At 31.7% G+C, this 144,179-nt stretch overlaps 2 protein-coding genes across 6 annotated transcripts; one reads left to right on the top strand and one right to left on the bottom strand.

Annotated features, from left to right (window-relative positions):
* Positions 1–5,328: 5,328 nt before the first annotated feature.
* On the bottom strand, positions 5,329–30,157 carry LOC130440959 (odorant receptor 33c). 2 transcript variants are annotated; one of them, XM_056774373.1, is made up of 6 exons: positions 30,039–30,157; positions 8,408–8,635; positions 6,330–6,429; positions 6,172–6,273; positions 5,957–6,115; positions 5,329–5,905 (listed from the first exon to the last, which is right to left on the bottom strand). In XM_056774373.1, the coding sequence occupies exons 2-6, from the start codon at positions 8,515–8,517 to the stop codon at positions 5,846–5,848; spliced, it is 531 nt and encodes a 176-aa protein (XP_056630351.1). In that variant the 5' UTR covers positions 8,518–8,635; positions 30,039–30,157; the 3' UTR covers positions 5,329–5,845. The 2 variants fall into 2 exon arrangements, with proteins under 2 accessions (XP_056630351.1, XP_056630350.1); XM_056774372.1 differs by lacking the exon at positions 30,039–30,157 and adding an exon at positions 25,068–25,527.
* Positions 30,158–36,494: 6,337 nt separating this feature from the next.
* Positions 36,495–78,568, top strand: LOC130440961 (uncharacterized). Of its 4 annotated transcripts, none has more exons than XM_056774376.1 (6): positions 36,495–36,784; positions 39,454–40,008; positions 40,064–40,191; positions 40,285–40,480; positions 51,537–51,668; positions 78,004–78,253. In XM_056774376.1, exons 1-5 carry the CDS (start codon positions 36,680–36,682, stop codon positions 51,627–51,629), a joined length of 1,077 nt encoding a protein of 358 aa, XP_056630354.1. In that variant the 5' UTR covers positions 36,495–36,679; the 3' UTR covers positions 51,630–51,668; positions 78,004–78,253. The 4 variants fall into 4 exon arrangements, with proteins under 4 accessions (XP_056630354.1, XP_056630353.1, XP_056630356.1 ...); XM_056774374.1 differs by lacking the exon at positions 78,004–78,253 and adding an exon at positions 78,532–78,568 and having other exon boundaries at positions 36,515–36,784; XM_056774375.1 differs by lacking the exon at positions 78,004–78,253 and having other exon boundaries at positions 51,537–51,719.
* Positions 78,569–144,179: the final 65,611 nt, after the last annotated feature.

Here is a 144,179-nt window from a genome sequence, read left to right on the forward strand (position 1 = left end):
ATAATTGATTTCGGCGGGATTCAGTGTGCGCGACGCGTAAGCAATCGGTAGGTCGCTACCAATCGGTCCTTGGCTTAACACGGCACCTAATGCGAAATTCGAGGGTTGTGGATTTTTATGTATGGTAATTGAGTGTTATTAGAATCAGAAAATATTTCATTTATGTTGCATTGTCTTTCTGGCTCGTTATACGAAAATTTTTTGTGTTCTCATTTGGAAAATTGGCATTATATGTGACGGAATCTGAGTAGTCAGGGTCACTTTCATAAGCAGGGTTTTCGGAATCGTCATTTATCTGAAAATCAGGATAGTCGGTGTTTGAATCATGAGAGTCTGATTGAATTTTGTGTAATTCTTACGAAATAAAGTTTCTCGGATTTGAAATAATTATTAGGTTGGTTAGGTCTGAAAGTATTTCTTGAATTTATTGACATTTGTTCTGGTTTGTTTTCCGGAGTTTTTCCAGTGGGTGCAAAGACTTTTTTTTGTTGCCCAAATACTTGTGTATTGGTCGGGTAATATCTAGTTATTTGTCGAGGTTGGACTGGAATTGGTTGTCTAGGAAAATTGTTTGTTGGGTTTTGATCGTTTGGACTTTGTGTGGGATGTGGATTTCGGTAAGTGAAATTAGTTTGAGGTGTTTGTTGTCTGAATATCTGATTTTGATATGTGCTATAACTTGAATATCGATTATTACTATTTGATATTGGTCTGTTATAATTTTCTGAATTTGTGACAGTTCTCGTATTACTTTTAAATTTGAAATTATTTTGAGAATAATCGAAATTTTCTTCTTCAATAATAAATGTAATAGCGGCTTCTATTGAAACTGGATTCTTGAGTCTAATTATATGTTGAAGCAAACCGGTTAAATTCCTAATGGGCGTTTTTAAAGCCATTTGGTCACATTGTCTGCGATATATTTCATTAGTATTAACAGGCATTTCTGCTAAAGAAAAACTATTGATTCTTTGAACCAGGTGACTTCTTAATACTTGTAGTCTTTTAGCAAAATCTAGTGTTGTTTCATTTTTAAAAGGATGTGCCATTAGGAGGTCTTGTTCTAAACATTCTAATGATCTCCTATCGCCAAAACATTGTTCTAAAGCATTTTTCAATAAATTCCAACTATCTAACTCTGTTCTACATCCAACTAAAAGATTTGCTCTACCTATTAATTTGGAACGGATAGCTCTTAGGATATAATTATTGATCACTAAATTACCTACATTACTATATGTATCAATGAGAAATTGGCAATTCTCTATAAATTGTATAATAGTCGATGTATTGCCATCGTACGGTGCAATTAAGTTTACTGATAATTTTAACATTTGGATATTAATCTGTTCATTATTGTTAGCCATATTGTTTGAAATATTATTGTTATAACTATCGTTCTCTTCTAAATTTATTGATTTGTTGAAACTTGAAATCAATTCTTCAATATTTATGTCAGAATTATTCATTAATTAATAAACAGGATATATATATTTTTCTAATGCTTAAATATAAAAGGTAGTTGATTTCCGACCGGGAAATATTTTACCTATCTTGAAATTAGGGAAGTGTAATAGGAAAACTCGGTACTTACAGGTACTTCTTGAAGTTCTCCCTACGTGATTCTGCTTTCTCTGGTTGGTGTAGGTCGTTGTCGTCTAAGAGTTGAAACTCACGTTCCGTTTTTTCACAAAAGCGGTCTCGATGCCGTGACTTTTCGAAAACACAAAACTACGACTATATCCTACTGACTGCGCCAGTTATGATATTTCGTAAGAAAAATATCTTTTTAAAAATAAAGTTTATTTAATAAAAGTTTACATTTTCAGAGTTACAAACAGAATGATAAATGAAAAAAATTATCATGATAATATAAAGTTCCTTTATCATTAAAAGCTGACACAGATATTTCTATATAAAGTGAGCAAAATAACTTCACATAACTAGCGTGTGTGTGAGTCAGTAGATAGGTGACGTGCGGGGGCTCAATGAAAAAAGATTAGATCCATGGTTGAAATTTTTTTTTTGCAGTTCATATACCTTATTTTCTTATAACGAAACTTGATCATAATTTTCTAACGTTACCAGCAAACATGTGTAGAAACATCCTGTTAACAAATATCTACTATTTCTTTTATATTTAATTGTATTCAGCATTTCTAGTTTTCTCATAAAACCTGAGAATATTTTTAATGTTATCAGCAGACATATGTAGACATCCAGTAATTATAATAACAATCATTTTGTTACACTTTATTGTATTCAGCATTTTTCATTTTTATTTAATGTTTGTTAATTCATTGATACAGTTAATCTTCATTCTATCAACTATTGTTGTAGTCATCGAGTTGATAAAGTTTTTTTTAAAAAAGTAAATCTTTACTTTTAAAATATTACTGACGTGTACTAAGCATCATTCGTTGTTCTATCGTTGGTTGAATATCAAGTGATTTTACGTAATATATTAGAGGTAAGTTTTTTTTACCATGGTCCTATTTTAGTTTCATCATATTTTGCAACTATTCAATTTTAGATGGCGTTTTTAGATTTATTAAATCAAGCGAGTAGCACATTGGTAAAAGGTACAATTAAAATAAATGATTTACTAATCAATAAGCCTTATAAAATTATTAAGGCTGGGGTAGTACAATACAAGTTCGGAGAAGTAATTCTAATTGAATTCGAAGAACCAAAGGCGTTCTTACCAAAACGAGTGACTGAAACATATAAGCCTTATATCCCGTATATTAGTATATACAGGTTCTCAAAAATTTGGTGGAGCGCAACCTAGGATTTTGTTCAAAATTTTTGATAACAAGGTAAGTATTTTCCTAAATTCAAATTATTTACGTATTAAATTTTTATTAAATTTGTTCTGTTTTGAAAATAATATTTTGTTTAAGGGACTTCAATAATTGAATGGTGCGAACCATCAAGACATCTATCATCTACATTTATCATCATTCTCAAAGAAAATTTTACATTATATGTAAGTAACTTTTTTCATACAATATGGATCAGCTTGAATTAAACTAAACATATGGTTACAATATCCAACAAGGCGTTAAGTTTACTTAATCAAAGTTATAATGAAAAGGGTTATGTGAAACGGGTAAAACATTTACATAATAGTATTAGAATTTGCAATAGAGCTTTACGTGAAATGCCTTTGTCGATTAGAACGCGAATAAATCTATCTACCAATATTGGACATTTAAAACGTTGCCGTGTATTAATGAAGCGAATAGGTGAATCTAAAAGGGGTATGGAGTGAAAAATAGTAATCGAAGTGATAGGATTAGGTGGGAAAATAAAGCTTCAGCTTTTGAGAGTGGAATTTTGACTGGTATGATAATTAATTTAAAACATACAAATTTGGATAATTTTTTTGAAGATTGCTTTAAAACTATTAATTTCAAATTGAATTTTATTTTAAAAAGATATTCAGCATTAAAAGTTAATGTATCGTTTTGCGGAGAATTTATAAAAAGTTCTTCGGAAAAAGACTTTAAATATTTTAGCTCAAAAAATGCAATTCTTACTAAGAAGGAATGGTTCCAAAAAGTAGTAGAAAATTTATTGGGGAAATTATCGGAATTTTCTGAAAGCGGATCAAATTAGTGCTGGTGGTTCATCTTTCATATCTTTACCTTTACCAAGCTTCAAAATCATGTAAATTTATAACTACTTCAAAACTCTTATATCCCAGTACTAAATGACTTTGTAACACCGCTTAATGAAACAGACTCAGATGAAAATTCTAATATTCAATTCCATTACTGTTGGATTAAAGACTTATCCCGTTTGATATCGGCTCAATTAAACAAACACAATGGTAAAAAATTTATTTGCGACAGATGTTTAAATTATTTTCAAAACACAGAAAACCTTAAAAACCACGAAGTGCTTTGTTCCACATTAAATGATTGCAAAATTTTATTCCCAAAATAATACAATTCAATTAAATTTAAAAATTTTGTTTATAAACAAAGGACCCCATTTATTATATATGGTGATTTCGAATCACTGTTAAAAAAATATAGCGATATTTCAAAGTCTCAAACCGTAAAATATCAGCTACATGAAGCATTTAGTGTGGGATATTATTTAAAATGTTATTATGATGATTCTCTTTCATTTTATAAAAGTTATCGTGGAGAAGATTGCTTGAATTGGTTCGCAAATGAAATAAGGAATATTGCTGAATTTGTCAATAATAAACTGAAAACAATAGTCTCAATAAACGAGGAAACTAGCATCAATAAGTCACTCTCACATTGGTGAAGAGAAGTTTTCAAAGTCAGATATAATTGTACTGGATCATGATCATTTTACGGGGCATAAACGGGGTTGAGCTCATCAAAGTTGTAATTTAAATTATCAGAAAAAATACATGGTACCTGTAGTATTTCATAATCTTAGCGGATACGATTCACATTTAATGATAAGAGATATATGGACGCAAGTTCATATATACGTACTACCAATAAACAAAGAAAAATATATACCCTTTACGCTAACAGACGACATAACAAATAAAATTTAGGTTTATTGATTCATTTAGATTTTTGGGATCATCTCTGGATGAGTTGGTACACTCTTTAGATAACAATAATTTTAAATTTAAAAAAAGAATTCATTGACTTGGACTCTGAGAAATTTGAACTTTTGACACGAAAAGGTGTCTTTCCCTATGATTATATTGATTCTACTCGAAACTGAGCTACCCGCGATAGAAAAATTCTACAATAAATTATATGACAAACATATTAGTGCGTCATGCGCTAAAAATATGGCAAAACTTTGATATAAAAACACTTGGAAATTTTTCAGATTTATACATGAAAACTGATATTTTATTGCTCGCATGTGTTTTTGAACAATTTAGGGAAAAGTGTTACAAATCTTATGGATTAGATCCCGCATGGTACTATACAATACCCGGATATACTTTTGATGCAATGCTGCGTTACACAAAGTGTGAGCTTGAATTGCTTAAGGATGTTGGCAAAGTGTTGTCGGAATGTTTATTCCTAAACCGTCGGTTGCCCAGAAATCGCCAAGTCGTTGATGAGCTCTTTTGAATACACCCAGCAAATATAATAGCCCTATAAATCCTCTAATTTCAGCTTTGTGTGTAGGTCTGTAATTTCTTTCCCTAGCAAATCTCTGAAGTACATTATCTATGTGTTGATTAGTATATTTAGTAATAAATCTAAAATGGAGTCCGTAAAAAATAAATTCCAGCATTCGAGCTATGTTTTGGCGTTTTTTGCATCATTTCCAACAACACCCGGTAATCTCATTAGAATATTATGGGGACGCATTTTTGAAATTTTAGGAGGTGTTTTGTTCCATTGTGTAACATCTTTACCTAATTTTTTTCAAATTAACAAAAAAAATTATCTGAATATTAGTGTACTTATACTTGTACCTATAATTTTGTTACCCATTGGTGTTTTCTTCTGTATATTGTAATTTTATTTTATTTGTATCTTTATTTAGTTATTTTTTTGTTTGTTTCTTAGTTTTTACAAGATTTTGTCTACAAATTGCAACAATTTTTTGGTAATAAAGCATTTCTCTCTCTCTCTCTCTCTCTCTCTCTATCTATTATTCGATTATACTCATAACTATCTATTCATGCGAGTGAACAATAAAAAATCAACCAAGGAACTGCAAATAAAATATTTTATTGAATAATGTTAATTTGTATATTCTTGTGAATGAAATATATTATTTAAAGACATATTTTTAATTTGATTGTTTATTTGTAATTCAGTGATTGTGCGATTAGATTAAATGTGCAATATTTTTAATTAAGTATGTGAACGTTTTCCTAGGTTTATTCTCGTTGATTTAGAAAATCCAAAAACGTGTAGAATGAAAAAGTGGTGCGCATCATCTGAAACAATATTTTAAGAAAATATATAGATTTCATCAAATAACTACCCACATTAATGAACGTATCAGTAGAAAGAGTGACAAGTCCCATCCCAGTAAATTCAATTGGCCTTTCAGTTATACGAATAAATTGAACCAGATCCTTTTTTACTCTTAAAGATTGACAATTGTACCAAGGTAATGAATAAACAGCTGTAGAAATTCTGTCGCTCTGAAATTTTTGAATTTTGAATTGTTTCTACAACATTTTCTATAGATTTGAGTTACCTTTGTTTTAACAGTAGTTGAAAACCAGCAAGGGAGTAATATCAAAAGACATGCGAGAATTAATGATGATATATGAATAGGGAGTTCCAAGAAATTCTCTGTCTGTAAACAAAAATTGAGATTAATCAGTTATAATTGATTTAATAATTATTCCTTACCATAGAAATTACGAAAAGTCTAAGACACAATCCCAAAGTTACGAAGATAATTTCAACCAAAAATATTTCGCTAAAAACTCTTTCAGACAAAACGAAAATCCTAAAATTAGAAAAGAATATCGACAGATCAATTTCTGTTGTACAGATTGTGTCGAGATTTGTAGGAAAAAAATTAGACTTATTATCACGGAGCAGTAAGTAGAGGATTGATGGGCACTGGCATATAGTATATAGATACATATAGTAGTGGCAACAAGAAAAAGTATGCTACGTTCAAAGAGCCACGGTATCCTCAACTGAAATCGCATGCGAAAAAGCATGCCAGTAAACTAGCATGTGTAAATACCAAATCTCCTGCTACTGATGCGCGCTGATTTTACTCATCAGAGTTCACGGTCATGTTTGAATGAGCCGTTACAAAATGTTCCTTCATTATTAGTTTCCATTCCACTTGTAGATATAAAAAAAATCTTCAAATTAAGATGAAAGAAATTTCTACCAGAACTGTTTTTTGGACACGTTAACAACGTGTATGACAACGTTAGAAATGTTGCCAAATTGGTTCCATTGAACGCAAATGTGCTACTTAGCCCATCATATTTATCATCATGCAAGTGAAGTGAATCAAAAACAAAACTTTACGTTATTGCTTTTTATTTTTAACCGAAACATGGGTGAAACTATTTTGATCATTTTCTTCGGTATGCAGTGAGAACTTTTAACACGATTTACCCATCCTAAAAATCGTTACAATCCCTCCCAAAAAATAATATTTTTCTTGCTCTCTTAAACAAACAAATATTTTATGGATTATCTATTTTCTAAGAGATCAGAAATTCACGACCCACGTTGATGATCCATTTGATTGATGATAACACAAAACTGGCAACATTGCACTCCCTTCCAGCTATGGAGAGTAGAGAGATGGAGGAGTATCTCTTATGGGAGAAAAGTTGAAAAAGTATCTGGTATAAACACTTTCTATATACGCAGGTTGTTCTCTTCCCTCCATACTTCATGCAGATGTATATTTCGTGGCTGTTTTTGACACACACAGGTATTAGATCCCACGGTAAATTTTTTCACTACCTAGAGTTAACGTAAAAATGTAGAGGATAATAAGCTGATTATTATTCTACAATTGATAAATAACAGAAACTTGACAGATTTATTAAAAATGTAGCCGAGTGGCAACATGCGGCTTCAGCGCATCAGGTCTGGATCTTCTGGATCGAAATTCTTTTTCGTTTTAAGCCTAAATGTATTTATGGAGTATAAATATAATTTTTGATTATGGTTTTTTATTTCAATTCACTTGTTTAGTCAGAATTCCTATCCTGGTTTATAGATCTGTACATAATCAGAAATTTCCTTGTAGGCATCGAATGTTGCAAATATAGGTAGGTAGGTACGAATAATTAAGGCTTTGCATAGTTCGTTCATTACATGAATTTTCGCAAACTATAACCCGGGTGCAGGTAGATCAGCTATCGGCTGGATTGTAGACCTAGCACAGAACGAGGTTAGATCACAGTTTCCGAACGTTGCGTTCAATTTTCGGCGGAATTCTTAAATTTAAAACATGATCTACTTTTTATTTTATCGTTTTTTATGCGTTAATTCTTCAATGATATTTATTTAATTGTATAATAGATTCAGGATGCTTAATAATTGTTATTGAGCAGTTATCGATGATTTACCCCCACACGTGGACTTTCTAAAAAAGTTTAATACTAGTAAGGTATTTTTATGCTGAAATAACATTTAATAGCTGACAGCCATTGCTGACAGCCATTGAAGGAGAATAAATAATTTAAGTTCAAAAAATACCCGATTTACTCCATCAGTTTCCGGTTAACCCGATCATAGTTTCCTTATGAAACCAAATTGTAGGTACGTAAAAAAACTTTTATTTTTTTAGTCTTGCCTTTTAACGTATCCAAGAATAAGATGTTTATTTATATTTTATGAAAAAAATACACTAACAGTGGTAAAAACTGAGAAGTTGGGTTTTGATTCACATTTTCAAATTAAAGAATTTATTTGAACATTTTCTATGATTAAAGTATCTACATTACCTTATTATATTTTCGTAACGTTGTACCAAATTTTTCAGTAAAACTCCATCTAAACGTTCCACTCTAGACAGACATTTACAATATAAATCACATTGCATCCCTATAAACATAAATACTGCCGAGCAGACAAGTTGAATATAAATGTAAGTTGTAGTTATATATGTCAAAGCTATAATATTATAAACGTAAACAATTTCTTTAAAAGGAGATGATGAGTTAACAGGACACCTGAAACACGAAAAATATAGTGATAATATTGTTTGGTTTCTGCAGAATGCTTCAATTCTGTAGTGAAACTAAAACTGACCCCTTTATGGAACTTAATTGGGACATGAGAAAATTTCTGTTTTGAAATTACTTATTGGTAACTAATAATCGCAAATAGGTATTTCTGTGAAGATATATGGCGCCGCAACTCTTATAATGAAAATCCTTTTATATATCATGTGCACTTGGAGAGAAAAAACAATAAATTTATCTAGCAAAAGTATCAAAAAATGATTTTATTAATGAATCACGTAAAATAGTTATTTATATGAGTGTTAAAAGTAATGTTCTATTTTGTGAATGGAAAAGTTTGTGAAATGACAGAAGCGAATTGAACAATTTCACGAACAAAATAAAATGATTTTTAACACAAATAAATTATATATTATATTGATAATAACAAAGGCGAATTTGGATTAACATTGAACATCAAAATGCTTTTTTATATTCAAATAATCACAAAACCGTGGTAATAGTTATTTATGCAACAAGTCACACAACTTTTTTCACGATTTTCTCGAGTGCTACAATTCCTACGAGTGAGAAAATAAGATACTTCACTCACAAGTTTCCTACAAAAATTTTTCTACCTCCGTAGACTTAAAAAAATTCGACAAAACTGTTATCAATTTTTATTTTGTAATAGTAATATTAAAAGTACAACTGTGAGCTTTATTAATTTGAAGTGAAAAAGAAGTTACATTATTATTGGTACTTGAATTGACAACATTTAATGAGTTCAAAGAAATAACATCGTCAATAGTTTTATTAGTACTTATTGGATTGTTAGTAGGATCATGAACATTTACATTGTTGCTTGAAGTCGAACTAGTTTTTCCCGTTAAAGTTTTCACTGTGGAATCCATTTTGTTTTTTATTAAGTCGTCTACGTAATCCTCCGCTACTGTGTTGGATTTCCACCCACCGTGCTTCTTTATTTGAAGTGTAGCTTTTTGGATTAGGTAAATTCAAAAAAGTTGCGATAAGCGAGTACATTTTTGAAAGGTATTGATACCTGCAACTTGGGTTTGGCATTTTCCATTTCTATACTGCAGAAAGAAATGATCTGTTTTGATATTTGTGGGTCGTTAGTTTTTATATCTTTTATAAATGTTCACTAAGTGTAATCTATTGTCAGATATTTCACCAATAACAGTAAATCGACGTTGAACATGAGTTTTTATATCAGGTACTGTGATAATTAAAACATTTCCGGTATTATTAATATCGTTAGACTTCATTTTATATAATTCCTCCCTCCGCAGAACTCCTGCGATTCCTAATACTAAAATAGCCTGAAAGATGTTACAAATAATATTACAATATTACAATAAATTTTTTTGCTGTCATACTTATTAATTTCTTCACGGGCAAATGTTTTAGATTTTTTGGGTCTACAGCCAACTGATTTATTTTTCATATATGCAATGAGTTTCGAGTATTTACTGATGTCTACGTCGTTACTTACCATAAGGGTGCCTTTCATATTTGAATAAATCGACCAAAGTTATGAAGACTTCCGCATTTTAGATTTAGTTTTAAAGTAAGCTAGTAACACTCTTTCTGTGAAGCTGTTTATGCTTTTTCTAGTACGCCACTCCATAAAAGAATTATATTCCTTTAAATACTATTCCCTGGATTTTTCAGGGAAAAGATTCATAGTCGCTGTAATTGCCCGATTCAACAACATTTTCTGGTGTGCAGTTTAAGCTTTCTTCACTTTTACTCTCCATTACTAATAATAACACTACACTCCTATTAATTACACACAAAACGGATTTATCAAGAAATAAAAGTGTGACAGATAAAAGCGTGAAAAAATGAACCGCTACGGTACTTTTTTTCACACTTTTTGACCGATTCAGAAATTACATTCTTTATGAATGAACAAAAAAACGTGAATATTATAACGGACGTAGAAAAAAGTATTTTTAACACGCTTAATATTTTTAACATACTTCCACATTTACTTTACACTTCACAAGTGTCACTTTTAATGACAGTTGTACAAAAAAAAATATTTATTGTAGTTATCTAGAAACATCTTGTTCTCATATGTTATTACAAAGATATAAAGGTGGTATTTTCAGAACAGCTCACGGAAAATTGTTCTCGATCTTCGAATTTTTGTTTCGTCTGTCAAATAAAAAAATACAAATTATAAGAAAAAACAATTATTTATTTATAACTCTTCTCAATATAAGCAGATGTTGAACTCTTTGGTTATTTAGAATTGCTAACTGTAGGTTTGGTTGTTGTATTAATAGGGAATTTCGTTTAGAACAACTTTATTATTATCTTTGTGCATTCCATTTGGTTCACAGCGTCTCAAATAATATTTTTGGCGTTCCACATGACGACCACGATCGTTGTGGTAGCATCGAGAACGTCACTAATGACGTCATGACTAATGGTCACTGTTAATATTTGTTTCCCTTTCTATTGGTGAATTCGACTAAGCACTGAAGAAAATCACGACCACAACATTTCCCGTTAAACTTAGTCCAGAGCGTTATAATCGTAAACCCAAGTGGAGGGGCGTACGATGCGTTTTGAGTGTTGAGATAAATATTGATGAATTTCAAAACAAAAAAAGTAAAGAGAAAGTTATGTTATAATTTAGTCAAAATATATCCCATACTGCATTAAATGATGAGATTCTCATGATTGCAATTTGCGTTGCTTTGAAAATTCCGCTAATTTTTTCAACGCTTACTTCGATTTAAGTGTCGTCGTGAACGTTAGTCATGACATAATAAGTGATATTCTCGCCGTGGCAACAACGATCGTAGTTTCTATACGGAACGTTCAAGAGTATTTCAGGCGCCGTGAAAGCTTAGTGGAAAGCACCTTATAGCATAGAAAAGTAATAAAATTCTTAACGTGGACGTGACCATCCAATCAGCGCTTTACCCACGTAAATTGTAAAGTGGAAAATGTGGAGTACAAAACCAACCATATTGGACGGCCATAGCAAGTTCATCAGCAATCATTTATCATCAATTAAAATGCATTTTTTTGTCCGCTGGTATTTTCGAGTTAAGCCGGTCTGGAACAATTGTAAATCAACTAAAGCAAATATCCAACTAAAACTTATTGTTTTTGTGTCAAGCAAAATTAATTGAAGCATTGCGTTTAATGAACAAAACCATTAATCAAGAGGATAAACAGTCCACATTGAACCAGAACATGCGCATTATAAACAAAAATGCTCTAGTACAAGGTTACTAGCACTCACGACGATCCCCCAGATCGACCACTGATGACCCATGCGTTGAGCGTTGAGAGAAGTAGCGGGATTCTCAAAACTCATTATTTGATGTATTAAGGGATGTTATTATCGCCTATCATTATTGTTTATTTTACTGGAACTTAGTTACATTCCGCTAGAAAATTCAATAACGTACAAATTGTAAGAAAAAATCTTGAAAAATTTGCTTACTTGTTTATGTTTTGCCACTTGTTATTATTTACCTCAACGTTCAACATGCTTCATAATACTGAAGTTTACGCATGTATGTATCTAATAATTCTATATGGGCAGTTTCTATAAGTAGAAGCTGCTCCCACTAACGAAGACAGAATAGTAACGCGTTTTCTGTTCTATGTTCCAGCTCAGTTTTGTACATTCTCAAGCTTCGCAACCCGAATGAGGTATCTGGCCAGAGAGAGAAAATAATATATTGCCAGCACCTTGATGGTGGGACATTTCTTTCCGTTTAAACTGTCCACAAAGAAGTATTACATACATGGGTTTACGATTATAAGATCTAGAAAGAATAGGAAAGACTGTGGTTGTGTACTTGATTGTCGTGAGTGCTGTATTCCACGGTAAATGCTGCGTTTTTTATATATAAATGTCATGTAATTTGATTTCCAGTAAATCGGAACATATATTTAAGTATATTTTCTGAAGTATACATCCGAACATTACGAATTTTTAATGCATAATTACGTATGCCCATATAGTATATTTGACGAAAGGCTTGGTGCGGCTCATACCCAATGGTTGACAATCCATTGGGCAAATTTTTACAGGGATAACCTGTACAACCTGAAATAGCAAAAATGAATTTTTTAGTCGATTTTTTAACAAAAAGTACTCTTTGTTTTACTCGATAAAATTTATGGTTTAGGAGAAATGTTGATTTTTAGATCGTTGTACATACCAAGGAAACCATTCGCCATAAAGAGACATTCTGAAGGAAATTATGATAAATTATGATTAAAAAAACATCGTGTTACTTGCATAATGAAAAAATTGGCATATAGAAAAATTTTGTTGCTGAGCCTACAACTTATCAAATTAAAAAAAAATGTAATAAATGTTCGAAGTGTCACCTTGGATTCTACACTCTTCTGGAGTACAGACTTCCTAAATGATGTGAAAAATCATTTTAATAACATTTTTCCTAATATGTGGATTGATCGGATAGGTCCATTTATATGGCCACACACCATGTCCCTCTAAATTAAATACAATGCAAGACAGAAACTGAAATGCTCCAAGTTCAAAGAAATATCTCCAAAAATATGTAGAAGCGCAAGGTGTTCACTTCCAGCATTTATTATAGTTTTTTGGGGTTTACTCCTTAAGAATCGATTTGCATATATAAGGGGCCCGGTATGAGAAAAATGTGAGGAGTAAAATCTATCGATGAATGACCTCGTTACGTTTTTGGTGCGCACCCTATGATGCGCAACTTTCTAATTTGTCAGTGCCAACATACTTATATTGCTGTTTTTATTATAAATGTCAATAATTAATATTGTTATTGTGACATTTTAATTTTTATCATTGTGTTCCGCTAAAGTGAACTGAAAGTATTTTCAAATAACTATGGCAGAAAGAGGTGTAGATGATATTGCCGGAACATCTAACGAACACGTGGTTGCAAGGTACGTTATAATTCATGTATTATATGTTTGAGCATGTGCAATTTGTATTTATTAAATATTTTAATAATTATCGATGTAGTTCATATAAATATATATTTGAAAACAACACATAAAATTAGATGATTAACCCAATATTTTTTTTTTAAATTTATTGTCGCCTCAACTACAAAGGTTATTAGCGACATGTCAATTATAGTTTGTGATATAATTTGGTGTCTTTCAAATACTTAATTATGTTTGCATTATTACAATTTTCATTGAGTAAGGTGGTTATATTGTCTGGAAAATTGTTAAGTATTCTTTCATTTCTGTACTTTCGACAGTTTAACAATAAATGTTCAACATTAAGGTTCTCGTTACAAGTTTCCCATATCGGTGGATTTTCTCTATTAAATAGATGGGAGTGTGTTGCTTTAGTGTGACCCAGCCTTAAGCGATCGATTTTTATTTGATCTGCGCGACTTTTTGGGCTACCTTTCCATGGTTTAACGTATGGTTTGATGGTTTTCAATATTGACTGCGACCTGTTCCACTCACTTTGCCACTTATACTGAGCTTTCGCTTTTATTGCCGCTTTGAAATGACCATCACTTCGCGCACAATTGTTGCTTTGTTGTTATCTGCTGCTTCTCTGGCGTATTGATCCGCTTTTTCGTTTCCTGGGATATTGGTGTGCGATGGGACCCAGATAATTTGGACGCACGCTTTGGATTGGTGGAGGAGGTATAGTTGGGTTTTAATAAGGGAACCTAGTGGGTGTTTGGGAAAGAGTTGTTTAATGGTGTTGATGGAGCTCATAGAATCAGTAATTACTGCAATTTTTTCATATTCATATCTACTGGCGATTGTTAATGCCTGAAATATGGCATAAAGTTCGCCAGTGTGGACGCTATTGTGAGGAGATAGCTTGAATGCAAAATTTTCGTTTGCTAGTATAACTGCTGCTCCTACGCCATTAGGTGTTTTGGATGCGTCAGTGTACATAAGATGGTATTCTTTGAGGTTTTCTTCAACGAGGGTGCGAAATGATTGAACTATAAGGGGGTGATTTGTTTCCTCTTTTTTGTAGTAACTCAAATTAACGTTGATGGTAGGAATAGGGATTATCCAAGGGGGAGGAGTTTTTATATTGGTTGGAAAGAAAACTGGTAGTTCGATTGTCAAGATGTTTGTGTATTGGCGAATTCTTTCGTAGAAGGGAATCGTTGTTTGTTTGTTTCCGAATAAATTGTTAAAGCGATCTGTTTTGATGTTGTAATTAACTGGATTATTTCTATTTGATAATACTGATGTTGCGTAGGTTATGCTAAGTTGCATTCTTCGCAGTCGAAGGGGTGGTTCTCCAGTTAGACAGTGGAGACTCTATCGGTGTTGTTCGAAATGCGCCGGTGGCGATTCTTAGTGCAGTGTTTTCTAATACGTCAAATTGCTTGAGGTGTGTTTTCTCGCATGATGCGTAAACTATGGAGCCATAGTCGATCCTTGATCTTATAAGAGCCTTATATAGATTTATCAGACAGGTGGAATCCGCGCCCCATTTGTGGCTGGCAATCGTTTTCAATAGATTCAGACCATTTTGACAGACTTTCTTAAGGTAGTCAATATGTTGTTTCCAGGTGAGTTTTTTATCAAAAGTTATGCCCAAAAATTTTATATATTATACGAACTCTAGATTTTGACTATTCAAGATTAATATAGGTTTTTCTTGTATGTACTTTCTGGAGAAGAGAATACATTTTGTTTTAGTTTCCGAGAATTTCAATCCGTTGATGTTAGACCAGTTGCTTAGGTTATCGAGTACGGTTTGTAAATGCATTTGGATAGTGGTTATATTTTTCCCTTTTGCAAATAGTACTAAATCATCGGCGTATAATCTTCCTTTGACTAGCGGAGAGCATTTGTCAATAGCAATCAGGAATAGAGTGGTACTTATTGTAGACCCTTGTGGAATCCCATTCTTCTGTAGTTTTTTAGCTGATAGGCTTCTGTCTAATCTCACTTAGAAGTATCTGTCTGTCAGGAAATTTTTTATGAAGTGTAGAATGTTCCCTCATAGACCCCACTTTTGTAGTTTTGAGGTTATATTGTATTTCCAAACCATGTCATATGCCTTGGTGATATCCATATATACTGCTATGCATTCTTGTTTATTGGCAAAACCTTCGTTTATTTCGGATTCTAGGTCTATCAGGTTATCAGCTGTGCACCTATTTTGGCGAAATCCGCTTTGTTCTGGTGGCAATAAATTATTTTGTTCTAGTACCCAGAGTAGTCTACGATTAACCATTTTCTCCATAATCCTGCATAGGACGTTCGTTAAGGATATTGGCCGGTAAGACTCTGGTTTGGTTCTTATTTTGTCAGGTTTCAAAAGTGGGATTATCACAGCTTCGCGCCAGCTTGAAGGAAAGACTTTATTAGTCCAAATGTAGTTATACAGTTTTAATAGGTAGTTTTTGGTGCTATCTGAAAGTTTTTGTAGGAATACTACTGGTATTTGATCTGCACCAGGGGCAGTATGTTTTTGTGATTTCAGAGCTTCATAAAGTTCTATTTGGCTGAACGCGCAGTTAATAGGATTTGATTGTTCTTCACTAAAATCTTCCAAAATTTCTTCTTCGATATTTTTTATATTCTTTATGAACTTTGCATCATAGTTTGAATCATTAGAGTTATATTCGTATTATGAAGCTAATGCTTCCGCTATTTCACTTGAATTTGTGATCAGAGTGTTATTTTTAACTAAAAATGGAATTCTTGGGGATTGTTTTGTTCCAGACATCTGCCGAATATTTTGCCAAACTAAGGATGGTGGAGTTGAAGATGTTATTGTAGATACGAATTTAATCCATGACTCCTGTCTACTCTTCTTCATAATATATCTCGCTCGCGCTTTTTGTTTTTTATATTCAATTAAATTTTCTACGTTTAAACTTGTTAAAAGAGGACTTATAAATTCTGATTGCGTTTTGACAGTCTTTGTTCCACCAAGGTAGTGGTTTATGGTTTAATAATATTTTAGTATATCCTATGGGTGTTTTGGCAGCATCTACGATTATAGATGTGAAGGTTTCTACGAGATTTTCTACATTTAAAATTGGCTGGTTATTTGTAATGTTAATCTTCGTTTCAACTGTTTCGCTAAATTTTTCCCAATTAGCATTTTTTAGATTCCATTTTGGGTTTGGTAAGCTATTATTATCAGAGAGTTTTGATGTATAGGAAATCTTTATAGGATAATGATCGCTTCCAAATAAATATGGTATTACATCCCAAGTTAATGTGGGAGTCAGGGCTGGTTCACACAGGGTGATATTAATGGCTGAGCATGTTCCTGTGTGTATGTCAATTCTTGTTGGTCTTCCGTCATTTAAGATGTTAAGATTTAGGGAATTTATCATGTTGTCAATTGTTTTGCCTCGGGCTGTGGTATAGTTTGATCCCCATAGTGTATTGTGAGCGTTAAAATCACCTAAAATCAATCGAGGTTTTAGAACTTGTTCAAGTTCTGACGTATCGATATTTTGGTCTGGGGGTATGTATAGAGAGGATATATATATATTCTTTGTGGTATATCAGCTGCTACAGTTATTAATTCAATATTGTTTGCTATAGAAATGATTTGTTGTGTGTTGCATTTATTGTGGACGTATATTGCTACACCTCTAGATGCCTTTCCATTTTACGTTCTATTTTTGTAGAAGCAGGTGTAGTTTTTCAAGTTGTAATAATGTTGATTTTTAAAATTGGTTTCTTGTAAGCATGTTATGTTTGGTGATAGTTCGGAGAGAAGGTTTTTAAGCATTTCGAATCTTCTGTAGAATCCTCTTAGATTCCACTGTAAAATTGAGTTATTATTAGTCATTATTCCTGCGATGATTCAATTGATGATTCAGAGTAGTCTTCTATTTCTTGTGCGATAGTTGACGGGTGTAAATTTAGCTGTCCCATGATTTTTTTCCTGATTCTTGTACTGATGCTTTTCATTCTTTTGTTTGTAAAATATGGATGCATGTGTGCGAGTAGTTTTAAGAAGCTTTTTGTATCTTCTGTATATATTTTTGATATACTTAATGGATATTTTGTTCCTATTGCATTTTCGAAGAAATCAACGGCTTCCGCGAAAGTTAAGATTTGGCTTTCGTTTTCAAATATTTGTTGTGCTGACTTCATTAATTTGTAGAAAGTACTTGTTTGTGTATTTGATTTGTTGTTTACTATCTTTTTCGCTTTCTTAAATGTTTGTTTGTTTGGTTTATTAAATGTATCCTTTGTTTGTGGTGTAGGTGAAGGTGGAGTTGTGATCTCAGATAAGGTGCGTTTTGTATTCGTTGTATCTGTATCCATGTGTATTTCTGCTGATATGGTTAGTTTTTTAGAATTTCTGCTATCGGTTGTGGATTGAGTGGTATGTTTGAGGTTGGTAGGAGCTATATGTTATGTCTTCTGTTTGATTATTCACATTTGTTAGGTTTGTTGTGGTCGAGTTCGAATCTGAAGGTTTGTTGTAGATTTGATTGACGATGTTTTTTGATCTTGTTGTATTAGTGTCCATTGGTAATGATGTATTGTCGGATGTAGTGTTTATTGATGTGTTCTGACAATTATTAGAGTTATGTCCTGATCCGTTGCATAAAGAACACAAATGGCTATCATGCGTTAAGAAGATTCGGTATGTAGTACCTTCAAAATTAATAAGAATCGAGGTAGGTATTGTAATTTGTGTGGGAGATATGTAAACAATACGGCGAAAGCTTAGAATGTGTTTAAAGTTTGGGTTAGAAGTACCGATTTTGAGGAATGTTATGGAAGACGACAGATGGAGGCCCAATTGTCTGAGTTCCTTTTCGATAATTGTATGAGGTATAGTTGGATAGACGTTCGATAGTAGTAATCTTTCACTAGGTGTTATAAGTCGACGTACATAAAGAATTTCGTTATTCACTTTGATTTTTCCATTGCATATTTTGTCGATTAGTTATAATAAATGTATATGAAATGAATAAATTGAATAAATATATATTTATATATGTATATTATTTTCATTAATTAACAAATTCACCCTTTTATACAGTATCAATCTTTTTTAAGTTAAATAAACTCTTTTTGCGTCTGGTTAGACTATCGAACTTAAGGAGTAAACTCCAGTCGTGCGTCGGATCTGACACACACAATTTTTTTTTATAAGTTGTAGCAAACAAATAAAATTTTTCTACATTTCAATTTTTTCCTTACGTATGTAACACGATGTATGACAGTATTCAGTTCAATTAGAAATGTTTTATTATTTTTTAATACCTCATATAAGTATTTTCAAGAAATAATTTTTTTCAGAATGTCTCTTTATCGCGAACGGTTTCCTTGGCATGATCTAAGCATTTACATATCTCCTGACAAAAATATTGAAAAATTATTTTTCCTATCTTCAGATTGTATAGGTTGTCCCTGTAAAAGTTACGGATTGTCAACCATTGGGCATGAGGCGCACCTAGCCTTCAGATAATAGTCTAGAATTATTTATTTCATCAAACACACTATATGGACATCGTAATCATCCATTAAAAATTTATAATGTATAATTATGATTTATAATACGCAACTTTAAAGACCTATAACTCAGAAACGAGGAGTTGTATGAGAAATTTTTTTCATGTCACGGCATTATTTTCACGTCATCTACTCATTCGGGAACACCTTATATACCCGAAGACTGGAAATCACATCACATCTGTTTGAATTGCTGACTCAAATATTTAATAAGTGGAAGAAAATATATTCCGAAATAGGTTTAGCGGACTGTATTTCTAGACTTGTTTCTCGTTCTAAGTACAAACTCGAACTCTCCTCTCCCAATGTCTCACCGTTATAAGCGACTTTGCCACAATTTTAATTTCTACAATTATTTGAAGGGTACCTCCAAAAAAAGTAAATATTGTTGTCAACACTATTATAACCAATAAGCTAACACTGGTTTAATTATTTTTCTCATCTTGCAAGGGCAGTTTGCACAGGTGACTGATCTCAACACACTTCCTCTCATCATTTTAACTTCTGCAGTAGGGGCGACACCATCATTACTATGGATTAGTCTGGAAATTTTGCCAATAGGCCAGTTGTAAGGGGGTTGCTTGTCGTTTCGTATTAGCACTTGTAAATGGGAAGAAGTAATTGGCATTAAATCATTAAGATCGTCTGACATAGCAAATAGCGGTCTATTGTACGGTCTAAGTAACATTCCTACTAATAAGTACTCGTTTTAAATGATGTTTTGCGCTTTTTACAGCGGCCTCCCAGAAGCTGCCACAATTTGGTGTATATGGTGGTATAAACATCCAGTTTATGCCCTTTTCGTTGGTACCGTCATTAATTGAACCTTTGTATACTCTTAAGAATTTACCTAATTCTCTCAACTCATTTCTGGCTCCTACAAAGGTACTGCCATTATCGGATCAAATAATTGCAGGAAGACCTCTTCTAGAGGTAAATCATGTTAGACATCTAGGAAGTTCTCTGTAGTTAAATTATATATGATTTCTAAATGTACAAAAGCATACAAAAATACATAGATAGCATTTTGTTACCCTGGCCCCTTTTCCTTGTTTGTTTAAGATGAAAAAGGGACCTGTATAGTCAATACCGGTATCTCAAAGGGAAATTTGAATCTTAATCAGCTATCTGGTAGACTGGACATAGATGAAACTAATGGAGTATGATTAAATCGAAAACATGTTAAACAATTCTTAACAGTTTTCTTTGCAAGATTACGACCTTTGATAGACCAATAGAATTGTCTAATTGAGGCTAATAATAATAGAGAACTTGGTTTCAGGAGAGCCTTATGTTTATGCTCAAAAATTAATCTAGTATATGGATGATTTGAATCTAATAGATCATATCTCAGATAAGTATTTTTCAGGCGATCTCCTACTCGCATAAGTCCTGTATCATAATGAAGGGCGTTAAGGAAAAAAGATTATGTTTTTTTGTATAATAGGGAACTTCTGGATAACACTGTAATCTCTGAACTGAAAGTTTCAAATTGAGTGAGACGTAGGAGTGAAATGTTGGCGTTATCCAGTTCATGTACGGTAATGAGACCAATGACTAGAGGTTCATTATCCATGTTTCTTTTGAGATTACACATAAATCGAATACATAAAGCGGTGATTCGTTTCAACTTGGATAGACACGAATATTTAGTGAATAGAGGAAAGTAGTCTTTATTCACAACTTGTAATATAGCAGTTTTCTTTCTAACCTCTGGTAATAATTGGTCAATTGATATTATTTGGTCTGTGTTTATAAAATTAGAACCAGAATTTTTAAGAAATTCAGGTCCTGTCCACCACAAAGTGGAATTGAGTGAAATTTCTACAGGAATAGCAAGAGAGGCTAGATCTGTGGGATTTTCTTTGGTGTTAATGTATCTTCAATCTTCTAAATTAGTTAAGGATTGAATTTTGGATACTCTATTCGATACAAAAACTTGTAACAAACTAGGCTCTGTTCTAATCCAACTAAGAGCCACTTGTGAATCATACCATATAAATATCGGAACTTGTAGTGAAAGTGCCTCTTTCACAAGATCAACCAATTCAGCTCCTAGCAGAGAAGCGCATAGTTCTAACTTGGGAATTGTAATAGTCTTAAGAGGAGATAATTTACTATTAGCACATAATATATGTGACTGGAATTCATTGTTATAATTTCTGCTTCTTAAATATACAGCAGCTGCATATGCATCCTTTGACGCATCGCAAAAACAGTGCAATTCAATAAGATTGAAGTCCTTAAGTATGCAATTTCTAAGAATATTAGAGTTTTGTAGTTGGTTTAAACTACTATAGAATTTCAAAAATAATTTTTCAAGATCACTAGGAATATCACTATCCCAGGATAGTGTCAGACTCCTCAAACGTTGAATAATGATCTTTGAAGTGATTATAATTGGACTTAAAAGGCGTAAGGGGTCGTAAATTTGAGCAATATTAGATAGTATGTACCTTTTAGTGATTATTTAGTAATTTTGTTATTGTATGTGAATTGTTCAGTATTATATTGCAAAGTGTCAGTTGTAGGCATCCATTGAATTCCCAAGGTTTTACAACCTCCTTTTTTACCTATATTCAATACACCATTGGAAATATTTGAATATTGTAAATTGAATATCTGCGCGTAATTGGAAATCCATTTTCTCAAAATAAAATGGGCTAACTCTAGAATTGAATATATTTCTTTACTAAAACTGGTAAGTTCATGTTGATCATTAGATCCCGTCAAAAGATCATCTACGTAAATCTCTTTTAAAATAATTTCACACGCCCCAGGATACTCATGAATATACTCAGCAGCGAGTTTTCTTATACAGACAATACAGACAATGCGGACGTGGTTCCATACGATACAGTATTTAATCGATAAGTCGAAAACTCTGATCTGAACATTTTAGAAACATCAGCCGAGACGACATATGTATAAGTTCTAAAACGAAGTAGAATATTTATGATATCATTTTGGACTTTATCTCCATCATACTGTAAATCGTTCAAGGACCAACCAGTGGAGCTAACACAGATTGCATCGAATACTGTCCCCAGTTTAGTAGTTAAGCTCGATTCTTCTAGCCATGATGTGGCAAAATATAGGAAATGGAAATTGAGCTCTTACCATCATCTACTTTAGTCATATGACCCAAAGACTCGTATTCTTTTGAAGATCAACTATTAACTCCTCTAAGGTAGGTAGTTCTGAATTATGTTCAATATCTTTCCAATCTCTCGACTAGTATCATCCAATTTATTTGACATTAAATGAATAATGAAACTATCTAACAAAGTTTTATCATCTAAATTTAAACTTTTAATGTGATATGTTTGGTTAACTGATCTTACACGTTTCTAAACTGATAGAAATTTTCTTTATTAATTTGTTGAATTTTAAATATTTTTTGAAAATACGTATCTAACAGAAACTGTTTTTTATCGAATTTATCTTCTTATCTTATCTTCTAATGAAGCTTTTAAAAATTGGAATTTTTGTAAATCTGTCAACCTTACATTGCTCATAATGATGGAAGTGAAATTTAGTTTAAAGATGAGCCACTGCTCATAATCTCCAGAAAATGTAGGCAATTTTATTTTAGGTCGCAAAACCTTTTGTAGAGAATCAGTAATTGTGGATGGAGCTGCAACATGTGATTGAGAAGGATTAAGATTGTGAACTTTGCTGTTCAATAATGGCAATAGATTTGCGTTCATTATTTATATACGGGGACAAAAAGTCTTGAACGAAATAGAATCTATTTTGAAAATATTCCCGATCCTTATAATGGTCTTCTAAATCTTCTTCGCACAAAGATTCAATTTCTGATTGTACCTTATCGAATTCTACTGATAGTTTAAACCCTGTATTTGATCCTAATTCAACATCATTTAAACTTCGTTTTTTAACTGAACCCTGTATATTAAATATTTTTCTAGAATAGTTAATTTTTGTTTAATGCCCTTCTATTTCTTATCAATTTTTTAAATTCATCTCTTAAGCTTATTGCTGGGGATTATCAAGACTACCGGCGGTTTTAGACATAGTAATAATTTAGGTTAACAATTGGATAAATTATAAAACTTACAGAATAAAACTTTATCTTACCGCTCTAATAGAATTCGTAATATCAAACAAATATTCTCAATAATAGCAATTTAAACTAGAAACTAGATAAAGGACTGATTATTCAAATAGGAATATTATTTAACTAGGATAAATTGATATGTGCTTGAATAATACCAGGTAAATCCAACTTGACTGGATCAAAATAAACAGAAAAGGCTGTTTATTACAAATAATCAAAACTAATAAATGTAATTAGTTTAAAACTATAATTTTGAATTATATATATATATATATATATATATATATATATATATATATATATATATATATATATATATATATATATATAATTTTTACAAGTATTTGCTGATAAAACATGAGATTATTTATATACAGTAAATAAAATTTGTACAACATCTATACATAAAAAATGCAGCGTTCATCGGTGAGGCATGGAATATCAGTAATAACTACAATGAGCAGTGTATATTCAAGAATAACAAAGAATATAATAGAGTACGAATACACTTATTACAAAGAAGAAGAACAGAATGCGTTTAGAGCTGAAAGGTCTTGTACAGACAAGGTGTTTATAGATTTACGAAAGGCTTACAATTACATACCATATCAAAATCATGGGAAGCTTCTGAAAAAATTAATCATATACAAAGGCCATTTAGAAAAAAAAATAAATAATAATAATGAAGTCTGCAGTAAAAATCGGAAATAGAGTATCAGAATCCTTCACAGTCAACAAAAGCATAAGTCAAAAGTATTGAATTTTTCTAACAAAAAGCTCTAACCACTTGAAAGAAGAAATGGATAGGAATTAAGATTTAAATTATAAGCGCAAACGACAGGATGACATAGAATATATAGCACGAAAATTGAAGGTAGAATACGGAAAATCGGAACGTAGAAAAGACAGTACAGTACAACTAGAAAACAACGAAATTATAGCGAGATGTGAGAACTATAAATATTTTTAACAAAGAAGAAAGAAATGATAGAGAAATAAAATGTAGAATAAACAGAGCAAGAACAATAGCTGAATCACTAAATGGAATACTGTGGAATACTTAAAAAGAAAACAACGATAACTGAATCGGAAACGTGAAACTAAGCAAAAAATAGAAGCCAATGAAATTGACGACTCAAGAAGAGCAAATAGAACGTCAAGATTAGATCAGGACAGAAACGACTCAGTAACAGAGGAAATGAACTCAATGGGGGAGGAAAGATTGCCAAAAAAATAATGAAGTGGTTTCCATAGGAGAACAGAAAGAGAAGAAGACGAGAAGAAGATGAGTGTACGAAATCTGAACGATAAGAGCTACAGCGACAGGAAAGGTCATAAAATTATTCTATCGGGAATCGTGTTGGTAAGAATCTTGAAGATGTCAAAGTAAATATTGTGACATTGGGCTAGTTAACAAACAATCAAATCTATTTATTTCTATTATTTCAATATAAAGTATATCAATATAAAAAATAACAATATAAAAAATAACAATCATCATTGGACTTGTAAGGTTTTGTCGGATTATCAATATTATAAACTTGTTTTTTCATTGTCGAAAACAACTTCGACAAACGAATCTAGGCATCCAATATATATACTTATACTTCAAAGTAAGCATTTAAAATAAGTAATTTTTTTAATTGATTTTCCACAATTTTTTCTCAAACACCGTATTCATGAAAAACTATTGCAAACTATTTTAACATCGCATTAAGTAACATTTGATCAATACTTTGCTAAAATCTTTTATCTTTTATTTAAATTTTATCAAAAGTGAGGAAATGAGTATTATATTTCAAAGATCTTATTAAGATATAGTAATTTTAAAAAACAGCCATTAGTATGATATTTATAGTGACTTACCACAATGGCACAACATCATAATAGCCAAAAAACATTGTTGTTGTATCGATTGTAATGATCATAACTGCTAAACACTCTGCAGATTTTTTTAAAACGCGATAAATTTTCATAGTTTTTATGATGAAATTGGTATCATCGTCCTCTGGTTGGAAATTATTGAAATGTTGTTGAATTTTTTGAAGATCGGAGCGATTTTTGAAGAAGAAAAAAGACTTCATGACCGGCAGACAAGATAACGGAAATGCATAAGCACGCGAAATAATATGCTTAAAATCTGTTTGATTCAATATAGAAATAAATCGTATGAAATTAGCCATAAAAAGAAAAAAGAAATTTGTAGCAACACAATATGTAAGATAACTATTTTTGTTTTTTTTTTCAAAGTTTTGTGACCAAATCCCTAAATATTTCAACATTTTAAAAGTTGATTCGTAGTACGTTTTATAAAATGACTTCATTTTTATATGAATGATTGTCGTTTCTTTGCTAATCTTTTATATTTTCTAGAATTATGAATTATAAATGAAGTATAATTGTTAATTATACATCGAGAAGACACGTGCTAGGGTTCATGTTAGAAACAACAATAATTATTATTTAATTAGAGCCTCTACTCAATAATAAGATTTTAAATTATTTATTCACAATACAATTAAGTCGAAAAAACAAAGATATTTCCAGATAACATGATGTGGATACTTTGTAGCATGTACATTTTTCTTAACAATATACTCGTCATTATTGAACTAGCAATAATAAAACAAAAAATTTCAGGCTTTTTTCCTTTAAATTAGAATTTCTGGAACTAAGGTTGAGATTTATATGCACTATTATTTATTGCCACTACATTAACACTTGAAGTTGTCTGAAACGCGGTTCAATATCAAAATTGAGGTTGAGGCATACGTAGGGATTAGTTCCACTCGCATACATTCAATATTGCATGAACATTTAGCTGTCAAAAACATTTTTTCGCGTTGGATACCGCATAATTAGCAATCGCTCAAAAAATGGTCGTGCCGCTTGGTGCAAAGAAATGCTGAGAAAATTCAATAGCGGTGCTTCAAAAGACTTTTATAAGATCGTGACCGATGATGGTCGCTGTTTTTCTGAATAACTTGACATGTTCCCACCGTTCCATTAGAACAACGTAGAACAGTCAATTACCTACAGCAGTATTTGGTTGTCATGAGTGTTTGAAAAATCAGAGAAACCAATCGCAGAAGACGAACTGATGGATGTTGATTTAAAAGTTAGGATAACGGAATAACCACTAAGCTATTATATATAAGTAACCACAACAATGTCTACTGTGTTTTTTTGTACGTGCAGACCTAAGGTTGGCTTCGTCAATCACTTTGTATTTTGTTGGTCTCATTGGGTGGGCGGGCTGGAAAACTACTAAGCTATTATGATGGCTTACTAACAAATGGTGATCACTTTGCTTTTCACTCTGCTATGCCTCGCCGTGTCGATTCTGTTAAGCGCAGTTTTAAAACTATATTTGAAAAGTATTACTCCAAATTTGGGCATAGATTCGCCTGCCTAGGGAACAATTTTCAACTATTTGGGCATAGGTTCGCCTGCCTAGGGCACAATTTTCATATTATACTCTATTTAAAATATACACAATTATACACAACAATGACCGACACATCTCATGTTGGGTTGTTCAACCGGCAATGCACATCTCACGCAGAAACAAACATAAAAGTTTGGAACAACAATGACCGACACATCTCATGTTGGGTTGTTCAACCGACTCTGCACATCTCATGCAGAAACAAACATAAAAGTTTGGAACAACAATGACCAACACATCTCATGTTGGGTTGTTCAACCGACTCTGCACATCTCATGCAGAAACAAACATAAAAGTTTGGAACAACAATGACCAACACATCTCATGTTGGGTTGTGTTGGGTTGTTGAACCGAGACTGCACATCTCACGCAGAAACAAACATAAAAGTTTGGAACAACAATGACCGACACATCTCATGTTGGGTTGTTCAACCGACTCTGCACATCTCATGCAGAAACAAACATAAAAGTTTGGAACAACAATGACCAACACATCTCATGTTGGGTTGTGTTGGGTTGTTGAACCGAGACTGCACATCTCATGCAGAAACAAACATAAAAGTTTGGAACAACAATAACCAACACATCTCAGGTTGGGTTGTGTTGGGTTGTTGAACCGACACTGCACATCTCACGCAGAAACAAACATAAAAGTTTGGACACTGCACATCCCACGCAGAAACAAATATATATTTACTTACCATTTTATCTCCACTAGATGTTTATACCAGCACAACTTGCAGAAAACTTAACCGAAATACATAAAATCTCCTTTTATACTCTCCTTTTGTCGTAAATGAACCACATCAAACAAAGAAAACTACGTAAGCCACTTGAGTTTTACCAAACAAAGGATCATTATCCTGAAAATATGTACTCTGCTGTTGGCAACTACATGTTTGAAAAATTGAATACAAAATTATGTTATACTTTTGATGTCAAGTGGTCAATGGGTATTTCATTATTTGGTTTTAAATTGAATCCTAGCAGTTCTTTAAAATTACCAAACGATGAAAATGATTTGGATTCCGATTCCAATATTGTAAGTTGTAACGAAAATGAATTTTCAAACGATGAAGATGAATTTTATGAAACAGAGGATGTTGTAAATTCTGATGAGAGCGATGTTGAGACTGCCAAGAAATAATTTTACAAAACAATTTCAAGTAAAACCAATTCATATCATGAAAAACTTCAATTGACAATCAAAAGCGAACAAAAAATAGAATCAATTATCAACTTGGTCCTCAAGATATTTGAACTTCAATTCTTGGCATCTTATGTCACAACACAATACAAAAAATAATAAGTTTGACTGATAGAATAGATCTATTCAACTATCTTGAATTCAGATGCTTAGGTAGTCAAAAAGCAGAAACTGCATTAAAAGAACATAATATCCAGAAAAGATGATAAACAACATATACAAGAAAAGGATAAACATATACTACAATCAATTAAAAAGCAAAACAGAAACGAAACATCAAAACATAAAACATTTTTCCTTACCTTCGTACAAGACAGGGCCGGATTAAGATTTATAAGGCCCGGGGCTAAAATAATGACGGGGCCCCCTTAAGGAATTCGGAAACCCCGGAAAAATTCACAAAATAGTATCAATACTTTAGATTTGTGGCATCAACACATTAAAAAATACAGAATGATTTCCAAATGATGGGCCCTCTTGGACCTGGAGCCCGGGGCTATAGCCCCCTCCAAGCCCCTAGCTTAATCCGGCCCTAGTACAAGGACTTTCCCAACAATTATAGAATTATTTCAATAAATATGATATTAGTATTTCATAAAGGACATAATACATTATCCAAATATTTCACTAAATTAAAATCTAAAACACCAAAAAACAAAAGAAGTAATATTATATATCAAGTGCCTTGTATTAATTGCGACGCTGTCTACATAGGGCAGACATCTCAATATTTATAAAATAGACTAAAAGGTCACCAATACGATAAAAAAATAAAACTGCATTAACGAACCATGAAATATCAAAAAACATAGATTCAATTATAAAGATTTAAAAATTCTTGGAAAGGAATCTAATACACGGAAAATAGAATTTATAGAAATGGTTCACATTCATAAGAATGAAAAAGCTATAACTGATGAAAAAGACCTAAATAATTTAAGTAAAATTTATAGCTTCATTTTGTATATGTTAATACAACTACAAATAATTTAATTGATGACTGCTACGTATTTGAGATGTAAAAACTGAGAAAAAATTAATCTTTCTTATTAAAAAAAATATTTTTTTTGTGTTTTGGACACTTCAATTCCATTGAGGTATCAAATTACGTACTTCATTTTATATAGATGTGATTTTAACGACCATACTTATCAATAATTATAACCTTTCATACATTTTTCAGTATTTAAGAATGGTAAGTAGAGAGATAGATATCTTAATATTCTACCGATCGTTCAAGTATGGTCGTCGGTTTATTGAAACCACGTTTAACTTACTTATTTTATTATTAATAAATAGATTATTTCAAAGTATTTTGATGTGTTAATACAACGAATATGGTCACATTACAGGTAGAACTAATTTTTAATTTTATTTTTTTATAAAATTTCTTTTGGTATAGAACCTTGTTTATTAGTGCGAAATGTAACGACATTTTTTTTAGTTTCTTTTTGATTTTGGCTCATTTTTACACTCATAAATTAAATATATTTCACTGTAACAAACTATAATAACCGATGCCGTTATTTACTGGCCGTTCACTATATACATACACAAGAGATCTCTGCAAATACTATATATGTATATGTATAAGTCGATACTTTATGGGTATTTTGAAAAAATAAGATGAACGACTATTTATTTTTAATAAAATGTTAACTTTCAAGTTAGCAGCTTTCATGCGTTGTTTTATTTCATAATAAATTAATTTAAGATTTTTAAGCATAAATACGTGTAGAATAAAAATCAAAAAACTTATTTCATTTCAATATGACTAGTTTGTACTGGAGAATTATACGCTATTCTATTCATTCACTTAAGAACAAATTTTATCTCACACATCCAATAGCACTCTAAATTAGAGTCGAATTCTCAAAGTTACAACAAGTGAATAATTGTTTAGAAATACATTGGGTTCATTCTCATACGGTCCTACGAGAAAACGAAGAAGCCGACCACTATACTCGACGAGCAGTGATTAGTGAAACCGCGAGAGAAGTGTAAACGGTAGTGTACAACGATATAAAGTCATTACTTAAATCAAAGGTGTAAAAACTGTCGCCACATCGAAATCAAAACTACGCGATGTGAAACCGGAAGTGAAATCCTGGTCGCAGTCAATCAACGAAAGATCACACCAAATTAAATTAACTAGGTCACGAATAGGCAACACCAAGCTTACCCACAGTTGTTTAATAAAACAACCAAAAGTGAACCCCCACAATATGAACTATGCAAGACACAACTCACTGTATAACACCTAATAACTGACTAATAAAAATTTCACCAATAAAGACAAGCACCAACCTTAATAACACTATAGAACAAATACTTGACAAAAATTGTAATACTCAAAATCTTTTCAAATATTTAAACGACTTCAACACAAATGTAATCTTTATAATCCATTTATAATTTCTGTTGCTAATTAACCCAGTAGTAGATGGAACCTGCTTGCAAAATAAAGAAAAATGTGATATTGTAAATTTCATATATTATCAAAAGCATTATCATATACGAGTATGTCATAAATAAAAGCCACGTGTAAATCTGGAGATTTTAAAATCGGTATTAGGGGAAATACACCCGAAGTTATACCACGAAATTCATTTTCAACTCAATTCAAATAAGTTTCATTAGAAATTGCTATAATTTTCAATAATTTTTTAGGTAAATACACTCAAAACCAGCCGTATAAGGATTTAACGGCTTCAAAGGTATATAAACGTTAATAAATGCTTCTAAAACACAATAATAAAATACTATCTTTCATAGGTATGGAATCGTCCTTGATTTTCGTAAAATTATTTTTCTACCACCGTGCGTTTTAACCCACTTTTCCGCACGCATTTTAATTTTGAAAGTGTCACTTTCCCGCACTAGTGCAAATTTTTACCTTATTAGATAGTTTTTTGCTTCTGAGATTATAACTATTGTTACTACAGGTCAATAAATATTTACGAAATAGTCCATCAAACAAAATTTAAACCTTTTCTAGCTTTTTGTAGCATTTTTAATTTTTTGAAAATATGAAATAATACAGATATTTCTTATATAACCATGTAATTGTTACTAAAACGTTAAAGTTGTTCAAAACGTCTTGGAAGTGACCGAATATGTGCAATCTTTTTCTAAATTAAACCACATTAAACCGAATCCGATACAATATTAATGGATTCATCCGACGAAGAACTTCCCGAAGCCATTTTGAAGGCTGCAAATGAAACTAATTCCGAGCTGTTACCTGCCCAATGACTGAAAACCGTTGCCGTCACCGTTATCTTTATGCGACCTGCAACCGATGCCATTCTCATCGACGTCATCTACCTTCCAATTGAAAACAAATAACTCCACTGGACCGGCAATTCTTACTAGTCTACAGAATGCAACAAATTGTGTTTTCAATATGAATATTTATAATAATTAGTAGTTTTTAGTTAAAATTTTGTATATTATTATGTTTGTTGGAATAAAATAATTTTTGAAAAATGGGTTGGTATACTTTCTGTATATACGATCGTAGAAAAAATAATATTCCTAACTCATGCGTAAAGTGTCTTTCCCGCACTTGGCCGCTTGCCCGAACTTCGCTCCGCGTCGTTCGGGACAACTGCAGTCGCGTGCGGGAAAGTATCACTTTCCGCACTTGTTAGGAAAAATAACTATATCGGTGCAAAATAAAGATATTACAGTGATATAAAATGGAATTCAAATCAAAAGTGACAAGAAGAGTTTTGACTGGATACAGTCGAGAAATTTTGGCAAATATAATTTATTTTTTGCGTCGGGAAGCATCAGAAAATAAACCTATAAAGGACATTCAAAAAGTTCAAGAATTATGGAAAAGTTTCATGATGTTGTTAATATTATATGTAACGTGATGGTATTAAAATATAGATCAAAAGTAATTAATCACTGAAAAATTTTTGAAATCCATCCATAAATGACTTAGAAATAAATTATTGAAGTTTACGTATTTTAGTACGGAACGTCTGTGGTTTTTGATTCGCCTGTGAGGTCATTTGACCTATTCAATATCACCGCACCACGAATCATTCAAGTATTAGTTTCCGAGTTGCTGATATCTTTCTAAAAGATATCGGTAACTTTTCACGAATTTCTTCGATAGGTGGAAAATATATTAACTGTTTCATTCGGTCAATTTTATTGAATATTTTACTTACTGAGCTTTTAGAAATATCAAAATCTATAGCCAGACGTACATAGGAATCGTCTAAACAAATTTTCTTCAATGATATTAAAATATCTCTTAATGGACTAGCAACACTTTCAGATAGTAGTTTCGTGAGAAAAAAAATCTCTTGTGGCAACCCTATATCAAAAATAACGTTTTTAGTTATTTTGTTTATGGTATCATTGCAATATTGAGGCTTGATTGTGTTTGAGAAAGAGCTAGCTGAACTTGTACTGTTCAGTGAAAATATTGATGCTTTTGATTGAGAACTGCTTAGAGAAGATATCGATATTCTCGATGGAGAGTGCTGAGGAGATTCATAAACAATTTGGGAGTATTTATTTCCTGTATTTTTCACACTGTTCCTCCTTACAATTGTTTGCACTGCTTGATTTTTCTGTGACGTTTTCATATTTACTTGAACTCCTTTTTCTCTTTTTATTGGGATGATTATCTGATTCTGTAAAAAAAAATGTTCTCTGGTAGCGGATCCTCTACTGCATCTAACTCCATTTCATCACACACAATCATTTCAAAAGATTGAAACGAAGATGATTGACTTGAAGTCGACGGTACTTCTTTTTTTAATAGATTTTCATAAAATTAAATTCGACGTCTTTTTTCATACGCTACTCGTTCTTTTTGAGGTTTCATCGCCTTTTGACAGTCAAATTTATGAGGACATATGTTGGCTTTTAACTTCAATGTTCCCCCAACTAGTCGATGTTCAACTAAATTTTCTGTGTCATTTTCAACCTGTAAATAAATTCGATATTCACAGTACTTACATACATATGAAGTAAATAACAAATATATTTACATAAAATTTATAGTTATTTTTACTGAATAAGTTATTCCGGACCTACTTACGATTCAATAGCTATATAGATCAGAAATAGGCACCTATTATTAATAGTTACTTACATCAAAATTATCTTCACACACATATTTAGTGCTTTTAGGGCCAATTAAATCACGCTTCATTACTTTGCACCACTTTTTCCTTGTTGTTATATTATTTGGTACACGAAAAAAAAATTTATTGGGATTTTTTACTGTTGTGCTTTGACACATAGGAACAATACAATATTTGTAGGCACTTCTGCCATCGGGTATAAAACAAAATGCGAATCGAACGGCGCAAGCAACTACACAATACATTCGTACGTACTCAGCGAATACGTGCTGCATCGTTTAGGTCAAATGACGTCACACGATGGAGCTCCGCGTGTAATAAAATTATTCTTGCAAGCGCAACTTCAAAGTCCCATAACTTTTTAATTTCTTGAGATATTTTATTAATTATTTCACGTGTTTGTTTTATTTTACTTAAATTTTTATAATTTATCTATATAAAAAAAATGAAAACTTCTTCATCATAGGTGTCAGTGTGCATACGATTTCAAATATTGAAAAGGAGATGAGGCAAATAGAAAATGGGGAATCTCTATAATTTTCTACTCCAAACAAACAAAGAAAAATATCAAAATCTGAAACAGGCTTGGATAATTGTGATAAAGGTTTTCTAAGAAGATATATTTTGTATCAAGTGACCCATAAGAGAGTACCAACTTTGCGCAATATGCATAAAATATTTCACAATGAATTTTGCTACAAAGTTCAAGGCAAAATTTAAGAAAAATTATGCATTGCATGAGATTTCGGTGAAGGAAAACTAAACCAAAAAGAAAACTTTTAATGGAGAAACCTGAAATCAAACAAAAAATATTAAATTTTTTAAGAAATATAAAAAAATTTCGGGAGAAAAATCGGTCTATAATATATATGGATGAAACTATATTCATTCTTCACATACCCATAACAAATTTTGGAGTGATGATACAAATGAAGGAGTGCGTCAGCCTGTGTCGAAGGGTAAGCGATTAATCATGCAGGTAGTGCCAGTGGTTTTGTTTCTAATGCTAGCTTAATATTTTAGTCTCAAATCAAATCTGGTGATTATCACGGAAAGATGAATTACAGTAATTATAAAAAATTGGTCGAGTAAAAATGAATACCGAAATTATCGCCAAAGAATCCAAATTATAATAACAGAAAAGCAGACATGCAAGAATGGCTTAGACGCCGAAACATTATGTTTACACCGAATATGCTAAAAGTTGATTTATACAATTTGATTAAACAGCACAAACCACAATTAAAAGGTATGAAATAGATCAGATTTTAAACACACATGGTCACGAAACCCTTAGATTTTCGCCTTACCACCCTGACCTGAATCCCATGGAGCTAGTTTGGGCTTCATCAATTATAATTTGACAGAGGTAAAAAATCATTGTACCGAATTTTTTAATACGTTCGTTGAAAATGAATGGAAGTCACGCAAAGTAAGCATGCAAAAAAGTATGAAAAAATGTATATGAATATGGAACCTTGCTTTAATGTAGCAATAGACCAAATTATAATTTGTCTACAGGACGATGACACTGACACTTTAGATTTAGAAAATGAAAGGGAAATAAACAATAGTGAGAGCGACAGTGAAATTTGACATATTCATCCAGTTCAACATGGTCGAATTTAATAATTGTGACCATAATTTTCAAGATAAATCACTGATTTTTTTTATAATGAAATAGATTGAGCTACATTTTGACCTACATTCATTAGTATTACTGTTATTGTTACTATATCATTAAATTCATTGAAACAAATGTAACAATGTAAGTAAGCTTAAATGCTACTCAATCTGATATGATTTCTCCAAAACGCTCACTTCTAAGAAAAATTAATCACAGTAAATACATGATTACCTATTACCCTACAAGTAATAAGTACCTAATTTACTCTAATGAGATATTTACCAAATAATTTAAAAGACATTAAACTCAACAAAAGATCTGATAAGTTGATAAATTTTTTATATAATATTAATATGTAATCATTGTTGAAATATTTTCTGGATATATAATTTTAGTTAATTATGTATCTTTAATTATTGTTTTAATGCTTTCGAATGGTTTGAATTCCTGTTCTGTCATATATCTGGATTAAGTTTAAAATATTGGAATTCCCACTACCTGTTTCTTAATTAAATATCTGCATTCTTATTTCCTATAGACTTGTATTATTCTAACAAATATTAATCAATATATTATTAAACAGTAATAAATACTATTAATACATTCATTTATGCCTCCTGAATAATTAAAGAATGTAACTTAATATATATTTTATTCTGGGGTACAGAATTTAGTACTTTGATTATTTACCATACAATTCACCAAGCCCATATTACTCTCTTTGTCATCGGAATACTTTCTCATTTCAGCTTAACGCCTCTCGTACGTTTACATATGCTTGTCCATTCCTAGATTTTCCTCAAACAGGAGATTTGTTTTACTTCCTACTTCCTACTCCTCTGAGACTAGAAGAAATGTACCAAAATTTTTTTTAATTTTAACAATATTTAAGAACATATTGAAAATATTATATACATAGTGCTGTATAGAACTTTTATTTGCCTTTTAATAATTTATACTTGCCAAAAAATCATCATCACATTTTATGGAATAAGAATAAAATATAGCACTGTATAAACATAGGTATTTTATCACAATTGTAGATCAACTCCACCTATAGGTATACATTTGTCTTTTATTATTCAGCTACCATTAGGTTATCACTTGAGAAGTTAAAAAGTATTCACTCATATTTCATAAACTTAATATCTAAACTTAAACGCTACAGTTAAAACTAATAATCAAAAACCCCGGTAATTTAAGCACAAGTGTCTATATTTTATATATTGGTTGTAAGCTTAATGTTCAGGTCTACTTAAATAAGTCTAAAAATATCTATGGAGTCCTCTTAATACCATAAAAAAATAATACAACTTTCACTATTGTAGAAAACCAAAAAAACCTAAAACGGGTATATACGAGAAAATCCATTATTGGCCCTTCGGCCGCTATTTTGATTCTGACTCAGATCAGCTGTATAGAGGTTATATTCATTTTTGTATTCTTCTCTTTCTAATTCAATTTGAATAATTACCTGAAGTATGTTAATAATGTGATAAAATTTAGTTAAAAAAAATTTTTTTATCAAAAAATACGAACGTTTCTATTGTGACAATTAATTTCAGAAATTACGAAATTGCTTTGAGTAATAAAATAAAATAATAATAAAAAAAGAAAATAGTTTTAGTTTATCTATGATAAAGAGAAGCAATGATTTGTAAAAAATATGAAATATCTAAAAATTGATGCCCATCATCATTATAAATGAACGCTGAAAAGTCTATATCTATTGTGTATCTGAAAAAAATTTTATTCGAACTAATAGTGCGAAAGAACGAATTTCTCGCGTTATTTATGGAGGATAAAACTAAGGAAAACTATCTTGTGGGGTGTAACTCTAAAATGTGCTCCATATGAGATAATAAAAAATATAGTTCAATAACTTTCCACACTAGCGCTCGCAAGCAATTCGGTGACGATATAAGGAAATGTATTTTATTAATTTATATAAAGTAAAGAAATTAAAAAAGGCGGATAATGAATACATAACGTAGTGAAACGAAAATTAATCCAAAAACGTGAAGCCCCGAATTATTAATTGAAGGGATTTATATTTTTATCTTTAGTATTTAAAGTAACTATTTAATGAAAATGGTGAAAATTTGTGCAGTTAAATCTTGTTCAAATGGTTATAAAACAAAAAAAGAAAAAGGAGAGGCATTGGGCTCTGTGTCTTTTTTTCAAGCATCGGTATGTTAAAAATTGATTCCATCATAATTTTAAAGATATAACTCAGAAAAATTTCAAAGCCAAATATTCCATATAAATTTTATTATTGGATAATATTTAGAGTTTTATCCTGTAGTGGTAGCGTCTCTGTAGTATACAAATTTGATAACGCAGGGCTCACCAGACCAGACCAGACCCCCCAGAATATATTTTTATTCATATTCAAAAATATTTTTCATGCAATTAATACTTAATTATCTTTTTACAATTTGATGAAAAAAATCAGTTTTGATTATTAAATCATTATTCATTCAGTAACTTATGAAATATATATTTTTTATTTAAACACAACATAAATTAGGAGTAGTGAAAAAATCATTAATTTGAATATTGATCACAATAAATATAAACCTATTTCAGGCATAAAAATGTATAGATTTTTTTTACAACAATTTCAAATTTTCAAATGGTAAATTATCTGCATTCGGAATATTTGCAGTTTTTCACATATATTTCTTACTTCCAGTGATACATTTTGAGCTGCAGATCTTCTTCTCAAGCTGATTCAGTGTATCTCCTCCACTTATTGCCATTTTATGAAAGGAGGCAATTTCTGGTTTATATAGATGCCAGGAATCTTTATCAATAATTTTTTTGTGGTGTAGAGTGGACTCTAATACAATATTTTTGCTTTGGAGTATACCAGACAAGGGTAATTTCTTTCTGAAAACCAAACATATCCTTGAATTTTATAGGAATGCTATGTCTATTTTCCCCGATTGTACCAATATAAATTAATCTGTGGTTTGGAAACTCTTGTTATTAGATGCAACACAATACTTTTTGAATCAGTTTTTACTCTATATGGCCCATTTGGTTGCTCAAAGATGTAAATATCTAGGTTTTTAGTATAACAAATCTTCAAGTCTACTAGCACCAATATTTTAATTACATATTTATTGAGTTTTTATGATAAGTAGTGGCGGGAACTACATCGCCCACTGAATGCCTTCAACTTTTCATTGATTGTAACGTAATTCCCAACTGTAGACTAAACTGTTCAAACACCTGAGTAATAATACCATAGCTGGATGGCTTGTTTATCAGCGCCCTTTTCAACATAGATCTGAGTAATTCAAAGCATGTTCGGGATCCTCACACCTGCACATACTATGGCAAAATATCAAATTATTGGACATTGTAGTTTTATGGCCAGACTTTTGGCCACACGAAAAAAAGTTTTTTTAATTGGAACCCTATGATTCGACGACGTAAATTTATTCCTCACCCTATTACAAGTAACTTTTACTTAGGTCATTTTTTTTGAAAGGTGCAACCTATAGAAGTGTTACAGGGTTTTTCAGCAAACCCAAAACCCCCTTTTTATATAAGAGGAGTAGGTACCATTTAATTGACAATTAAAAACGCGAATGAAATCCATAAAAATTTTTAATCAAAATATTATAATTAGTTACTTTTGTTAATTATGTGTGTACATAATTAGGTTTTACAAAAAAAATATTTTTTAATTATCTATGGGTGTGTTGATTTAGTATGATATTAGAAAAAGTAGAGAAAACTAGTTTATCAACACATTAAGTATTGATTTAAAATGATAATTTTTAATCATAAAGAAGAAATCACAGGAGATAAATTTATCAACAAAATATATATAATGTCTCTATTGTTGAGTTCTCTTGATACTTGTCATGAATCATTTTCCCTGTATTTTCTGAATAATTTATAATTTGCCTCTTATGTACTTCAGATAACTGACCTATTGGCACTATCGCATTCTTCACATTTTACATGACGATCCAACAGCTTATGCTAGGTAACTGGCATATAATACTAGTCCTATAGAGAAACACAACTGGGCTGTTTTTTGGCATAACGTTCAAATTTGTCAACATCAATCTTAGAGTTGGATGAAATAACTAGTAACAATATTTTCAAGGGTTTAATGAGATTTTCATCATACCAGTTGTTGAAGATAAAATTTCAAGAAAAATGAAGAATTCCTGTGCCGTATTTATTTTGTTGCTGTCACCATCTAAGGAAAAAAAAATTTTGCCTCGTAAACCAGCACAAACCAGCAGTTCATTATTTATGGCAAGTAAATTATAAACCTTCTAGTTAATTTCTGTGGAAGTAGATTTCTAAGAGTTTTTTTTATGAATGTTTTAAATGGTTTTCATGAAAAAAGTCTATAAAAGTTCAAGCTGCATAAACTGAAATCATGATCATAAAGTTAGATGATTGTAATAATGATTGATTAATTTTGGTAATTGTAGTACTTTTTTTTTAAAGGATATTAACAATATATCTTAGGTGGAAATTTTTAATAAAAAAAACAGATGATGGATAATGATAATGAAAACAGCATAAACACAGCTTAACCACAAAAAATATGGAGAAATTTCAAATATTGGTCTTATGTCCACCAAATGCATAGGTTTGCCCCACTGTGCAGTTCTACCACTGCAGGGTTAAACTTTTTTAAAATTTTGTTGATATCAATAAATGATAGTTTAGAAATTATTTCAAATCATCATTTTCAAACCAAAAACTCCAGCTTTTTTCTTCAATTATTTAATATATTTTTAATACTTTAGTTTCTCTGCAAAACTTGTAAAAATAATAATTGATATTGTTGATTTATTAATTTATTAATATTTACTTTTCTACAGACCCTAACAAGATTACAAGATTGGACTAAATCTCTAGGTATGAATTTGAAGTTCTCTGATTATATTTGTCAGTACCATTTTCAAGAGAAAGATATCAAAATGTATGACAAAATTGTTATTGGGAATACTATCCATTTACATTACCGTCTTAAAAAAACTCTTCAACCAAATGCATTGCCAACTATTGAACACCAGTTTAAATTAATACCTGAATTTCAACAGGAAGAAATAACAATAAAAGAAGAAAACATAAAAGAAGAACCAATACAAGAACAACAACCTGAACAAGTACAACAATTGGAATACAATGACCAACAACAACAAAATCAATTTGAACAATTTCAAGAACAGAAATATAACATACCAGACAATCACTACGAGCAACAAACATTTGAAGTCAAACAGACAATAGAATGCATGAGGCAAAACATTCCAGTACTACCACCGAATTGGTTATATACAATAAAACCTAATGAAATTGAGTTTATGAGGTTTGATCCTGCAAGTAAACAAATTAAAAACCACATTGTTCTAAATGAAGATTTATCTGTTTCAGTATGTATATATTTAAAATCCATTAAAGTTAAATAATAAATAAAATACTTTTCAGGTAATTTTCCTCACTAATGAACGATTAAATTTAGATAATAAGCTAACTTCATCGGAGGAAATTTTAAATTTTTTAAAATATGTTGAGAGGTGGCCATTATGTGTTGGCACTCAAATGGACAAAAGCAGGTGACACACTTAAGTTTTTTAATTGTAGTTTTAAATTGAACAGAAGATAGTAGTTTTTTAATTGTTGTTTTACTATAAAAATTACATTTTCAGATATTCAAATGGATGTAAAGGCGTTATAATTGGTGATGAGACTTACAAAAGAAATCAAATGAATCCTCGGTGCAAATCATGCAGAGTTCTTCGTTATCGGTTACAGAAATGCAAGAGTAGTACTTTAGATAAAACAAGTGAATTGAAACGACGAAATGAAAATATGACCAAGCAGTGTAAACGTTTAAAGAAATTGGTGAGTTTGAATTTATTGTATCTGGTATTCGACTGAAATTTTCTAATAAAGCAGAAATTTTCAGTGATATCAGGTGAGCCAATCATACATACCAAGATGGTGGTGATACAGCTCCAAAACCTTTCCACAGATCTTAAAAATCCAATCTAAACAACATATTGAACCTCCCAAGTAAATGCACTCTTACGGGCTCGCGTATCTTTATTTGCTTTACTAGCGCGCTCTGACGTCGCCTGCTATTGACACCGGTTTTGGGATTCTCTAAGAGCTCTAAGAGCCTTGAAAATAGGGAAAATCGGAAAATGACGGGAATTTCGCAGTAGTGGGGAAAACTTTGGATTCAATGGGAATTTTCTGAAAAACCGAGAATTTTCAGTAATTTTCAGTGAGCATATATGATGTAAATACTTCCTATTATTAACAAATACAGCCAGTCTGTCTGAATTTATGTTTCAAACAAGAATTGTGGATGCGCCAATTTTCAATAGATGGCGTCACTTTCAATAGCTGGTTCAATTAGATTGGATACACACAAGTCTACAAAAAAAGTTGAGAGTTGAGAACTATTTTGGTTTTTGTGCATAATACTTATGTTTTTGGGTGTGCTGAATCCGGAAATGACTTTCACTTGCTCGTAGAACGTTACGTTTTCTGATTGAGTAACCAAATTTATTTTGTCATCTAAAATAAATTCATTAGAAAGCACTAAACACATTTTTTCCCCAAGGAGTCACCTTTTAGTACATTTTTGCTTGTAGGAAGCATCTGAAAGGTCTCTCTGAAGCGTCCAACAGTAGTCTGCCATCATTGAGAAGGTCCATCTTCTCCGGTATCCTCTTTCTATCTCCTTTATATCTTGATGAAATCTCTCAGTTTGCTCTCCACTCACATCTCCTAAAATTTCTGGAAAGTAAGGTAGTAGAGATGGGAATGAAGAAAATGATCTTTTAAACTCATCGGCAACCTAAAGTGTGAGATGCTTTTCTAACATTCTTTTGTCGATTTGTTTGTAGTTGGTGTTTTTGTTATTGCCTAAAACTTTCTCTTTGACCTTTATGAAGGCAATCCACCTTTCTCTTTGAGGATCCGTCATAAGCTGTCTAATATCTGGTTCAATGAAAACACCTTCATTCAACTTTGCCGCCAAAGGCCTGGAAATTTTGATATCGAGTATTTGTAGCAATTTCCATTTTTTGGAAGTGACTTTACGAATTGCTTCATCAATCCCAGTTTTAAGTGAAGCGGTGGTAGAAGAAATTTATGAGGAGGCACCAAAGTTTTATGTAGGACGTTCTGTTCGCCAATGTTAAGGTTCCTTGGTGGCCAACACTTTTTGGTTCAGTAATTTACTCGGTCTCTATTATCCCATAGACACAAAAGCAAGGGAATTTGGTAAATCCAGATTGTTCTCCGAGCAACATGCCCAAGATTTTAAAATCGCCGTCCACTTTCCAATCGTGGTCGGTATATTTTAATTTGCCAAGAACCAATTCCAAGTTCTTGTAGGTTTCCTTGAGGTGTACGGAATTACCGACAGAAATGAAAGCATAGAAACCGCCATTGTGAAGCAGAAGTGCTTTAAGACTTCTTTATGAAGAATCTATGAAAATACTCCACTGTGCTGATTTATATGAGATCTTAATTGTATTCATCAAGCCTTCAGTATGGTACAATAAACCAACTCGTCCTCTTACACAAAGTAGGAGTTGGATATCTCTTCTAAGGTAGCAGGGGTCTTGGGCATTGGCATTTCGGGCCCATGAGGGATGGGACGAATAGTTGATTGCAAATTGGGATATGGAATTGACTCCTTCTGTTTTGGATTATATCCTTTCACATTACTCAAACAAAAGTAACAATCATCACTATGGTTCTTTTGTTCACGACATACCATAGGAATTGCATATTGGAAAGCTTTTTTCTTGCCCACAAACCAATTTCGAAGGTCTTCAATACATTGTTTACAGACTTTATGAGGTGCTCAAACTTTATCCAGATTCTCGAGTTTTAAGCCAAAATACGCGTAGTATACTTTTTTTACAAATCCGTAATATCAAGTTGTTGCTTTAATATCATATATTCGCCACAAATATAACAGAATCTATCAGACGAATTCACACACTTTTCTGTACAGACTACTATGTACTATACTTAACTAAAATCTACAGGGTGTTTAAAAAAAGATGTTTCCGTCTCTAGGATAGATAAAAAACTGAAAAATATTTGGGGTAAAAAATTTTCGAAACACCTTTTGTACTCAAGATGAAGGGCGTTGAGTAAGAAAAAATAAAGACATTTTTTACGATTTTGCCGCAACTATTGGCAATATTGTATTGAAACTTTATACGAATTTGTTTTGGAAGCTGATACATTCAATGCATTTGTTTTTATGTCTTATTCTCATAGAGGGCTCTAGTTACACGGTTCGTACCAAGTAGTATTGCACATAACTTTTTCAATATTAGATTTATTAAGCAAAATCTCAGGTGAACTTAAATATCATTTCATTTTACACCAAAAAGTTACTCTTAATAAAACTGGATATTGTGTACCGTGTCGGAATATTGGGATTTGAAAAATATCAAATAATAACCTAACCTTATCAATGAGCCTTTTTCCTGAAGTACGAAAAATTACTCACTAGCAGCGCTAGCAGTTCAGTAGGGACAAACACTGTCAAATCCCCATATAAACACACAGTAAAGTGTACTTGAAAAAAAATGTTTTTAACAGAGGACTATGTTCCTGGAGCAAAATTAAAATTTGCAACCGTAAAAGATAACAATGTTGTAACATTAAAACGCTGGCTTGCTTGTCGTAATTTAAAAATAAGTGGAAAAAAAAATGAATTAATAGACAGGTTAGTATACAGACTCTAGTAAAATAGTAGCGCTAAATTCAAACTGTAATAAAAGAAATTGAAAATTATTATGATTTTCAGATTTATTTCCGAGTGAAATATGTATCAAATATTTACGGTAATGAAATAAATTTAATTAAATATAGGTTGTAGTCCAGATGGCTTAGTTTTTGAAAATAACGAACTCCTTTACTGTATTGAAGTAAAGTGTCCTTACACATTGAAAAATTGCTCACCTTTAAATTTAGCTGAAGTCAAAGATCAAAGTAATCTGTTCTATACTGTTAAAAATAATCAAATCACTTTAAAAAGGAATCATGCTTATTACTACCAAATTCAGCTAACCCTAGCCATTTTGGAATCTAAGTTTTGTGACTTTATTGTCTGGACGCCAAAGAATGGTTTTGTAGTTGAGAGAATATCTCGAGATGAAACTTTTATAAATGTCCTAACAACTAAACTATGCAAAGTCCATGATATCTTAGCTATGAAATTTTTTGAGATGAGACTACCACGAAACTTACCTCTATTTGTGATGGACATATAAGTGTAATAAAAACAACAGTTAATGTTTTTAAGATTTTTAATAATAGGATGTTATATGTGTATGTTGTTACCATAAATGTTTTATGCTTATTTTTTGTTTAAAAATATTTTAAAACTTATGACTGATGATGCTGTACTTACTGAACTAATCAGACAAAACAAAATAATTATAGTGTTATAGTTGTTTTAATAAATTGTATTGAAATATTTATGTAACAAGTGACTCCTGACAATTTACTAACATTGCAATTACAAAAACAATTTGTGATACAATAGGCAATAAAGTTTTAGGTATAATTCTTTGCATTATTCTAAACTGTTTCATTCGCCCAATAAATCGTTCCACGTGTATTCGAGCCGAAGCAATCTCTCTTGCCCTCTTAACTTCATTTTTTGTAAACTTTTTTCTCGATTTTAAAAACGGTGGCATTAATACAGTGCATTTATATTTATTACATAAATCTTCTATGTTACAACCACGATTTGCTAATATTAAGTCACCTTTTTCGAGATATTAAAAAAATCCACTATTTTCAGTTATACTTCTATCAGTTATGCGCCCTTCAAAACCGTCTGAAAGAAAGCAACACCCTCCAGTAGGTATGATTCCAACCAAAAACTTTACTGTGTTATTAGATTTGTAACTTGAATACATATTTCCTTGTTGACTAAAATTTTTAGGCCTCTCCATGTTCCATTCAAAACAATCAATAATTACTCGTATATTTTTAAATTTCTTGAAGGCTTGAGGTAAGTTCTTACTGATATCTTTAGCTGATGGAAAATGATTTAGTTGTTTAAATTAACAATACATTAGTTGTATCCATGTAGTTGTTATTTTCGAAATATAGCCAATACTGATACCAAACCAAATTTTTATTTTACTCCAATCACAGACATTACTTAAAAAAAAATTATTATTACTTACTTTACTAATTGTTGCAAAAACAGGATCTGGATTTTCTTCAGTAGGACCTTTCCCCCCAATAAAATGTTTAGAGCACACATATGAATATTTATTAATTTTTTGTACTGTTAAATCCACCCTCCTCGAAGCATGTATCCATTTATTACATCTAACCTCATCAACATGAGGCTTTATAAATGGTATAAAAAACACATTCTCTTCTGGATATCGATTATTCGACGTACAATTCGCAAAACTGCAATGCTTTGTTGGCATTATACAAGTTCAAAAAAAATTTTTTATATCAGATTTATATTTTTAAATAATAAAATAATATCACGTAAATACAATTGCTTTGCATGTAAATATTTTATGTTTGTCCCTACTACTAGTGCTGCCTCTGGTGACACGTTCGCTGCACTATTCTCAGGAAAAAGGCTCATTTATTGGATGTATCAGTTTACAAAATATATTCGTGTAAAATTTCAATACAATATTCCCAGTAGCTGCAGCAAAATCGTAAAAAAAATGTGTATTTCTTCCTCTTCAACGCCCTTTATCTTTATTGTACTTTTTATTTATGACTTTAAGTTAGTTTGAAAATTCCTTTTTTTAATAAAATTTTGCGATATGCAAAATAACCTGACCTTTTGGAATTTTTTTAGTAATTTTCTAGTTTTCAGAACACCTAAATACATAGAATCAGTTACAAACATCTAGACAGCATTTTTGTTGCAGATCTCTGTAAGTGGTATTCTTCGCCGAAATTGTTTTTAACTTTGGTTAGAAATGGAACAAATGTTCTTGAGACAGTATGTTGCAATAGACAAAATATGACGGGAGATTTTGTTGAAGCAAAATTTAAAAAGGGAAACTGCGATAAGAAGTTGTAATGGTATATTAGCATTGGAAGTGGAGTCCATATTCTGGCAAAGCACGAAAGTGTAGAAATGATTGCACAGGACGAAAGTCACTTATGCCCTATAATTATCAAAAGAAGTAAAATAAATACATTAAGTTTTATATAACTTATTTATATGTTTTCAATAAACATAATTTCGGTAAAAAAAAGAAAAAGGATAATCCAAAAGTGTTAAATTTTATATATACAATGGAGGAGTATAGAAGAATAGGTTATGCCGTAAAAATCATCAAACATACTATGAAGCAAGGTAACCAGATTACAACGTTCTGTAGCAACACCAACTCCGAAAATTTATTTGCTAAATGTGGATATATAATAAGAAGTTTAGAATTTAAGATAAAACCTGTACCTACAAATGCTGAACCTGTTGGTTGGGTGAAATCAGCCGTCTGAGATATTATTTTAAGAGGAACATAGAATGTTAAACACAAAGACCAGGTAGGGTTTAGTTTCTGTTCTAAAGATTTCGCGAGAGGCGAAGGCTGGATAGCCTTTAAACCAGCTTCAGAAGTGACCGTGGATGATATTTGGGAAAAAATTTCTTCTATATACCAATCAAATTCCACAGGCCTCAATACTGAAACATTTTGTTTGGGGGTTACGTCGGTTAGGACGCCACAAGGAAAGGGGAGAGTTTGTAACTACAACATTTTTGACGAAGAGTGTGCGAAAAGGCGTGGAATTCTTGTAATAAAAAATAAAGACAACTTGTGTTTAGCTCGTGCTCTTGTGGTCGCCAAAGCCTATGCGAACAAAGACCCCGATTTTGTAAAAGTTCGAAAAGATGTGGGTTAATTACAAACCAAGAGAGCTCAAGAATTAATAAAAGCCGTTACCGTAACTATTCCAGAAGAAGGAGCCGGAATACCAGAACTTTAACAATTTCAACAACACCTAAAAAACTACAAAATTGTGGTTTATCAATATGGTTCCAAAGGACGTGACGTAATTTTTAAAGGTGCCGATGATGGTTCTTCGTTGAATTTACTTTACCATGAGGGGCATTACTATGTCATTACTTCTTTGACTGCGGTATTCTGCTGCGGGTATTTTTGTGAATTATGTCACATACCTTACAATAACAAAGGTGAACATCGTTGTAAAGGAACATGTTTTGCGTGCAGAAAATCACCACCCTGCGCAAAAGATGTAGTAAAACAGCATTGTTTTGAGTGCGGAAGAGATTTTTTTGGAGAGAAATGTTTTCAAACTCATTTAGATTCACTTTGTAGTAAGATTAGAAGGTGTGAGAATTGTTATAAAATTTATACCGAGAAATATGTTTGTGGTGAGATTTACTGCAAAATTTGTAAATCAAAACAATCAGAAGATCATTTTTGCTATATGGAATGTGATACCTCAACTCCCCACACTAAAGATTTTCTATTTTTTTTTTCGATTTGGAGACGACACAGGAAAAGATACAAACCGACGGATCCCTTCAACAAGAACCAAATTTATGTGTGTTTCGTCAATGTTGTGATGAATGCATTGAAACCATCAGTGAAATTTGTTCAATATGTGGTGTTAGATTGCAAATTGTTAAATGCAACGATTCAATTTCATCTTTCTTACACCACCTTCTTACAATTAGAAAGAAATTTAAAAAGGTAGTCATTATTGCACACATAGTGGAGGGTTTGATCATCAGTTTATTCTGAATTATATTTTGACTAAGACAGATCTTAAACCTGATCTTGTTATGAGGGGTACAAAACTAGTGTTTATGCAGGTGGGAAACATGAAATTTCTGGATTCCCTCAACTACTTTCCAATGCCACTTTACACTTTACCGAAGTCTTTTGGACTTAAGGAGCTGAAGAAGGGATATTTTCCCCATCTTTTCAATCGGTCCGAGAATCAGAACTACATTGGACCAATTCCTCCCTTGGCATTTTATGATCCTGATAATTTAAAAGAAGAAGAAAGAACTGAATTAATAAGTTGGCATGAGAAAAAAACAACTGAAAACTACATTTTTTATTTTCACAAAGAAATTATTGAATACTGCATTTCAGACGTTGATATTTTAACAAAGGCTTAAATTCAGAAAATTAATGTTAGGTACATCAAATAAATCAAATAAAGACCGGGAGGGTTTATTTTCTGGTATGATGAACAAGTTTATAAAAATCAAACAGCAAGCATCCGGGCGGCCTAAAGGATGTGTGACACATGAGAAGAAAATCCAATATATCGACGAGTTTCTTCAAAGAGAAGTTCTTTTGGAATTTGGTGAGATTACAGAGAACCCAGGGCTTCGATCTTTAGCTAAATTGATGTTAAACAGCTTTTGTGGTAAATTTGCCCAAAGAGAAAATAAACAATGACATTTTCAAACTTCATGCACTTGCTGGTATATCCATAATAGAAGGGGATGTTATCAAGTTTAAATTATTAGGGTCTTCCACGTTTAGTTACATTGAAATACTGCTGGAATTTCAGATACAAAAAAATGTATAAATGAGGCTAAATCATCGATCGAAGAAAAAATATAATAATGCGGATATGGTTAAAGGACGGGAAAACACCTATTTGTGAATTGGACCCACCCTTAAGACACTCCAAACCAAAATATATTTATAATAAACACCATTAAAAGTATTATTTTTATATATGATGCTTTTATAATGAAATAAAAAATGTTTTCAATATTTTATTGTTTTCTTTCGTCAGGAATGTATAAAAGGCGGACAGAATGTCAACCCTTTGTGATTCTCTTAATACAGAATAACGCTAGAGAAGTATTGTGTGTTTTGATCGCAATATCAGTTAGCTTGGACCAATCGTAGCACTTATTAATATATACGAGTAAATGATTTTTGGAACGCTTGGTATATGATGGCTATGATTTTGGCGAATTTATCGCAATTAATATTGAATAACGTAAGCAGCTCTGATTATCGCTTTTTGCGGTAGAGTCAAAGTTTGTTGTCAAACAAATTAATAGGAAATAATTGAGTGATTACGTCAGCCCAGATTCCTGATAATAACTAAATATTGTTGCGGTTTTGCGATAAAACACTTCATATTTGGTTATCATCGCTGACGTCAGCGTGCTAGAGCGTTGGAGTGGGGGGGGGGGGGTGCCAAAAGTGACCCATCCTCTACTTGGGTCAACTTATGTTTGTACCTCATTGTTTTAAAAGATACCATACAGTTGAGGACTACTAATTTTCATTATATCGAGAATTAATTTACAGATTGTTTATTATTTCCCTTTTTTCTTTGAATTCCTTTCGTTGCACTGGAATATATTTGTCATGAAAAAAATACATTTTCCGTCAGTTCTGATAATGGCTGAATAGTTAAAGGGCACGGCGTGTGATCGATTTTCTCGTTTACTATAGCTCGCGCAATTGACAGACTTCGTGTAGGCCAAAGGGTTAAGTTATGGCCAATTTTTCCGAAATTTGGCTCGGTGATAGTTCAAAGCAAGCTAATTCAAAGTATTAGTGGACAAGATAACCCAAAAATCTCTCCGAACCCCTTGAAAAGTCCAAGAGTAAGAGGGGGGTTATGGCCAGTTTTTCTGAAACTTTGTACAATGATAGTTGTAGTAGTAGCAAGCTGATTGAAAATCTCAATGTACACGAAGCGCCAATATACATAACTACCCTTGAGTTTTTCTACATAATCTTGTATATTGTTTCAGAAGCATAGATATTTTTCTTTAAACAAATATTGACACGGCATTTACAAGGATATATTGAAAAATTCTGAGCCTATTATAGAATCAAACAAAATTTCAATGTCAAAATATTTTATAACTTAACATACTCTCTTCTTAATTGGATACATTTATTACAGCGAACCTGCAACGTCTCTAGACATTTAAAAAAAATGTTTCTTTTTGCTCTGCAAATCATATCTCCACAGCTTTTATTACCTTCTCGATGGAAGAAAATTTACCACCTTTTAAACTTTTTTTTCAGTTGAGGAAAGATATGATAGTCGGACGGAGCCAAATCTGGTTAATAATGGGGGTGTTCTAGTAATTCAAACCCTAAATCACGAAATTTTTGCATGGCAACATAAGATTTGTCTGCAGGGGCGTTGTCCCGCTAAAACAAAACACCTTTGGATAGCTTTTCGCGCATTTTCTCTTTGATTTTTTCCCGTAGAGTGATCAGCAATGTCGAAAAGTATTGTTCTACCCTTATACAAAAAATCATTCATGATTATTTCATGGCAATCCCAAAAAACTGAAGCAAGATTTTTGGACACAACAGACTTAGGTCTTAGAGAGCCAGAGTGTCGCCATTCCATCGATTGTTGCTTTGTTTCTGTATCGTAGAAATGTACTTGAGTCTCATCCATAGTAACAATTCGGTTTAACAATCTACATCGTTTTCAAATCGAGCACAGATCGAACGCGATGCTTCTACCCTTGCACGCTTTTGGTAAACATTCAATTTACCTCTTTTGAAGCTTGCAGTTCAATTTTTCACGGTTGCCTACGGACATTGATCACCAAGGGTATTAAGCATATCTTCGTAAATCTGCTTACCTCTTAACCCTTTTATATACAGGCACTTAATGATGGCTCGATACTCCAATTTTTCGATTTTCACAATTTCGGTGGACATCTTTTTTCTTTTAATTTATTGCGTAACTCTGGTTTACTTTTTTGACGTCAAACTTTACACCGACACTGCTAATAAGTTATTGTTCGTTGCTATGGTAACGCAATATTTTGTTTATGCATGGAACTGCTCTAGGCTAATTAGATATCAATACATTCTAGTAAATCAGCCTATAAAATATATTCGTATAAAATTTCATAACTATCATTACAGGGCCAGTATTCTCAGGTCCTCGCTTGGAGCGATATCATTCTCTATCATAGCCCATTCACTATGAAGATGTTACAGTTGTTACATAATCTAGTATCAGCATTCACAACAACAGGATCTCTATTATCAGTATTTATTCTAAATAGAACAATTTCTCGTTAATTCATATTTTCGTCAACATCGATTTGTTGTCGCTGCATTTGTCTACCACAAGTAATACATGCTAAGCGATTCGCCATTTTTATTATTCAAATGATGTGTCGAAAATGTCATGAGTCTTAGCAAATTAATTTGTTCGCTTTCCACTTCTCCCGAGGATTGTTTTGTCACCGGTGAGGTAACTCTTCTACTATCCTGAAGAAGACCACAGAAAAGATATTGTCAATAATGCAGTAACTGTTTAACAGGCTGTAGCCCATTAAACTATTTAAGGGTAATTTTGGGGACTTTGGCCATTGAGACTTTTCATTAGCTTGCTTTGAACTATCATTGTGCCAAGTTTGAGAACAATTGACCAAAAACAATTCACTTTCTCCTAGGGTACCTTTTGACAATTTAGGGGTAGTTTTGATAAGGTTGAGGGGTTTAGTGCCAATCGAGACTTTTAATTAGCTTGCTTCAAAAACTAGCCGAAGTCCTCTTACGGTACCCTTGGACTTTTCAGAGGGTCCATTAACATGCTTTGAACTATCATCATGCCAAGTTTGAGAACAATTTGCCAAAACCAATTCCCATCTTCTTAGGGTACCTTCTGACACTTTAGGGGTATTTTTGATAAGGATGAGGGTTTTCGGGTTTATTCCCCATTGAGACTTTTAATCAACTGGCTTCCAATTATCATTGTGTGAAGTTTCAGAATAATTGGTCGAAACCCAATTTTCATAGGGATTGAGCGAGGTCTTTTATGTTTTTATAATTATATAATATACTATATTTCTATATAGTTGTAACATTGATCTACTACAGTCTAGTATCCTGAAAAAAAGAACGATTTATTTTGATCCAATAATATTTATTTTCAGAATCTAAAATTAAAAGAAGAAATTTTTGAATTGAAAGTGCAGTGTGCACGGATGTCCAAGAATTACCAGAAGAAGTTCGAGCCATTGTTGTGAAGCAACACAAAAAAAGTGCAAAAGGACGACTCTACACTTGTATGTATGAATGCATTATTATAAGAATAAAAAGTACGATAGCCTATGAAAGATTATGTGTTTTTAAAATATTACCCCTTCCATCGTTAGATACATTTAACAAATACATTGTTAAATCAGTAATTTTTGATAGTTTGGAAGAATAGTAAGTAAGTCTCCATGACTCATTTGGGCTTGGCGGCATTATATTATTTAATAAAATGTTGCTTTTTTGAAACAGAGCTTTGTGGGAAAGATATCCCTGAAAATTTATAAATTAAGCTAGCGAATCGTGCGTTGGTTTTCAAATTTCATTTCGGCACCAATTCACAAATTAATGATTGAAAGTATTTAAAATAGAGGGTTCCATGTATACATTGTGGGGAGTGACTGAGAAAGCTGAAACTGAGGAGTTTGAAAAATTGTAGACATTGATCGAAATAATCTAAATTGTGAGCATATTTGCAACAGTAATCAAAAGTTATGATCTTTATCTCATTCTAAAAATTTGCTGAAATGCTTTCGAAATGGTATAACAAGAAAAGGTAGAATTCTTCATGTTAAAAAGATTTTGGTATCCATATCTGATCACATTTTAAATAAAATATTAGTTTATATTATTTTATATTATTGACCCGATTAATAACTATTTCAGATACCTGTAATTGTCAAAAAAAAACACTCGAACGCCGTTATACAGGAGGAAAATTATACTCAACCTAATTAAAAAGTGGCACAAAATTTAACACCATGTCATAAAAGGCGGGAACATTTTAAAAAATAATGTACCTTTTGCTACAAACAAATTAATGTAGATATCATAAGTATTTAAAATGTGTGCTTAAACTTCATTGATTATGTTGCTTTCTTGCTGAAAAAATTTAAATACAGTTTTAAACATATTTTTTAAAAATTTAATTTGAAGAAGTTTGGTAAATTTTATTGGCATTAATTTGGACTATAGCTTTGTAACAACATTTTTGAAATTAGTAAAATAATTAATAATAATCAATCATTTGCTATAAATGAATATAGGTTGCAAAAAAGTGCTGAAAGTTGTTAAAATAGGATCAAATTAAAAACAACATATTTATATATTTCTGTATTGCGCCATTTTGGAAGAATCAATTCGTTTACTAATTTAAGAAATAAAATTCCATTTTTATATTTGTGAAAACCATATGGTAATTTTTTTCCACAACCACATGTATATCATCCATTTTTTTAAAATTTATCGAATGGCAATGTAGGCCATTTTGGTTAACTGAACGGATATGATTTGATGTCCATCCTAGAATATATAAGAAATCCATCAATCAGCATTTGCGTTTAGTACCAGTCAACTCTTCTTTTTTCAATTTCAAAGCAACGTCGAAATATATAATAGTTTTTAGAAATATATTTAGAAAATAAATATTTAGAAAAATATTAGTAAAAATGAGTGATTGCAGTGACGAATCTATAAATAATACTCCACCATATATTCGCTTAGCCGCAAAGGAGTCGTATAACACATTATTACCTCAAAAATTAAAAAGTAAATAAGAATTTTGTTATAAAAAGTTCGAGGATTGGACTCTGGTAAACGTAGTTAAAAACATAAAATGTCATCACTGTTTATAAGAAAGAAACGTCGAGTAAAAACAAACCCTTCACTATTTGTTAAGAACAGTGATAAATATTAAAAGTAACATTGACATTTCAAGTTACCCTAAATTGCAATGCTTTCTTAAATTACAATCTACCAGATATAAGACTAAAATATTTAAAATTTTAACGCCGGAACAAATAAAATAAATTCTATAAAAAGCAACGGATCGAGAATATTATTGGCAAAAGTCTTAGTAAAAAGTACATGCTTTAATTTTTCAGAAAAATGAATTACATATATTGTAATAAATGCCTGTGGCTTATATTTAGGGCTAAAAGAACAAGAACAATCTTAAGACTTAAAATTTCTCAAAGTATGGTATTTTTATCTCTCATTTACTGATCTACTGTTTTCAAATGCAGTATCCAGAAAAATTGACGGAATTTTTTTCTAGTTAACACATGAAAAGAAAGGTATTTTGGTATTGTCATTTGTTAACCAGTAATCTAACAAATTTGGCAAAGTGATGGTACCCATATTCAAGATTACTCCTATAAAGATCCAAAATATTATTTAATTTGACTCAGAGTTTTCGTTCCTAAATTGTTAGTGGGGTAATATTCCTCTCTGATACAACTCATCTGTAAAATACAGCTTGAAAATTTCTACAGGCTCATCAATATTGAATAATTGTGATCCTAGAACTTTATTTCCTATTGGAAAGTTTATTCTTGACAAGGGAATATCACTCCACGTATAGGTGTCTGCCTGTGGTGCATCTTCTTCCTCTGAATCCGATTTAATAATTTATATTCTTTTTTTTTTCTCATTATTATAACGTCACTATCTGTCCCAAAGGCATCGCCTAGTAATATTTCACTAAAATCATCCATGCAATATAAAATCTAGTTCGTTTTCCACATCATTTATTTCACTATCGTCAAAATTTTCGCCTTCCATCTTCACTACACGAGGGGTTATAACGTAATAATTATAAGGAAACGAAACAAAATAAAACAATTACCATTGTATGAACATAATATGCAGATCATACACATTGGAACATTTTTGATTATCTAAGAATTTAGGAGCACTGAGTGAGATAAACAAACGTGTCACAAATACAGCAATAACGGATATATTCCTAACACACGAAATACAGCTGCATGCAAATGCAGCGACAACATAGTGCAAAGGGTTAAATAAAACATCTCATAAAAATTAAAAAAAAAACACCATTTAGCATTTCAAAGTAGTAGGTGTCTACATAATGCTGTAAATTATAAACGTTTCAATCATAGATTTGTGGTAGAATAATTTGTTAACGTACGTGTATACGGAGGGAAATATGGTTTTAATAAAATTTTAGGTAGTTTATTTAAAAAATTAAGTTCAAGTTACCTTAAATGATACAAAAACAAAAACCGACCGACCCTTTGTAATTCCTAGTATGTTTTAAGTGGTGTCTAAAAAATATAATCTGCTTAGAACACCAGAGAAAGAAACATTTTTTGTTAAAGGAAAATAGACCAAAAAAGTAGTTGGAATTAACAATAATAACAAATAGAGATAGAAATACTTTCTTGTCACAAAATTGTTACAATTTGTAGACTGAAGCTTGTAAAAACTTAACAAATAAATATACAAATAAAATAAAATTTTAATGTACAGAAGAAAACCACAATGGGTAACAAAAATATAGGTAATAGTAATAGTTAATAATTAATACACGAGTCCATAGCCAAAATTAAACCACTATGTAGCATGCCCGGAATTGAATATTATTATTAGAATAGAAATCGTTTACATAGTAGAAGGCAGTAAATATACTATACTCAAATTATTGCGGTATGCGAAAAAGATGATATTGTTTTGATTTCAGTTGGCAAGTGATTGTACATTTTTTGCATTGTAAAATATTGACCCCAAACGGATTCAAAGATGAATAAGGAAGGAAGAGTCAGAATTTTTAATCTTTTAAAGAAGTTCCAGCAGTGAGCCCTGTCTCTTTGTCCGAGTAGCTCGTCGAACAAATTTCTATTTTTAATCCTAAACCTTAGTCAAACTGACGATGTAAATTTTGTTTAAACTTACCTGGTTATCATCAAACTCAAGCAGTGATCCTTTCACTATTTCGGTTTAAGGACTACTGAGTGGGGGAAAGCACTACTGAGTGTTGAACCTCCTACCCCTACCTGAAAGGGTTTTACCAAGAATTGTTTGATCCTAGTCGTCAAACCGACGAAGATTTAGTATTCTAGGGTTAATACTCAATATTTCCTATTTTCAGAAAAATCTTCGCAATAACTTACTCATAATATTGTCGAACAGAAACTAATGTATGTACAAATATATTTCCCAACTTTTTTTTTGTTGTGAGTGGGAAAATCTTCGAAAGACGTCTGGGAAGATGCCTAGGTGTGCTGGATTCGCCCGTTAGCCGGACGCCTACCAGTTAAAAACCCACCCTCTTCTCCACTGGCGCGTGCGGTACCGCTCTCAGCGAGCATCGCTTCACACGCGTCAGCTTTGCCATTTTCTCCTTTTTACCTATAAAAAAGAAAAAAAAAACATAATAGAAATAAGAATAAACTAAAAAAAAACAACAAAAAAAAATAAATAAAAAATTAACCCAAATAAACAAAATAAATAGATGAATAAATAAAATAAATAAAACTTAACCAAACCTAGTTGTATAAATAACATTTTAAAATTGTATAAATAAAATTTATATTAATATACCATAAGAAATATAAAATGCGAGATAAAACAGTAAGGCCGAGTAAGGACATATAAAACCTCTATAGATAAAATAATAAGTATAGATAATAAAAACCCTAAATCTAAGTTGTATATAAACCATAAAACTTCGTAATAAACAACAAATAAGCATAGTAAAAAATAAGAAATAAAAACTAGTAAGTCTAAATAAATAATAAAAGCTTAACCTGACTGTATAAATAAAATTTCCCTACAACTAGTTGTATAAATAAAATTTAAATAAAATAAATAACTAAATAAATAAGACTACAAAAACTTAACCTAACTGTATAAATGAAACTCTCTAAAACTAGATGTATAAATAAAATGTTAAAATTGTTGTAAAAATAAAATAGACTAATAATATAAATAATAAATAATTGAAATTTTGAATAAATTAGAACAAACAATAAATTAGAACAACAATTCAATCGTCACGTTCTCTATCCTCTTTCTCTTTAGCCTTCATTAATCCCGTCACAATTTCAATTATCTGGTTGTAGACTTTTTTTGCTCAATGGCAGCCTTCATAACGGTCGTACAGTCAAAGTCGCCTCCCTCCTCCTTGTTTATGATTTTTTTTATTTTTTCTTGAACATTTCTGTGGACTCGGCACTCCAATACATGTCGCGGGTCCTCCGTCACACCGCACTCACAACTGGAACATAGGTCGTCTCTAGTTTTTTTATTCCATACGTGTACTTTTTGAACGACCCATGCCCCGTTAAAAATTGTGTAAAATAATAGTTGGTTCTGCGGTGTGCACATTTGAACCAGCTTTTGACGTTCGGTATTAAAGTCCTCGTCCACGCGGCTTTGACCTCTTCCTCCTGCCATTATTGCTGCCATTTGTCCAAACTGACTTCCCTTTCCAATTCCTTTACTTTTTCTATATTTTCATTGTCAGTTTGGACCCTTTCGTATATCCTGACCCTCTCCTCCACTAATATGTGAATAGGGATAGCACCCGCTATCACCTGCAGCGCGATAGCCGATACAGTTCTATACGCGCTGCATATCCGAAGCAGCGGTTTCCTTTGGGCCTTTATATATTATTGCTTGTATTTGTGTTTCTTCATGACTTCTGCCTATACTGGAGCCCCATATAGGAGGATTGAGTGTATTGCCTCTAATGTAACCCTTCTCCTTTGGCTGCCAGGCCCACCCACATTTGGTAGCATTTTCTGCAGGGCGGAAGTCCTTTCCTCCGCTTTCATTACCGCTGCTTCTACGTGCTTCGAGAAGGTCATTCTATCGTCAAATGTCACTCCCAGATACTTAATTGTTTTTTTAGGAGCAATGATTTGGCCTCCGAGATCAAATTGTATTTGATCCCGGGTCCCTCTAGGTCCCCTTAACACAACAATCTCCGTCTTATCTACTGCTAATCGTAGGTCCATCTGCTCAATCCAGCATTTTATTCCTTCCATGTTTTTGTTTACTATGTTAACGATGCCCCAATTCATATCGTTTTCCGCCAGTATTGCCAGGTCGTCAGCGTATGCGATCGATCTGGCGCCGCCTTCTAGTTTTATTTTGAGTAACCCGTCGTAAAGTATGTTCCATAGGGTCGGTCCCAACCCCGACCCTTGGGGTACCCCTGCGGTTAACTGTATGTATTGCCTTCTCGATACGCATACTCTTCTTTTCGTTAGGTAGCCCTTCACTATGTTGATTAAATATACTGGGGTCTCTATTTTATTTAGTTCCTATATTATCAGACCCCAGTTTGCCGAATTAAATGCATTATGTATATCTAGCATTACTAGGACTACCCACCTTTTTTTGGAAGCTTTCGCCGCGTCGTGTACCCACTTTGCGGCGTCAACTGCTGATCGACCTCTGCGGAAGCCGTATTGCTGTTTGGAGAGAGCTGTTTTGCTGTCCAGGAAATTCTCTAATCGCTTTTTATCCTAACATGACGACTGTATACCTAACCTAACCTAACCTGCCTATTTTAACCCTAACTCTTTCCAAGCACGGCTCCCCTAGATTTTGGACAGCTCATTGTGTCAGTCCGATGTGCTTTCTCCTCACACGAGAGACAGTATGCCTCGTTTTTACAATCTTGGGCCCTGTGCCCTTAAGGCAGTTGAAACAGTTCCCACTCCTTGCCCTTACAGGAGTAGGTGCTATGCCCGTATTCTAGGCACCTTTAGCATCTCAGGGGGATAAAACTTTCTTTTATATTACAGAGTTGCCAATGTACCCTTACTTTATTTGTGGCCCTTACCACAGCCGCTCTCTCTTCCCTCACCGCGACTGTGGCTGTTTGGCCACCCCCCTGCTGTCCCTCATACTTCTAATCTTGATGTCGTCATCTTTGAGACCAGTCCACTCGCAGATAGCCGTCTTGAGCTCTTGTGAGCTTACTGACGGGTCTACCTCCATAACCGTAAAGACGGCCTCCCTCCTCTTTACCGTCAACGTCATATCGCCCATTTTTTCGGTTAGAGCATCTTTCGGCTGCCCCCTGTCCCTTAAGTTTAACCAGGAGGTCCCCCTCCCGGTTTTCCTCACCGCCTCTACATTGATGCCCAATTCGTCCACTTTTATATGGGACTTCATGTTCCTCAAGACCTCTGCGTATTTAAGGGAGCCGGTTTTGATATATAGCGATTCCCCCTCGTACCCCCATTATTTACTGTATCACCAACTACTCTAGATATTATTTTATACTTGATTTCGGGTTTCCTATTTAGGAATTCTATCATTTTTCTAATTTCTAGTTTATCTCCCCTATCACAATCGTTATTTCCTTTTCAGCCCTACTGTCTATCATCCGATATTTCTTTACAAATGCTGAAGGTTTCCCCCCTCCCCTCTTCTTCGCCACTCACCTTGGCTATATGGTTATACCATTTTATTTCTTTTCTTTTGTTTTAATTTTGTTTTCTATCGTTTCCCATTCCCCCTTACCCGGATCTTCCCAGACAGTCCAGACTCTTTCGTCCTTCTTATAATGTCTGCTGTCACTCCGTTGTTTTCTAACTTACCTAAAATAATACATGTTTCTCTCCGCCTCAACGCCTCCTCTACGCTGCTCGCATGCCACGTTGTATTGGAGTAGGCTTCCTCCTCCCATTCTTCTTCTACCAGGCTGGCCCATTCCTCGTATTTTCCCTCTGCGTTGTTTAGGGCTTCCTTTAATTTCTCTGTCCTCCTTTTTCTTCCTCTTCCTGACATTCTTTACATTTTGATTTTGTTTTACCTTCTATAATTTCCTTAAGCTCTTTTATTTTTTTTAGTACATTTTCCTCCGCCGTCGTGTTTTCTATTTCCACTAATTTTTCTATCAACTTCTCCTCCAATATCTCCCCCTCCCTCTTCTTTTCCTTTTCCTCTTCCTTCTTCTCTTCTTCCTCTTTTTTTTCTTTCTTTGTTTCACTTTCTTCTATCCTGCTTTCTTCCCTTACCCTTTTTTTATCTGATCTTTTCCCCTTTACCTCCTCGAACATATTTTTCCTCAAGATATTTCCCTCGCTGTCTGTTGTGGACATCTCCGTTTTTTCTTCCTCTTCTTCCCTTTCCTCTTCAATTATGGTCGATTGTGTTACCAGGTCCTTGCTCCTGTTAACTTTTTTGTTCTTTTTTTGCCTTTGTTCCTCCTCGAACTTCCGTCTTTCCTTTTCCTCCTCCTTCCCAACTTATATTGATACATTGTAAAAATATCTTGAATGAATCGATCACCTGAACTTCATCTGGCCTGCTTTGTAACAAGAAATATTTCATCTGCATTAAATTGCTTCATGTCAAGCGGTCTTCAGGAATATATATGAAAATAGTCTCCAACATACTCACAGGATCGTAGATTTGCTTTCCAATGATCCTCGCTTTATATCCCTTCCTCCAGTTAAGTCGGGTTGTTAATACCACTTTGTTAATACCACTAGCTTGATATCTTTTTATTAATTTTGCTAAATTTTTCTTTCAATTTTTGCTCAAATGGCACTTAAGCAAGGCCTTATGTTCTATGTTGTCTGATACCAGACTCTAGTTTTAAAATATAATTATGATTATAATTTTAACCGTTGAATTCTATTTCACTCTAAAGGACAATTTATAAACTTTTACACTCGCGCCAGCGATGATGTCCTCGTTTGCGTTAAACATAAATTAAGCAGATTTCGAAGTGTCATTTATCACAAACGCCCGCGCTCGCGTTCTTCGAATTTAAACGTAACGCCAACGAGAACATCAGCTTGGACGCGAACGTAACAGTTAATAAATCTAACTCTTAAGTCTCAAAGATTATAGGTTATTCTGTTACGTGACTGATTTCTTTTTCGTGCGGAGTTGTCTCTTCCATTTTGGTAGATATCAAAGTCACTAATAGGAGGGTTGCTGCTTAAGTTTTGAGATATGGCAACACTGATGTGAATGTGTCAAATCTGACATTGCCATCATAAGGTTTGAAATTTTTAATTCTGGACGTACTCAGATCGTTTTGTCATACGAGTACGATTTGAGTTGTTTATAGACACTTCAAACATTCTTCTTGTCAAAAAATCTTAAATCGCGAACATTTTCGTGCGATGATTTTCTATGACTTTCGACGTGAAGCAGAATACCGATTTACTCGCTTCGACTCTTGGTGATCATGTCGAGCCACCGAGTTTTGCTGGTTTTCAATCGTGGTCGCACTGTATACTCCAGAGTTGTCCCCATTCGACTCCTTTTTGTTTCCAATTTTGGAAAAGTTACTTACCGGGCATAAATTTGATTCGAATGAGGAGGTCAAGGCAGTCACGGACGGCTACTCCTCAGATCTTCATAAAACGTACTTTCAGACGAGTTAAAATAGTTGCAGTGTATTGTATCAGACTAAAAGCAGATTATCTTAAAAAATAAAAAGTCATTTTTCCAAAATATTTATCAAACCATAAAATTTATTAGAGTATGAAATGTTTTATTATAATTGAAGCCATCACCCGTGCTATCCTAGAATCATATTTGAACGTGCAAATTTTTATAAATCAAATTGAACCTTAAATGTTTGAAAGCTAACCTCAAGTAATTTTGACCCTATCTAATCAATAAACTATATTATAATTTGGAGAAAAGTGTCAAACCTAACTTGTAGATAAATTTCTGTCAAAAATCGTGAACTTTTAAAACTTTTATTTTCTAAATATTTCACGGTAACAAAGTTGATAACTGGAACTATAAAAAATCTCATTTTCTCATATGATTGATATATAAAAAAGGGTTTTCCAATAGGGACCTGAAAATTTTGAATTTAGTTTGCCAACGTAATTTTTCGCGTAAACATCGAACTGTCACTTTCAGTTTATTCATTAGGCATAACCTTTTCATCATGGTGAAGTACACGAACGAAGAACGTCTGCAAATCTTAAAAATTTACCACATAAATTCGGAGTCGGTGGCTGCTACTTTAAGAGCGTTAACTCCGATTTTCGGTCGTGATTCTCGACCTAGTAGACAGACAGTAACAAGTTTAGTGAAAAAGTTTGAGCCTACATATTCGTTGTGTGATGTTGCCGTGCCAGTGAGACTACGGGTCGAAGTGTCAAAAATATCGCTGCCGTTGAAACGTCCGTAGCAAATGATCCAAATCTAACCTAACCAATTCCCAAGAGTTGGGCTTCGCCAAGACCACTTTATGGCGAATTTTACTTTACATCCATACAAGAAGAGGCTCACTCAAGAATTAAAGTCGATAGACCATTCGAAGAGATGTACGTTCTCCGATTGGGCTCTGGAAAAGATGAGCCAAGATGATCAATTTCATCGCAAAATCATCTTCAGTGACGAAGCTCCTTTCTGGTTCTATGGGTTTGTCAATAAACAAAATATGCGGTATTGGGCGGGTGCAAATCCACATGTGCTTAATGAAAAACCACTTCATCCACAAAAGATAACTATTTGGTTCGGTTTGCATGCCGGCGACATTATAGGGCCATATTTTTTCGTCGACAATAGTGGTCGCGATATTACTTTGAATGTTGATCGTTATCGCGCCATAATTATCGATTATGTTTGGCCTGAATTGGAATATGTGGACTTGGACAATATGTGGTTTCAACAGGACAGCGCCACACAGCACACGTTACAATCAATTACACAAGTTTGAGCGTGTTATCTCAAGAAATGGACCAGTCGATTGGCCGCCTCGTTCGTGCGATTAACGCCTCTAGATTCTTTTTTGGGGCTATGTCAAGTCATTGGTCTATGCTAATAAGCCGACGACGTTACAAGAGCTCAAAGCCAACATTGAACGCGAAATAGAGCCATTTCGGCCGAAATGTGTGGTCGAGTCATGGAAAATAGCATCCAACGAATCAACCGCTGCAAACTTGCCCGCGGTGGCCATATGAGCGAAGTCGATTTCCATTCATAAATGTTTTGAATGTACTTCAGCCCGATAATAAAGTTTTTGAAATATCTTAAATGGTTTTCATTTTATTTTGAAAAAAAGTTGTCAAGTTCTTATTGGAAAACCCCTTATTAAATTATTTTAGCAAATTAGCTCACTCAATGTGACTATCATCGACTTTCCGTCCCAAATTATAATAAAAATGCTATTGAGACAATGGAAGGCTCTGCATCAAAAAACTCACTTCTCATTTTATAGTGTAATCCCAAGGTTTCTTCTCCTCAGTCATAAATTCATAATAGTGATAAAGAAATTTACAAAATAACGAGAGAAGTTCAAAGAAGAAGCGAAAAATCAATTATATATTATTTTCTGGTGAGTCGATAAATTTGGCACTCAGTGAAGAACATTAATGTAAAAAGAAGAACCAAGATAGACAGCGACCATTATTTACTGATGATGATATTAAAATAAGAAGGTTGAAAAGGATATATAACTAGCAGATACTAACCGTAAAGTTCAGTAAAATAGAAAACAAAAATAATGTCGAGTAGTCAAGTACATAGTATTTTAAAGAGAGGATCTTCAAGAAAATGTACAACGATAATTATAAACGATAACATAATAAGAACACTCCGTTGAACAGAAAAAATAAAGGCTACTAGAAACGAGAAGACAGCATATACTTGAATAAGATATACTAACATTTTCAAAAAAAAGGTTTAAGGAAGAAAAGATAAATACGAGGATATATTGAAAAATTCTTAGCCTACTATAGAATCAAACAAAATTTCAATGTCAAAATATTTTATTACTCAACATATTCTCCTCTTAATTGGATACATTTACTACAGTGAACCTGCAACGTCCCTAGACCATTAAAAAAAATGTTTCTTTTTGCTCTGCAAACCAGACCTTTTTACCTTTTTTTCAGTTGAGGAAAGAGATGATAGTCGGAAGGAGCCAAATCTGGTGAATAAGGGGGATGTTCTAGTAATCCAAACCCTAAATCACGAATTTTTTGCATGGCAACATGAGATTTGTGTGCAGGGGCGTTTTCCTACAAAAACAAAACACTTTTGGATAGCTTTCCGGGTCTTTTCTCTTTAATTTTTTTCCGAAGAGTGGTCAATAATGTCGAATAGTAATCTCCAGTTATTATTCTACCCTTATCTGAAAAACAATTCATGATTATTTCAAGGCAATCCCAAAAAACTGAAGCAAGAACTTTTCCAGCAGATTATTAGATACGAAACTTCTTAGGTCTTGCAGAACCAGAGTGTCGCCATTCCATCGATTGTTGCTTCGGATCATAGAAATGTACCCAAGTCTCATCCATAGTAACAATTCGGTTTAAGAAGTCTACATCGTTTTCAAATCGAGCACAGATCGAACGCGATCCTTGTACGCAATTTTTCTCATATTCAAATTGACGTGAACTATATGATGAACGCGTTTGTATGAAATATTCAGTGCTTTAGATATCAGTTTTAGCCCAATTCGATCTGATAAAATCATATCATGAACTGCATCGACATTTTCGGGGCCTGATACAGAAACTGGCCGTTCCGACCGGTCATCATCTTCAATGAAAAAATTACTTCTTTTGAAGTTTGCAGTCCAATTTTTCACGGTCACATACGAAGGACATTGATCACCAAGGGTATTTAGCATATCTTCGTAAATCTGCTTACCTCTTAACCCTTTTAAATACAGGTACGTGATGGTGGCTCGATATTACAATTTTTTGATTTTCACAATTCACAACTTTTTTCTTTTAATTTATTGCGTAACTCTGATTTACTTTTTTGACGTCCAACTTTACACTGACACTGCTAATAAGTTATTGTTCGTTGCTATTGTAACGCAATATTTTGTTTATGCATGGAACTGGTCTAGGCTAACTAGATATCAATACATCCTCGTAAATCAGCCTCTAAAATATATTCGTATAAAATTTCATAACTATCATTACTGGGCCGGTATTCTCAGGTAGTCGCTTGAAGCGATATCGATGTCATTGAATGCGAGGGGATCGAAATTCACTGTTGTCTCGATCCTCACGCCCTCTCCTCGCAATAGGAGAGACAAGTCAAGTCAATTCTAACTAGAAGAAGCTGAAGAAATTGTTGCAGAGCCCCATTGAGTTGTTTCCAGAGACCCTCTAATATAACTCAGTGATGTCCAATTTAAAAAAATAAACAAAGAAACTTTTAGATATGTTTTAACACAATTAGAATATATTTGAAGAAACCTAGATATCAATACATCCTCGTACATGGAAAGTCTTCGGATTGTTGTAAACTGACAATCAAAAGCTTTTCTATGTCATGATGAGGAAACAACGTGACTAACTACTAATCTTGACTCGTGGAATTTATAAAATTTAGATTTACTTATACTATTATATTCTCCTAGTCGCAACATCATTTCCTAGGCTCAGTTCCTGATATTCTATTTGTTAATGGGATATTTTCCAAATGAAGTAAATTATGAAAATATAATTGATATCTGGAGACATTATATATCTATTATTGTGATGATAGAAAAACTCTAATTTTTGTATATAAGTATTTGTTCCATACAATTCTAATAATCATAAAGTAAACATTGATTCTAGATTCTTAAAATAATGATTTGGATGTTTATCTATGTGCAACTGAAAACAGAATGTTATCCAACGGAGATAAAAACCATGATAAAATTTTGAATCAATTATATTAATTGCCACATTCCGTAAAAAGCAATTTCATTTATCTGGAGATATTTTACGACTTTATACGAAAAGCTAATTTTTTATTTAATCCACGTAGACAGATTGAGTCTGGAAATTTCTGAGGAAAGCTTAGGATGTCACATTTAATCTGGCGTCCATTTTGCCGTCTAGACAAAAAGTCGACGCCAGAGCGCTGCGACGCCACATTGAATGCGACGCCAGAGAAAATCACACGAATGTATTGAAAAGTTTCGTTGGTACTTGAGAACTAGATTCTGTTTAAGGTTAATAAATCCTTTAATGGTTAGAGACGACATTTTTTGTGGATTTAGTTTACGAAGATTGATTCGACTTGTACCTCCTATTCGTACAGGAAGGTGAATGTGAATGTGGATGTGAAGTCAATGTGAATTATTTTCCATTGTTATAAACTTTTTTTCCAATATAATAGTGTAGAAAAGTCAAATGAAATACATTCATTATTCAGTTTATGGTATTTATGAAAAATTCTGGAACTATAAATTGATATTCGTCAACGTGAAAACCCCTACCAATCTCCATCGAATAACATTGAAATTCCAACTTTTATATGAGGTGTATCGCTGTTTTTAACATATCTCTTCAATAACATTCTTTTTTTCACCTTATTTTGTTTTTTAATTGTTTGTTTACTTATGAGTGAATCCGCAATGTCGTGAAACAATTTGAATTTGAATTTTGAGGTGCTTAAAAAACTCATATCCCATTCAAACTTATAATATTTGCCTAAAATAGACGTATTTTCTGTTCCTTACATTCTATTTTGTTAAAAAAAGCTCATTTTAGTCTTAATCATTGATTAAAATAAATACTACAGTTTCCACGTGAAAAAGAATTGTACAATAAATACTTCTGATGCTTGATATAATATAAGCCTTTTATATTTGACACTTAATTTATATTATAAGTCTAGGATTACTTTTACTTAAATACCTTTATTTTTCACTAAATTAAATTAATTTTTTTTCTTGATAAATCCTTTTGATTTTAGGTCTCTTTATAGAAAATTAGAATCAAAAAACAGGTGAAAATTTACGTTTCGACTTACTTCGATCTTTATCAAAAAATGACTTTACATTGACCATTTGAATGATTATATTAATAAATAGATCGCTACAAGATGATTAACAGAATAAAAATCTGTTTTAACCACAAAAAATAATTTTCTTTTCTATAGATGTTACATTTCAAAAATATATTGCAGCCATTAATTAAATTATTTGTAGTTGCATCAAAATTTATAAAATAGAACCATAAATTCGACTTAGATTGTTTGAGTCTCTTTTTTATTTGATTGCTTTCTCGTTCCTATATATCTGAACCATTTCGAAAAATTCTCTTTTTCTTGTATTTGATTTCCTTTCAAGAATTTCTTAATTTTTATAATTGAATGTATATTTTTTTCATATTTCATGACGTTGCTGCAGTTTTGTGTTTTCCATCATTGATGACCTTTTAATCAATTTTTTAATTACTTTATGTTTTGATGTTTAATTTTTGTTTTGTAGAAGAATAATCTTGGATTTATACACAAAGTCTCTCATTAACTCAAATTATTTATATGCTTACTCTAAGTGCACTGAACTATTCACTATTCACTAAACTATACACTAAGACTCATTAATAACATTTATCTAATTCTATCAATTGCTTCATGGTTTGTAAAAATAATCGATTCGAAACTTTTGAGTAATTTTTTTATATAATTTTATACAAAAACATCGCAATTAAACATAAATGAACAAATTATATAAAACTGGAGAGCAAATTAATGAAAGCATTTCATGAATAATCAGAAAAGTCTGATGCTTTCTTTGGAAAATATTGTAGCAGGAAATAATTTTGCTAAGGAATTGATACAGTAACCTCTTTTGCTTTTGACAACGAAGATTGTGATGTCGACGATCCAGATTATGATACAACCAAAGAATTTCACCAGAGCGACATTGATTCCGAAGAAATTGTATATAGTCCACTAATATATATAATTGATATATAAGGTTGGCCACTAAGTACTTTCGCTTTCTACTTATGTTAGTGCTATACTTTGCTGTTTGTCACGTGATACTGGTCACGTAACTTTCGAAGCAGGTAGTGCGTGATTTTTACTAAAACAATTAGTTGTGGGTTAATTTCAAATAAACGAAACGAACATTTTCGGCATATTTTAGTTTTTTATTGCCATAATGAAAGAAAGTTGCTGCTGCCTACAGTATATTAAGTAAAGTTTATGGTACTGATTCCTTAACAGAGCGCACGTGTCAGAATTGGTATCAACCAGCACAAACCACATCGAAAGCTGAAAAACAACAAAAAAACCTCATGCTGTCAGTTTGGTGGGATTACAAAGGTGTTGTGTTTTTTGAACTGCTTCCAAGGTGAAAAACGGTCAATTCTGATGTTCACTGTCAACAATTAATGAAACTGGATTAAGCAATTAAAGGCCAGAATTGTTAAACAGAAAAGTTTTGTGTTCCACTATGATAATGCAAGGCCTCACACATCTTTAGCAACTCATTGTAAACTATTAGAACTTGGCTGAGAAGTGATGCCATATCCCCCATTTAGCCCTGATCTGGAACCAACTGATTATTTAGAAGTTTGCAGAATTTTTTGAATCGACAATCTTACAATCTTTCACAAATTACGATAACCTTAAATCGTACCTGGTTCAGTTTTTTGCTGATTAGAACCAGAAATTTTATGAACGCGGAAACATAAAGCTGAAAGGAAAATGAAAAAAGTTAATTAAGCAAAATGGAAAATATATAATTGATTGAAAACTATTATTTTATATAACAAAACCGAAATTATTTTGTCGCCAAATATAATAATAATAATAATAATAATAATAATAATAATAATAATAATAATAATAGATAATTAAACATTACAAGAATGCACAAGAATAGAAATTGGGTAATTGGAATAAAAACATGAATAAGAAGAAAATCATGTTTAGTCTTGTGGGATAAGTGTCTTGATACATGATTTTTTATATCCTCTAACTTTTTAATTTTGGGACGTTTATTAATTGTTTTTTATCTAAATAGTCTGAAGCATCTGGATCCAGAGGCAGCTATCCACATGCCAAGAACCCATTCTTTAACATCTCGGGTTTGAGTGTAGTTTTAAGTAGGTTTAAAGAAGTATAAGAAAATTGTTCTATTTTTAACACATTTCTACATCTTCTTTTCTCCATTCATAAAATTCTCTTTCTCAAGTGACCTTCAATGGATTGAAAACTAGTACATCCAGTGGTTGTATATTCAACAAATGATTTTTCAGTCATCCGACTATTGTCAGATCTACCAATAGCTTAGAATTATATTTCTTTTTAAAGTAAGCACATCATAGGAAGAACTAATTCCACGTTTCTGATGACGAGAGTTGTGGCACTTTGTTTTTCGTCAGAGTTGGTTATACCACGAACCAGTTTCTGTATTTTTCTGACTAAAACCCAATTGTTGCAAAAACTTAAGGAAAAACTGTTTCATGACAATTGAATACTCTAATTGGATTTTACACATATCCAACATACTAATTCCTGATTTAAAAATCCTTAGTGTAATCTATGCATATTTTGAAAAATAAATTCTATAAAAATTTCAACGTCATCATTAACGACCTAATCTTACATAGCACTTGAAAATTTATAATTTCATATTTAAATTTTATAAAACAACCCCATATGTCAATTACCATTTGGTTCTATTTTGAGTTAAGTGAAGGTAATAATTCATATAAAATCGAAGACACCACAATTAATTATTGTGATATTTTCATATTCTTATATTGGATTTTGGGTACTTAGTGACTCCATTTTGAAGGTCTTTGATTGAATTGATATTTCAAATCGTAGTTCATTGAAAATATTATCAGTATTTTATTGATCTTAGAGATTACAAAAAATATATATGAGCGAAAATGGATTTTCATAAAACTTTTGTTAATATAATTTTTAAAATTAAAATTTTGCTCTCAAGCTCTTGGTGGATTGTCCCAAGGTAATATATTGAAATTTTTAAAAACAACGTGACAAAGAAAAAGTTTTTTCGAGGTAACCTTTGCATTCGAAAATGTAAATATAGACATGAGAGGGGATAAATCCTTCGTTTACTCTTAATACCATTGAATATATGTACTTATTACTTATTACATTATAAAAATTAGAAAAATAAATAGATTTATATTATATTAACACAAATTTTTAGTTATTTGAGTGTTAGTATTAAATTGATTATGCTCAGCCGTACCAATAATAATAGAATAAAACTTCAATTCAATTCATTCATTCATTTCAATCGTACTATTAGAATATGGAAGGCTTAAAATTTTTTTGGCATATGGAAAACATTTTTCGCCTTCGCCAATTAAATCGCGTCAATCGGTATATCTAAATGTATTTGGTGATTTTGATGTCCAAACTTATTTCCAAAAAAGTAACTGTTAATATGAATTATTCTTCTTTTATATCGTACAAAACAGTTAAATGTCCAGCTGATATATAAGACGATTTCCAGAGCTAGCCATAGCCCCCTTCTCCCCTCTCCACGTCAACGAGACCTAATAAATATTCTATATGAAGCTTCTCTGTTCATATTTTATTTTAATGACCAAATTATAGGTTGATACCAAATGATTTTCGATAAGAGCAATAATTTGTGTAGAAGAATTTAAAATAATATCAATGAATGGTGCTCTCACTTCTACCCAAGTATTTCTTTTAGTCAGTCTTTCTCCTGTGGAGCTATTGCTTCAATTGCCAGCTTCATCCAATGGTTTTTTCATTTCCATGGCTAAAGAGTATTTTTTTCGTTTTTACAACTCTAAAACAAAATTAATTTTTTTATATAAAAAATGGATAGATCCGAAAAATTAGGAATTAATTTTAGGTAATTATCTTTTCTGTGAAATGTATCTAACTCAACTAATTATCTTTGTAGGTCTCTTTCATAGTGAACTGAGCAATTGTAACTTATGTTTCATCATAAAAATAAGTCACTGCTGCGATTTAGTTTGATGATATTGGTATTGACCATTGTATTTTCGAATCAATTTGTTGTTTAAACATGATTCTGATATCCTCATCATTTTTAAAATCACCTTATTCAATTCTTGGGTCAAGTTAAATTGCCATTTTCGAAAATGTTAATCTTTCACATAGAAACAAATGTTTTTGGATATAATGCATTAATACGCATTACTCTTCATTCATTTGTTTTCAACTGTGACAATTGACAATTTTGTGTAGATCCCGTGTATAATAAGGATAATAAAGAAATACTGACATATAATTTTGAAACTAATATTTTGATAGTTACCTCATCAAAACAAGCAACTTCTTCCAAAATATGTAGAAAATTTCTGTTAATGAGGTTATTTTTCCACAAAATTCGATTGATCATTTAGAAATCACTTGTCCAACGAATTGGTTCTTCTTGCACTAACATTAATGAATTGTCAGTTTCCTTTTATTTGTGTAATAGCTCAGTGTCGACTTCACTCTCCAATTTTTTCACATTATATCTTTCAGTGAACTCATACTGATATTTTCTCCTATAACTAAAATAAACAAATCAGGACAGATGTTTTCCTTTTCAAGAGATCAGCTCGTTTTTCTGATACACTCAAATACATTTCTATCTTCGTTAAGCTGAATATACTCAGGCCAACAAAAAACTTTTGTTTGAAAACTTTTTTTATTTTAATAGCTGATCTTTATAGATTTTTATGTGCTGAATCCAAATCTGGCCTAGTTTTTTTGTATTACCCATAGTTTCCAAGCAATATGTATTTTATTATAATCTTATACCACTGTACGTTATATAGGGAAATCAATGAAACACTATGTTACATCATAGAAATGGTTTGTATTTACAGTATAGTAATGTAGTTTGATATTACAGGGTTTACTTGTCAACTATATTGTCTATATTTTCTTTCCCTTTTTTATTTGAAACCTCTTGTGTAACTTTTTCTGCGATGATTCGCTTGCTGAACTTCCCGGTGAAGTGACCAACAGTAATTCCCCAATAAACAATAGAATTTAAGTCCTCTGGTGGTTCAAGGAACGACAAGTCTACACCGTGCCCTTCTGGTCGGATAGCGACGGAAGGTTAGTGTAGCTGATTACCTTCTTGTTTTTAGAGTTATGACCAATAATATCAACACTGCAAAACTAACAGTCATCGGAATGATTTCTGAAAAGTTTTTTCATCGTTGGCCTGTGTAATAGATAAATTTCACAAATTTTTTTGAGATATAAGAAAACAAGAAAATATTGTTATTTATTAACAAAGTGTTAACTGACACCAATATACTTTTGTAATTGAAGCTTCCATTGAAGGCAATCATCTTCTGAAATGCTCTGAAAATATTGTTATGCTGTTTAAACAATCACAATCCAATTTTTATTTAGGTAAAAGAGTAACCAGAAATCACATGTGACCAAATCAGGTGAATATATTATTATTCTATGACAGTTACATTATTTTCACGTGAAAATTCAACAGTTTGCTGCGCGAATATTGACTGAATCAAGAACTGCAGGTGAACATTTGGAAGAGAACCATTTTATTGAAATTGTACGTTGATGTCCAAGTTTAATTGATTCAATTAATCCTGTGCTAGTAAAGAAAACTTTTTTTTACTCACAGTTCTCTTAGCGGGTAGAAATATCATAAAACAGTTTGTATGTTTCATCACTGCTACTATTTTAGTAAGAATACTATGCTCCTCGTTATTTAGCATTTAGAACGTTTTAGCGTGATTTTTTATCGCTCTCCCTTTTGAAAATGGTTGAGTGTATCTAGCAGTGACTGAAGAACATTGCCTGCCAACACTTGCTTCAGCCCCACGCGATAATCCCCCTCTTTCGAATTTGCTACTCCAGCGAAACTAAGTTGGTCGTGAATGACTTTCATCATCAAATGTTCGTATCAGTCGTTGGAAACTTTAATTGAACGAACTTGGAAATATCTTAAAATAAGGATGGTCGTGTTTATAATGATAGTGTTAACAGCTCTAAATCCTCTAGTTTCGTAGCATTTCAAAATATACAGAGTGGTCCTCGTACTATATTTGAAGCTCACAATTTTCATGATCCGTTAAAATGTTGTTTATCTAATTCCGCTATCAAATGTGACATTTTAAGTCACTTCTTGACATAAGGAAACTACACATTTTCTATAAAAAATGTAAAAACCTTCACCTAACTGTTTAAGTGTCAAAGAGTAATTTTTAATAATCATTTTTTTGTTTATTTTTCTTGATATAAATTAATGTCAAAAAGTAGAATATTCAATTGAAAGTGAAAAAATGATATCCTAATATTTAATTGAAAATTTCAAAAATTTCACATTTTTAACTATATAAGTAAACGATACTCATTAGTTTTCAATTATGACGTCATAAATTTAACAAAAATATTGAGCAGTTGTCTGCTTGGAAGATCACGAGGTTATCGTTGCCGGTAATATATGAGAATAAAGTGAATAAACCTTTTATAGGTCAAGTTCTTATATTATTACATAATCACGTTAAAATAAGTTAAATTTGAATCATACTTACATTAAAATGATCCTGGCAACAAAAATAATTCCATCTCACAGGATCGTCAAAATAAGCAACATATGTACATATATTTGTTGTATACTAGAATTTCTTGGCATATAAAGAACTCAGTTGTTTAAGTCGTGGTATTTTTACACCCTGGTATAAAAAACCTATGACGTCACTAAAATGTTTAAACTACCTACAAAATTTTGATTCTAAATAATTTTTTTGTCTATAAATATTGATCAAGGAATGAAGAAAAATTATAATAAAAGTTATATATAAACTATCCAAAACTATTTTTTCTCAAACCATGCAAGTATCCTATTATTTAAAGTGACAATTAACTTATTATTTTAATTCAATAGTATTTTAAGATTTATGAACGTTATTATAGTGCTATTATGGCACCGTGAATTGTGAGATACATTTTCTTAAATAATCATGTGAAATGCACTAAATGAGTTATGTCAAAGATACGGCTTGCGGGCCGCTTCCGATTCCTGGGCCGTATCAATAAGGCCCACGATCGCAATTTGTCACAGAAATAAGAATCATGTTTTTTAGAGTTTTTAGACTTCATTTGATTCCTCTATGGATGTTTCAAATACTCGTACTCTCAAGTCTACGGATGTTTATGAGTAATTTCAAGGGCAGCGCATGCCTAGACAAGCGAGAGAGAAAGACAGCAAGCGATAATATCCTATTATTTTTGTCGAGAACGATAGAATCTTCCACGTGCTTCGAGTCTAGACTAGAACCTTCCTTAACCATATAAAACGAGTGCGTCGGCGCAACTTGAGTCAGTTGAGTCGAGTAATCGAAGCGATACGGTTGGAGAAGAATTTTAATCGTACTGCGAAGTAGTGATTGTGAAGGTATTGTGCATTTCTTTGTGTCATGTGCGTGCGATATCCATAATTGTTACGATTTTGGCAAAAACGTAAAGTTGATAGTAAGTGCAGAGTTTTTTAGTATAAATGGAAAATTGCATATTTTTTTAAAGAATGGAAAGGTAAACCACTGTCTTTGATTTGTAATACAACAGTTGCTGTTTGTAAGGAGTTTCATTTGAAGAGTTCGATTGTTACACTGAAAAATATAAGAATCGACACATTGTCATCTTTAAAAGGTCAACAATCGATGTTTACTAAAGCTAATACAGAGAGCAAAGATGCCCCGAAATGAAGTTTTATTATTGCATCAGAAAGATCTAAACCTTTCACTGATGGCGATTTTATTAAATACTGTTTGTTGAAAGTTGCGTTTCATTTCCATCTCAAAAGTCGATAATGCAAAATATTTCGCTCTCAAAAAACACTGTTGCTTCAAGAATTTATCGCACAATGTGGTTCTTCAATTGAAGAAGAAAATTAAGGAATTTACAAACTTTTCACTAGTTGTTGACAAGAGTACTGGTACTGATACTGAACATTTAATAGCAGAATATGAACTCGACTGAAATATATTTTTTCTACGATCGTGCGTTTTAACCCACTTTCCCGCACGAATTTTAGTTTTGAAAGTGTCACTTTCCCGCACTAGTGCGGGAAAGTAGAATTATGCAAATTTTTGCTTTATTAGATAGTTTTTTACTTTGGAGGTTATAAATATTGTACATGTACAGGTAAATAAATATTTACGAAATAGTCCATGAAATAAAATTTAAACCTTTTCTAGCTTTTTGTAGCATTTTTAATTTTTCGAAAATATAAAATAATAAAGATATTTTTCATATAACCTTGTACATTCTTCAAAGGAGTGTCACAAAACAACTATCAAACCACCTGGGTTTGATAGCAGTTGCTATGACAACCTAGGCGTGTAATTGTTGTCAAAACGTCAAAGTTGTTCAAAACGTCTTGGAAGTGACCGAATAAGTACAATCTTCTTCTAAATTAAACCACATTACACCAAATAACTCCACTGGACCGGCAATTCTTACTAGTCTACAGAATACAACAAATTGTGTTTTCAATATTAATATTTATAATACTTAGTAGTTTTCAGTTTTGTATATTATTATGTTTGTTGGAATAAAATAGTTTTTGAAAAATGGTTCGTTGTATATACGGTCGTAGAAAAAATAATGTTCCTAACTAATGCGTAAAGTGTCTTTCCGCACGCGACTGCAGTTGTCCCGAACGACGCTCCGCGTAGTTCGGGCAAGCGGGCAAGCACTTTCCGCACTTGTTAGGAAAATAACTATAGCAGCACAACTACGGATGGCGCTCCTGCCATGGCTGGAAAACTTTCGGGCGTTGTAACTAAATTAAAACAGAAAACATCAGGGAATTTTGTGGGATTTCACCGTATAATTCATCATAGCTCAGTCGAGGAGTAGTTTTAGAAAGATTTTTTGCATTACGTGACCCTATTCAAGTTTTCATATTAGAAAAATGCAAATCAATTGATTATGACAATGACTGATGGATTGATTGTGCCTTTTTGGTAGATATGAATAAACACTTGACTGATCTGAATATAAAGTTACAGGGTAAAAATCTCTCTGACACTCAAATGTATTCATATATTCGAGCCTTTGAAACAAAGTTGAGGCTGTGGGAAAATCAGGTAAAAAATCAAACTTTGGACCATTAACCTCATTCAAAATCATTTGACACAGATAACTAAAAAAAATGGAACAATATTGTCAGCTTCCGCAAAATTTTATTACGGAATTCAGCAATCGTTTTGAAGACTTCAACATAATGAATGAAATGGAATTCCCAATTTTCAACAATCCATTCAATTTTGAAACTTCACAGGCACCAGTTCATTTGCAAATGGAGTTGATAGATCTTCAATCGGATAGTAATTTGAAAGAAAAATTCAATGAGATTAACGCTCTTACATTTTATACACAATATTTCAAGAGTTTGGATAATTACCCGGAATTAAAAAATGCAGTACAGTACGCATTCTCTGCATGTTTGGTAGCAGGTAGCACCTATTTATGTTAACAGATGTTTTCCGTCATGAAAATAAATAGGAACAAACATTGCACAAGCCTTACGACTGAATATCTCCAATCAATTCTTAAAATAACTACAACGAATATGATACCTGACATCAATATGAGCTTGTCAAAAACAAGAGAAGTCAGTTATGTGGATCCTCGAACTCAACATAATTTCCAAGCATCTTTTATAACTTTAATATGATTTTTAACAACCGATACCATATATTTATATAATTTAATGAATAAATTATTCTAATAATACAGTTCATTTTTTTTATTTTCAATCTGGCCCACCTACGAGTTCAAAATTTAGTAAATGCCCCTCTGCAAAATTGAGTTTGACACCTCTGCACTGAATAATAATAAATTCAATTTTTGGTGTAAATCTCGATACAATATACGATTTCAATAAGTTGAAAAATCAAGTAAAGAATTTTGGAATGTTTCCATATATTGAATATGGATTCTGAGATTGAACATCTGCTCGTAAAAATTGATGTTTGTCAAATCCTTATATTGAGGATTTGGATTCTGATTTATAGTCTGTTGTAATTGCGAAGTGAGATTGCCGGCAAACGCGGGTTAAATTCGCCTATATTCTTTCTAGCAATTCAAAAATGATGGAATATGTTTTCTACCATCATAATATAGAAAATTGAAATAGTTATGCATACGAAATTATTCCTATTTGAGTTTATTTCGTGAAAATCGGCTCTTCCTTCACATGAAATGGCGCTTCATTCCAACAATACTTAACTGATAGTCAAATCAAATCATATTGTCGTTTTATTCTATGTACGCCCGTTTTTGACGTGAAAGAGCCACCCGGATGGAAATCATTTAGAACGTACTCTCGGACATCTTATGCCAAACATTCATAACGTTCATGTTCACAATCAACATACGCTGCCACATACTTTCAATAAATTTCATTTCATTTGCAGTATTTCCATGTTTTAAGTCAAATTTCACAAGAATTTCCTCAACATTATGTTTGCATAATAAAAATACAACACTGACGCGAATAAAGTATACCACTATACTAGTTTGATTACAGTAGCAGACTGTGTATAGATAACATAATGTGTCACAGTATCAACTGTTGATAGCTGGGGTTTTGCACATATTTACCTATCCTGTAGCACTGTGAGTCTCGTACCTCGTAATATATGGCTAGGTCAAGAATATCTGATTAAGGCACTATATTTATTTTCCCATTTATACTAAATCTATCTGTAAAAATTTTGGATGCAGATATCAATTTTTTTCGATATTACTCGACAGTGCTGCAAAAAAGGCATTCAACAATTTTTTTGACAGCTTTGATAATTTGTAAGCGGAGTAACGTTAAGATCTATTGAAAAGAAAGCAGAGAAAATATCACAGCCATATCTACTAATAAAATATTAATAGGGATTAGAGTTGATGTAAAATATTAACGTATTAATATTCCAAAGTAATGTGCAGTTACAATTCATGAATTAGCAATATACAAACATGAGAAGGATAGAATTAGGCCAAATTAATATTAATAATTTCACATCCTATTAAATGAATAATGCTGTACTAGCATTATCTGTCCAAATGTATATTCCACAATAACCACATTTTTGGAGTGAACCTTAAATTGGAACTTTACATTAATAGATTTGAAAATATTGAGGAACCAAAAGAGTGCATTACGACCGAAATTAATTCAAACAATAGCAGAGATAAAAGTTCCAAGTTAACTTTCCATATTGTCAATTTAATTATCCAATTCTTCATCCTTCGGTAGGATTATTTAGTCTTATTCACTTTTTCATCGAGCAACATCCGCTGTATACCCGCCTATGGAATCTTATTGTATTTTTAAAAGATTATTTTTTGATAATGATCCCTATTAAAAAAGGAGAAGTTGTAAAATAAGAAGTCTAGAAATACAGAGGAGTAAAATAAAAGGTGAAGTTAACGCAATCACTTTATCTTGGATATCAGCTCCTTACAATAATTGGAAAACCGGGTTGCAAAAATACAACAATTGACTTCAAATCATCAGTGGCGTCACACCAGGTCAGAAGACAATCCCGCTGATATAATTTCTCGCGGTATTACTCCCGACAATTTAATAATCTCAGCATTTTGGTGGTCAGGTCCAGCATGGCTAAGTAAAACTCCTGATTCATGGCCGAAAAATATCTTTAAATCAAAGAAAGTTATACCCGAAAGAACAAATATTACGTTATTACAGACAGAAATTGCTCATTATGAAATTTTCTACAGATATTCCTCACTATTGAAATTCCAACGCGTAGTAGCTTATTTGTTAATATTTATACACAATTGTAAAAATAATACAATGTCTGCAAGTCTTTCGGTTGACGAACTAATTAACTTCATGCATGTCTTAGTTAGGGTAGCCCGGAAGAGGTAAATCGGCTTAAAGACGACAAATAAATTTCTAAGAATAGCAAGCTCAGTTCATTAAACCAGTTCATATATGAAAGTAGAATAATTAAAGTGCGCGTAGGCCACTATGGATCAAAAATATGCTATTATTATTTCAAACGGGCATCCTTAACTCGTCTCGAGCATATTAAAAATTTTCATGCTGGTCCTCAATCTACACTCGCTTTCGTGAGTCACCCATCTTAGCCTCTCACAGGTAAGAGTACTATCTAATATATCCTTCGCGACTGCGTCAAGTGTTTTAAGGCCAGACCGACAAGCACGTTTAAATGTTCTTGATTTTAGGTCTCTTCTGTTTCAAAATTAATTTTTTTTGATAGTTTTTAAAAGAAATATAAATTTTAATGTTTCGACTTTTCTTTAAGTGTTTATCAATATATATATATATATATATATATATATATATATATATATATATATATATATATATATATATATATATATATATAACTTAATCAATCGAATTATTTGTAGGAATATGAAACACCAAAGAACAAGAAAATGATAAGACATGGCATACCAAACAACAGCAGATGCGCTGGGATTCTTTTGGATATAGACGAAAATGTTTCTCAAATTCAGGATTTTGAAAAGATATGTAATGGACCAAGTAATAGAAATTATTATTACATCTAAGAATGATTACGCCATTAAACCGTGCAATCAAACACGCCCACATACAGGGCATAGTAGGAAGGCAAATTTTAAAAATACTGATACGATTGAAATGAGCAAGTTTTTAAGTTTGTGTTTATGCGTCCGTTCCAGGTAAAATTCTCCAGTATTAGAAAACTTTTTTAAATTGATGCATTACGTTACCACCTAGAATTTCCTCCACAATACCTAGAAGAAGGTTTGAGCAAATTTTGAGATTTTTTTTGTGTAGAAGAAGAAAATTCAAACGACGCTTTGAGGAAATGAATATTTTTCTTCAAGTTTAAAATAATATCTATATTATTTCCGGCAGCATAGATCGTAGAAATAACCTATTATTTTGCTAGTAAAATAATGAACCCTCATTATTGTATTAGTAACAAAATAATGAGAAACAATAGCAACGTCTTATTATGGGCGTTGTAACCAAGTAGACAGGAACTGTCATTTAATTTAATTTGATGTTTGTCAGTTTTGAAAAATGTATTGGAAAAATGTCACAAGAAGAAAAGTTTCAATGTATTATTTTTACGCTTGAAGAAAAAATAGTATATGTCACTCGGATCAGAAGACCCATTGTATGTTTAGCCCAGTTTGCATAGCCTCGGTTAACACCTCGGCAGTGCAAGAATCTGGGCTCAACAATAATGATAGCTTTCTACTCCTAGTAACATAATGTACTATTCTTGATTTGCTTATACAAAAGTTTTTGTTATTTATTTATTTTTGTTTTATTATAAACTAACATTTCTTACTTAGTCTTTTGAGTCCGCTGGCGTAATGACGATTATAGCCGCAATCTAATGAAAGGTGCTGAATTAATCAAAATTAAGTTCATTTAAGCAGAAAAAGTCAAACTATACTTTTAATGTTCTAAAAATTACAAAAACAGATAGTGTTAATTTTCGACTTTCACTTGTGCCTACTGTCCGTGAATGTGTTTTTGATTGTGTATAATATATAATTTTGAGCAAAACTCGCTATAACCCGCCTATGGAATCTTTAGGTATTGTTATAAGATAAGAGTAGTTGTAAAAAGAGAAGAAATAGAGAAAAATACAGAGAAGTAAAATAAAAGGTGAAGTTAACACATTCGTTCATTTTTACTATCCACTGTCCAAATCAGCTTAACCATTATTATAAATAAAAATTCTTTTATTTTCTGAACGTACGATTATATAACAATATCTAGGCACAAAAATGCGTTATTTGCCCAGCAATGATGGCGTCATGGAAAATATGAGTAAAGAGAAAAATTCACAACATAAAATCGCCTAGTATTATATAATTTATATTCCTATGTTCTCGATTTTAGGTCTCTTCTGTTTAAAAATTAGTTTTTTAAATAATTTTTAAAAGATAGATAGAGATAGAAATTGACGTTTCGAATTTTCTTTGAGGCTTTATCAACATATGATATTGACACTTACCATTTGCGAATTTATATTGATCAAATTTTATCTATATTTTAAAAATTATTAAAATAACTAATTTTAAAACAGAAGAGACCTTAACATATTTAAAGGTCTAAGAAATAAGAAATTAAAGAAAAGTATTATATAATTAGGTTAAGGATATATAATTAAAACGCTATATGTATCTACGCTGAAGCTGCATTTTTCCGTATTAGCCAAATCAACCTTTCAACGAATTTGGTCCAACCCATAAGAGGTGACTGACTAACACAGTAATAATATTAGTTATTTATAAAGTTATAAATCAAAAATATATGTCAATGCAATAAATAATCAAAATGCCCATCGCAAATTTCTTATCATTCTTTCTATATACCTCGTTAGGTTCAGATCGTTAAGTTAACTCCTAGCAATAATAAATTCTTCGCTTTTTGTTATAATTAAAATGTGATACCACAAATTGTCGAGGTGCAGCTACCTCAGCAAAATCCCCACCCCCTTCTGTGCCCTTACGAAATCAGGCCATCATTATGCCTTTTATCCTCAACACTGTACTATTTGACTACATCAAATCAATAGGTAGCATCGTCTCTCCTAAAAATGTTATTTTCGCATCCAGAATATCACACGGACACATATGCATTTATTTATCATCGACGACTCTAGTCAACGAACTTTTAAAAACCAACCAAAGTATCCTAGTTAATTCCAATTTGATCCATATACGTCGGCTTATATCTCCAACCAAAAGAATACTTCATCAGTCATGAAAATGCAACACACAGAATATTCATTTCTACCGACAAACTTGAATGCTTTCTCTGCAAACAGGCTGACCACACTGCTGATGCATGCCCCAACACTCCCATCCCTCAAGATCCCTCTCCCAAATCAAATAATTCGGTCAATCTGATCCCCACCTCCTGTGCTGACCCTACTGTCACTACTAATACTTCGGTTATTCCCATAGTATCCTCGGAGGACACCCTTTCTCATTCCCCCCCCCTAATTTCCTTACCAAAAACTAGCGAAAAACGTCCCCGTTCAAATGACAGCAGCCTTGACTCGCCACAGTCTATATCTCCTACTGATCTTCATCCAGATCCAATGCCTCCCCCCGAATTTTCAACATCCAACTCCGGAAATCCTGCGAAAAAGAAGACCAAAAAATCTAAACTTACTAAAAACGATTGTCACTTCATAAGCCCTGAATCACGCTCCGTTATACATAAACAATTCAACGATTCTCCTGAAGCATTTTCCCTTACAGGCACCCAATTTATTGCGTTTCTGGAAAACACGTATGGCATCAATGACCCCCTCCCCGAAGCCAACAAATTTATTTCCGACACAACCCTTCTTCTGAAGGATTTGTCCCTAATTTATCCTAATATAAAAGAAAGATCTTTAAAAAACCGTATTACACCTCTAATCAATAGAATTAACTTTAAACTTCACCCCGAACAAAAAACTCCTCCCGAAATGTCTATTACTGATGATGGGAATACCACTGACTCCTCGACATTATCTCAGTAAATACTCTCTCCCTTCTTCCTAAACAAGTACATTCTCTCTGATACAGTGGAACTGCGATGGATTTTATCCTCGACTAGGAAGAATTCAGAAAATCATTTCCTCCCATAAACATGTCTGTTAAATACTGGAACCAAAACTCACTTTAACATCTCCTCAGGTTCCTTTTCTGCTATTGACCTCAGCTTCTTAGACCCTAAAACTGCACTTTCTCTCTTTTGGCAAGTTTTCGATGACCTACATGATAGCAACCACTTTCCTATTATTATATCCAATCCCTATAATAAAGAAACTGTTGCCAAAAGCTTCTGGCGAATAAAAAATGCAAACTGAGTTTACCTCTCTCTCCGAAGCATACTTATCATCTTTGATTATTTCTACGAATATAAACGATACGCTAGATATGTTCACTAAGAGCATACTTGCGGCTGCCGAGGTTCACATTGGTAAAATGGTCTTTTCCTCGGCATGGCATGGTGGAGTCCGGATTGTGCGAATGCCATACGTGAATCAAAACATGCTCTTAATAGGTTTAGACGTCACAAAACACAAGAAAACCTTATAGCACATAAAAGGCTTGAAGCTAAAGCTAAGTTTATTGTCAAGCAAAGAAAAAAATCTGCTTGACAAAGTTATACTTCATCCCTTACCCACAATACAGACCCCAGTCAAGTTTGGAAAAAAATTGCACAAATCCAAGGCAAAAAAACTAATATCAAAATTCCTTCTTTAATATCTAGTGATCTGCTTATCACCGACAGCCAAAAAATCTCTGACACACTCGCGCAACATTTTAAAGAAAATTTCAGCATCCATAATCCGGCAACCGATTTTCATAACTCATATATTCAGCCCTCCTCCACACTACAGCTAAATCCTCTCGATATTGCGTCTGCCAATGCTCCTATTAGTTTAAATGAACTAAAATTCGCGCTATCGTCCTGCAAAAATTCTGCTGCCGGTCCTGATGATGTCCTGTATATATTTCTAAAAAAACTATCCGACTCGTCCCTCTCCAAGCTACTTGACATCTATAACATTATTTGGAATACTCACCAATTCCCTGATGCATGGCGCAACTCTATAATCATTCCAATTAAAAAAGCAGGTAAATCCACATAATCCCCTAAGTCTTTCCGTCCAATCTCACTTACTTGCAATACTTGTAAACTCCTTGAAAAAATAATCAATAGACTCCTATGGTTCCTTGAAAAATACAAACTTATTCCTGACGCACAATCGGGTTTTCGACGTAATCGATCGACATACGACAACCTTGTTCTCTTGCAAACAGATATCTCCTCTGCATTAAATAACCATCAGGACGTTATTGCAACTATTCTCGACATTGAAGGCGCTTTTGACTCTATATCCAGAATAAATAATGAATAAACTCACTCAATACAATCTACATGGTAACATATTATCATTCACCCATAATTTCCTAACTGATAGAATTTTCAGGGTTTCCGCAAACGGTAAGCTCTCCCTTCCTCATCCACAAAATACTGGGATCCCTCAAGGTTCAGTATTAAGCTCTACTTTATTTATCCTCACAATAAATGAGCTATGTGACAACTTCCCATCTCCCGTAAAATATGTCCAATACGCTGATGACCTAATCATTTATTGCCACGGTAAATACGTCCTCTCTACATGCCAACTGCTCCAGAACGCAATAAATCTACTACAAGAGATATCCCCCTACCTAGGATTATCCTTTTCCCGAAACAAATTCATGCTGATAAAATTCTCTCGAAGAACATCTATTCACTCACCCCAAATTTTCCTTGATAACTCCCCTCTACCTATTGTGAATCAATGCAAAGTCCTTGGTATGACTTTTGATTCTCGACTCAACTGAAATCACCATATTCATGATGTAAAAGGTATTTGCCTAAAGAGGCTGAACATAATTAAAACCCTTAGCCACCTTCAATGGGGTTCCAATGAAATTATACTGCTAAGAGTTTACAGAGCTCTCATACGCTCAAAGCTTGACTATGGTTGTTTTATCTATATGTCCGCTTCCAAGTCTAAAACTTACTTGTTGAACTCTGTACACAACACCGCTCTTCGCCTTTGTCTTGGTGCCTTTCGCTCAAGCCCCGCCGCTTGTGTCAATGTTGAAGCTAATGAGCCACCACTATTCCTAAGACGACAATCTCTTCTCCTGTCATATGCTGCTAAAGTATCTTCCAATCCTTTTAATCCTGTCCATTCGCTATTTACCACCACTTCCGTACCCAACAACTCACGAATAACTGTAAATTTAATCCCTCAATTGCTCACACCTCTACTCCAAAATACCAACCTCTCGTTGACCTTTCCACTTTCTTTGCTTTCTTCTCCCCCGTGGATAAAAAATATTCCTATAGTAGATACATCACTAACCATCTACAATAAACACGAATCCCCTAGCGTTCTTGTAGAGAACGCATTCTTGGAAATTATACATAAAAATTCCTTCGACCTAATTCTCTATACGGATGCCTCCAAAGCTGAATCCGGTGTGGGTTGCGCAGTCACTACAAACCAAGAACTCATAAGTTCTTTCCGTTTACCCTCGACGTGTAGTGAACTGTACAGTATCCTTCAAGCCTTCAAATATATTTCTTCTCCCCATAAACATTTCGCCATATGTACTGACTCTCTTTCATCCATACAGTCCATCTCAACCATATTCACCGACCACCCAATAGTCCAAAACATTCATGACAACTACCAAACTCTCATTGCTCTTGATATAACAGTCTCTCTCATCTGGCTTCCATCGCACACTGGAATTGCTGGAAACGAATTTGCCGATCGCCATGCCAAAGAAGCCACAAAAAATCATTTTGAAATCCCAGTACAGCTAGACAATGATCTGAAGATTACTTTCAAACACCTCACTAAAAAATCTTGGCACGATACATGGAGGAAGAGCACTACAGCACTACATCAAATCCACCCAACTACTTCTCACATTTCCCTAAACTTTCTGAATAGGAGAGAAGCTGTGACAATAAGAAGACTTCATCATCAACCACACGAAACTTACTCACGGCTATTTCATGTCGTCAGAAAGTCGTCCTGTCTGCCGAACTTGTCAAGTTCCTGTGACTGTTAAGCACATCCTCACCGAATGCAGAGAATATTCCACCTCATATCAACAGTTTGATATGAAAACCAACTTCCAGGAGACACTTAACTGCCCGACGGAAATAAGGAAAATCGTGCAGTTCCTTAAAGCCACCAAGCTGTACAAGAAAATATAATTTAATTTATACATTGTAACAGATTTTATTTTTTGTATGTAACTGTATTTAACTTTAATTTTATTTTCATTTAATTCGAATGTATTTAACTTATGATTGTTTTTTTGTGCCAATGACCAGCGCTGTCGAGGCACGTTAAACTGAAATAAAAAAAAATTTCTTATCTTAAATAAAAACATCTTCGAGGTTATAACGAGTGTTTTCAAAAAGATAACCCCGTAAATGATCCCCAAATGTTTGAATGTTGACCAAAAGCGTGCAAGTGTAGAAGCATCGCGTTCGATCTGTGCTGTGATGAGATTTGGGTTCATTTCTACGATCCAGAAACAAAGCAACTATCGATGGAATGGCGACACTCTGGCTCTCCAAAACCTAAGAAGTTTCGAGTCCAAAAATATACTGGAAAAGTTCTTCCTTCAGTTTTTTGGGATTGCCATGGAGTAATCATGATTGATTTTTTGGATAAGGGTAGAACAATAACTGGATATTACCATTCGACATTACTGACCACTCTACGGGAAAAAATTGAAGAGGAAAGATACGGAAAGCTATCCAAAGATGTTTTGTTTTTGCAGGACAACGCCCCTGCACACAAATCTCATGTTGACATACAAAAAATTCACGATAGGGTTTGAATTACTAGAATACCCCCCTTATTCACTAGATTTGGCTCCGTCCGACTATCATCTCTTTCCTCAACTGAAAAAAAGTTTAAAAGGTCGTAAATTTTCTTCCAACGAGGAGCTAATAAAAGCTGTGGTGGTCTGGTTTTGAGAACAAGAAGAAACATTTTTTTTGAAAGATCTAGAGACGTTGCATGTTCGCTACATTACATGTGTCCAATTAAGAGGAGAATATGTTGAGTGATAAAATATTTTGACATTGAAATTTGGTTTGGTTCTATAGTAGGCTGAGAATTGTTCAATATATCCTCGTATCCCAAATATTTGTTTTTATATCTGCCCAAACAGTAACTTCAAATAAGTGTTGATTATGTTGACTTGTGGAATCTTAAACAACAGTAGTATGCATTATGAGAGTTGAATATACCTTGTCGCGTAAAGGTACACAATATACTGTAACTGTAATGATAAAGATGTAGCTGCTACTCCTTAAGTATCCTCCAAGTATTTGAAGAAGACATAGCTGTTCTTCCAGGGATCTTTTGTGGAGCCATCTATGAGAGTCATATTTAAAAACAAATTAATAGAATATATTAGCTTCCAAAATATATTCGAATAAAATTCCATTGCAATGTTGACAATAGTTTTGGCAAAATAAAAAAAATCCCCTCAATCTTAATAGGACAAGGACACGAAATTTTGTTACTAAGCAAACCTCAATTATTTTTCAGTTTTCTACCTATCCTGAAGACGGAGACACCTTTTTTTGTTTTTTGCGATTTCGAAATTCCACAACCAATCAAAAGTTGCAGTATTCGATAAAAATTTCAAAAAAATTTTAAATTGTCTACTTGAGTTACCGCATGTAGCTTAAACTAAAAAAAAAGATTGAAATTAAAAAAAAAAATTAAAATTGTTTAAAATATATTTTTTTCTGTCCACTTGCAATATAACTATTCTATATAATGGGTGTTTATATTATCCTTAGTTAAAATCTTAGGCCTGGAAATCCTGGAATATTGCAAAATCAGCCATTAATCTGATATTTCAACTATATTATAATTTGAAATATCTTGGTATAGTCATACTGTTGTTCCTCATTTTTTTTTTGTTGGGAGCGGATTGTTGAACAAGTTTTTCTTCTAATTAGAAGATAGTAAACTTGTGTTCAGCTTTTAGCTCTTTGCAAAAAATGAAACTACCCAGAATGACTATGAGGAGGTGGCTGCAAGTTCTTAAAGTTCCATACTCATCCAACCATCCAATTGTAGGAAGAGTTTTATAGTATATTTACAATGTACATAACACATTTATATTTGAAAGTAATTGAACAGCCTATAAACTTGAATGAATTTAAGTTTACTCATAATCATGAGGCATTGGTTTAGATTCCCTTTTGAAGTTGAACGATGGCATAACTGATCTTGAGAGCATTGTTGATCTTATGAAACCATCTATATATTCTTCCCCACAAACCTTTGTACAAGACGCTGTTACCAGTTGTACTATTCTTTCCAAACTTTTTGTATGGCTAGGAAATTTCATCAGTTTTTACTAAGGCAACACTTACAAATTGGTTGTTCTAAACTTTAATTTGAAACATTGTTCATTGCTGGAGAAGGTGAAAGTTTGTACTGAGATCAGTCAATAAGTTCAATATTCCTCTTAATCATAGGATCAATGATCCAGCCAGCCAACCCGAGAACCCAACGCGGCACAGACTTTACCCATGTCTCTCTGCTCCGTTGAATGGTTTCATTATTTTTACTTATGCACAGCAATAAAATCATTTTAAGTGTCTTAAAACATACATTTAAATGTCTAAAATTTGGGAATAGTTCCAACATTTTAAGCAAAAATTACAGTACGAAAAAACGATTTAAAACTGATAGAAAATGTCAAAATCAACCTTTTTAATTCATATTCAGGAATTGTGCGCAAACTACAGATGCTTGAAAAAATTAGAACATTGATATTTTGAAGAAAATATATTGCAGAATGTTATTTTATTACAATTTTTTAGAAATAAATTTTTAATTACATTTATTGTTCAAACCTTAAGCTACATGCGCGAACTAAGGTGACAATTTAGATTTTTTGTCTTATTTTTACCGAACTCTACGTAAAAAAACTGCAACTGATGAATGGTAATGGAATTTCGAAATCGCAAAAAGGTTTTTTTCGAAGCACCCTAGTCTATAGATGATGCTTTATATGTCTACCATGTTCAGCTTTGCTAAACCGCTTATTTATTTTACCAAACTTTTATCTAAGCAACAAATTCGGAAATTTCTTATCTAATAGAGGAGCTATTATTCGGGTTGTACCTTCATAATCATTCATTTGGTAGCTACCATTTTATCATATCTGTTGAATAAGCATTTATCTGATTTAATTATCAAAGATTATAACATTGACAATTTGTAATTACACAAGTCACCGATTCGTTTAAAACAAACTAAGACTACATCGGAAACAATTGAATGTATTTTGACTAGTGTCTCGAAAAATATTGTTATGTTTTTTGCTTACTTTTATCATCAAAACCGAAATAAGAAATTGGTTTTGATAACATTGTACTGAATTCTGATAGTCGGATGATCTAGTTTTTTCAATTGTTGATTATTAAGAGCATTTGAAAGCGATAAAATGTTTAAAAAAAGAACGAAAGAGATAGTTTGAAAGATGATCATCCCAAACTTTGGGGATCATAATTCTAATGTCGAATTATAGTTGAAATATCAGAGTTAGTGAATTTTTTAAAATATATACAATTAGGCGATCTTAAAAAACAGCTGATTTACGTCAAAATGACGGTCGTGTTGTGAACAATATTGATTTTTTCTTATGTACCCATGCTAGCTTTTTTTGTAAAGTGAGAGGTGATTTGTATGGTTTTCTTGTTTGTAGTATTAAGAGTATTCTATAGATAATTCTTAAATCTAATATAGTGAAACTTATGAAGCTGAAACTGAGTATTTTCCGATTTTATTTTAATCAGTCTGCTCAAAAGCTTCCAACAAATATACAAAATTTAGTAAAATCGTATCAACTTACTTAAATTTTGGGAATTTTTTGGACATTAGTTTCTACTGTTGCGTTATAGTTTGAATAGTAAGTGAGTACATTTTAAGGTTGGAAAGTGATAGTCTATTTGCAGCTGAAAGGTATAAGAACAAACGACGTGGAATTGACTCGTTTTTATTAGATGAAAAGAGCTTTAGTCAAAATTCTGCTTTTTTCCACTACTTTCCAATACGGACATTGTTGCATATGTGGTATTAACAACTAGTTTCTTCATTCAGACACAAAATAAAGCATTTTAAAGTTTAAGGTGTTTTAAATACTTCCAAACTGAATTTGTAACACACTGCTGTGTTCTGTTGAAGTTTAAGAGCAATATTCTTGTTACTGTCATGTGTATGGTTTTGTGTATAATATTCTTTATTTGTACGATTTTGTATGGTCACTCTTCTTCTCTTCGATTGGAGTGTCTTTTTTTCTTAAATCTGCCATCTTTTTCTCCAACTCATTGTTTTTCTGGTCCATCTGATTTTTCATCGTTGTCATTTTGTTCTCGATATCCGATTTTAGAAATGATATTTTGTTTTCTACGTCAGTGGCAATGTCGGTTTTCAACGATAAAATTTGGGCAGAAATTTTTTCGTCAATATTGGTCGAAATATCATTTTTCTTAGTCGAAATATCGTTTTTCATTTCAGAAATTGATTAAAGTGAAAGACTCGTCTTCGAATAGATAAGTTTCTGGATCAAATCTGTCACTTACTAGAACCACTTTGAGTCTTTGTACTAATAGCTCTTCTTAACTGACATTTCCAACTCGCAATTCTCCAGTTCGGCTTTCCGTCCAGTTACTTTCAGGTCACTTAGTCTCTTGGTCATGTTCATGTCACTATTTATTTACAATACCCCACACCTGACAACAATGTAATGTTTTTCTTATTTATTTGTACGATTTTTCGTCGTAGGGTGAATTCACAGACACTTATCACTATCACTTAACTAACTTAAATAATTAATTTGAATTTTCTGAGTATTTTGCTTGTTCCTTCAATTTAATACGACTTTTTATTATAAACTGAACTAAACTGCGTTATATAAACTTATTTATATATCACAAATAGAATTCTCCAAACTTCTACAACATAAAAAAACAAAACAAATAAATAAATGCACCTTCCTAGAAATTATTCAAAAGAAACAATGTAAATAAACTTTAAGTGGTAGGACCGGCTCTATGGCGGAGACACTTTCGTAACAATATGAGTAAAGTTACCAAACCCTAAAAAGATCGCAGATGAATATAAAATGAAAGTTACAATGAATAATTGAAACATAATTCGTTTAAATCTGGGGTATATATGTAAACGAAATAAACTAATGCCAGGCCTGGTCCTCATACCACTTCAACAACAAAACGAGTAAATTATTAAGAACTACTCATACTTCTAATATGATTTTAATGATATTTTTTTATTCCATTTTACCTATGTTAAACTCTGTGTAATAGTAGTATTGTGAAACGGTAACAGAAACAAAAGCATTACATCTTAATGGTTAGAAGCCTAGCCAAGTAATAGATATACAGAATCAAAATGACATAACGAGATATTTAATGAAAAAAAAGTAAACTAGCACATATCATGAATAAAAAGGCTACAATCAGGGAATAAATTGGCTAAAAAATTTGAGAACTATTGATATGATGCATTAACCGAAGAAATGAAATTACAAAAAAAAATCAAGAAAGAGTGAAGAAAATGGAGAATATTGTAGTGGCATATGGAATAATAATAAAGCATCTACAGACGTGGAGTAATAATGAAAAAAATCGAATACAAAAAAAGCAATTAGGAAAGACTGTCAGACGGATGACGATGATAGAAATAATGGAGAAAAATAAATACAAAATGGAATGCACAAGTGGAAGATTACTTGGAATTTTAGAACATTAATATGATAATGGAATCTATTTATAATAATCGACACCAACGCCATAGTAGGGGCAGATAATAAAGAATAAGACTTAATGTGAAAATAAGGAGAAGAAATAGGATGTGTAATGATGATGATAAATATCAATGAAATCAAGAGGATATTAAAAGAATATACGAAACAAACGGAAATTTTGTAAGGACTTGGAATGAAACAGACCTAAATACTGAGCTTTGGAGCTACTTTGAATAAATAGTAATTGAAACGAGGGCAATATATAAAACTTATAAAATGAACAAAAATTGTTTGGTGAGCAAACGCGATAGAAGAAGAAATAAAAATTAAACTTCTATCCTGCTGATCCTAAATGTAGACAAAAAAGAAAAATAGAGAAAATATTTCTGCAAGCTACTCATTACAAAATAAAATAAATATATTACACACAGACTGAAGTTCCTTCCAACCTATAATTCCATTTATAATAACCAATAATAGGTTCATAGTCTCTTTATATTATATCCACGTGTCTTGGAGCTGGTTGGAGGTAACTTGGAATATTCTGGTTCAGTTAGGAGTCAACTGGATATGTATTTTTAAAAAGCGCGGTCGTCGTGATTTTTTGCTACATCTATTGGCCGCTCTTATACGTATAATTCTCGATATTTGACTTTTTGATAGTTGTTATTATTCGAGTGAATTCGCTTTTTTGCTAAGAAATCAATTATTTCGACTTTATCGAATCCCTTGTTAATATCAATAAGAAGTTTAGTTTAAACTTGTGATTTTTGATCTTGATAAATTCTGATTGAGATTATTTCTCTTGGTAAAAATTTGTGTTTTGTACAGCACTATTATTTAAAAAATTTATAATTATTATAGATCCATCGCATATTAGCATATATAACTAAATAGAGATTATTTTATTGCGAAAATTGAGCAATTTTTGGAGTGAAAACTATGAACAAATTTATTTTAGCTTGTTATATATTTATTTATTTAGCTTATAAGAACATATAAGGACACAAATTTTCCATTTAATTTGGTAGCGAAGATTTAAACAAGTTCAATCATTATTTGTACAAATATACTTTCTTAATTCAATTATCCACATCCTTTCAATTTTCCATCAACCACGTCACTGCATCCACCATAAGAATAGCGAAGCTACAACCTCAACTCTGTGGTGGCTTTCTTAATTAGAACCGAGCAATTAAACAGGAATTATTGTGGAATGCCTTCTTATTTCTTCTCAGAATTTTAGTTGCTTTTGTAATCAGCATTTCTTTTGATTCAATTTCGGATTAAATTGAATTCAGTCTTTTAACTCTTTCTCATTTTCTTTTCAATATTATAAATTAAAAACGAATTAAAAGCTATAAGGCAAATATAAGCATTAGATTATGAGAACTCCCTTTCACGCAATCCCATTCCTAAATAACTAAATAGATTCAACAAGAATATAACGAGTGGCATTTAATACTCCGTAACTATCATGAATTTGAACACATAGGGGTAAATTTTTGGTAGGTTTTGAATATATTTCTATTTAATCAAATAATTCAACCTCTAACGAGACCATTAATTAGTTTTTTTGAAAAAATTGCATCATACGCTTCGAAAAATAAAATCCGTTGTATGAACTGGCTGTCTCGTATTATCTTTACAAGTAAAATTCCGCTTTTTTGATAAGATAGTTAAAAAAAGTTCTTTGTACTGCATTTCTAATATCGTATAAAAAAACAATTAATTTACTACCCCTCCAATTTTACTTTCAATAAGTTAAAATACATGGAGAGTTTTGACGAGTGAAAGTTCTGATATATTATGGATGTTGGCGTTTCTGCCTTGTTAAAGATATTCAAACTTGAGTTTTAATCAGTCATAGGGAAGGTATATCAATATTTAATTGTGAAATAAGAGGAAATTAAATTCGAACGTGCGTTGATAGTTTGGATGTTCATGGTTGCTCATTACAGTACTAACATATGACAATGTTAGTTATTGTTTTTTTTAGCTAGTGACGACTTTCCTAGTTCTAATTGTAAACTTTCGATGGGAGATGTTCTGTAACTGAACCTGCGGTGTTCTATGTTGTTGTGTTTTAAGGTGAGATATGGAGCCATTTATCCTAACTTGAAAACTTGTATTATTCCAAAAATTGTGAATGAAAGCCAGCATGTGTCCATCTATGTTCTATTTTTTTAAGGTTTTTACTATATCAGGCCTCCATGCGGTATCAAAGGCTTTGTTTATGTCAAAAAATACAGCTATGCATTTCTGATTGTGTGCTAAAGCCTCATGTATATCCCTTTTTAGATCTATAATTGTCGATTATGCTTTTGTGTTTTCTAAAACCAGTCTGCTCTGGTGTTATCATATTTCTTCGTTCTAGTTCCCAAACAATTCTGTTATTAATTATTTTTTCTAACAATTTACACATGGCGTAGCTTTAGGATATGGGTTCTGAAGGTATATTGTCTGGACTTGGGTTAGAATCGTCAGCAGAAATAAGGGCTTGGTTAAACTCAGTATTTAGGAAGGGTTTGTTGATGTCCTTCCCTATATTGTCGATGTGAAAGTTATGAAGACTGCTTTTATTATTTTCAAGAAAACTGTGCTGTGAAAGCAGCCTCTCTGGATTGTTTTGCGTTACTAATAATTTGTCCGTCATGTTCTAAGGCCGCAATTTTCTAATATGATTTGTAACTGAATATTTGCCTAATTTGTTTCCTAACAGTACTAATATTGGTTGTCCTATTTATATTTTGTATGTATGCCTTCCATGATTCCCTTCCACTCTTTTTAAGTGTATACCTCTCCTTAGCTCTTAGATTCTTGAAATTTGTTAGATTTTCAGGGGACTTTTGATTTTATTGCGATTCATTGCTGTTTTACTTGCGTTTATGGTCCGTCGACATTCGTCATTCTACGAAGTACTGGATTGAGACTTTTTATGGTTTCCGTCATTCCATACTGTTATTTGCGGCTAGTTTGATCAAGTTGGTAAATTTATTAAACGTTTCATCGATATCATTTGTTATTTAGTCTGGAGTAAGTAATGTTTCCATATTCTCAGAAAACAGAATTTTAAAGACACCTTTTTTGTAAAGGGTCAGTATTTTCTGCGTTAGTTTTAATGTCATTATTGGGAAACGATCGTTATCCTAGAGGTATGATACTATTTCCCAATTAAACAAAGGAGTAATAGCAGGGTCACATATTGCTAAGTCTATAGCAGACGATGTCCCATTTTATGAGTTGAATCTCGTATTAGATCCGTTGTTAAGCAAGGTGAGATTGTAATCATTAATAATTTCCTCAATCAAGTTACCTATATCATCCTGGTTTTCTGATCCACATAGTATATATAAATATAAATATAAATAATATAAATAATGCAAATATTTATTTTAGATTCATAGAAAACAGTAACCGTAACTGCTTCTAGATCTGTGTTTACATAAATTTAATTCGATTGAATATTATTTTCGATGTATTTGACAATACCTCCCCAACTCCTCTCTCCAGTGGGTCTATTTTTATAGAACACGGTATAGTTTTTCAGGTTATGTACGACCTTCTGATATCTTCTTAATCGTTTTTAATCTTGGTTAGGTGAATTTTCAGGGATGTGTTCATGATTTAGGGATACATTTTTTCCAGAATATCAATAAGAGACTCAAAATCTGCAGTACAATTTCTTATTGTACTTATTGGCTCAATTGAACCATGAATATTGGTGATTGAATCTGTCAGTTGATCATAATTTGATATTAGCTCATCTATGCGGATTAGAACATTTTCTTTGTTTTTTCTAGTCCAATTTTCTTGAGTTTTCTCACTCTAAGCTGTTTGAGAGTTTTAAAAGTTGTTTCTCCTTCAGTAAATTTATGTTGTATTGGGGGACTTTCAAATCCGTTGATTTGTTAGTTTCTGTGTGATAATTTTTAATTACCACATTCTGATCTGTTTCAATTTCAGTTGAGTTATTGGTGGATTGCAGTTGGAGTGTTGGAGGAATGATATTAATTTGCACTGGTGGTATAGAAGTAGTAGTGTTAACTTGGGCTTGGGGGCAAAACCAGAGGTGTTACTCTACTGCTTATATGAGATTGGGAGTTAATTTGACTGGAAGGACAGTTGTATGCATTGCGACCTAGTTGCTTGCATTTATAGCAACCCTGACCATCTAAATTGAGAAAAATCCGATGATTGGTTGTTTCAAATTGTATAAGGAAACTGTCTGGAACGATAACGTTATTTGGTGGGTTATATAGCTGGACGTCGAAAACTGAGTATTGGCTGTAGGCAGGGTCAGTAACACCAATTGTTAGGATTGTTATATTTGACATTAGTTTAATCCAATATTTTCTAAATGTGCTTGGATAATTTCGTTAGGGATTGAATAGTAAACATTTGAAATTATAAGTTTTTCTGCTGCGGTCATCATTCTACGTGCTTTGATTTCTTGGCTGTTAATAGTTATTTCCCTTCCATGATCTTCCAAAAATTTGTCTACCATCTATTTCGATGATAAATATATGTAAATTCTGTCGTTGGCCATGCATGAAACATAAAATATATTTCTTGGTGACATAAATGGACCTTTGTACACATAATCTTGGAATTTGATTTCATTAATTGCCGACAAAATATTAGCTTGTTCTTTTGGTGGGTAATTTGATCTTTGATTTTGTACTAGTAGGCTTGAATATGATATTTCGGCTTCTGGGGTCTGCATTATTTGTTGTGAAGGTCCAAACACCCTCAGTACTGATGAAATACCCATTCGTTTTGAGGAATCAATTTCCATCAAGTTCAAAATCATTCTAAAATCTCGATCCCAGATGGTTAGCTTAACTTTTAGTAGCCTGAAAACCGCCAAATTTTTGCACAATTTTGCAAGTTTTCTGATGAAGCGTCGGATCGAAAATGTCATTCCATTTAAAAATATAAAAGGACTAAATTCTGCGTCGGCTGGATTTAAATCAAATTCGGTGTAGTGGTATAGCCAAAATCCAATGTTGGAAACGTATAAAATTTCGGTGCAACCGAGCATTATGCGGCTTTCCAAGACCATATGTGTTGAAAATAGATACTCCTATGCCAAAATCCATGAAACAAAATTTGTAAGGAATAAAATTTCACGATTTCTTAGTTTGTACATACATTCGTTTAACATAAGAAATTTGGCATAAATTCGAAATCGTTTTTTCAATGTTTTGGGTAGTTTTGTGTCATTTAAGGTAAAAAATATCAACATTTTGCACTAAAGCAGCACTTCTTATTGCTTTGCATTGTTAAAGGTATATGCATAACCTAAGTAGAATTTCGAGTGGTATAAATGAAAATTAATATTGAGTCTATCAAAATTCTTTATTACCATTAAATCGTTAATAAGTATTATTATTATAATTCTGATTCATTAAACTTCCTCAGCAATTTGCTAGGAAATTTTTACCTATACTTTGGACGTTGAAATGAGGCTCGACGGGTGGAATGTACTCTGCAAGAGGTAAATGATAATACAATACACGAATGTAAATCACATACATTAAGGTTTTCAGGTTGTTCCTACCTTCCGTAATAGATGCACTGTACCGAAGATAGCTACCTGTTGGATCTTCTCTTCTTATTTCTCGTAAAGTTAAAATCTGGATTTTTCAGTGTCCTTATTTCATTAATTTTATCCTTTGCTTGGATATTTTTGAGTGCTGCAGTTGAGGTGGTATAATATGATATGGATTGAGCAGAAATTTCAAGATCATGTTAATGTCGATTTTATACAGTTCCTATGAAAAAAATTTTTTCACTTTGTTAAATCTCTATTGTTTTCTGATTTAAATTTTTCAAATATTTGCAATTTCAGTTACTATTATAGCTGTCATCCATATAACAGGAAAAGAAAGAAATATCTATGTGAAGTTTTTTCAAGTTTTCATATCACTTTATATCCGTGACCCAATAGTAGAAGAACTAGTTTAATTATAACTATATTTCATCTAATTTCACTTGCGATGTGAGCTAAACAATTTTACAATAAACTCGCATCGAGACATTGTTTGCGCTTCTTTGACTTTTGCCGCATTTTTATTCCAAATTTTTTTAAAAAATTACAATTGGGATGTATGTAATGAAATTTGATTCTGTGTTTTTAAAAGATTTAGTGTTAATTTGGGTTTGCGAAAGGAATTTGAATACAATTAGAAATAGGTTTTTAAACTTTTAATGTTAATTTTGGAGATAGGGCATTTCAAATTTGTTGAATAATGAATGAATGATTTTTTCCTCAACATCCATTAAGGTTATAGTTCTATTTTTAATTAAAATTTATAGGAACCTGTTTTTTCTAATTCGTCTCAATCTTCTGCTAATTCCATTATTTTATCTTGTGATGATGTAATACGAGATTTTGTGGATTTGAATTTTCTGTTACACAAATTGTCTAGTTCATCGTATATTTAATATCTTCTTGTTTTTTAATTTCAATTATTTACAAAGTTAATGATAAATTACTCAAACTAGATAATATTTTATTGAATAAACTTATACTTCCAAAACGTTGAAGAAGACTTTGTAAGTACGAATTACCGATAAATATTTATTTTTTAAGAGCTATTTCCATTTTTCCATTATTATGTAAGGAAATACAAACGGCTCGAACATAAATACGGTATTCATAAACATATTATTAATACACTTCAAATATATAGGTATTAGTATAAAATATGAAAACTTTTTCAATTTAAATGTAATTTTTTTGTTGATGTATTTCCAGCTTGTTCAGCTTATTAGAAAAAGTAAACACTTTATCATTAAATGTATCAATATCAAAAACTAAGTTGAAGGAGTTACAGCAACTGTGCAAGGGAGAATTTTTATAATAATTATTATTAGGAAATATTTTTTTGCAGTAGTTTATGAATTTATTTTAGATTCGGTCAACTCTATCAATATATTCCAGATATTGAGGATTCCAAATTATTGACTAGAAACTTATCACAGTATTCACATTCAGTCATAACAAGTCTTGATAAAAAAGCTCTAAGACAAATAAGTATTAAAAAAATTGACATGTGAGAAATGATCAAACACGGCTGATTTGTTGCAGTCTCTATAGTTACTATGTATTTTGTAACACTTAATAACTAGGCTACAAAAAACTACGTTTACATCATTCACATGAGGACTGCTTCCAAAAAATGGGAGTGTGTCCTATCAACATTTTTCGAATAGTTATTTATTAGGTGAGAGGAGGTATCGTTTTTTAGGTCAAAGATTCCACTTTTTGTAAAAACTCAGAAATTATAACATTATATTCCCTAAATATATATACATCTTGAATCAATTGTATCATATATTCGAACTCCTGAAATGTCAAAGGATAATTAACTTTATATTTTTTGAGTGGATGTGATATCGTTGTGAACAAATATTCTTATCACAATGTTAAAGATAGAAAATAACAATGGAGCCAAATTCGAAAACCCAGACATACGTTGAGTAGAACTCATATAGGCCTCTAAATGTATACTTCCTTTAAGAACTACAAATTTCAGGATAAAATAATAATACTAATTTCACACCCTATAGATCTGGAGATCAATAGAAGTGAGGGGTTGAAAAGAAGTCATTGATAGCCAAAACATATAAAGGCAAAGTAAAAAATGGGTACTGGTCCTTAAATTGAATAAAAACGTTAACCAAAACATTTTATTGTAATAAATACCTAACGTATGCATTTCCATAAAAATGATTCTTAACGTTTCGACCTAACTTTATTAATATTTTCATGATTATTAAATTTGTTCATAGAAATAGAAAATTCCGCAGTTTGCACAGATATATGCCGCGTTTGGTGAGCAACATCTGTCATTTAGTTGTCAGTTCACCTGGCCTGCCTTCTTATATTTTAAAATGGATTTAATATCGACCAAATAATTTTTCTCACTCAATTTTTGATTAGAAATATTGTTTCCCAAAGCCACCAGTTTAAACTGAATTGACTTTATCAACTGTATCGAGAAAGTAAAGGCAACTGAATAAGTTTAAGTCTGCAAAAGATTGTTTCCTGTACTTTCCGTCTCACACAAATCAACAACCAACAACCAACTACCAACAACCCTAATAACTCCTTTTATATGACACCTCTTTTTTTCGTTTGAAAATGGTATTCATGGGATCTATTTCTGAGAATTCTTTGTGATTTTTATAAGAGGTTATATTTAAAGGCGACACAATATTTTTGACAATACTCTAGCTTTGTCTCATTCTTCCTTCTCTTTCAAATTGGATAATTAAAATATCAAATTATGCTACTGCCAAGCTTCACTGATTTTGGGTTTTGAGTTTTTATGATATCTGCAATATAACATTTGTATAAAACCTTCTCCATTAGAAAGAAACATCTACATCCCTGTATTCTCGACTCAAATCGTTTTTAATTAAATGCAGGAAATTATGGGGCGGAAAGGATTTGCTACTTTTAATTAAGTAACCATGTTTAAAACGAAAATATCTTGATGGAGAATCTTTTCTTCGGTTTTTCTTTATTGTATGCAAGAAATTAACGGGCAATGAGAAATAACTGAAATAAGTGAAAATTTTTTGCACAATCCGATAATTAAAATATTGTGTGGAATAGAAACCGAAATAGTGAACGTAGAGGTCTACATACTTCGTAATTTTATTGGTTTTAGTAAAATTACGGCTGGAAAGTGAATGATTTGTGAAAAAATATTCCCCATTGGGGAAGATAAAATAAGATTCCCCTCTTTCTGGCTTACATTTCTCCTGTCTGCTGGGGGCTTAATATTGAGAGAAGGATGCGTGAAATTCTATGTTTACATATAATAATAAGAGTGGTACATTTTTCAAATACAACTCTCTAAAGATGAATGTTTTATGAAAAGTGAGATCAATATATGTTCCTATAGTTAGACTGTCAAGATCTTCCAAAACTGTACGAGAGTTGGTCTTTATTCAGATCTATTCAAACACAGCCTACATGTCTACACATTCTACACTGTCAAATTCTACCTCATATTATCTTTCTGTATCAACCAAATATTTGCGTTGGGACTCTTTTGAATGCAAATATCTAATCATATGTTCAAACTTGTCAGTTTCTAGTCTGGGTCTATAAATGATAGGTTAAAATGAGACATTATGATAGAAATGGGTATCAGGTGGAACAGTGGAATCAGTTTTCGTATTTCAACCAAGGAAAGTTTCCAAATTTCTGGATGAACGTAGCTCGCAGTATCATCAGTGTTTGAACAATCAGTTCTCAATGGTCGACTTTTTGGAACAGAACGATTACAGTTAAAAAATTTTTCTCGGCTTTTTTTCTGTATCTGCTATTTTTTTAACGCTGATTTTTACTAAAAAAATAATAATCCTGTTTTTTGTGTTCTTATCAGCATCCGATATGATGAATTTCCAATTTATATATTTCAGAATATACAGGACGTTAGTACTTTTACCTCCATTTTGTGAGAATTGTCTACAGAGGTCGGAATAAGTCAGGCAACAAATTTGCATTAACAAAAAAAACTACAGCAACAAAATGAGTTTATTGAAAGAAATTACAAGAGGGATTCAAGAAAAGGTTACTGTAAGTGTTTAAATTGATGCTCATCTTGATCAATGCATTTACGACAAAGTTTCTCAACGGAGAGGTAGGTCCAATAAAGCATGTCAAGCTTTCAAGAGTTCCAAATTATTCTTGTATTGCAGTTCGGAGGTTGGGAAGGGTGCGAGGTCCTCTTACAAAGACGCGGTCCTTGTGAAAGCCCCACAGGAAGAAATCACAGGGTGTCAGGTCGCATGTCCGTGCGGGCCACTCAACGAATCCTCGTCTGACAATCCATGCTCTAAAATGAACATGAAGGTATTCCCTCACACATATAGCCTATTGCGGCGAAGCTCCATCCTGCATGAAATTCCAGATAATTTTGGCCTATCACGCGACCTTCACAGAAGTACGGCCCACGAGACCTCCCGCATGGATACTTGCCCACACCCACACACCGCTGGGCAGGTTTAATTCTTCAACAATGAAGACGCAACTATTCTTGTCGCTACAATCCACTCAGTTATGCCGATTGACATTATCGTTCAGCTTGAAGTCTGAAGTTTGAAGACCGTGATGTAAATCGATCTTTTTGTCGATATTAATATCCCCAATAGCTTTGAGGGTGTAATTACTGACTAGTTTTGACGTTATTACGTCTCATCAGAGCAGATTAGCACCCCCAGTTCGAGCTTGAGACCTGAACTAAAGACAACGTCAAAGAGCGTGGCATTTGGTACATGTAGTTAAACATTTCTCAGCAAACGTTAAGTGGCGCCATCCTCACTTCCAACTGAGAACCATTGGTAAGGTAAAAATCTAGCGTAGTCGCCGATGATATAAATTTCGATGGTAAATGAGGTGTGTAAAATGTATCAAAATAAAGGATCTCTTTAATTTCTTACTTCTTAGACCTTATGATATATTAATGAATCGAAATGCTCTTGATTTTAGGTCTCTTCTGTATTAGATTTAGTTTTTTTTTGATAATTTTCAAAAGATTGATAAAAAATTGACGTTTCAACTAGTTTGAAGTCTTTATCAAATAAAGCATTTCACATCTGAAGAATTGTATAATAATGAACATGATAATAAAAATGAAGGAATAGTAGTGTTTTTGTTGAATCTGAAGAAATTAAGGATAAATAAATCATGAATTTTAGAAAAGAGCTTCAGAAAAAATTAAAATATAATTCAAATGAATTTTACTTCTAATAATTTATTATCATACATTGAAAAATTCATAGAAACCAACGAATCAGAATTGAATCATTATAAAGATGAAACGAAAAATTAGAAAAAGATTATTTGAAGAGGAAGATAAATTGAATGTAACGGGAAGGAAAGATTGTAATGGAAAAAGAAATGAGTAGTGATACAAAAAGAGAATTAATAATAAAATTGCTTGATAAAGGGAACTTTCCAACTCATAAAATATGTGATTCTTTTATATAATACCTCAATTCAATCCGTTACCCAATTCACACCTTTTGAAGTCATTAAAGAGCGCATAAATAATCCAGAAGCTGAAAAAATAATGATCAATAAAAGAAATGAAAATAGAACTGATCAACGCTTACCTTCAAATCAAGATATAGCATATACGCGAACAAAATTTAGAGATAAAAAAAATCCTAAGGCGAGATCATAAAAGACTGTCTTACTTTTAGAATCAGATGAAGGAACTTATCATAAAAATATAATCAGAGTACCTAAAATCAATTCAGAAAAATTGTTACAGAAAAATGAAACTGATAATACTTCAAATATTTTACCAAAAGAGCAACACTGAAGACGTACAAATTAAACAAATAAATAACCTGTTACTACCGATTAATTTAGGATTATGTAAACTTATATATTCTATTCATAATTTTATATATTATAAAGATTCAAGAGAAATCAATAAGCAGATAGAAAACATGAAACAATATTTCTGAATTTTTTGAAATAGCTTAACTATATTTCATACCATAACCTAGCTGAACAAATGATAGAGAAAACAAAAATTTCAATCAAAACTTTAGATTTAGATAGAAAATATTTATTCTCATATAAGGTCAAAAAGTGGATTAATAAAGGCTGTAGGAAAAATATATAAATAATAAACAAATTATTCAAGTAATAAATATGCAAATATCTTCACATGAAAAAGTAAATTATCAATATTAATGTCCCGAGTGCATGTCAAATTGTCGATAATTTAATTTTCTCGAGTGCGCGAATGCGCACGAGAGGAAATTATGAGACAATTTGACATGCACGAGAGGGCATTTTGGCAGACTATTTCCTGAGAAAAATTTAATTTAAAATAAACAATAATTGTTCCTTTTCTTAAAATATAAAATTAAAACCAAATGATGTTTATTAATCCTAGACGAAAATTTGGCACTAGTGCAAATTATCGATAATTTGCACTAGTGCAGTATTATCGCTGAAATTTGATCGTTGCTAGGTAAACATAAAATATTACAGCTTTTTGGTTGGCTTAAATTTTTCGAAGGAAATAGTCATTATAATAGATCAACAACGACTTTATGGATTAATCAACAAAAACCTCAGAACAGTTTAGGAATATTGAGGATTGTACAAACCTAATTATATTAATTGATAATATTGAAAATGCAATCACATTCTCTAAATTAAATTCAATTAATAGTTCAGTAATTTCGAGTCAGGAAATTTTAGAAATGATAAAATATTTACGAACTATTTATGGAGGTAAATCTCTTTCTGGGCGCTCAAGTATCTTTTTCCAAATCCGAAATAATTTTGCCTACCCAGGTACCTATATTGAAATCCCGAAACCACTGAATTTTTCCTGTTATCCATAATAAAAAATATTCATTCTTTAACATTCCTACTTGACCAAGAAGTAATATTAATAAAAGAAGAATTTTAGAAGAAAAATATTTTTGCAAAGGAAAATTTAAATTAAGAGAGAATTACATTTTATATTTTTAGTCAAATGAAATAATAATTCAAAGATACAAAATCCATAAAGTCATAACATTTGGATTACTTTCAATGATAATAATAATAATTTGTATAGTTATTTCAATATTTTAGTTAATTCGAAAATTCAAACGAAGATAATCAAAAAAGCAGAATATTGAAGAAAAGAAGAATTCGAAATTGAAGTAAGGAGACAGGATCTGAAAAATAGCTCTATTATTTTTCATTCGTAGATAAAGGAGTTACGTAAAAAGATTATATTTCATAAATACTAAATCAGCTTTTATTTTAATACCAATAGAAATTGTGGTAAATACCATTTTAATGAATCCATTCATCTAATGAATTTTATTAATTCAATCGTCGAAACTAATTGAGTCCATTCAACATTTGTAAAATTGTAATTTGTTTTTTTGTGAAAAAGTTTTTTGGAAATAGAGTTTCGGAAGTGAAATTCATAATTCACAAGACTTTGACGTTTAAATTGCGATTTTTTGAAAATAATTTTATGTTATTCAGGTCGTCACTAAATGGATTCTGAATAACTGGAATGTCGGATTTTGAAAGAAAAGGAAACATATATTTGTGAATCATCTGCATCCTATAGTTTATTGGAGTTGCAGCTTTTCATATCCGCTACATATAAAGGACCTATGGAGCCTTGGGGATCTCCCGTTTTTAGTGGCCAATATATGGATTTGTCTAAAATTTCATTACTTTCAATTAAAACACAATGACATATGTTCTGGAGAGATGCTCTAAAAAGTCGATAGCTGGTTTGGAAATGCCGAAATAATTTAATTTAGCTAAAAGATTATTATGATCAATGGTATCGAATGCTTTGCTAAAATCAAGAAGCAACAGGTTGCCTCTCCTACATTTTCGCTAGTCTCATGTCACCAATTTAACCAGACCTATTGCTTAATGGTTTTAAGTGTTTTGCTTCTTTTGGATGTGCATTTTTAGGCTTAGGAATAAGAATAGCTTTTTTCCAAACATGAGACAAAACACTTTCCGAAATACAAATGTTAATAATATTTATTAAGCGCTTTATGCAATGAGGTAAGTATAGTTTCAATTCCCTGATGGAAAAACCTTCTTCACCAATAGCATTCGTATTAATTTTGTCTACTATTTCGAGACAACTTTTTTCATTCAATAAATTAAAATTTAATTAATTTCTAGCTTCATGTACGTTAGGTCGATAATTGTTGTCTGTTAGCTTATCTTTTTAGCAGTGTCCCAAAAATCTCTACTTTTTTTAAAGAAAGTTGTTTAAAAAATTAAATTCTTTCTCTAATTATGCATGTTTGATGAAGCTTCTTATTGTTCTGTAAAATAGTAAATTGGTAGGATTTTTAACTTAATGAATATGGAGAATGACAAAATCTCCATATTCAAAGCTAATATTTGGTACTAAATTTGGTTGGTTACGAAAAGAGTGAAGGAAATGAAAAAAGTAATCAAAATTAATTTAATCAAAAATAGAAGGGTAAAAGTTCATCTCTCACCGGATGCTGTACTATTAGTTCACTACCAATGAATTGAGTATCTAATAGTTCTTCAAGGCAATGAACATCATCATATTTTTTTTACATTTTCATTACATTTCTATTATTGTAACTATTTTATTGGAAATGGATATAAGTGATGTATGATTTGCAAGAATGTTTTGTTTTTAATATTTGTTATGACATAATTTAGGACATTTCACGCCTTCTATTATAGAAACCAATCATCATGCAAACCAAAAACTCTCAACTCTGCTGAAATCAAAAATTATTTTCTTTTTTCTGAGGATATTTAATATCTGCTGAAATCAAAAATTATTTTCTTTTTTCTGAGGATATTTAATATTTAAACATTTTTCTCAGTACGATTGATGTTACTATTTTAAATTCTGAGGTGTTACCCTGAGAAGTCCTCAAACATTATTTTATTATGAACGCATCATTTATAATTATATCAGATCGCATAAAAGTGTCAAAATCCTCGAAGGATATAAAAATAATCCCCCAGCATATATTTCCTGTCGCAGCATAGAAATGCTTCTCATCTATCCGCGTTCTCCAGAATGATTGCTCAAATTTACATTTAGCCCCTGGATAAGCCGATAGTTATGGTAACCATCTATCTTTTCAGAGTTTTTCTCAAATGCCATTTTACAGTGGCGAAAATCCTTAAAAAGAAACTGCTCGAATGTAAATGACTGTATATATTTTAAAGTCGAATAGGGCGCTGTCAAAGACAGAAGGTGAAAGCTTGGATTCTTTGTTTTTGGTATAAAAGAATTTTTCAGTCTATCTACATCAGAAAGATATTTATGTTTTGGCGAAAAATATACTTTTATAGTCACAGGAATATAAGCACACGTTTTCAATACATATAGCCGAGAGAAAACTGAGTTTAAAAATGAGTCCTAAATAGGTGGGTAATGAGTTGTATCAACTATTTTTGAGATCTTTTCATTAATTTAATGACAAAATCTACGTATTTCTTTTGCAATCCTCACAATTTAATAAATAACATATTGAGAATGAACGGCGTGCTTGAAAATTTATTCACCTTAAATATTTAAACAAAAAGAGGGAAGATAATTTTCGTTATCTTAATATGATTGATTTGACCTTGACTCTCTTTTTCTTTGTGGATTATATCTCTACTACGGGATTAAGTGATGATCAACTGTGATGCCCTTTTGGCGTTAGTGATAATATTTGCGCCGTTGATCGGTCTAGGCTATGGTTTGCTGTACTAATCTCTTTAGTGCCCTCCTTGCGGAATCTTCCACACTATTTTCTTCATGTTTTGAACAATTGTAGACAATCTGTACCTGTTTGAAAGCTGAAGCCACTATACATTATCAAGAGAAGATGGTTAGAGTAATTCATTAATCTAACAGATTTGCTTACTTAAAGCAATGAATCAACCTTTTTGAGTGAGATATACTTATCATCGAGGACATCGTAGGCACTATCATTCTCCCCACTGCCTTTTAGCCAACTGAGTTGTTTTCTGGCTATAGGTAAGCGGGATAACGAATGTTTCTCATAATATTTTTTCTCTGTCTCAATTTATATGTCTCACTCGTTATTTTCTTAGCTTCAAGTCTCCAGCTTGTTTTAGTCCTGTTTTTCAAATGTATCCGATTTCATGCCTGCAGCTAAAACAGTGTTTATTCTATTTTTATATATCTCCTATTATTCTGTTTTTCTCTCAGGACTGTTTGATCTTTTGTTAATAGTTTTTTTTCTTCCACATAGTGTGTATATGTTAAGTACAAGTTACGTGAATTGAAAGAAATTTTCCAAAAACAATATAATAACAATTTAAATGTTAAAAAATTTTAAGTTATGTTGAAAAAATTTCAATCAATATTAAATTAGTCAATGAGATAGTCAAAATGTTGTTTATTTAAATTTCACAAAAAGAAATCCAAGACATTAGATAGAGAGATATTTCAGGCCATTCAATAAAGCCTTTTGTTCAAAACCATTGCATATTGAATCTCTCATAAAGATATTACCTTAGAGTTAGCTCTATTGTAATGTGGAGGTACACAATCAAGTTGGAAAAAAAAGAACATTTTCTGAGTACCTTCAATAATCTTTCATTCACCTTTGATAAGTCTTAAGAATTTCAAATCGATGATGAAGATTTCACTCTGCCTATTTCTAATTCTGCCATTTCTTCGAAAAAATCTACAGTATCGTCTCAGAATGTTATGTCGTTCTCCCATCAAGATAGTGCACTGCACACCAAATGCTTGATGGTTACTTATTCTCCATTACACTCAATGTAATAGTCGTCCGTTGTCACATTCTATTTTTGGTGTATTGTTCCTACCGTACAGTATCTGGTGACCATTCTCATGGTCTTCTGGATAAGTGTTTCTGAATTCTAGTATCTTGTCTGTCGTCTGTGCTAATAGAATTTTTTAACAATATAATTGGTAGTAGCGCTGTAACTATCTATTCGACATTGTCTACGTCAGAGGTTCACGTACTTAGTTGGTGCTATAGTTTTTACGGCTGTCTAGATATTTGTGTAGATGGTTGTGTTTCTGTTCATTCGCAACCTTTTTTGTCAATAGTAATAACCTTTGAACATTGATAATCGAAAATTCTACAGATTTCGAAAGCTTGTTGCTTGGAAACTGACCGACGCCTATAAGCAACAAGCTGGAGAAAATTGTTACAATTACATTTTATCAATGTTCGAGGGTTATTCAGTTAAAATTTTGTTGCTAATTATAGGCAAAATTCAGAGCGAAATCAATTTATTTGAAGGTGTAATTAGCAAAACAACAATAAATAAGTGAAGATCCAAACTTGTTTCAGTAACTGTATAAAATGTTTGGTATGTTTAATCCTATAATTTCATTAATATTCTCGTCAATATTACAACCAAATCGTGACATTTTGAAATAATAAATATTTGAAACGTTAAAATCGAAATGAATCAATAGGTATCCATGGCAACATAATAAAGTGAAAACAGTCCATGGGGTCTGTTTTCTATATAGTTATGTATTTACGATTGGTTGCCTTCAATCAGATGACTTCAAATTAATTGGTTTCATTCTATTATACAGAAGTAAAAAAAAATGTCTAGTAAGAAATTGCCATTTTTGTTCAATATTTGTATTTAGTTAATTAAAAATGGCACATTAATAAACCACATATGTTTTTATAGTGGAGATGTGTCCCCTATATAACAAAAATCAACGTGTTTCTGTATTTCCTTGAAACCTAATGATTATTACCACTGCTTTGTTCACTTTATGCGTTATGAAAATAGTTTTTTCATAAAAATCGAGAATTTATTATAAGGAATGTTTTTTCGTGAAATATGAGAAAAATTCTGCGTCATTTTTATAACAATTTTCGAAAATGTGGAATAAAAAACTAAAGTACTACTTACTCTGAACCTGCCAAAACATGCACTATGTAAAAATAATTTACAATTGATTCTGGTTTCTTTTTTTCCCTCTTACAATATGATATGTACGCCTTTTGATTCGGCGTGCCACGTATTGCTAAAGTGGTAGTGATTTCTTATCACTTGAGGATTGACTGCAGCTTCTAACTATCGACTTGTATCGCTCGTTCATATTCAGGAGGTATTGTTTGTTAGGTATAACCTTTTAAACTTGTTCGCTACAGGGTATATTATTAAGAATTGCCCTTATTGTAACTGGAGTAACCACAATACAAAATACGACGATTTAACTCAAATGAATTACTCCTTCTTAAAGATAGATATGCCTAAGCTTCCATTATGTTTATGATCAAACTTGAGAAACCGTGCGCATAGGTTAAAATATTAAAGTATTAACATAGTTTTCCCCATAACCAGAGGATACATACTTCCTTTTTCCCTTAGAATCTATTTTACCGTTACCGTAACCATAAAAAATCATAAAAAACTAAAGAAGGACAATGGTTGTCTCATTTTTTGTTTATTAAGAGCTTAATATTAGATGTATAATAGGAACGCAATAAAACTGTATTTTTCGAAGAATTGGAAAAAAAAAATTTTTCTTTTTTAGAATTTGACCCATTATTACAATGAATAATATTAATTACTGACGCACTAATCGTAGCCCATGTCATCGTCAGACGACCGATCTTAATTGTTCTTCGTTGTTGAATAGCGGGAGGCAACTTCTGCTGAAAGGTTACAGTAGTAACAATGGTATATTGGTGGGATGTATGGTAATAAATCCATCATATCCTTTTTTTCTTAGCAGATGCTACTACTCTCTTTGATGCGTAGAGCTGATCTTGACGAATATGAATCAAACTATTCAAAGGTCTGCCTCCGGTTCTTTTCGTCAAGTCAACTGTATAAAACTCCATTTTGACGTCTAGAGTTTCTTTGAACTGAAACTGCAGAGGTTTATCCCGTTGAAAGCAGAGCCATCGAATTTTAAGCCAATTGAAATCGTAGCCACAAGTCGTTTTCTTCCTATTCTGAATAGCAGCTTCCAAGTTTTTGGTGCTTAAAAAATCCTCATGACGCATCTCAACAACCCTGAAATGTGGCAGCTTTTTTTTGCATCTTTCAATAATTACAATCCACTCAAATCATTAGATTTGAGATCTATTGTATTAATCGAGACATCTGGATCTTGCACAAGCTTTAGAAGAGAAAGGCTTGTTTTGATGTTACGATTTTGGCCGATGCATGAATCTGAGTATGCAATAACATGACTATGTGATGAAGCATTTTCTTTTAAATGTTTAACCAAACACGTTGCTGTGTCTAGGGAGTCACGCCCACCTTCAGTTTCATCCCATACGTAAATATATCCCGTTTTATCGTTTCCACAGTACCTAGATTGTTTAGGTATAAATTTCTTTTATAGTAAGCAATAGAAACTGTGAGCTTAGAAAGGGGAGGGCTTTTTGTAAATAAAAGGTTATCACAAAAGCATCATCAACATTTTCTAAATCAGTCCTTAGACTATTTCTGGCCGATTATGCCCTCCTTTGATGCAGTTCTCTTTGTATTTCCAGTTTATTTTTCATACTCCCCTCATTTACAGCCTTCATTTTTGATTAAAATTCGTCATACATCTTACAGGCATCTTTTTGTGGTGGCTTGAAATGTAAATTAAACTTCTAGTTGAAAACATGATAGTAATATTTTAATTTCTTTGGCTCTTTGTTTTCTCTGGAACACTATTCTTTATATAAGTCGTACATTTATTTTATAGTTAACTTAAAATTCAAATATTTTCTATTGGGCAACAATATCTGCATCATCTAGTCGTCTGGAATTTGTCGTGCCAGGTCTTTCTTTGCACTGCGACATTGTCTTCTTAGTAATGCATCTATATAGACGTCTATTACTTATTTTAAAAGTAGATAGAAAAAATTTCTTACATACAACCTGAGTATTGCCGTAATTTCTTAAAAAATACGAGAATGAAGTCTGTTTTTGATGACCAGACCCATCTTTTGAGCAACTTTTTTAGCTTCCACGAGACCATAGATGAATGAATTCTGTGCCACATAGTCTCCAAGGATCCAGAACGACTCAAAAACTAGTCTTCGTTGATTTTCCGTGAATAAAGTGAAGCATTTCTTTGCACAGCCGCAATCCTAGTGAGTGAATTGTTCTTAAGTTCTTAAACAGCACAATATACTGTTCACCTAAGGGCAATGGCGTAGGTGACATATATATATATATATATATATATATATATATATATATATATATATATATATATCAATAGCTAGTGATTGTAATATTGAAGGCATATGAAATAATAAATAGAATAAGAACAGATATTTTGATCATTACTTGATATGAACGCAAATAACTTGACATACACTAACGCATTGAGACAATAGGATAATATTAATTAATATAAAAATTGATGTCGAACAAATAAATTTTTAAATTATTATTATATTATAAAGGACAGTCGCATACATTCTAAGGAAAATAAATATAAGAATATATGTAGATACCTTAACAAATGGTATACAAGAGAGTGATAATACCTTGTTACATCAGTGGTTTGGTTCTAATAAATAGCAAAGAGAAAATAAAACATCTTCTCTTTAGTATTGAAAAGTGGGCCATGAAATCGGAGTAGTGAAGCTACTCTGTATTTACTTGGATACTGATTGATCACCTTTCCTCAAAACTAGCATGCCAAATTTTTGTGATTCGGTGATTAACATCTTGAATTTCGGTAATTTCATACTTTTGTGGTCCCCTCGTTTTTGGGCTCTAGAAAATCGAGAAATTATCCGATTTCGATGAATTTCCTTTAGAAATCTTCGTTTTTACGGCGAATTTATGAAAAATAAATGGGAATAAAAAATGAAAAATAATATTGGTTACCTTGAGTTAGGTTAGGTTAAGGGGGGGGTGCTAATAATTCAGAACGAGTATTCACATTTGGTCTGATTTTCAAACAAACCCTCCCGGCCCTCGCCCCACTCCCAATTCTCTTAACAGTCAACCTTAGTAAGATATCATTTTTTTAATGGTGAAAAGTTTCAATTTTTTTAAATTTAAGTTTCAATATTGTCCACTTGATTAGAATAAGTGATTTTAAGAATGTTTTTGTTAATATAACTTTAATAATTACTTATTAAAAAAGGTACAAGCGATTATATGTAAGAGAAGGTCAATTTTAAGAGAAATTGTTATAATTTTTAATTATAAAAATATGATAAATCAACATTTTTGTATAATTTATTTTTCAATTTGCTCGTTTTTTTGCGTAGATTATAAAAAAATATTACAACTTCATTTGATTATTTGCAAAAAAGGTATCAACAATTATACGTGAATGAATGCATTTTCATGAACATTTAAGGCCCTGAAACCAATATAAGTTTCCATTTTTTATTCCAATAATTTTATTCGTGAATCCGCCGTAAAAACAGTAAACAAAATATTTGAAAACAGTGAAAGATCATTAACAATACGACCCAAATTCTAGAGGAATCTTTCAAAAACTTGGAATATTGCCACTTCCTTGTTTGTGTGTTTCAGAAATCGTGGAAGAATTATACCAAAACCGATATTTACTTACTTTGACCAAACTTGAAGATATTCATGACTATTTTACTAGAAATTTTACTAGAAATAAGAAAGATATTGTTGAAATATCGAAAGAAAACAACACAAAACAGGTTAAATGTTACATTGTGTTATATATTTGTTGAATATTCCGAGCATTTCAACGTAAGTGACACGAATTTCATTTTAAAATATTGTTGTTAAAACGTATTTTCATTTATTCATTACGAATGATCTGAATTCCATTGCTGATCAGAAAAAACGATGAATTTGCATTTAGATCATCCGAAAATTCTCATCTCAATAATATTTATATTGATATAGCAGATTGTTGCCGTTTAATTGATCAGTAGGGGTACACTTGAATTTACACTAAGATAAGGTTATAATGTATCCGCTGTCAAATTTGATATGTACACGTTATTGAAAACGAAGTAAGCGATAACAAGTGTATGGATTTGATTACCATGATGTTAAAAATTTATGATTAATTCTGTTAAGTTCACTAATATATAACTTGTTAACATTGCTCAAATTTAACTTACCTAATTATAATCGACAAAATTTTAATATATAATAGGCATGTCAAGCTGCAAAGTTCAATATTTAACTCAATTTATTTATTTTGGTGCAGTTGTCATTTTTGTTGTATCGTCATTTTCAAAAACCCAAAAAAATGATTATATCCATTACCCACTTCAATTCCATTTAGTTCTCAAAATTACATTTTTATATCATCTTCCTTCTCTCTCAACAACAATGATATATTAATGTTCAAACCGATTTGAGGTGATATTTCTTCACACTCGCCACGACTAGTTATCTGTAACGGATAAATGTTAGGACACAATAACACGTTATAGTTAAGCAAGTTTCTTGTCTGTAGCCTATACACTACACTGCTTTAGTTTTGATAATTTGTATGCGCTGTTGATATAATTGCTGAAAATATTGTACTTTTCAGAAATTTATATTCATTTGTGGATTAGGGCTCTATTTTAGTTCCATTTATTCATTTGATGTGAACTTTTTTATCTTTTTCTACCATCCTATCCTTACTTTCTATTATAAATATAAATCTAAGTTTGTTTGTTATGCTTTCACAAAAACTACTAAACTGATCATCATGAAACTTTGTACACATATTTTTGAGGTATTGGATATAGTAGAAAACAAGAATTTCAGGTAGGCCACTTTTAGATATGCTATCCCTCTCACTCTCCCGGACGTCATACGAGCTATCTGGCTGGCGGAAGTTCCTTTTTGTTTTAATTATTTTTAATGAACATTTTGCAGCATGAATCTAATATTGCCAGTTATTTTGTAATGCTAACTTTGAATTAGAAATAAAATTTTCAAAATATTTTAGTATTGCTGAAATATTTATATGAAATGTTCCGCCAGGCCGATTGAAAAGTGAAAACTGATGTATCATTTTGCTTGATTTAGAAGTTGTCGAATAAATTACTAAAAAAGAATTAAAAACTATTGAATTAATTTGTGGATTGATATATCAAAATATTTATTTATTCTTCTGAATGTTCTCGATTTTAGGTCTGTTCTGTTTCAAATTTTTTTTTAATAATTTTTGAAAGAAAGATTAAAATTGTCGTTTCGACCTATTTCAGTCTTTTTTAAAATATTTAAAACAGAAGAGACCTAAAATAAAGAACATTTAGAAGTATAAATATATATATAAGAGGTCTAAGAAACAAGGAATTAAATAAAAAATTATTTATTGTTCTACAAAATCAAGATAATGTTCTATCTCAAGTATGGAAATAAAGGAAGCAACGGATACACCAATATGACTAAACTAACGCCATCCTAACTACAATCAGCTGCTGTCGTGCTTAGAGCGGTTTGGCTGAAGGTTTAACAATCAAATTATTGTTTGGCAAATTAATTTTAGGTTGTTAGATACTTCAATAACATCATATAAAAATTTCAGCCATATTAAAATATTGTACAGGTAGGATGTGGACTGATGAACGCAACTACTACCGCCAGCCAGATATGTATGACGTTATATCACAAAACCTTACCTAACCTTAAAAATTCTCTTCATCCTTAGACTAAATCATTTTTTACCAAATTTCAAAATCTAGCTTCTTCAACACCATCTAGCATTCCAATAATGAAGTTCCAATCCAGAGTACTGTAAAACCGTTGCACTGTATTACTGACGGTTACGTCAATATGCAATCCAATTGACTATAGTTTCAACTGTTCAGAATTTTTCTAAATTGTTATTTTTTTTTACTTTTTTCTGACATTATACACGCAGTATCAAACTATTCGAATATTTGAGGATAGGTGTAATTTTTGTGACTATATACTATTCATTATGATTCCAATTATTCCCACTGACTTTCCATTCTAATTCAAAAGGGTTCAGTTTCTTGTCAAGTTTATCTTTGCTGTTACTATGAACAAAACACAAGGGCAGACATTACAGATAGCGGAAGCGTATTTAGAAAAGTCATGCTTCTCTCATGGTCTATATGTACTATATGTACCCTGTTCGCGTGTGTCTAATGTTCGGAATTTACACATAATATGTGCACCCGACGGAAGATTTATGGTCTACAAAAATATCCTAGATTACTACTCTGCATTCATATCTATATAAATTGTTAAAATTCGAAATTATTTATTTTTGTTACATAGAAATATATTTTAACGTTTGTTGTTGTATTTCATTAAAGTATATTTTGAGTTTTTAAAACTTCATTGTATGTAGCAATTTTAAAATATTGATAATCCCAACCAAGAAATAAAATATAGTTATCATATTGATTCATTTCTATTGAAATGATCTCTGATAGTTTTTAATGGCTTCAATGCGAGCGAAGGCGCTGGTAAAAACTAGTTGTTAATAAATAGAATTGTTTAGTTGAACGTTTTAAACATTTTTATCTTAAAATAGAATAAATATAATTGTAAAATTTATTTTCTATCTCACAAATACAAGGCGGCGTTTGCTTATGTACATTTCTTCTAGCTTCAGTAAGTAATCGAAACGAATTTTCTTAATTTTTCTTTATTGCTTCCCATTGATCATTAAGAGGTGTATGCGCACGAACATATCATGAAAGTTGAAGACAGAAAAGATTACAATGTAGATCTTATAGTTGATGTACTTGTCACCAAGACGAAGGCTTCTAATAGTTTCTAAAGGCTTCTAATAGCTTACTATGTCAGGTGAATTTTATGTAATTTGTTAAATCTTCAATTACCCGAAATGGTGAATTCACTAAAACAATAAGTTCGAACGAGGAAAAATTTGTGGAGATAATTAACAAAAATAAAAGTACAGCATTTCATTCGCGAGTAATGGATGTTATTCATTCGAATAAATTACCCTGCTCGCTGCATTAATGATTCTCAAGAGATACAGTTACAATTATTCGCTTATTGAATAATATCGTGGGATGATTACTACAACTAGGTAACTACAAATTTGGAAACATTTGAGTAAGCGCACACATCCTTCTAAAAATTCCAAGATGTCTTCAAGAACAAGACGAATATTCCATTATGCATCATCAATATGAGTGAGTATAATTTTATTACTCAATTCATTTAAATAATCTCTCGAAAAGAAATAATTGACCAAATTTCCACCTGGCTCTGGACTATTACATTGCGCATGAAAAATTATTATTAACATTATTACATATTGGTATGTAAGTACTTCTTACTTTACACATTTCTTAAAAAATTGTGGTGGAAACTAGATATACATACTTCTAATCAAATACCGTCCAGAAATGGTAGTATTGTATTTTTCTTGAATCAGCTGAATTGTAGTTACATAGTTGTAATATGGTATGCGGGGGTTCCTATTGCCGAAGCAATGGAACAAATTATTAAAAAAATGAAAACATGTTTTACCGTCATCGCGGATATTAATTTTTTTAATGTATTCACAGTAAATTTGATTGGCTTTTTGAAAAAAATCATACAAACCGGAAGGGTGGCATACCTATTTGAAGCGTGTAATGAGGGCTAAAATTTCTCCATCATGCCGGAAACTGTTTTTTATTTTATTTATTTTTAAAAATATCTTGATATACGCGCTCAAAAACTGCCGGAAAAATCCCGGCATAACACCGAAATCAATTTCATATATAACACAACGGTTTTCATTTTTCAATTCTTCACAATCTTCTTCATTAAATTGGCCACTACGACTTTCTTTAACTTTTAAAGGTTCTGCTGGGCCTTTATACCAAATGGCTCCAACGTACTTTCTTGATTCAGTTGCCATCCATATTCAGTTGATTTTCTCACTTGTGCTTGCAAGCAATTTAAAGAACAATACAAAACTTGCACCATTATTTTTGTCTATATTATACATTTTGTTGAAAAATCTTTGCATAAGATCTGTATTCACTTCGTCATTGATGTGTTCCGGATCCGTCAAATTATAAACATATTTTAGTATTCTTCATTTGGTATTAAAATGCTGAATGTTTTGATTTTTAATTTGCGAACAAAAGCTGCTGTATAATCAAAACCTCTGAAGGCATGGAAGCCCGGAAGAGCTCGACAAAGTGATGGACCTAATTTCTTTACCTAATTTATTTGTTATCCATACTTTTTGGTTTTCGATTTTGTGAATATTTCTGAGACAAATGATGAACACGTCAGTATCTACAGATTTAATGAGAATTTTTTGGTGAGATGAACATTTTTTCAAGTAGAAGAAAATTCTCATATCAGCCTCTTCATGATAACATGTATAATACGATAAGATAATAGCTTCTACCTTCTAAAATTTCCAAAGAACCCTACGTGAACTATAGAAAAGTAATAAATATATACAATGAAACCATGGAGACTATATAGTCTATTCTCCATGATAGAAACTATTGCAACTATTCCAGCTCTAGCGATTCACCTCTAAAACCGTACTCTGTACTCAACTATATTATGTATGTAAAAACCATTAATAAACCAGAGTAATTTTACAAGAAACATAATTATTATTGATGTAATACACTAGATCATAATAATTGTGTAGCATCGGTAATTCGACAAAAAGCATTTACTCCAAAATAAATGTATTAAACATCGTACATTTTTGAGTAGATGCTAAAATAGATTATGCATTTCATAGTATGCGGAATTTTTCTGGCAGTTTTTGAGCGGACACAACAAGATATTTTTAAAAATTACATAAAAATAAATAAAATAAAAAAAGTTTTCGGCAAGATGGTATTTACTGTCGAATAAATTCAAAAAAAAATTAATATTCGCGATGACGGTAAAACATTTTTTCATGTTTTTAATAATTTTTCTTTACATTGTTTAGGCAATAGAAATCCCCGCATCCGGAGCTTAATTTATTCCTATACTATGTTCTATTTATTCAAATAAAAATTTGTTGATTCCGCTATGACGGGACTTTTAGTGTTACCCGCTCCCCGCCTATAATATTTGATGTTCATATTTACAATGTAAGATTTCCGTGAAGTCCGAAAATTAATTGTAACTGTAGAAAAGCTGACGTACAACAGTTATCATAAGAAATACAATTATAAAGTTTTGTCGCTTATGGCAAGGCGGGTTAAAGTCCTTAAAACCTTACTGGAACAAACTGAATTACCGCAAACTATCTAAAAACATTTTCAACATTTCACAGAATCGCAAAAACTTTGTTAAATCCTGTAATCCCACTTTCGGCATTTGTTACGGACCATTGTCATAGACTTTAGAAGCCTAGATCGAGTACGGAAAGGAAAGTATGATTCCTCTAAATTGAGATATTAGATTTCTGTTAAATTTATCTGAATATTGTCTTGATGGATTAGAATATGAAATGTAAACAAAGAATAATTCTTTAGCTCAAATACATTTATATTACGAAGCATCATCAAACATCAAGATATCAACTAAGAATAGTAAGCTTCCATATAAAAGGTTGCTCTATGGAAACGTTCCAGAAGGTATAACTTTAGCATATGAAAAAGGTCTTTTGATTTTTTAAATTGCGTTTACATATTGGGTTTGAAAGATCAATAATGCGTTTGTCCAAAAATGCAGAAATCATATCGTTTTTCTTGGAGACCTCCTGTATCTATGAAGAAAATGTTAAAAAGAAATGAAGGCGAGAGGAAATTGAATTAAAACTACCAGTAGTAGTAGAAAACTAAAATGTATTAAGAAATGAACCTTCTCAGAAGAATTTTTTCATTTTAGTTATACCTTCTTTCGGTCACCTTGTGTATACATATAAGTGTTCAAAAATTGAGTGATTTTCTGCATGTTTAATACTCATTTACTCATCAATAATCAATACTTTTTCTAGCTAGTTAGCACTGATCACTGATTAGGACAAAGAAGTACTCTGACATATTCAATTTTGAAATGGCATTCAGCTCTTTCAATGAAAAACTTATTACCTCTTTTATTGTGCTAAAATGCCGTTCTTCCATGGAAATTACGATGTTGTTCTTGATCAAAGTCACGAGCACACCAAATATGTATGATAAATGACTTTTAAGAACTATTGTTAAAGATGATAAGACGATATCAAGTTGCAAGAACTTACAGGGTACCACGCGAAGAAAATACTAAATGAAACCAACAGCTTTTAGCAAACTTAATTATTTTGACCTGAAATAATGTGGTTATTCTAGTTGGTCTATATGAACTTAAGTTACCACTATATCCTTATCAATTGAGATAATCTCAACACTGCTCCAATGTTTCCATCGCGTCTAGATTGAGAATTTTCAATAACATATATATATGCATTCTTTGAATGGATTCGGGGAACATAGTCGAAAATTCAAGTACAACGAGAACATAACTCTATTGTTTTGAAGATGAAGTGTTTGCTAACTTTTATCAATACGCAATGGGTATTCTGTGTTACAAAAAGTTTTTATTCATATGAAAAAAATTTCTTATAACTAGAAAACGACCAATTCTGACCTGGTGATTACACGGGTTAACAAAAATATTATTTTTTAAAATTACCGTGATTTGACGATAGTTGATTTTTGGAGGGCGTGTAGCAGTGTTTCTTCCATCGCGTTGTGTACGACAGTTGGTGTTTGAATATTACAGAAAAATAGTCATATCATTTTTCACTCTATTAATCTGTGCAAAATAACTTCAAGAAGTTGTAAACGAGATAATGACCCGTTTTGTTATATTTACGGCAATTTTATTGAAGTAACAGAGAAAAAATATGATTAAAGTATAAATTCAAATATTTGCAAGGCATTTCAAGCTTACTTTAATCTACCAGTAAAAAATCGAGACAAAAAATGGGCTCCTCATGTATTATGTAACTATTGCAGATACAATCTTGACGATAAGTGCATTTTATCTTTTTTATTTCAGTAACTATCTTATAATAACCTGAACTAGGTTCATGTTACATTGCGTTTTATAGTAGATTAGTCCGAGGAGAGAAAAGAGCAATGAAGTTTGCAGTGCCGAGAATTTGGAGGGAACCAAGTGATCATTACACTGATTGTTTTTGTATTGTGGATCCACTCAGTGGTGAAATTTCAAAGAATACAAATTATCCTGACCTACTATCCACATCTGCTCCAATACCATTTACCAAGAGTCTTAAATTTTTCAAAAATTAAAGCCGAGTTACTAGTATTGCGATTAAAACAACGGAAATTAATTGAATCGGACGTACGAATATCCCGTCGTCATGAAGAATTTTCTTATTTATTCAATAAAAAAGACTAACTAAAAGTCTGAAAGCTGTTCTACTACATAATGGGAACAAAACAGTATGAAAAGGTTATTAACTTCAATTAAACATATGGAATACAAGTGAGAAGTTATTGGTGATTTCAAGATGGTGTGTTTTTTTAAAGGAAAGCAAATACTAAATACTCCTTTTATCTCTGCCTGTGGGATAGTAGAAATGATGCCGCTCACTACCGACAAACACATTGGCGTGCACGTACTCTGCATGAAGTAGGAAAATACAATGTTAAACGGGAAGAAATTGTCGATCTCTGAATAAAATAACTTATGAATAGTGATATTTTTGCAGAGTTACTCAGCCATAAAGAGGAAAACCTGGATTAGTTTTAAGGCAGTAGTTCATGGTTTTCTTGGAAACCATAGAGCTGAAAAGTACGAGGAGCTGATCACTGAGATGATCACAAATGTTTCTATCATGGGATGTAGAATTTCTCTAAAAATGCATATGTTACATTCTCATCTAGATAAATTTGTAGATAATATAGGAGCTAATTCGGAACGAATGAGTGTGAGGAATTTGAAATACATCATGAAAGAGAACAACAAAAAACAGGGGAAAGCATGGTAAAACTTTTAGAGAAAAAAGGATAACATAACATTTACATAAAGTGTAAACATGGGTTTAAGATATTCATATACAATCCCACAAGAAAATTCGGTATATGGGCTATTTTGAAAATACTAAAAAAATGGTAGATATCTTCAAGGTCCATATTTTGAAATTATCTCGAGCAATACCAGTGTATTTATTGTATAATTCTAATACAAACAAAACATTTCTTAAATGAGAACCCATGTATATATGCCTGAATTGAATTGCTCACATTTTTTAATTTTTTTATAGAGTTCTGCACATGAAAGAGAAAATAATCATAATTCAATTGAAAGCTGCTTCGTTTTATGAGATTGTTTAACATGAAATCATACTTTTTTAGCGTACTTTAACCAATACAGCGTTGATTTATTAGCGATTTTACATGAATTTGTACCTACCTCTCAAAAAACTCTTCATAACGTAACAAAAACATATATATAAAGTTATAAAAATGACAGCAATCCGGGTTTCCATATAATCTTATGAAAAATTATATTATGTTTGTAACGAAGTTACCCAACACTCTATGTAGAGTATTTTAACGAAAAACCCTGTATATAGCTAAGAAAAAAGCTTTTGTAACCATATTACATACGCATATTTTGTCTGGGAAACAACTAAAGGAAAAGTTAGGCGATCGCAAATTGCTGCAGTTACTTCAGCATCGCGAATCTGATGCAATCTTTATTCAAGATAAACTTCAGATAATACCTGAAATTATCCCAGCATCGTAGTTTAAATTAGCATCTAATAAGCTTATGGAGCTCGCTGACAAAACTATTGAATTTGCGCTGATCATTACAATTTCCTTGGTCAAAGCAGCGTATAAGAACAAAGTCAAGTTTGTTAGAATTACAGAGGATTTTAGCAGATCGATCCAAAAGACATCAAACCTTGTACTTTTTCGAATAACGATCAGAGCTAAGGATGACATCTGACTGATCTAGTAACTATCTCATTGTTGTTGATAGAATATCTAAATATCGCTTTCTCGTTAATACCAGTTCTAAGATATGTTGTTATTTATTTCTACGTTTATTCTGAGAATTTCTCCGCCTGAGTACTATTGTGAACTTGTGGTTACATATGCTGCTATTCAACACTCCCTTCTATAAGAATACCTATTCACAGTCTATACGTGGAAGCTTTCACCAATTCAACTCTTTTTCATCGTACAATTTTTAAAAGAATTTCGAAATATCAAAATTACCAATAATATCATTTCAAACTGCTTAATCTCAAGATGAAAACGAAGAACATAAGGGGTTTAACCAACATTCTTTTTCGCTCATCAAAGGTGCACCGATTCCTACTTCCTCACTTATTGTAATTTGTGACACATTTACAGGAAAACCTCGTCCTTCATTACATAAGCGTTTTGTTATAATATTTTCAATCATTCCTCATGCCTATGCTTCTCTTAGCTTACTCAAACATCCTTAAATATCGCCTTAAGCAAATATTTAAGTTTTCTCTTCCATGTTCTTCTTGAAAAAGTTCAAACTTTAGACACAGATTTTCTAAAATCGTTATAATTGGTTCAATGCTTCATTTCAATATTTCTTGACTGATATATTACGTCTTAATCGATCACCGGAGGTTAATACTTTACAGTACGCAGTTTTGGATTGTTGGGTTTCTCGTTCAAGATTTATTCACACTAAAACCTCCGATTAATGAGCTCAATTCACTTTTCAGTTTTAAGATATTTTGTGGAACTTTTCTACACTACAATAATGAAGACAAAAATCGGTGACACACAAAATATGTCATAAGACACATCTCAATTGATCCAGTTAACAAGACGAAAAAAGTCTTGTTTTTTAACGTATTCCTGTTCCTAAAACTGTTTCTGTTTCAATATTTTTTAGCCCGAGAAAAAAGTCACGCTCGATTCCGAGTTCACGACACCATATGGTAGTAAAGTCGATTTAACAGGTTTTCGGATGAACAATCAAATTCTTGTGAATAAACGACCTTTATTAGGTCTCCACCAAAAAATAATGTATTATTGTATTGAAGATATCTGTTTAGTTACGATCTACTCGTAATCTTTATCATAATATAAACTGACATTGACTTTTATAATTGAGTATGTGAATTAATAGATCACGTACCATGTGATTATAAAATATGGTTGAAGTATGTATACAAATTTTTTCATCATAACTCATTGCGACTTATTTTAATTTCATATTCATTCAAATAATATTACTTTGTAAATATGGCGAGAAAATATGTTCTACGTTTTGGTATGTAGGATCTGATATGTTTGTTAATCAATTATAAAATTTATTACTCCTTATTAACTCAATACATTGTTTTTTTTTCTCGACATAATTATTTTCTCTCAATGCAGTTTTTGATTTTTTAACTTTGCAACTAAATGCAGGATCTGATAGTAGTTGGATAGCTTTATTAATCAAGCCAAGAATCATTGATCTTTTTATAGAGATAACATGAATTCCAATATCTTGATTCTGAATACCATTATATTTTTATGCTGTTGTTTATAAGAATAAGTATCACAAGAAAATTGAAATTCTTCTGAGAATCTACATTGTGAACTTAAACTCATTAACAACTGTTATTTTCAATTTATTCTTTTTTTCAAGCAACACTTATTGTTAATGCAATTATTAAGATAGCTTGATCCAATCTTAAGATTTTTCATCACAACTGTCAACATCTAATGCTCAAACTTATAGTATTTTGAAGTCAATGACAGTTCTATAGCTTAAATATGTCTTAAGGTAAGTGTGTTATATTAATTTTATACGATTTTTCTTCAATAGATCTCCAACATTTTGAATTTGTAAAATTTGGGTATAGAACTATCCAAGACAGCAAACAATAAAAGCAGCAATAGCAGCTGAATGTCTGAACGACACTATATAGAAAAACAAATACATAAGTATTGAGGCTAAGTCAAGAACCTTCAAAACTGTAATCAGACCCATAATGACGTACACAGTAGAAACTCAGCCTACTACAGCAAAAACAAGCTCCTGGACACAAGCAAAATGAAAGTCCTACGAAAAATTACTGGAAAAACGCTCCTTGACAGGAATCGTAGCGACGACATAAGGAAAAAATACATAGTGGAAAATATAAACGAATAGGTACTGAGCAGAAAGTGCGAATGGGATGAACACATAAGTAGAATGAGTGAGGAAAGAATAGTAAGGATAGCACGAGATAACTCACCACTGGGAAGAAGAAGTATGGGAAGGCCACGAAAAAGATGGAGTGATAATCTTACCATCAATTGAGGCAATAGGCATGCTGCGAAGAATGAAATAGGAATCTGCCTAAAGTGAAGTAGGAAAAAGAATAAAAAAGTGCTCTAGAACCAGAGAGTTGTATTAAACTTGCAGTACCGCCAGTGGCGTAGAATTTGGGAAGCATGAAATATTGACTTCCCTCTGTAGTATGCGTCGGCTGGTAGACGATCTATAGTACCGTCTACATTATTCTCACTGCGAAGCTTCAAATAGTTTTTTAGTAAAACAGTGATAAAACATAAATAGTGATGTTTTGAATTTCACATACAATATTTGAAATATAAGCAATTTTTAATAATTCGTGCTCTAATTGCTCTAAAATGAGAAAAATTATTAATATTTCAAATATATTAAATGACTGAAAAATAATAACAACCTAAAAATACAAAATTTTATACCAAAATTATATTAGTAAATTCTATTTTCTAGAGTTCAAACGTACATTTATTTCTAAGATTGGATAATGAAGAACGAAGAAATTTAATGGTTTTCCTAAAAGTATGTAAATTTTTAGAAAATGTTGAATGCCAAAAACCAATAATAAAATCGTTTCTTCTTATCTTAGAATATTGAAAATTAAATAGATTCTGGTACAGGATAATAGAGAATTCATCAAGAAATTAAATTTTTGAACAAACAAATAATCAGTGTGTGAATGGATTCATCTACTCTCTGGAAATAATCCATAATGAAACTCATGTGTGAAGATCATATTCTTCAATTTATTACATCATTGTTGGTGTTCCGTTGGTGTTCTTCTCACTTCATTTTTTATATTGAAACAGAAGCATATCTAGCATAAGCAGTATTCTTCCCAGAATCATGCAAGTATTACGAGGATCTTTGGTAACGATCATCAACATCGGTTGTTACACCGAAGCTTCCACTTCTTTTGGCAACGACGCATCCTCGAAGTAATACTAAGATATGCATTTAGTCTGCTACATCCGTGTGTATCTGCTTTGAGTAGTTCAATAGCCCGAGAGGACTCTTTGATAGATAATTTTCTTGGTAACATTACATTATTAAAGTAAACTGAACTCTTCAAAAATTTGGACAATTCTAAACTGAGATGATCACAATTCTTGTGAATAAACGACCTTTATTAGGTCTCCACCAAAAAATAATGTATTATTGTATTGAAGATATCTGTTTAGTTACGATCTACTCGTAATCTTTATCATAATATAAACTGACATTGACTTTTATAATTGAGTATGTGAATTAATAGATCACGTACCATGTGATTATAAAATATGGTTGAAGTATGTATACAAATTTTTTCATCATAACTCATTGCGACTTATTTTAATTTCATATTCATTCAAATAATATTACTTTGTAAATATGGCGAGAAAATATGTTCTACGTTTTGGTATGTAGGATCTGATATGTTTGTTAATCAATTATAAAATTTATTACTCCTTATTAACTCAATACATTGTTTTTTTTTCTCGACATAATTATTTTCTCTCAATGCAGTTTTTGATTTTTTAACTTTGCAACTAAATGCAGGATCTGATAGTAGTTGGATAGCTTTATTAATCAAGCCAAGAATCATTGATCTTTTTATAGAGATAACATGAATTCCAATATCTTGATTCTGAATACCATTATATTTTTATGCTGTTGTTTATAAGAATAAGTATCACAAGAAAATTGAAATTCTTCTGAGAATCTACATTGTGAACTTAAACTCATTAACAACTGTTATTTTCAATTTATTCTTTTTTTCAAGCAACACTTATTGTTAATGCAATTATTAAGATAGCTTGATCCAATCTTAAGATTTTTCATCACAACTGTCAACATCTAATGCTCAAACTTATAGTATTTTGAAGTCAATGACAGTTCTATAGCTTAAATATGTCTTAAGGTAAGTGTGTTATATTAATTTTATACGATTTTTCTTCAATAGATCTCCAACATTTTGAATTTGTAAAATTTGGGTATAGAACTATCCAAGACAGCAAACAATAAAAGCAGCAATAGCAGCTGAATGTCTGAACGACACTATATAGAAAAACAAATACATAAGTATTGAGGCTAAGTCAAGAACCTTCAAAACTGTAATCAGACCCATAATGACGTACACAGTAGAAACTCAGCCTACTACAGCAAAAACAAGCTCCTGGACACAAGCAAAATGAAAGTCCTACGAAAAATTACTGGAAAAACGCTCCTTGACAGGAATCGTAGCGACGACATAAGGAAAAAATACATAGTGGAAAATATAAACGAATAGGTACTGAGCAGAAAGTGCGAATGGGATGAACACATAAGTAGAATGAGTGAGGAAAGAATAGTAAGGATAGCACGAGATAACTCACCACTGGGAAGAAGAAGTATGGGAAGGCCACGAAAAAGATGGAGTGATAATCTTACCATCAATTGAGGCAATAGGCATGCTGCGAAGAATGAAATAGGAATCTGCCTAAAGTGAAGTAGGAAAAAGAATAAAAAAGTGCTCTAGAACCAGAGAGTTGTATTAAACTTGCAGTACCGCCAGTGGCGTAGAATTTGGGAAGCATGAAATATTGACTTCCCTCTGTAGTATGCGTCGGCTGGTAGACGATCTATAGTACCGTCTACATTATTCTCACTGCGAAGCTTCAAATAGTTTTTTAGTAAAACAGTGATAAAACATAAATAGTGATGTTTTGAATTTCACATACAATATTTGAAATATAAGCAATTTTTAATAATTCGTGCTCTAATTGCTCTAAAATGAGAAAAATTATTAATATTTCAAATATATTAAATGACTGAAAAATAATAACAACCTAAAAATACAAAATTTTATACCAAAATTATATTAGTAAATTCTATTTTCTAGAGTTCAAACGTACATTTATTTCTAAGATTGGATAATGAAGAACGAAGAAATTTAATGGTTTTCCTAAAAGTATGTAAATTTTTAGAAAATGTTGAATGCCAAAAACCAATAATAAAATCGTTTCTTCTTATCTTAGAATATTGAAAATTAAATAGATTCTGGTACAGGATAATAGAGAATTCATCAAGAAATTAAATTTTTGAACAAACAAATAATCAGTGTGTGAATGGATTCATCTACTCTCTGGAAATAATCCATAATGAAACTCATGTGTGAAGATCATATTCTTCAATTTATTACATCATTGTTGGTGTTCCGTTGGTGTTCTTCTCACTTCATTTTTTATATTGAAACAGAAGCATATCTAGCATAAGCAGTATTCTTCCCAGAATCATGCAAGTATTACGAGGATCTTTGGTAACGATCATCAACATCGGTTGTTACACCGAAGCTTCCACTTCTTTTGGCAACGACGCATCCTCGAAGTAATACTAAGATATGCATTTAGTCTGCTACATCCGTGTGTATCTGCTTTGAGTAGTTCAATAGCCCGAGAGGACTCTTTGATAGATAATTTTCTTGGTAACATTACATTATTAAAGTAAACTGAACTCTTCAAAAATTTGGACAATTCTAAACTCTGCTTATTACAGATCCAAAGAATCCAAACAACCATGTGCAAAAAGTGACTGCAATTTGAAATTTGCTCAGTTCTCGGCAATAATAGCTAGTATTTCAATAAACAATTTCAAATACATTCATTTTCAACCACTTTTATGTACATATGAAGAATATCCTTATGTCATATATAAATTTATATGAGAAACTATAATAATTACATAATTAGCATTGTGATGATATACGTATTTTTTCGTAAAGCGTATAATGATATCTATATAATTTTCGGCAACACAGATCTTAGAAATAACCCATTCTATAACTAGTAAAATAATGAACGCTCATTATTGTACTAGTAACAAAATAATGAGAAACTATAGTAACGTCTTATTATGGGCGTTGTAACCAAATAGGCAGGAGCTGTCATTTAATTTGATGTTTGTCAGTTTTGAAAAGTGTATTGTGAAAATGTTCTAAGAAAAAGAACACCTGCGCTTGAAGAAAAAATAGTATGTCACTCAGAGCAGAAGACCTATTATATGTTTCGCCCAGTCCGCAAGAATCTGGGCTCAACAATAATGATACTCCTAGTAACATAATGTACTATTCATCCTTTGAAAATAAAACCAACAGATCTTTTTAATATAAATTCTAAATATTTTTGTTAAATTGTATGATTATGAAAAAATAAGTTGTGAGAGTGCCAAAAAGTGCAAAAATGAGTCCACTATTCAAATCGAAGAATCCACATGCAGTTATTTTTGGTTTCGCTACATCAATGTGATTTTTCAAGTTGAGTAACTCCAAATTTTCTTTAGAGAAAAACGAAAAATTTTTTTGGAACCCATAACAAATTCTTAGTAGCTTTTCTGATTCTGTAGTCACCCAATCACTCGCAAATATTACGAGTAAAGGCCATAACTGTAAAAAGAAAACTGAGTTATAGTAAATGCCAGCTGTAAATAAATGACATTTCATATATGTTATCATAAAATTTCGCGATGCCCTAATACCGAAAATCAAATTATGGCATTATGTACTCATCTCTGATCAATTTATTTTTAAAATAAATGACTTTTATTAATTAGAAAATAGTTTTACTAATATGCTCCTGATCTACTACAAGGGTTGTACTTTCTCAAATTGATCATCTTTTATTTCTTTGTGATAATTTCATTGCCGGAGTCTAATCTCTTTAGGAGGGGTTTCATCAGGTTTGGAAATAAAAAGTAGTCGGGATCAAATCTGGCAATAGACCGTTTGAGTTCGATATTCAAGTATTTTTGCTATGAAAAATGCACATATTTACTTATGTGTTATTTTGCCGCGACAGAACTTTGCCAAATGCTTTTGTTAATTTCTTCATAAAAACCTCATCAACTCGACCTAATAAGGTCATGTTACAATGACTTATTAGCTGACAAAAAAATTTGGTGTTACTGATACTTTCCAAGTATTTATAAAACTTAGATATGGAATTCGGTCGATCAATTTATTCAATCCCTGTTTAAGGATCCATCTGCTTTAACGTATTACGTTATTATCTTACCTAATCTAACATCTTATAGTGATCATATCAATATTGTAACGTTTTTCGTATTTATTTTCACTCTTTCTATTCGAGGGATAAATTAATAAACACTGTCTCTTACGTTTTTATATCATATACACACTTTACAATAAAATTAACTTATAATAATTTACTAATAAATATCACTTAAATACGATTACTATCACTAAATCGTTCTTTTTACTACGACTATTCATTTAAAACTAAACTCACTGCGTTTACACAAATCATTTATACACCTAAATAAAATTCTACAAAGGTCCAGAACAAAAGAAATAAATAATTGGACTTTCCAAGAAATTATTTAGAAGAAATACTGTGAATAAACCACCGGCTATAATAAAAAAAGTTCAAAAAGGAAACAACAGCCTCTGCCATTTATAAAAAATATGATAGACGCTGCGCGAATTCGCAGAATTTTCAAAATTCCATAGTAGCTGGACAGGGTCGGCCTAGGGAACCATTTTGCGAACTTGTTCGTAACATTACCATGGCTCTCGAAGTTTCTTTCTTGATCTCTGTGGACTTCCTAAAGCTGATAAATTCTTTCACCAATATTTCTCTTGATCGCGTAAATTTCCATCCATTGTAAAATAGTTCATCTCGACTAGGATGTATTTACCACCACTGTCTGTCGTCGGAAATGGTTCAGCGATATCCAAAGCGATCCTCTCGAAACGACTTCCAGCATTATATTGTTTGATTAGTCCATTACTCGTAACGAAAGTCGTACATTTCTTACACCAGTCCTTCACATCGTCGGAGCTGTTCATCCAATAAAACCTTTCACACACTCGTTGAAGGGTTTTCTTCACTCCCAGGTTGACCTCCCGATGGACTGTTTTTTACAAGTTATATTTTTAATGGTATCTGATATGTAGTCCTTTTAATTCTTGATTACATTAAGTCTTCTTATTTTCACTTCCTAAGTGCAATCAATAGTTTTTGATAAAGCTCACTTCCTGCCTCTATAGGTTTCTCTTGGGATTTGAAAGTCTGTACGGCATATGCTTCTCAATATGTTTTATTCACAATTCAGGATTTCTGCGCTTTAATATTTCCAATGGCGATTTAAATTGGATGTAAGCCTAGATTTGCATATTTCGGAACATTAGCTTTATCGGTAATTTCACATTTAGGTTTGACCAGAGTAAGTTTGTAAAAATGTTTATTAATAAATGTATATTTTCTCAATTATTTTACTCGTAAATATTTCCCCTTAACATAACTTTTCCTCAGGTTTTTCTAATTATATTATCTTTCAGGTGTACAGTCATAGAAACATCGTCTTACCATATTTCTTTATGCATGCTCTTTTTGTTAGTTATCTGGGGCAATATATGCTAAACAAGCCGCCATACTTATTTTGGGATATAGGAAACATTTAAGCACCCAAATCTGAAGGGAATGATATTAATGAATTAATTAGTAAGTTTTTCAGTCGTCAGAGTAATGTAGCAATCGAAAGTATGAACTACAAATTTGATTCCACAAATAATATTTGATTCTACAAATAAGATTCCTTGGCACATTCAATTAGCCAGAGTTGTAAATGCTCATCAATTATAAATTGTAATAATACGAGTATTTCATATGTGTTATTATATAAATTCTACATCCATAATTAGTACCGAATCAATGATCAATTTATTTTTAAAATTAACGCGTTGAGCTGTAACGTGTTAATTGTATACAACGTCGAAATTGTGTACAATTAATACCAATAAACTAATAAGGAGCCTTTGAGTCATCAAACTAATGCAGGAATCACATTATGAAAGATAATCTCAAATTTTTATGTAACATTTAAGCAGTTACTATGTGTAAATTGGAAATTATTTTTCCTTAATATATTGGATTTTTTCTCTCACGTCTGGAGTGTCTATTAGTTAAAAAGAAGAAAGAAAGAGCAACGTTGAGCGCCAATCGTGACGAAATAACGTACACGATACAAAGTAAAATAAAAACAAACTTGGGAGTATTAATAATATCTGTACTACTCAAATTTTTGCTTTTTCCTTTATTCCAAATATATTCTTACTATACAGACCACAAAAATTATCGCATCACTGGTATTTTAGGATATTTTTAATACTTAATTTTAGTTTTTTGGGACAATCTGTATATGTATCAACTTAATAGATATTTCTGGTTTCTTATCATGGGCAAAAAAATATCACAATTCCTTACAATTTTTTTGAAAGCAAAAATGCTCGAGTAAATCATTTCTGTCTTGTGGAATGCATTGAGATCGAGAACTTTCTAAGCAAATTGTGTTATTATATAGTGAAAATTTATTTTGTTAATAATGGATGTACCACAACGTTTAACAAGACATGTGACGAATGAAGAAGCTGCTAGAATCATCGCGCTCATACAAGATGGCCGCAGTCAAAGATACCTCGCCGGGGTACCAAGAAACATGCTACCTCGCTACCAAGAAACATGCAGCTAACCAGAAGACCCGGACAATGCCACGGAAGGGTAACTTCGGTAGTAGATGATCGTTATTTGAGGTTAACGGCGTTAAGAATTAGCCATACCACCGCTCGAAGGCTGCAAACAGATCTGTTGGCTGCTCGTAATGTCCGAATAAGCCTAGAAACAGTTCGAAATAGGCTAAGCAGGTATATGAGCCAGAGTGCCAGCTAGAGATCCACGAGAAGATCGAGTAGCAAGGTTGGAATTTGCTCGAGAACACGCAAATTGGAATATTCAAATTGGTCCAATATTTTATTCACGGATAGGCGTGTACCAGTATATAGGCGACGTGGTGACCGGTACAATCAGGTTAATTTTTGTCAAACTGAAAGCTTTGGTGGTGGCTCTATCATGGTTTGGGAAGGAATTTCCTTCGAGGGTCGCACGGAGTTAGTACCAGTGAATGATAGAAGACTAAATGCTGACAGGTACATAACCAATATCCTAGAACCCCATGTAGAGCCATATATGCCTCATATTGGTGATATTGGTGAACTCTGTGCTAATGCACGATAATGTTCGTCCACAAGCTGCTAGAGTGGTTCGGCAGTAGTTAGAAGAGATCGAGATATCCACCCTGAATTGAGCTGTATGTAGCCCGGACCTTAACCCAATAGAGCATGTCTGGGACCATCTAGGAGGGCAACTTCATCAACATCCGGCACCAATAAGAACACTAGATGATCTTCAAAATGTTTTTTTTTTTAATTTCTGGGAAAACATGCCGTGAGGATACGTCTAGAACCTGTTTAGAAGCCTGCCAAGATGAATGGAAGCTGTAATTAGAGCGAGGGGCGGCAACACACGCTATTAGAAATTCATTGGCTGGTTTTAGTTTAAGCACCGTTCAATTTTTTGTATAGATTTTTTGTACAATTTTTTTGATATTTTCTATGTTTTGGCAAATCAAACTTTTTGTCCTCTGAAGTAAACTAATATATAAAATAAATGTTGCAAAAGGCGTATCTATTTGTGTTTTAATTCGTAACAATAATAAAATTCGAAGAACAGGCAACACATTTAGAATATTTGAAAAATAATGAGTGATGCGATAATTTTTGTGGGGTGTTTATTTATTGACAAAGTATCGATACTTAAAAAACATGTAGAGAACAATCCTCTCCGTAAATTTCAATAATAATGTGAAAACTGTAATAGAAGGTTATGTTCATTTGAAATGATGATTTAGATTAAATCATTATAAATTTTTGTTATTCGTGGTCTGTCGTCGATGACACATATTGGATAATAGCAATAAAACTTGATCTATGTGTAGATATTATTTTATCGATTATCGAAGTTGTTTACATTATATAACGACAATTTGTAAAATTAAGTTGAGAAGAATTTTATCCTAGCTACTCGTATGTAATTATTATGATGATCTAAATGACAAATGTTGATACTGACGTTGACAGATCAATACAATTTGTTTAATTACGCATTTACTAGCCCATTTAGTTTTGTAAGTTGTATCCTTTGAACGCCAAATTCCGAAATTTTCTGTTTAGTTTTCTTTTCACTGGCTGCATCTGCACCTCGCATCGAATTTTTTATCTCGGTTTACCGATTCTTATTAATTTCTGTATCTAAAAGTCTTTGTTGAGCTTTCTTGTTTTTACAGTTTTTATAATAATTGTCACTTTTTTTGATTATGTTCTGTTTTTGTAAGACAGTCAGTAAATAAGTGTCGAAATAATACATCTTGACTAGCTGTTATTCTTAAACTACTAGTTAAAACCAAATGATTTATACGTTGTTAATTAAACAACTGTTTGGTTACTGGAAATTCAGGCTTATAGTTTTATGTACAAAAATGTTATAGGGGAATGAATAGGGCCTGTGCTGCTCCAACAAAAGAATGTCGAAAGAACAATTATTTATATATTTGCTTCTAAATCATATTTATTTTAGGTCTCTATGTTTTAAAATTTATGTTTTTTTATAATTTATGAAATACAGATAAAAATTTGATGTTTCGACTATTTTCAGTCTTTATCAAGTATATATAGGCTGGTTTACTTTTAGTCTCTTAAGACCATAGTATGGTTATCGAAACGCGCGTCAGACAATATAATTGTGAGCAGTGGTGTAATGGTAGCGTAAATAGTATCCTCAGTACGTATAGCAAAAGTTGCAGTGAGCCACCATTTTCGTATCTTATACTTTGTCATTCAATTTTTTTCTCTCATAAAATTAAAATGTACGCCCAATCTTCCAATTACAATTTACCATACTCGAAAAATAAAAAGTTTGAACGGTTAATGTTCATTCCATATTCAAGTTGTTAACAACGAGTACCTTATCGGATACGGGAACTTGTTAATAAAAAATACCGTTCTACACACGACATCTTGCGATTTGTTATAACATACCGTTCTCGCTACCACCTACCAATCAGCATTTTTACTAAAACACTAAATAAAATTCATTGATAGTTTCAAACTATTGTTACCAACATCGTTTTAATATTTAAAGGTTGTTAGTGATAGAAACAGTGATATCCGTAGAAGAATAGACATCCAAAGAATGTTTGAATCAACTTTCATTTTGATGTGAATAGAAAGAGTATGCTGCAGAAACAGATGAAATATTAAAATGCTTAGAAATTGTTATCGTAGAGCAAGATAATACCATAAACAATTATCACAACCATTCCTGGAAGAATTAAAAGTTCCTTATATGATAGATCGCTTAATTTTTTACGCATGTTGGGGCACATTTGTTGAGCTTGTCCTGGTATCTCATTATAAAGACATGAATTTAGGTTTGCTCTTTATGGTTTTGAATTATTTGGAACACACGCGATTTTTCCGGTTATGATTATGGATAATAATTACCATCAAATAGAAATAGAAAAAATAACATACTAAATTGGATGCACGACAGAAATATCCAGTTGTGAACTTTATTTTTGAAGAAAAATTTGCTATAATAATCCGGGTACAGTCAAAAAAGTATTTGATAAGTATTTTCTTTAGAAAGTGCGAAGAAGTTAGTTGAAATAAACCTTCATTATAACAGTTTTAGAATTTGTTCCTTGGATTTTAAGATTACTTCCAGTACAAGTTTTTGTCGAATATTGCATATTAAGTGTAAATATTTGGATCATTATTTCAATATGAAAATCTTACCATCTCAATAAATGCCATCGATGAGAATAAAAATACTTTCACATTTCTTCTCTGAAAATTTATATACACAGCATCCAGGTAATATAAAGTTATAACACAGCTTTCAAGCATTCCTAGAATTATTTGGATCCCAAAAACATCATTTATATCTTGAACGATATCCCATAATTTCCTATGAATTTTGATTACGGAGGCCAAATTTATATTCAGTCTCAATTCAAATTTAGCTCTGGCAATTTTATTTAACTCCTCATATTCTAAATAAACGTGATAAATGTGGTAAAAAACAACAATGAATATGTTATGTTGGCGGAATGTAGATGCGTATTTTATGAAGTATTTGTTCTGGGTATACCACCCTATTCTTTCTATATAGAACCAATTTATAGCAACACTTACTACAGTGCACAAAGTTACGTCACCAAAATAAATCCAGAGAAAATACTTGATAAACCATTTGTTCTCATTTTGAGCTGATAATATTCCAACATTTTGTATCTTTTCAAGTAAATTCTTCCATTTTGTATTATTCCAATGAACAGTAATTATAAATGTCGTCAAATTGGAAAATATATTTAATATTCCTTTTATAACGTTAGCAGCTAACGTGGACAAGTAATCTACGTTTAAAATCAGCTCTTCTTTGCGAAGTAACCTGTTAATACTGTAAATTTGGATGACTAATGTGGTTACAAAAAATAACGTGGAATATACTGTGTAAAGTAGTTTTCTTTTAAGTGTGATTTGCTTGAATACTGTTGGAGGCAGTATACAAAAAATACATGCGATATTTAGAAGTATGCTTAGATTCTTCTTGTTGACTTCGTTTTTAACTATACCTACAAACATATCGGGTGCTGCGGTTACTAGTACTATGAATTAATCCAATTTGAAAGTTCGATATTCACCACTTAGTATATTAAAACGTAGTGTTACCTTCAATATTTATTATTCATTTGGGAACATATTGAGATACAGAGGTGTACTTCTCGATTTGTTTTCACCCTCGCATTTAAGCCTTTTATTCGGGAGTAGGTGCAAACAAAGTACAATTGCTTTTGGGATACAAATTTAAGCCAGTTTAAAGTGATAAAAGTAACAATGTCTTTAGGTATTCATATCTAATTTCCAGTCAAAAACCAAATTTCGTATTACTTCTGGCACTTATATTGACCTGGAAAGACTAACTGCAATAACTAATGCTGATAAGGATAATTGTTGCAAAATTGATAGGAAAATTCAAATGGTGCTACCTCATCAAAGTAAATAGTTATTTTCCTAACAAGTGCGGAAAGTGATACTTTCCCGCACGCGATTGCAGTTGTCCCGAAAGACGCGGAACGGAGTTCGGGCAAGCGGTCAATCTTAATTAATTGAGATTTGTGTTTTGTATAAATTATCAAATTTGTGTGAATAAAATAATCAAAATACAAAAAACAACATTATTCTTGACAGAAATGTGTGACTTTGAATATTGTAGTAACGAAAGTAGTTGTTTTTTTCTTTTAAAAACGGTGGATTTTTTCTAAATTTTGAATTTCGAGATAATATGCAGAGGGGATTCGTGAAACCTATAAAATTCAACTTCATACATGATAAAATTTTATGCTATCCATAATCCAAACAAAAAGCAACATATTTATGTCACGTGTTATTTTAAATATTACTTTTTGAATCAATGAATTTGATGATTTTTTATGAGTGAATTTTTATCACAATATTTTAATAAAGACTTAGTCGAACGTCAATTTTTTTCTTTCTTTCAAAAATTATTGATAGAAAAATTTATTTTAAAACAGAAAACCTGAAATCCAGGTCATTTAGAAGCATTAGTTTCTTTTAATAGTGGGAATGTGGCAAAATCAAACACTTATATATTAGCGGGCTTTCGAAAACATACGTATTCATCGTCTGGAAATTGATTAGTCTAGAATTGCGGCATTTTAAATTCCGTTGTTTCTTTAAAAAACATTATACTAACTAATTTCAGAAATCAATATTCAAATTGTCGCGCTATCTATTCTGGATTCTTTCTTTAGTTTTTTGTAAATAGATATATGTCTGTGATCATGATATTTTTGTTTTGTAGTACGTAGGTGTTATTGTCGATGGATGTGAAGCGCTATTTGATACGTTCGAAAAGCATTCAATCGATATTAAAAATCTCACAAATCGAAGTGAAAGTTTAGAAAAGAATAAGGATCGTTCAAAAGATAAAATTTCTGTATTGGAACGAAGAATTCAGGCAATAATCAATGGGAAATCATGGGAAATGGCGCCACCCATAGTGATTGCATCAGTAGGGCTTTGATATTTCTAGACAAAATTGAAACGAAAACAGGAGATGAATTTATAAAGAAAATTGGCGTATCCATTATTCTTCATGCACCACCAAGAAACCTTCCTTGGCTCATGCACAACAACTTTGTTAAAGATTATCGCATGATCAAATATTTTGATAAAGACTGAAGTTAAGACCAAATATCAATTTTTCATCATCAATCTTTCAAAAATTATTGAAGAATTAATTTTAAAACAGAAGAGACCTAAAATCAACAACTTTTAGGAATAAGGAATTAAACAATATTTTGGTAAAGATTTGAAATTATTCGAAACGTTAATTTTTATCTTATAAAAATTATTAAAAAAATTAATTTTGATATATATATATATATATATATATATATATATATATATATATATATATATATATATATATATATATATATATATATATATATATATATGAAATGACTCACATTAATTATTATTTTATTATACGTTAATTTTGTCATAAAATTAGATTTGAAACATATTTGATGATTATATTTGATGAATGACATAAATATGGAATTTATTTATTTATTTTCTAAATTTTTTATTTGTCTTTGAAATAAATTGATTTACTTTTAATAATGTTTGTGTCTTCAATTTATAATTGTTATAAATATTGAGTTGAAATTGAAATACGTTCAATTTTAGGTTTGGTTTAGTTCAGTCGCTATAAATGACATTGAATTTCTTAAAAGATAAACTCCGAATTCTCATAGGTGATGCAAGGTTAGGTTGCTACTGAAGACGTTGAATTTTCTAAAGAATTTTTGTTTTCAAATCTGAAAGATATGGGTTATATAAGGCTATAAGGATAAGGCTATTTAAATCAGTTTTACAATTCTTATATGTTGTTTCAAAAAACCTGCGTTTTCAAATTTCTTAGAATGATCAAGTTATCATTAGTTACAATTCAAAAAAGGAATTTTCCATACCATGTTAATTAATTCATCAGATGGGGAACTAACTTTCATTTTAGTGAAATTAGAATGAATTGTTGGATGTTGTTTGTTTGTAATACTAATGTTTAATTAATTACGCAAGCTCATGAGTAACAACTTTACATATGATAAAGATGTATGAATAGGTAATATATTATTTAATTGTACGCTTCGTGTAATGTCCAAGTCTCAAGGTCACTGCTAAAAGTATGGTATAGAATTCGTTCTAAAAAATTAGAACGATATGAGTTGTCATAAGAAAGTTTCTACTTCAGTATTGTTAGGTTTTCAAGGACTATTTTTCATCGGTTCGATTAAATTAATCTTAGTATAAAGTGGGTGATATGAATAATAATAATAATAATAATAATAATAATAATAATAATAATAATAATAATAATAATAATAATAATAATAATAATAATAATAATAATAATAATAATAATAATAATAATATTAATAATAATAATAATAATAATATTAATTAATAAATCCTCTAAAAAATTGGTTTCCTGTACCAATCAAAAAAAATTTGCATGTAAAATCTTACCATTTCCATGAATGCTAGTGAAGAAAACAGAATAACTTCCATATTGTTCTGATGAAAGCTCAAATTTGCAGCGTTTACATAATATAAAGTGATAATACAACTCTCCAGCATCCCTGAAATGATTTGGATACCGAAAACATCATTGATATCTTGCGTAATCTCCCATAATTTCCTATAAATATGCATAAACTGCGAAATGTTCATATGGTTTTCCAGTTTGAATTTTTCTAGAGCTATTCTATTCAACTGTTTGTATTGTGAGTAAACATAAAAAATATGATAAAATATATTGATATACATTATGTGTTGACGAACCATTGATAAGTATTTCATTAAGTATTTATTCTGAGAATAAAATCCTATTTTCTCAATATAGTGCCAATTTGCACTAATACTTACTGCAGCACATAGTACTAAGTCAGTGCAAAATATGAATATGAAATATTTTATGAACCATTCGTTCTTATTGGAGATCATTAATATTTCAGTATCTCGAATATTCCGGAGCAGATTTCTCCATCGCGAAGAATGCCAATAAATAGAAACTAATGTTACTAAATTAGAACATATGCTAGTTAATCCTTTCATTATATGTGCAACTATTATAGATAACATATTCTCTTCCAAAGCCAATTCTTCTTTACGAAGTATTCTAGAGATACTATATATGTGAATTACTATGGATGCTGCAAAGTATACCATCGAGTACAGTGTGTAAATAGATTTTCTCCTCACTTCACAATTTTTAAAATCTAAGGGAGGCAGTATACAAGGAATTTTTGCTATATATAAGAGAGCTTTTAGTGTTTTGGGAAAAGTTTTCTGTTTTTCAATACTTACAACCATTATGGGATTGGTATTGAAGAATAATGCATTTTGTGTTAGACACTTTTCACCACTTAGCTTATTAAAACTTTGTGGATTGTCCAATTATAATAATTAAACAAGGTGGTCTACCGATAAACCACAAAAATTACAGGTAAATGTGAATGAGGTGATTTAAAGAATATAAATTGATAATAATCGAGAACCTGTGTTAGTTTCAACGGTAATGTCTAGTACCTATAATCTGTGGTAAAAGTGTTTGTGGATAAGTGGAATTTGTTGGCATCAAAATGGGTACCAAATATGTCTATCCCACAAAGATTCTCTGAAAAGTTGCAGAGATATAAGCAGTTATCAATATAAGTTTTGAAATTCATTTACGGATGCATTGAGATATTCTTATTAAAACTACAGCTATTTTTGATGTTTATGTTTGACTTTCGTTGCGAAGATTTTCCTGAGAATCTGGAAGATTAATTATTGAGATGTCGTTGAATATTTGTTGTTGAAAGACAATAATCTTACACAAATGAAAGATGACTTGTACACTGTGTGAGTGCTTTCCATAAAGCCAACGCACCTCCTCATACTTCGGTTATTTCTATTGTTGATATTCACGAATTGCACTTCAAATTGGTTAACCACCGCCCTTATTCTCCAGATCTAGTCCCCAGCGACTAATATTGAAGTGTCACTTACAAGAAAGACATTTTCATCAGACGAGGACGTTGTTGCATTCAAAAGCGCCTATTTTGAGGGAAAAGGCGCCAGCTATTAGTTAGAGGGGTAAAAAGGTTCGAGTAGTACAAATATTTTAAAAGGGACTATGTTGGAAAATTAAATAACCCTCAAAAGCTAGACAAGCTGAGAGTGTTTGTAATTGTTATTCTTCTATTTTACGTTGGTAGGAACCAATATATTTATTAGAAAAATACGATACTGGATAAGTTTTTTTCGATTCCATAAAAACAATTGAAAGGGTGTTGTTTGTGTAGCGTCTATTGTTGAAGTCTATCAAAGAAAAAAGAAATTGGTCAGCTACATTATCTGTACATAAAAACATTAAAGCTCAAGCACAAGCTGTGTTAAGATCAACTAAATTGGAATTTCTAGAACCAATTGTGATATTTATATAAATAGTGAAGGTCAACTTTACCTTCAGTGTCTAAAGGTGATGGTAGAGAAAGTATAAATTGTGCTTTTCTGCTACCATGTGAAAAGAACGTAATTTAGATACACTTTCGAGTGCGTAAAACTTTGTTTTATGTACTAGTGTGTAAAGAAACAAACTTTACGCTTCGATGCGTAAAGAAAACTATAAGGTATCCATAGCGTAGTGACTAGTGTACGAGACTCTCTGCTGGAGTCTCCAGGTTCAAGCTGCGATCATGTCGCTCTTTATTATTTCACTCGTGTATCAATTATTTTTAGGTAGCATTATAATTGGTATTTTCAGCGCATGCCTTAGAGCAGAATTGATAAATTGACTAACTGCACAAAGTCCATCTTTAATATTAGTAAAGAAAATTACCATTAACTTCCATATTTTGACAAACTTTTCGGTATTAGAGAAAAATTTTCAATCAATTTATATATAAAGTCCTTTTTAACCTGTGGCTCATGCGCCAATGTTCACATTCGTCCATAAAAGCTACTTTACACACTTGTTACATAAATAACTATTACGGTACTGTATAAAAATCAATACCTTGTGAACAATAATCATATTTTCAATTTGTCGGAAAAATAAAATGGTAAATACTTATACTAACATCAATTGTGAATACAAATTTTCGTAGGATCTATTTAATGAAGATGGAACCTCCAGAAAACTACGTAAATTGCAGAAACAACTAGGACTCAATAGGAAAAGCTAGTGGGCAACGTATTTGAATATTTGAGAAATGAATTTCCACATATGGAAAATATAATAGGTTTATTAGAATAATTCAATATTCATAGAATTGTTTTTGTATTTAATTTGATGAAGTTCACCGGAGAGAAGCAAGATATTTTATTATTTTTATTTGAATCAAATAATTCCTTCTGCCAAGATATTTAACCAACTTGTTAAAAGACAACGACGTACTTCCCAAACTTATCTTTTTTCTTTACTCCACAGGAAATCGACATTCCTTAAATGGTAAAAAAATAACTCCATAAAATTACAAATTATTTAATTCAAGAAATTCGCTAGTTAGATGATGCTAGGTTGATACCAGCAAGCAAGCAGAAAGTTATTCTTGAAGATATATCGGTGGCTTTTAAGTACCTGTAGGCAACGGTTATTAGCCTTATATGTGAAATAATAGTAGATTTATAGAAAATGTAGCTTGATCTCTGCGTCCAAAAAAGACTAGCGACTATCCTGAGAATATCAGCGCAAATAATTTCCTACTGCATCGAAAATCAAACTATTTTATTATATTGTATTGCGATAAATAACTCTTCATATCATAGTTGCTGGATAAACATTTCATACAATAATCGAGAAGCTGGATACGATAATACTGATATTAATGGCAACTATGTAACTAAATGCAGCCAGTTAAATCCATTATTTTTTCAGTAAGCCGGCTTATAGATAATGTATACTGTTTTCGGACTGTATCATTATATTTAACGCGTCTTATTTTATATTTAATTTGCAGTATTTGCTACTGCATTAGAGGTAGGTATTCAATCATAGAAGTACGTTATGAATCATATTTAACGAGGAGGAGAAACTTGCCAAGACCGATCATAATAACTCTGATAGTATCAGTTGACTATTTGTAGGAGTGGACTAAATCGTTTGAATACCATAAAATTTGTATTTGTCGAATATCAAACATAACAGTAATATCTGAAACATATGATTATTTAGGATTATTAGAATCTCTCCGCCATTAGTGCTGCAATCCGAATATTTTCATTCACTAATAATTTGAAACTTATTACGTAGTATAAAATAAGCGGAGGAATAGTTGGATTCATTATGTTATGAAAAACAGAAAATGTGCGGTCTAAACTGAGTTGGATATATTTTAATTATCAATTATAGTCCACTAATATATAAAACTTATTATGATCATTACATATAAAATCAAAATTACAAACAACTCCATTGAACTGAAACATCTGAGGGAGCTCTATCGAAAGTATATTAAGTCGTGCAAAATCTAAATCAATTAATTTCAAATTTCAACTTCCAAGTTGAATAACTCATGAGATGCGTCATATAATACTATCAATATTCGATATATTAGAAAAAAATAAAAATGGAAACATTTTTAGACCTTAATTTCTAGAAGAAAGATAAAATTTCACGTTTCGACATTTCTTTATCAAAATATGATATTGACACTGACAATTTGCGTATTTATATTAATCAATAGATTACCTACAACATGAACATGAATCTTTCCTTAGTATATCAATTGCCTTGTACTAATTGTGACTGCGTTAACGAACCATGAAATATCAAAATAACATAAATTCAATTATAAAGATTCAAAAATTCTTGGAACGGAATCTAATACACGAAAAAAAGAGTTTTAGAAATGGTCCACTTTCATAAAAACGAAGAAGCTGTAAATGATAAAAAAGACCTAATCATTCAAGTAAAATTCATAGCTCTATTTTGTAAATTCTAACAGAACTACAAACATTCTTTATTTTGATTTTATTCTTATTTTGATGTACATTATGTAGGTGATCTATTGTCAGTGTCGATATCACATTCGTCAAATTTTTTCTTTCTTCGAGAAATTATTGAAAAAAATTTAAAACAGACCTAAAGAGATCTAAAATCAAGAACATTTAGATGCATGAAAATATTAAAAGGTCTAAGAAATAAGAAATAAAATAAATTTATATAAGCGGTATACATATACATATATATTATTTTCACTACGCTTTGAGACCAATGTTTTTCTTTCAATTTCCACGTTTTTCCTAGACTTTTTACACAGATGGCCCAAGGTTGAATCATTCTTGTAATTAATGTTCAGAGCCCAACATAATTTGATACAAAACTGTATGATTTGATATTGGTATACATTCATGAGTCATTATTGTTGTGTTTTTTTGTGTCTTTCTGATTATGTAAAGTGTTAGTTGATGCTAATTTTTTAAAGTGAATTTCATTAAATGTTGTGTATAACATTGCAAATCTATTGATGTAATGAATTGTTCCAAATACTCATAAGGACTGAAGAATAAATAAAAAATAATTAACTGCAAATATTTCATATGAAGTTCAAGTAATGAAATTTCTCGAAATTAAATATAATCACTTAATATGTGACATATCAATTAGCTATATTTATATGCAATATTTAATTTGAAAATATATATTTTTCACAATTTTTTTTATCGCGATATTAATACTAATAATAATACGTTTTGCTCAGATTATTATTATTATAAGAGAAGGATTATTATACTACTATTAATACCCATTTCATTTGACTAATGAATTAAGTGATCTTACAATAACTTTCATTTTTTCCTGCTAATAATATTAGAAATTTCCAAATTTATTTTTTTTTCATAATTTTAAAATCTTTTGTGGTAGTGTATACGACATTTGGACAAATTTAAACAAAAATATAAATTTGAGAATTCATTAGCTCTGAAACAGTAGTATGCACTACCTTCAAATTATTAATAAAATTCAAATTTACCAGTATTTTTGAAGCATGTCAAGCTCAGACTCCAAGTCGACGTAAATTTGGTTAAAACAAATAACATTGTCGTGATCCATCTAAATATAAGTGATTTGTGGAACAACCTTCAAATCTACTAAATATATTTAACACTGTATGAACTAATAGCTTTCCCAGAATTAAATCTTGGTCTGTTGTGAATTCCATAGAATATAGATAAACAGCAAACATACGAGTGTGGTCAGATACAAGACTCAACGATGCTCTAACTTCATCAATCTGTTTGAAAAAATAGTAGTTGGCAGTACAGACTTCGGAGGTGGGAGCCGTTGCGTTGTTATGTTAATAGACCATATTTTCTTCTCCGAAAGAGGGCGTTTGTCTTCAATTCGGCATCAAATTAGTCGATTAATCCAACTTAGTACAGTTCTGTAACTGTTTTACATTTTTTCAGATAGCCAGTGTATATCACACCACGTGTTTCACAGAAAACGCTGGCGGCTGTCTTCGCCTTCTTTGGAGCACCAGATAAAGTGTATTGTTTCCACAATTCCTTGATCTCTGGTATGTACCAGTGGATTCAGGTTTCGCCTACTATCATAAAACGATGCAGAAATTACTCTTGCAAGGGAATATTCAAGGCAGCAATCAACAAGAAAACAAAGCCAACATTTGCAATAAAGACGACAACATTATGGTTATAAATAATTTTCACGAATAAAAACAGTATAAACAAAATGCAATAGCGATAAAAATAGTAAGTGAAAAATATCTAGAGATAAAAATGATATTTATGATTAAGTAAACCATTTTTCACTAATTAATGCTTTGGTAATCGTTATTTTAATATATATTTTAATATATAAAATAATTTTTACTTGCGTTAATAATATTTCAGTTGATTGGTAATTCGCAAATGTTTCTGATTAACCCTACAATTATATGTTGGATTTTTTCATAGTTATTTCCCAATGAATTGTAAATAATCAACTATTCGAAAAAATGATCACGATTCTCTCTTTGGTACAATTATATATAAAACTAA

The sequence above is a fragment of the Diorhabda sublineata genome, chromosome 3 (assembly GCF_026230105.1).
Source record: "Diorhabda sublineata isolate icDioSubl1.1 chromosome 3, icDioSubl1.1, whole genome shotgun sequence".
Lineage (NCBI taxonomy): Eukaryota > Metazoa > Arthropoda > Insecta > Coleoptera > Chrysomelidae > Diorhabda > Diorhabda sublineata.

What these genes read in the sequence shown, in the direction of transcription:
- LOC130440959 (XM_056774372.1), bottom strand. Translation starts at nt 25,525, where the DNA reads ATGAAGTCATTTTATAAAACGTACTACGAATCAACTTTTAAAATGTTG. An exon ending in CGTTACGAAAATATAATAAG is followed by an intron (nt 6,430 to 8,407) that starts GTAATGTAGATA and finishes TTCTAATTTTAG; the next exon opens with GATTTTCGTTTTGTCTGAAA. An exon ending in GACTTTTCGTAATTTCTATG is followed by an intron (nt 6,274 to 6,329) that starts GTAAGGAATAAT and finishes TTTTGTTTACAG; the next exon opens with ACAGAGAATTTCTTGGAACT.
- LOC130440961 (XM_056774376.1), top strand. Translation starts at nt 36,680, where the DNA reads ATGAAAATGGTGAAAATTTGTGCAGTTAAATCTTGTTCAAATGGTTAT. An exon ending in TGTCTTTTTTTCAAGCATCG is followed by an intron (nt 36,785 to 39,453) that starts GTATGTTAAAAA and finishes ACTTTTCTACAG; the next exon opens with ACCCTAACAAGATTACAAGA. An exon ending in ATGAAGATTTATCTGTTTCA is followed by an intron (nt 40,009 to 40,063) that starts GTATGTATATAT and finishes AATACTTTTCAG; the next exon opens with GTAATTTTCCTCACTAATGA.